The sequence below is a fragment of the Sciurus vulgaris genome (genome assembly GCF_902686455.1).
Source record: "Sciurus vulgaris genome assembly, chromosome: 16".
Classification (NCBI taxonomy): Eukaryota; Metazoa; Chordata; class Mammalia; order Rodentia; family Sciuridae; genus Sciurus; species Sciurus vulgaris.
In genome coordinates this window covers 18,354,877-18,493,793 of record NC_136477.1, presented here as the reverse complement: position 1 = coordinate 18,493,793, position 138,917 = coordinate 18,354,877, and the positions used below count along the sequence as shown (strand labels likewise).

The 138,917-nt window shown below is 49.8% G+C and overlaps 5 protein-coding genes across 23 annotated transcripts; 3 read left to right on the top strand and 2 right to left on the bottom strand.

The window, feature by feature from the left end:
- The first annotated feature begins 2,848 nt into the window (after positions 1-2,848).
- MEF2B (myocyte enhancer factor 2B) lies at positions 2,849-21,071 on the top strand. 4 transcript variants are annotated; one of them, XM_079116774.1, is made up of 9 exons: positions 2,849-2,963; positions 16,693-16,775; positions 17,479-17,682; positions 18,920-19,054; positions 19,512-19,659; positions 19,820-19,953; positions 20,046-20,139; positions 20,274-20,385; positions 20,656-21,071. In XM_079116774.1, the coding sequence occupies exons 2-9, from the start codon at positions 16,722-16,724 to the stop codon at positions 20,879-20,881; spliced, it is 1,107 nt and encodes a 368-aa protein (XP_078972900.1). In that variant the 5' UTR covers positions 2,849-2,963; positions 16,693-16,721; the 3' UTR covers positions 20,882-21,071. The 4 variants fall into 4 exon arrangements, with proteins under 4 accessions (XP_078972900.1, XP_078972899.1, XP_078972898.1 ...); XM_079116773.1 differs by having other exon boundaries at positions 2,896-2,940; XM_079116772.1 differs by lacking the exon at positions 2,849-2,963 and adding an exon at positions 8,882-9,273.
- Positions 21,072-30,560: 9,489 nt separating this feature from the next.
- TMEM161A (transmembrane protein 161A) lies at positions 30,561-43,898 on the top strand. The gene is given in 15 exon segments (XM_079116232.1): positions 30,561-30,601; positions 33,861-33,964; positions 34,461-34,541; positions 34,900-34,997; positions 35,100-35,256; positions 36,135-36,286; positions 42,061-42,121; positions 42,225-42,244; positions 42,247-42,296; positions 42,298-42,368; positions 42,473-42,586; positions 42,722-42,896; positions 42,898-43,002; positions 43,004-43,115; positions 43,261-43,898. Coding segments are annotated over 15 exon segments (1,557 nt in total). The 5' UTR covers positions 30,561-30,598; the 3' UTR covers positions 43,515-43,898.
- Positions 43,899-49,228: 5,330 nt separating this feature from the next.
- SLC25A42 (solute carrier family 25 member 42) lies at positions 49,229-79,520 on the bottom strand. Of its 3 annotated transcripts, none has more exons than XM_079116779.1 (8): positions 78,324-79,520; positions 59,039-59,156; positions 57,000-57,101; positions 55,365-55,390; positions 54,685-54,851; positions 54,270-54,386; positions 53,312-53,463; positions 49,229-51,470 (listed from the first exon to the last, which is right to left on the bottom strand). In XM_079116779.1, the coding sequence occupies exons 2-8, from the start codon at positions 59,121-59,123 to the stop codon at positions 51,163-51,165; spliced, it is 957 nt and encodes a 318-aa protein (XP_078972905.1). In that variant the 5' UTR covers positions 59,124-59,156; positions 78,324-79,520; the 3' UTR covers positions 49,229-51,162. The 3 variants fall into 3 exon arrangements, with proteins under 3 accessions (XP_078972905.1, XP_078972907.1, XP_078972906.1); XM_079116781.1 differs by lacking the exon at positions 78,324-79,520 and adding an exon at positions 68,889-69,372; XM_079116780.1 differs by lacking the exon at positions 78,324-79,520 and adding an exon at positions 59,279-60,623.
- Positions 79,521-82,073: 2,553 nt separating this feature from the next.
- ARMC6 (armadillo repeat containing 6) lies at positions 82,074-99,007 on the bottom strand. 4 transcript variants are annotated; one of them, XM_079116756.1, is made up of 9 exons: positions 98,614-98,752; positions 94,406-94,532; positions 93,190-93,272; positions 90,766-91,339; positions 88,175-88,320; positions 86,857-86,988; positions 86,420-86,557; positions 84,673-84,914; positions 82,074-82,448 (listed from the first exon to the last, which is right to left on the bottom strand). In XM_079116756.1, exons 2-8 carry the CDS (start codon positions 94,524-94,526, stop codon positions 84,702-84,704), a joined length of 1,407 nt encoding a protein of 468 aa, XP_078972882.1. In that variant the 5' UTR covers positions 94,527-94,532; positions 98,614-98,752; the 3' UTR covers positions 82,074-82,448; positions 84,673-84,701. The 4 variants fall into 4 exon arrangements, with proteins under 4 accessions (XP_078972882.1, XP_078972883.1, XP_078972885.1 ...); XM_079116757.1 differs by lacking the exons at positions 82,074-82,448; positions 98,614-98,752 and adding an exon at positions 98,869-99,007 and having other exon boundaries at positions 82,789-84,914; positions 94,406-94,535; XM_079116759.1 differs by lacking the exons at positions 82,074-82,448; positions 98,614-98,752 and adding an exon at positions 98,869-99,005 and having other exon boundaries at positions 82,789-84,914.
- Positions 98,938-131,188, top strand: SUGP2 (SURP and G-patch domain containing 2). 11 transcript variants are annotated; one of them, XR_013760100.1, is made up of 12 exons: positions 98,938-99,046; positions 100,854-100,985; positions 105,976-107,580; positions 111,066-111,186; positions 117,367-117,854; positions 119,701-119,812; positions 121,065-121,597; positions 123,302-123,363; positions 127,080-127,234; positions 127,967-128,087; positions 128,721-128,820; positions 130,942-131,188. XR_013760100.1 is itself a non-coding variant. In XM_079116705.1 (11 exons), exons 1-10 carry the CDS (start codon positions 99,031-99,033, stop codon positions 128,085-128,087), a joined length of 3,345 nt encoding a protein of 1,114 aa, XP_078972831.1. In that variant the 5' UTR covers positions 98,938-99,030; the 3' UTR covers positions 130,942-131,188. The 11 variants fall into 11 exon arrangements, 9 of the variants coding, with proteins under 9 accessions (XP_078972831.1, XP_078972829.1, XP_078972830.1 ...); XR_013760101.1 differs by having other exon boundaries at positions 127,967-129,814; XM_079116705.1 differs by lacking the exon at positions 128,721-128,820.
- Positions 131,189-138,917: the final 7,729 nt, after the last annotated feature.

The window sequence follows — 138,917 nt, the reverse complement described above, 5'->3', positions numbered from 1 at the left end:
GCCCCCTGCTATATCCCCCAACATGGCCTCTGGGTTTCCCAAGCCCCAAGCTTGCTTCCCATCCTCACTCCCACCCCTCAGACTTTCTCTGGGGCTCTGCAGTACTTCAGGAGACCCGTGAAGACCCACCTGCGGGGCCACCATGCACCAGGCCTGGCCCTGGGGAGCCCGCACACTGAGGGAGATAGAACTGAACATGCAGCCCCATCCACAGTCACTGCTGGGCTAGGGGAGAGTGTGGGGTGGAGGAACCCCAGACAGGAAGCATGGGGAAGGCTTTGGAGGAGGGGCTTCATAACTAGACCTTGAAATGCTTGGCTCCCCCGAGGAGGGGCCGCTATGGCCTCCCCTTTTTACATGAACAAAAAGGCTCCTAGGGGCGAAGTGACTGGCCTGAGGTCACACAGCAGGTACCTGGCAAAGCTGGAACAGGGAGGCCGGGTTCTCTAACCCCAGGGCCCTCCCTACTGAGGAGACCACAATGTCCTTGTCATGGACTTGCTTCAAAGTCTTCCTGTGCTGACATTCTGGAAGAGGATCTGGGGAAGGGAGCACAGCCTCCCCGCTTCCCCCAGCCTCCTCCTTCACCCAGGCTGCCCCCTCATCTGCCAGGATCCCCTCCCTGGACCTCCCCGCTGGCCCTTTTACTCCTTTCTCCCCCAACCCTACCCTCTACCCTCCAACTTCATACTCAAAACAAATCAGGGTGTCCCCTCAGCTGAGAAGGCTGAAGTTGAGACTTCACTGCCTTGCTTGGGGACAGAGTAGTGACGAGAGAAGGGACAGGAGAGGAATTAGGGGCAAAGGCAGTGAGGAGGGACCATTGCAGGAGCCAGACTGTGAAGGATGGGAGAAAACACTGACCAGAATAGGAAGGGGTGTGGGAGCCCGAACAGTGGGAGGGGGCGATGTGGGAGAAAGGAGGAGGCAGGGACCAGGAACGGGAGGGAGTCCTAGTGGTGGGTAGGGGCAGGGGGCAGGGCACAGGGGAGCAGCTCCAACCAGCGGGCTCGGCCCCACCACCAGCCCTTCCCACCACGCCCCGGCTGCTCCCAGAGCTGCCCCAGCTGCCACCCTCACGTAACCAGAGCCTGCCTGTTGCATCAGAGGCGGGCGGGCAGCCGCGGGTAAACAGAGCATTCCTCGGGGGGCCCGGGGCTCCCCAGCCACCTCCATGTTCCCCAAGCCTTGTTCTGTACCTTGAAGCTGAGGCTGAAGCCCCCAGCCCAACCTGAACCCTGGCGTATACTTGGGATACCTGAGGGTGTGGCAGTGAGCACTGGGTCGGAGCAGGGGACACAGCACGGACCCTAGTTTTTATGTCCAAAGAGAAGTTTGTAGCCAGACTAGAGATCCAAACTTTGCATGCCACAGACAGGCAAAGTGAGGTATGGGGAGAGGCATGAGCCTCCCAAGGCCCTCTGTTCTCTGCCTCAGTGTTCCCCGACATGGGCACCTTCCATGTGCTTCCTCTGAGTCCAGGGGTGCAGCCACATCTCTGTCTCCTGAGGAGATGGATACTAGGCAGTCACTGGAACCTGCCTGCGCTCCCCTGGTGTCTACCCCCAAGTGGACCCCTCCTCTTCATTCCAAGCCCCTGCCTGGGTTCCCACCCCGATCTGTTCCTACTGCTTCATCTCCCTCAGCTCCTCCCCCTGACCCTTCACCCTGTCAAAGAATGCTCTGTGCTTTTCCTCTGCATCTTTGCAAGCGCTGTTTTCTCTTGAAAACCCCTTTGCCCAGTGGCAAACTCCTACTCCTACTTGAAAGCCCAGTATAAATGCCCCATCTTCTGGAAAACCATCTTTGATCCCTTTGGCACAACCCTTGTCCCTAATTCTGCTCTGTCCCAGTGTCCCAACTCTTCCCATTGGAAGAGTTGACCCCACAGGGATGGGGAAGTCTGTAGAGACTCTGCCTTCTGCAGTTCGGGGACTTCCCCAGAATTCTCCAGTCTAGAGCTCTCTTCATCCTTGACCCTGGCCCCTGTAATTCTTTGTGACTTCAATTCACTCGCCAACCCGCCTCCATCCTCTAGGGCTGGCCCTGTGGTCCTGGGGCCCCAGGGGAAGAATTGGGAGATCTGGGTTAGGGTCCAGTCTTACAAGACCCACCAGAGCTGACCTTTGAAATGGAAACAGCAGGCAGAGGGGAGTGGGAAGGGCATGAACATGGATGGTGGAAGAAGAGGAGATTCTTGGGACTGTGGAGAGGAAGGAGAGGTGGGATGGTGGGATCATGGGATCAGCAGCAGACGATCTGTCACCCGTACTGTGGAGGTACCCAGGGTCACATGTCTGGCCACATGAGGCACAACTGGGCTAGGCAACACAGGTGACTCCAAAGCCATTTAATGCCATTCCCCCATCTGTACGAGAGAGTCAGCGGGGTCCCTGGGGCCAACAGGATCCAGGATCCAAGTTATAGTTCATCCCCGATGGAACAAGTCCAGGGCTGGAATTAGTTGTTGTGTGAGTTAGGGAAAGGCTCCAGATTAAAGTTAGGTTAAGATCAGGGGTCTTCAGTAAGGTCAGAGACACCCAGCAGGGGCCAGGGAGGCTTGGCCGGCCTGCCTAGCCCCCTGTGGTCCTTACTTCAGAGTGTGTGTGTGTGTTGCTGGGGGTGGAACCCAGGGCCACAGCAGGCTAAGCAACGCTCTAACCACTGGGCTACCTCTCGCCCTCCTTTTCCCTTTTTAATTTGCCTGTGAACTTGGCGTCTTCCGAGTCTCCGGACTCAGAACTCTCGGGGCGGGGCCACGCCCAAATACCCGCCCACCGCAGCACCACGGTGACGCCCTCTATGCAAATGAACCCTCCCCACCCAATCAGCTCCCAGGGGCGGGGCGGGGCCGCCCACTGGGAAGGCACCTGTGGCCGCCAGCGCCGGGATCTCTGTGTGGCAGCCGCGGGTCTGTGAGCGATTCCTGGGGCCCAGCAGGTGCGTTTCCTGGGGCCCAGCAGGTGCGTTTCGCGTCGGGTATGGTGGGATCGAGACTCGCGTGCTGTCCTTTGAATGGCTTCTGCACTCTGCGCTGGGTTTGGAGGTCGGGTGTGCTGTGGTGCTTCCGAAAGTTTTGTGTGTGTGTCCAAGGAGTGTGCGTCAGAGGGGTTATGAATCCCAGAGGTTGTGGTTCGAGCATGAAGGTTGTTTCTGAGTTGTGTGTCTGAGAGTTGTGTGCCCGAAGGATTGTGTTTCTGAGAGTTTGTGTGTCCAGTGGGCGCGTGTCAGGTTTTGATGTGAGTTGGGGAGATTTGAGTTGAGTTGTGCGCAAACTGTGATGGCCTGAGTCCCTGTTATGTGTCTGAGTCCGTATCTGAGATGCGCTGTGCCCCTCGGAGTGTGCATCAGCAAGATCCCTATGCACAACCCCATACAGATGTGCTCTCCGTGTCACAGTGAGAACATGGGTACAGAGCCCCAGAATGAGGGACCACAGCTGCCTGGGGGCCATCCTCTTCCCTGTGCCTGAAGACATTGGTACAGGAAAAAGAGTCACAGCCTTCTGAGGTTGTCAGCACATGACAAGCTGGTGGAGCATTACTTCACAGTCATGGTCTCCCCTTGCTGTCTGTCTCACAGTTCAGGGCTGCAGATGTTGGCAACCCAGGTTCCTGGACACCTCAGACCCTGCCAGACTGGAGAAGTCAGACATAACTGAGTTCTCATGCCTGGCCTGGCAGAGGATCTTCACTGAGGACAGTCAGGACCTTTGGACCCTTGGCATCTGGGGACAAGACTCTTGGAGTGAAGGAATTGGGTTCAAAAAATATCTAAACTTTGAAGGACCAGTGTTTGAGGTTTGATTCCAGAGGTTAGAAGGGCTTCCTGAAAGGCCAGCCTTGTTTTCCTGACCCAGGCCTGTCACCTGCTGCTTATGAAGTGTGGAGCCAAATTTGGCCTCCAGAGAACAGAATTTTGGGACCCTTAGGGCTTTGGAGTTCTTACCCTCAAAAGCTGGAAGCTGGGTTTTTTGGGGTCGGGGGCTGAAGCAGGTAGATACACCCAGGCGTCTTGGAGAAACGATGGGGCTCAGCCTACTTCTCAGCCCTATGAAAGGACAAAACCAAGGGTGAGGGACACTGAAAATGGCTTCCCATCTTCATCTAGTGGTTTATTTGCTTAAATCATTGCCAACCAGTGGATATCTAGAAAATGAAAATTAAGAGAAGAAAGTGAATTAAAATCATTGGAGGAAATATGAGTATAGACAAGTTGGGGGGGGGGGTCAGCCTTCTGGAAGATTTGGAGCATGCATGTACCTGGAGATAGATAGACCCCTTTAGGGGTCCCATTTCTCTGCTCCCCAAAGGACTTCCCTGGGTCTCTGTCTCTAGGACTTGTGCAAAAAATGTCCTGACATCCCTGAGTTGCAAGAATGAGTGTCTAGCCCCGCCACGGTGGTTCTGGATTGAACACTCAGTTCTGCTTCCAAGACTGGGCAGGGGCAGTGAGTTTGGGGTGTGGCAGTTTGACTCTTAGGTTCAGCCTTGATCAGGAGCCTGGGGGTCTTGCCATGTAGTCCTGGAAAAAAGCTCACCTTCTCTGGTATAAAGAAGGATCATTGGCTTCACTTCATTGGGCCATTTGTGGGTCAGGTGGGTACAGTGTGGGCCTGCACATATAGAAGGCACTCTGTCATAGGAAGTGCCATCTGAACTGTGACCAAGCAGAGGTGCCTAAGAGCCCCATCCAGGCCTATCCTCACCCCACCCTTTGCTAGGGGCTGTTCCCCTCCTGGTCTCGGATTACCCAAAGTCACAGTAGAGGCCTGGGAAGGGAGCGATTGCAGTGGGGTGAAATCAGGAGTCCCCTCTGCTACCGACACAGGCCCACCTCATCTACTTCCGTGGTCTGCAGCCTGCCTGGTCTAGGCCCCACCATCTGCTGGATGCTGTCCTGGCTTCTCCTCATGAGTCATGAGGTCTTCTGAAAATCTTGAAGCAGACCACAGCCCTCACCTGCTCACACACCTTCCATAACTCCCTATTGCTCTGCAGTGCTTTCCATCACCCTGCCCCCACATTCCCCCTCAGCCTCTGTCTCCAACTGTCCCAGCCTCCCCCGCTCCTGGAACCTGCCCAGCATTCCCACCTTAGGACCTTTGATGTGCTATTCCATCCACCAGGCAGGTTGTCCCGACATCCCTACATGGCTGGTGTCCTCTCATCCTTAATACCACTCCTCCTCAGAAAGGCCCTCCTGGATCCTCTGTCCAAAGCAGCTCCCTTTCCTGACACCGTCACAGCCCCTGCCTTTTGAATTTCATGCGCCCTCTCCCACACACGGTTACCTATCTATCATTGCCTCCCCCACCATACTGGCTGATGGGGACAGTCTGTCTACACCCTGTTCCTGGGTCCCTGACATTTCTGGGGGTAGACAGTAGGGACTGGGGATGCCCCAAAGTCACATCCCAGGGGTCCAGCTGGCTGCATCTTGGGGCTGCTAGGCTGTGGGCAGAATCCCTTCCGCCCAGCCCAGCACTGACAGATGTGCTAATTTCCCAAGCAGGGAGGCCTGGACCTCTGGGGATGAAATTCTGGGGCCCCACAGGGAGATCTTTCTCTGGAACAAAGAGAGGGAAATCTTGGGTTGTCCCTGCAGCTGCCACTGAGGCTCAGGGGACATTGCTGGGAGCCTTTGGTGGCCCCATTGTGGGACAGCAGGGTTAGGCTGAATGTGGGGTCTCTCCTGGCTCCTCAGGAAGGTAGGATGGGGTGGGAGGATCCTCAGTTTTCAGTGATATTAATGAAGGAACAGGCCTTCTTGGCAGGTGAGCATGTCTGTGGCCAGCCAGGTTTGCAGTGGGTAACCTCTGGATGTGGTTTCCACCCAGGTTGAGTAGTGGGATCTCTAGAGGGTCAGTTACTTGGCCTGAGAGAAGTACCAGCACTCTAATTGGCTGTTGTACCGTGAAAACTTTTCAGAGCAGGGATCTCAAACTGGTGGCCCACAGACCATATGGGATTTTAATTTGTTTTGTGGGCCATGAAAAGCAAACCAAGCAGCTTGGGAGGCTGAGGCAGGAGGACCACAAGTTCAAAGCCAGCCTCAGCAACTTATGAGGCCCTAAGCAACTCAGCAAGACCCTGTCTCTAAATAAAGTATAAAAAGGGCTGGGGATGTGGCTCAGTAATTAAGCACCTCTGAGATCAAGCCCTGGTACCAAAAAGAAAAAGAAAACTGAGGACTGGGGATGCAGCTCAGTGGTAGAGCTCTTGCCTAACTAGGGCAAGGCCCTGGGTTCCATCCCCAGCACCACAAAACAAACAAACAAACCTGAACAAGTTACCAATGCTTTTTCTGTTTGTTAAACAGCTGTTGCTCATTCATTCCAAGAAGGGTGATGGGGGACCTACAGTGCACCAGGGGTTGGGGAGGCTCCATTCACCCTCACAGAGCAGGACATGCCTGTGTGACCAGATGCTGGTCAAAGAAAGCAGCAAGAAACACAAAAAACCATCAGGTGTATAATCCCAGCTACCTGGAAGGATGAGACAGGAGGATTACAAGTATGACACCAGTCTGGCAATTTAGCCAGACTCTGTCTCAAAATAAAATAAAAAGGGGGCTGGGGATGTGGTTCAGTGGTAGAGCACTTACTTGCCTAGCATGTGCAAAGGCCCTGGATTCCATCCCCAGCACCACAGGGGGGGGGGGATACGTCCTGTAGGGTGAAGCACTGCAGGTTGAGTTGAATCCCACCTGTGGTGCTTTTAGGAGGAGGGATTTCTGCAGTAGTGCCTCAGACCTGGGGAGACCTGAGTACAATATTCAGAGGGAAGGCACAGCCTGGGCAAAGGGAAAGTGATGGGAATGTGGCAGGTCTGTTTGGGGCTGGTGTGTCAGGTGCCCAAAAAGGAGCAGAAGGTCAGCTGGGGTTGGGGGAGAGGCAGATGGGTGCTTGGGAAGTTTGCTGGGGCCTTGTACACATGGGGAAACTAAGGTTCCAAAAATGAGCATGTGGTGGAGTCAGGACTGGAACCCTGGGCTAGGGTTGTGGCTCTGCATGCAAGAGACCCTGGGCTCAGTCCCCAGCACAGGCCTAGAGTCACAGCTCAGTGGTGGAGTGCTTCCCTAGCCTGTACACGACCCTGGGTCCCATCCCTGGCACTGCAGATTAATAAATAAGTCCTATATACAAAAGGAAAAAAAAGTTTGAAACCTGGACTGGCTGGCCCCGTAGCCCCAGCTCTGAGCCCTCCCCACATGGCCACACTGGGCTCCTGGGGCAGAGTCTAAGTCCTGCTTACTGCAGGTTCTTGCCCCTCCAACAGGAGCAGGCCAGGGCAGGGGACTGGGGTGTCAGTTTCCCTATGAATACATATGGGCTCCAGGACCCCGTGCGGCCTTCTCCAGCTTGAACGTTCTGGGATTCTGGGATTGAGAATCCCTACCCTCAGACCTCAGCCCTCTGCCTGAAGAAGAGAGCCAGAGGCAATGAGCAGGGATGGGGAGGCCCACCTGTGTCTGGGTCCTGGGAGACCAGCATGGATTTTAGGGGTCTGTGTTTGGGAGAGTCTGAATGTGTCTGTGGGTCTGCATGTTGTTGGGGGATCTGTGTGAGTCAGGGGTCTGCCTGCATTTGGGGAGCGCTGCATGTCTGGGGGTCTGTTGTATTTGGGGGGTTGATTTATTGGAGGGTTCTATGTATGTCTGGGGTCTGCACGTGCAAAGAGATCTGAGTATTTTTTGGGGATTTGTGTTTGGAAAACTGCGTCGATTGGTGGTGGGTCTGTGCGGTAGTGTGAGCTGTATGTGTTTTGAGGATTTTTTTTTTTTTTGTAATGGGGATTTAACCCAGGGGCATTCTACCACTGAGCTATATCCCCAGCACTCCCCACTCCCCAAAATAAACATATTTTGTTTTAGTTATAGGTGGACACAATACCTTTATTTTATTTTTATGTGGTGCCGAAGATTGAACCCAGGGTCTCACGCATGCTAAATGAGGGTTCTACCACTGAGTCGCAACCCCAGCCCTCCCCAGTCCTTTTTAATTTTTATTTTGAGATAGAGTCTTGCTAAGTTTCCCAGGCTGGCCACTTACAAATCAGATTTGGGATACTCCTGCCTCAGCCTCCCAAGTCCCTCTTGAGTGGCTGGGATTAAAGATGAAAGAAACCACACCTGGCTTGACTTCTGTAGGCAGAAGTCCGCATGTGTTTGGGGATAACAGTGTTTGGGGGATCCGTTGTTTCGGCATCTGTAAATTCTGAGGGGCTCTGCGTGTGTTTGGGGGTCTCCTTTTGTCAAGGAATCTCCCCCCATTCTGTCCAGACGGAGGAATGAGCTTTCTCCCTGCTCCCCCACCCCACCGCCCAGGACTGCTTGAGGTCCTCACTCTGCTCTGGACCCTAGAGGGGCTGAGGAAGAGTCACCCCAAAGCCTCCTGGAAGGAGTCACGCCCAGTGACCGCAAGGTAGCCCAGACTCTCCCCATTTTCTGGGGGAGGAAACTGAGGCTGCTGGGGAAGCGCTGGTCTCCCCAAGGGCACCTGCGGAGCTATGCTGACCGCTGTGGGCTGGTCCAGGCCCCCGGGTCACCCACGGTGCTCCCCCACGCCGCCGGGCAGCATCCCCCTGGGTTCCCAGGGGAGGAGGCGGGTCCAGGGCTCTGGCTGGGGAGGGAGGGTCGCCGCCGGCAGCTGGGGTCGGAGCTGCTCTGGCCCCCAAGAGAGGGGAGGGGGGGTCCTGGCTTTCCAAGGGGCTCTTCCTGTCGCCCGTAATGAGGTACTTGGGGAGCAGGTGATGAAACCGCTGCTGGGGTTGCGTGAGGCGGGGCCGCCGGCCTGATTCGCTGCGGCGGCGGGAGCAGCGCCCCCTCCCCGCTCCGCCGCGTCCCGCGGGCCCGCGCCTCCCCCCGCCACCCACCTGCCTCTCACTTCTCCTTTCCCGGCCTGGGTCCCCGCCGAGCTGCGGTCTCCTCGCGGGCTCAAGGGTCTGGCAGAGTGACTCTGCCTTTCGTCCCCCCATTAAATCCCCACTGGGGGCCGAGAAGGGGAACTGGACGCGCGCCTGATCTGTGCTCTCAAACCCTCGCTGCAAAGCCACTGAGGTCAGGATCCTGTGACCCATTTTATGGGGGAGGAAGTGGGGGATTGATGCAGCCAAGGGTGTCACCGTGGCCTTGCGAGACAGCACGCTGACTCAGCGTCCCAAGTTTCCAAAACTGGCTTCTGGGAAGGAAGGAGACAAGGTCAAGAGACCCGCCCCTCCTCCCCACCTCCTCCCCAGCTGATGGGAGAAGGATCTGTACCCTCCTTCACAGGTGAGAACACTGAGCCCTGCCTCGAGAAGAGGCCGAAGGTGAAGGGTCAGTGGCAGGGTGGGATTCCTTCCAGCACCCTCCAGTCTCCATCACTTGGGGAAGATACCTGGTCAGACTAGGAAGGTGACAGTCTATGGCCTGAAGAATCTCAGGGTGTTTGTTGATTGACTTCATAATCGCAGATACTACCACAGAGGATTTATGATGTTCCAGGTGCTCATGAGATCTTCCTTCATCCTCCTAGATCCCCACCTCACAACAGTGCTCAAGCCTGGACCCCTGAAGCTTCTCTCCTTCAGGCCTGTGCTTCCAACTCTTCCTTTGGTCAACAAACCTTCCATCCATTGTTGCCCACCTATGGACCCTACTCCTATCCGGGCTGCATGTCTCCCACCAGGACCTCTGCCCAGCCTGTCCCTATCACCTCACTCCTGCCTGGACAGACTGTGGTCCCCATGGCAGCCATGAGCAGGAGCAGTGGACTTTAAATATGTGAGTGTGTGTGTGTGTGTATGTGTGTGTGTGTGTTACATGGAACCCAGGACCTCGAGCATGATAGGCAGGTGCTGTACAATCGAACTACATTCCCCCTGCCAAAAAAAAATATTTTGGTTAAGATAAATCACACTAAGAAAAATGTACACATCACTTAAGTAGTGCTCAATATGTTTGTACACACTGGACACATCTGTGCACTAAGACCCCAGATCAGAAAGCAGCACATTCCCAGCCCCCGGGATTTCCACCTTGGGCCACTGCCCTGGGTAGCCACTGTGCTACTATTCATCGCTAGAGACGAATTTTGACTGTTTTGGAACTTTGTGTAAATGGGATTCCACTGCACAACCCTGTATTGTCAGTAAAGTTGGTTCAGATTCACCACATAGTCTCATGAAGCTAGAGTGCATACTGTTTCTGTGCTGGGTCACAATTCATCCTAGAAAACATTCTACCAGAATTCTACCAGAAAATATTTATTGATTCTCCTGTTGAGGACATTTGGGTCGTTTCCAGTATGGGGCTGTGATGCATAAATTTGATGATTCTTGTTCTCTGGTACAATATGGGCCCATTTCTCTTGGGTGAATATTGAGGAGAGGGTCATAGTGGAGGCCTCTGTTCAGATTAAATACATACCTGATAGGTTTCCAAGTAGTTTTACCTCTTTCCACTCCCAAGACATGAGAGCCAGAGGAACTTCTTTTCTTCCTCAGAGGAACTTTTTTAAACTCTAGAAAGGGTTGAGGTATAGCTCTGTGGTAGGGCATGTGTTTAGCACGTGTGGGGTCCTGGTTTCGACCACAACTAAAAGGGAAAGAAAAACACAGAACTCCCCTTCCCCCAAACTCTGGCTCCCCTTGTCCTGAGTGAAGCCCACTCTCCTCACTGTGGCCCGTGGGACCCTATGTGTTGTGACCACTGCAAACCTTATCATTCCCACCCCCTCCTTCCTCCCCTCTCGCACACAGCCTTCTTTGACTCACTCCTTATCACCCCCAGGTCTTTGCCCTTGCAGTTTGTCCTGCCCGGACCCTTTTCCCCCCAGGTCCATGACTGATTTATCCCTTTCTTGGTTGTCTCTTTCTGATGCTTCATGTCTCAGTTCAAATGGGATCATCTGCTGTCCCTGGCAATTGTAACCCCTATCATGGTCAGTGTTTTCCTTTTTAGATTTACTCAGTTTTTTTTTTTTTTTTTTCAGGGGTTGGGGGTACTGGGGATTGAACTCAGGGGCACTCAACCATTGAGCCACATCCCCAACCCTATTTTATGTTTTATTTAGAGACAGGGTATCACTGAGTTGCTTAGGACCTCGCTAAGTTGCTGAGGCTGGCTTTGAACTTGTGATCCTCCTGCCTCAGTCTCCCAAGCTGCTGGGATTACAGGTACATACTACCTCGCCCAGCTAGATTTACTCTGGTTTTAACATAAAGGAGTTTCATAGTTTCATAAAATGACTTGAGCAACTCCCATCTATTTCAAAAGTCTAAATTAATTCAAATAACATTGGACTCTCCTGTGCATTGGAGTTCAATAAAAACAGTCATGAAACCATCTGGGCCTGGTGCCTTTTTAAATTTTTTTTTTTTCCTTTTTTAAGGTGAAGTTTCTCTATGTTGTCCAGGTTGTCCTCAAACTCCTGGACTCAATCCATCCTTCAGCCTTGGGGATAGCTGAGACTACAGGTGTGTGCCACCAGACCTGGCTGAGGCTTTTTTCTTTGTTCTTTTGGCAGTTCTGGGGGTTGAACCAGGGCCTTACACATGGCTGATGCTGTTTTTAAGGAGAGGTCTCAAGTCAGTTTTTGTACCTTCTACAGTTGTTCTACTTAATCTTTCTACTTCTTTTAAGGTCAGCCTAGCTCGGGGTTAGCACAGAGGATACTCAATGCTGAGTATGAGGGTACAAAGAAAGGGGTGAGGAGGGGCTGAGCGATTGGCTTCAATGCCCAGCCCCTGCTCATCTGCCCAGGCCCCTGTCCAGCCTCTGCCTCAGGCGTAGCTGCCTGCTTCCTCCCCTGAGATGCCCTGGCACCTAGTCCTTTCTTCCCTACTCGATCCCCAGGTCAGTGGCCCCACTCCCTACCTCTGTGCCAGGCAGAAGCCCTGGGCTCTCTGCTTTCCGGCTAGAAGAGAGGGGGAGGGTGTGCATGTGCAGAAGAGGCCTCCTCAACCTCAGCTTCCCCCTCGTGCCCAGCACACTCAGCATGTGCCACCACCTCCCCCCAGAAGTTCCGATCACGCCAACATCTGGAGAATGGGCCACCAGGGTCTGTCTGGAACTCAGGAGGGGATTTGCATGTGAGTACAAATATATATGCACACCCTAGGCCCTCCGCCTCCGTCCTCGGCTGGCCCTTCACACCTGGGCCCTAGACAAGGCCATGCTGAGTGACTGGATTTGCATGCGCATGTATTTCTGGGCAGGGTATCAGCTGGGGGCTCTAAGAGGAAGTTGTTGAGGGAAACTGGTTGTGTGCGGGGGAGTCATTCATGTTTCTCTTGACCTGCTCCCATCTCACCAAATCTTCTTGATCGCTTCTGGGGCTGATCCAGGGGGGTGGCTAGTCTGGGAGAGACAAAGCTGGATAGGTGTACCCCCAGCACAACGGGGTCGGAACTGGAGGGGAAGGATGTGGACTGTGGAAGTTCAGAATGGCAAGGAAGGCTTCCTGGAGAAGTGGGTTTTGGGGCTGTGTTTTGAAGTGTGAATAGGAGTTGCCCAGGTGAAGAAGGGACAAAAGAGCCTTCTAGGCTGAGATACTTATTGAAGGGAGAGTGAGAAGGGCAGAAGCTGATTTGGGCAGGGGCTTTGAAGGTCAGGCTGAATGCTGGAACTGGCTCATGAGGACAGTGTGGAGTTATGGAGACAACATGATCAGAGCTGTTTTGGGTTGATTCCTCAGGGTCCAAAAGTGGGTTGGCTCTTGGGTGATGGGGGAGTTCCAGGTCATTGGGGGCCAAGAGAATTAAACTCATGCATGAGTCCAGTGTACCTGTCAGGCCTGGCTCTGGGGAAGGCAGAAGGCCCAAAGGACCCTGGAGGACAATGACTTAAAGTACAAAGCACTGAAGGAGTCCCACCCCAGACAGGTGCACCCCTGGCCTCCCCTCCCCCTCCAGCCATCTCCAACCCTGTCCCCAGCAGTTCTGCTCCCCATGACAGCCACGGGCTGAGTTTTAAAATGATAAATCAAGCTGGATGTGGTGGTGGCATGTTCCTGCAGTGCCGGCTACTTAGCAGACTGAGGCAGGAGGATCACTTGAGCCCAAGAGTTTGAAGCTGGGCTGAGCAATATAATGAGACCTTTTTTCAAAAACTAAAAGAAGGGGCTCGGGCTGGGGCTGAATGGCAGAGCACTTGCTCAGCACATGTGAGGCACTGGGTTTGATCCTCAGCACAGCATAAAAATAAATAAATAAAATAAAGGCATGCTGACCACCTACAACTACAAAATTAAAAGAAGGAAAACTGAAATGAAATATCTGGGCTCATTGATACATGCCTGCAGTCCCAGTGACTTGGGAGCCTAAATCAGGAGGACTCAAGTTCCAGGCCAGCCTCAGTAACTTAGCAAAATCCTGTCTCAAAATTAAAAGAAAAAAAAAAAAATTTGCCAGGCGTGGTGGCGCATGCCTGTAATCCCAATGACTCTGGAGGCTGAGGCGGGAGGATCAAGAGTTCAAAGCCAGCCTCAGCAAAAGCAAGGCACTAAGCAACTCAGTGAGACCCTGTCCCTAAATAAAATACAAAATAGGGCAGGGGATGAGGCTCAGTGGTTGAGTGCCCCTGAGTTCAATCCCTGGTACCCGGCCAAAAGTTTAAAAAAAAAAGTTAAAAAGGACTGGGAATGTAGCTCAGTGATAAAGTACCCCGTGCCAACAAATAAATAAATAAGAAGTCAAGCCTATCCTGTCTTTGCACAAAACCCTCGGTAATTCTCAATGGCTCCTAGACCGGAACTTGGCTCAGAAGGCCCGCAGCGGCCCAGCCCTGGAGGCCGCTCTGCCTCACTCCAGCCTCTGCAGTTTCTCATACCTCTTTAGGCCCTGCACCTGCTGTTCCTTCTGCCTGGAACTCACTTCCTGTCTCTGCTCTGGGGTCTCTGTTCCCAGAGACAACCCAGTTTCCTGGCTTCTGGGGCTCCTCTGCCATTGAACTTTACCCTGGCCATGGTGTCTGTGTCTTGACAAACTGAGAAGGGTCCGGTGTCAGGTCTTTCAGGCCCAAGTGACTCAGGTCCAGAGCCCAGTCTGGGCCCTGCTCTCAGGGGACCCTGGGTGTAGGGGGCATTTCCGGAGTCATCTTGGCACTGGAACCTCTGGGCCAGTGCCCCCCTTCAGCCTCCAGGGACCTTCTAGGGTTGGGGCAACACATCCCAGCCGTGGGAACGCGCCCGATTCCGGCCAGGGATTAAAATTAGCCCTGGTGGTTAAATTTAGCAGTAAAACTGGAGCTGGGGGGGGGCCTGGCTGCCAGCCCCAGCTCTACATAGAGGTAATGGTTCCGGGGACGTAGGGTGCTGTGTTCCCGGGTCACTCAGTGGGCCACACATGCCAGCAGAGGCATCTTACACTTAGGGGCTGGATACCCAGGCCAGACTCTGGTCATTTTTCTGTTTTTCCTTTTCTTTTTTTCTCTCTCTTTTCTTTCTTTCTTTCTTTCTTTCTTTCTTTCTTTCCTTCCTCCCTCCCTCCCTCCCTCCCTCCCTCCTTACCTCCTTCCCTTCGTTTGTTCTTTCCTTCCTTCCTTCTCTCTCTTTCTCTCTCTCTCCCTCTCTCACTCACTCTCTCTTTCTTTCTATGGGGTCTCACTGTGTCACTGTGTTGCCCAGGCTGGCCCTGAACTCCTGGGCTCAAGTGATCCTCCTGTTTCAGCCTCCAAACTACCCAGGACTATAGGTATACACCACTGCACTGGGCCAGAATCTGATTTTGTGGGGGATGGGGCACCAGGGAGTAAGCACACTACCACTGAGCTACATCCCCAGCCTAGGATCTGAATTTGGGGGAGGGGGGTGGAGGGAATACTAGAGATTGAACCCAGGGGTGCTCTACCCCTGAGCTACATCCCCAGCCCTTTTAATCCTTTTAAATTTTGAGACAGGGTCTCACTAAGTAGCCGAGGCTGCCTTCTTCCTGCCTCAGCCTCCTGAGTTGCTGGAATTACGGGTGTGCACCCCGTGCCTGGTTAGGATCTGAATTTGAGAGCTCATCACCAGGCCTAGTGTGGGCCCATCCCAGGGGCTGTTACCTGCCCCATTCACAGAGCAGCAGACTGAGACCTGGGGAAAGGCCTCCTATCCCGAGGGCCCCACCAAGTGTCTGAGGCTGGCTGAGCTGTGTGCAGGCCTGCATGACCCTGAGGAGACCACTTGCCTGAAGCCTCCTGCCACAGACACCTGTGACATGGGAGAGACACAACACAGTTAACAGAGGGGGCTGTCCCTTTGGGAACTTGGGGGCCTAGGGTGGTTGTCCAGCAGGGTGCGTAACTAATTATGTGTGGCAACGTGATTCCTTTGATCTACCAAGTCCTGCATGAGGGTTGCCCGGGGCAGGCAGAGCCCATCACGCTGTGTCCCTGTAGCCCAGCAGCTGCCCCTGTCTGGCCAAGATCTCCATGAAGGAGATCTAGGTTTCTCCTAAGTTCCAAGATCACAGTCTTAGGATTCCAAGCCAGAAGCAAGGGTGCTTCACCACTGAGTTACATCCCCAGGCCTTTCCAATTTTTATTGTTGAGACAGGGTGTCGCCAAGGTGCTAAGGCTGGCCTCAAACTTGTGAGCCTCCTTCCTCAGCCTCCCAAGTAGCTTGAATGAGAGGCATACTCCCCTGCACCTGGCTCTGTTATTCTTTTTCTTCTTCTTCTTTTACACTGAGCTATATCCCCAGCCCTTTTATAATTTTTTGACACAGTGTCTCAATAAGTTGCTGAGGGCATGGCTAAGTTGCTGAGGCTGGCCTCAAACTTGCAATCCTTCTGTCTCAGCCTCCCAAGTCACTGGGGTTACAGCTACACGCCATGTGCCACCAGCTATTCTTAAAATACTTTTCATACATGAGGTGCTAGGTTTACTCCCCAGCATGCATACACACACACACACACACACACACACACAAAGAGATATTGATTTTCCTTTATGAAGAACTAATCAAAGGGCTGGTGGTGTAGCTCAGTGGTCACGTACTTGCCTAGCATGGGCAAAGCCCTCAGTTCATACCCAGCACTGCAAAAGCAAACAAACAAATAATACATAAATAAATATGTTTTCTTGTAAATACAGCCCTGGCTCTTGCAGGCGGGCATGCTGTTGTGAGACTGAAGATGAGACTGTCCGGTGTGTGGCCCGGCCCCCCGAGCGTCAGCTCAGTGTGCATGAAGGCGCTGCAGTTCTGCTTTCTCACTTTCAGGAGCTCGGGATTATGGATTCTACGGTTGTTTGCTAAGTGCTGCTGGCGCTGGCATTGGATGTTCCTCCAACCAGGCCTGCAGGATGTTTTGGCTATTGCTGTTATTCATACAGCACCTGCTCCGTGCCAGGCAGGTCTGACTGCCTCACATGGCTTAACTCACATTCTCTCTCAGCAGCACGGGGCAATGCACACCACTGCACAGATGGGCAGACTGAGCCCCGGGAGGTCAGCTCTTCAGGGTGTTGTTTTAAACCTCAGGGCAGGAGCCTCTGTACTTGCTTTTCTGTCCTTGGTCAATCTTCTCCTTGTGGGTGTGAATGTGTTTATTGAGCATCTGCTACATTCGGGGCTGCTCACAGGCGGGGGTGCTGGGGCCTGCCTTAATTTTCCTCCTCATCTTTCCCTTAGCACCTGGCAGGGGCAGACAGAGGACAGGACGGAGGCTGGGTTTCCCCTCCCCATTTTCCACCCACCCACTCTGTCCTCCCCACCTTTTCCCCCAGATCAAGTTCACTCTGCTCAGCCTGGGGTCATGGGGAGGAAGAAAATTCAGATCTCACGCATTCTGGACCAGAGGAATCGGCAGGTGAGCTTACTGGCATGGAGCGGTGGTTGAGGGAAAGGCGTTCCTGGAAGGGGGCATGGTCTGGGCAAAGGCCTGGCCGTTTGGGGGACCTGCAGGGAGAGGAGGAGGCATCAGGAGCCGTGACGCACCCCAGGAGTCTGAGATGGAGTATTTGCCCAGTTTCCTGACCATTTCTTTGTTTAGTCTCCCTAATGACTGGAGCCAGGTCATACCGGGGATGGAGCTGGACACAGGCACACTCAACTCAGAGGGCAGCCCAGAGAAAAACTGGGGGCTGTGTTTGGGAGGCCAAGGAAAACTTGCCAAAGAGGAGGGGATATCTGGGTTGACTTGTGAAGCACCAGCAGGAGTTTGCCAGGGTGAGAAGTTAAAGCGAGCCGCACAGCCAGGAGGAGCACGCGGCGCACACCGGCACACCCAGCCACACGGGAGGCCAAGGTGGGAGGACTGCAAGGTCAAGGCCAGCCAGGAAAACTTAGCAAGACTCTGTCTCAGAATAAAATAGGAAGGCTGGGGATGTGGCTCATAGTAAAGAGCCCCAGGCTTCAATCCCAGTGCTGGGGCGGCCAGTGGGGGGAACCCATGGAAAAGCATGGACGCTCGAAGCATCATCAACGACCCGTTAGGTCCCTGCCTTCCCCCGCGCTGCTGCACATCCTGATCCTTTGCCCCTCTCCCCTGCTCCTGTGGGTCCTGGGTCCAGGTGACTTTCACCAAGCGGAAGTTTGGGCTGATGAAGAAGGCCTACGAGCTGAGCGTGCTCTGTGACTGCGAGATCGCCCTCATCATCTTCAACAGCGCCAACCGCCTCTTCCAGTACGCCAGCACGGACATGGACCGCGTGCTGCTCAAGTACACAGAGTACAGCGAGCCCCACGAGAGCCGCACCAACACCGACATCCTTGAGGTACCTGGGGCTACTCCCTGGCCCCAAGAAGCCCAGCGCACCCTGCTGTCCCAGAGCCCAGGGACTCCGGGCTCGCCCAACAGACAAGCGTTGCAATCCGGCCTTGCCGCTCATAAAACCGGTTTTGGGGTAATGGAGGGCACCCTCAAGTGGTAGCTGCCTGGACCGTAGAAATAAAGAACACGCGGGGCGTGGTGCTGCACACCTGGAATCCCAGCTACCTGGAGGCTGAGGTGGGAGGTCATGAGTTTTAGGCCAGGCTTAGCAACCTAATGAGACCCTACCGCAAGATAAAAGGGGGCTGGGGATGTAGCTCAGTGGTAGAGCGCTTGCCTAGCATGTTCGAGGTCCTGGGTTCCATCCCCAGCACCGCACACAAAGGGAAAGGCACACTGAGGAGTAAGCCTGCCTCACGTAGGCTCAGCAGTCTTTTAAAAAACCTTTCTCTTAGTTGTAGATGCACACAATACCTTTGCTTTATTTATTTTTATGTGGTGCTGAGGATCGAACCCAGCACCCAGCATGCTAGGCGAGTGCTTTACCATTGAGCCACCACCCCAGTCCCTCAGCAGTTCTGATCTGAGCTGCTGTGTCCTCAGGAGAAAGAGACCAGAGCAGCTTTTGCAGGAGGTGGCTTAGTCCCCACACCTGCCAGGCAGGGCAGGCAATATCACTGTCCCTGTCAGTGTGAAGGTATTCACCCAGCAAAGGTAGCTAGAGCCCAGGAACTGGAGGGAGCAGCAGGCTGCCCTGCATCTGGGGTGGGGGGGGGCGTGTTCCATGAGGGGGCGAAGCTGGCAAAGGAGAGGCAGGACCCAGAGTGTGTAGGTCTCTGGTCCCAAGGGAGACCAGCTCAGTTAAGCCCATAAGGCCCTCTGGAGTTCAGTCTCCTGACATGTGTTAAACCCCACTGCATGTGGGAGCAGAATGGAAGCGGCCACGTGGAGTTCAGGACTAAATTAGGGCAGCACCAGCAAGCCTGGGTGATCTTGGCCCTACTGTGTGACCTAGGTGGGTCCTTGACCTCTCTGGACCCTTCCTTAAACACAGCCCCGGAACTCACTAAATGGTAACTCACCGGGGTCTTAATCAATGGGGTTGGGCTGGAGTGGGCCATGACTGCCTTCTGCCCCACCCACAGAGCTGACTGGGGAAGGTCTGTCCTCTCTCCATAGAACTGTTTTTCCTTCCTGGGGTAGGGGGCAAAGGTCCATCCTGTTGTCTCCTGTCCCCATAGACATTGAAGCGGAGGGGTGTGGGACTTGATGGGCCAGAGCTGGAGCCAGAAGAGGGGCCTGAAGGCCCAGGAGAAAAGCTGCGGAGGCTGGCAGGTGAAGGAGGTGACCCAGCCTTGCCCCGGCCCCGGCTCTATGTAAGTGACCACCTGCCCCACTGAATGGGCCCTTCCCCACCGAGGCGCAAGTGGTCGAGACTGAGATACAGAGAGGGACCTAGAGCCAGGGAACCTGGAGTTTGGAGCCAGGTCTCTGCCTGGGTGGGAAGGGGAAGCTTCCTCAAGGAATGAGCATTGTAGCTGGGGCTTTGAAGGATGAGCAGGAGTTCAATAGGCAAACAGTTCCTTCTTAATTTCTTTGATTCATCAAATACCCTCTCTGTGCCAACTCAAGCCTGAGTGAGAGGCCTCAGCTCTGGACCTAGCAGTTGAAGAGAAAATAAGCCAGACACGGGCTTCTCCCCTATGGGAACAGGCCAGCGGGGACCAGGTGGGCTTGTGGAGGGAGTCAGTTGGGAAGGCTTCCTGAAGATAGAGTGGTCTGGGTACCCCACATCTACACCATCCTTCCACCCATCTGCCTCTCTGCCCACAGCCGGCAGCACCCACTATGCCCAGCCCGGACATGGTGTACGGGGCCCTGCCCCCACCAGGCTGTGATCCCAGTGGGCTTGGGGAAGCCCTACCTGCCCAGAGCCGCCCGTCTCCCTTCCGACCAGCAGCCCCCAAAGCTGGGCCCCCAGGTGAGCACGGGACATGGACCAGGAGTGGGGAGTCTGAGGGGGGTTGTGGGCCTGGATCTTGGCTCTGGCTTTGCCTGACTGTGTGCGTCACCTCCAAGCCTCAGACTTCAGTTGATGGCATGACCCACCTTCCCGCCCTCTGGGGGTTCCTCCTTCCCAGGTCTGGCGCACCCTCTCTTCTCACCAAGCCACCTCACTAGCAAGACACCACCCCCGCTGTACCTGGCAGCAGATGGGCGGAGGCCAGACCTGCCTGGTGGCCTGGCTGGGGCCCGAGGGGGTCTGAGCACCTCGGTGAGTGAGGGGAGGAAGGCAGGGGTTGATGGGGGTGGGCAGGGTGGCCAGGGAGTGGGCCTCAGTGTCCCCTTCACCTTCTCTCTCCACAGAGAAGCCTCTATGGTAGTCTGCAGAGCCCCAGCGCCACTGCGGCCCCAGGAGCCCCTCTGAGCAGCTTCCCTTTCCTTCCTGCAGGACCCCCAGGTACCCCCCACTCTCCTCCTCTGGGAAATGTCCACATACCTACCTGCTGAAAACTGGCCTGTAGGGTCAGCCCAGCTTGGGTAAGGGGCTCAGGGAGAAGTCTCCTGTCTCAGGCTGCCCCTCCTGCCCACCAGAATATAGCTTGGGAGACCCCCCGCCGCCCCCTGGCTTGCTGCAGCCCCCCACCCTGACTCCTTGGCAGTCCTCAAGAGGGGATGGGCCCCCAGCCGCGCCTGCACAGCCCGGGTAAGTACCCCGATTCCTCCTCCAGAGTTGGGCTTCCTGGTGGGGCCGGTCCAGGTCCTCTAGGCACTGCCGACCCCTGGTGGCTGTCCGGTGTACTGCGTCCAGTTCACGGTCGGTGGGCGGCTATTTTGGAGGTCCCAAGAGGGCTGGCCGCCCCCTTCTTTCCCAGGGTCCTCCTGCCGATCCTTGGCCCGCGCCGTGCCACCCCCTGGCTTCCCTTCCTTCCTCGATGGAGGAACTCAAGGCTTGTCTCTCTCTCCCTTCCTGCAGCGGGGGCCGCAGCCTGGGCGAGGAGGGCCCTCCCACCCGCGGCGCCTCTCCTCCAACCCCCGCCGTCAGCATCAAGTCTGAGCGCCTCTCGCCGGCCCCCGGGGGCCCGGGCGACTTTCCCAAGACCTTCCCCTACCCCCTGCTCCTTGCTCGGCCCCTGGTAGAGCCCCTGCGGCCCGGGCCCTCCCTGCGACGGCTGCCCTCTGCCGACAGCTGGCCCCGGTAACGGACCCAAGGGTGGTACGGCCCAGCCAGTGGACAGCAGTCTCCCTCGGGCCTCGCAGATCAGATCCAGCTGTCACTGGCCGCCTCCATGGTGGGGATCCGGAGGGGGACGCCTGGATTCAGATCCACCGTCCAGGGTCTCCTGCCCCCTTCCTGTTTGTGATCCACCAATAAAACACACGTGGTGTCTGTAGACTAGAGTGTTCTGTGGCTGCTCAGAACCCTACTCCTCCCCAGGGCGTTTTCCCACCCCGTCCCCAGTGGTACCATTCCTGCCTCATCTTGGGTTGGGGTCTCTCCTGCAGGATAGGAAGAGTCAAGGGCCCACGGTGTACCCCTGGGGAAGAGCCAGGAGAGCTGGGGACATGAGCACACAGGAGTCCTGCAGGGAGCACCCCCAGGAGCAGGTGCTCAGATCCCAAGCAAGGCTATTTACCCTCAGCTTCTCCAGTCACAGGCCAGGGCTGCTTCTGGGGATGTTGGGTTATGGGCTCAGAGGGAAGCCCCTGGCTGGGTCGCAATAACTTACAGCAAGAAGCAATTGAGAACCATGAATATCTGACTAAGGGTGCACTGAGAGTGTCCTGCTGCCCCATTAACTTAAATGCACCCTTTGCGGTGGCCCACGCCTGTAATCCCAGCCACTCAGGAGGCTGAGGCAGGAGGATTGAGAGTTCAAACCCAGCTTCAGCAACTTATCAAGGCCCTAAGGAACTCAGCAAGTTCCTGGCCCTAAAATTAAAAAAAAAAAAAAAAAAAAAAAAAAAAAAAGTGCTGGGGATGTGGCTCAGTGGTTAAGCACCCCCGGGTTCAATTCCTGGTACAAACAAATAAACAAAACAAACAAATACCACAACTTTTAAATGGTACTTTCAGTTCCAACTTGGGGACTTGCCAGTCCTTCCTCCTGGATCACTTCCCTCTCCCCAACGCCAACTCTAATTACAATGCATCCCACCCTTCAAGACCCAGCTTCATGGCGCCTCCTCCAGGAAGCCTTCCCTCCCAAGGGAGGAAAGCGTTTGTGGAGTGGTGATCACAGATTTGGACAGCAAGATGAAAAACAGTGTTGGCGTGGTTGCTGACAGGATCTGCCCATTTCCTATCACGCTGCCAAGATCCAGAGCTGATTGACCAGCTCACCCAGGACAGGCCAGCGGCTCAACCCTCTCAACAGCACCCAGTGGATCCGAGGGCTTTGCATGCCATCACTCGTCCACAGAGACCTCCGTGGGGATACAGAGGGAAAGAATTTGCATCATAGGCCTCAAAATTCGTCAGAGTGCCCTGGAAGTTGGCACTGGACTTCCTCAGTCCCCAGCCAAGATTTTGAGCCTGGCTTATTTGGGGGGATGGGGGAACAGGACAAAATAATGTGACAAGACCTTTATTTTGTGAGGCGGGGCAGTACTTTAAGGGGATGTGTGTAGAGGCCATCCACCTGGTGGACCTCCGCTAGGTCTTGTCCTGTGGGATCATCCCAGGCCTGGCTGTCTGCAGCTCCACCAAGGGGCTTTGAGGCTCATTCCAGGGAAGGGACATGGCATAGTCAAAATGTGTGAAAGCCCCCTCCCCCAGGGCTCCAGGAGAAGAAGACTGTGGAGGGTCAGGAGTAGGAGTGATAGGAGGTGGAAACAGGGTCCATCTGCATTCTCTGGGTGTGTTTGGAGAGGGATGCCCCAGGACTTGGGGGTGTGGGTGAAGGGCAACCGGAAGGGTAACCTGGATGGAGGGGCTCTCGGGGAGGGATGAGGCTGCCTTGAGGCCTCTGTAGTGTTCCACCAGTTCAGATTCAGGTCTTAAACCCTCCCACCTGGCCCTTCTGTCTCCCCACCCCCAGAGGAGGGCTGACTGTCCTTGTCCCACGGGTCAGTGGATTCCTGAGGTCTGGCAGAGCACAGGGCACCCCGTTCCCCAGCAGCCCCGCCACCAACTTCATCGTGTCACGGCAGGGTGCAAACTGTCCTCCTGGGTTACCTACCCTTCTGGGGAGATCTCCCTCCCCCCAACAAGGACACTGGTCATTCACATCAGGTGAAGAACTGCCCACCCAATGGCCCCCACAGTGTTATCGTCAGAGCACCTCAAAGAACCTGACACAGGATTGGGAATGGCGAGAAGAGGGGGCAATGCAGCAGGCGTCTTGGGGGAAACTGAGGTACAGTGGCGGAGGCTTCTTCCTAGTCTCTGGATCTCACCCCACGGTGGAGCAAGAAGCTGGACCAGTCCCTGGAGTCAGTGGCCCCTGGCTAAGCCCAGCGTGAGGTTAAGATGTGGGCTTAGCTGGGCATGGTGGTCGCACCTATAGGCCCAGCTACTTGGGAGTTTGAGGCAAGAGGGTTGCTCAAGCCCAGGAGTTGGAGACCATCCTGGGCAACAGAGCAAGACCGTACCTCAAAGTGGGTTCCTTCCCTCTCTCCATGTGGAACTCGGGATCTAGCACCCAGCTAGATCCTCAGTCCTGTTTTTTACTCTATTTAGGGACAGGTTCTTTGCAGTTTACCCAGGCAGGAGGCTGTGATCCTCCTGCCTCAGTCTCCCAAGTAGCTGGGAGGTCAGGCATCCCACACGAGGCTTATCAAAATGTGCCGATTTCCTCTTCCTCAGCAAAGGAAACAATCAACAATGTGAAGAGAGAGCCTACAGTGGGAGAAAATCTTCGCCACACGCACTTCAAATAGAGCACTAATCTCCAGGATCTATAAAGAACTCAAAAACTTTACACCAAGAATACAAATAACCCAGTCAATAAAGGGCTCAGGAAATGAGCAGACACTTCACAGAAGAGGATCTACGAGCAACCAACAGATATATGTGTTAGGTGGGGATTTAAGCGGCTGCATGGGAGTAAGCAGAGCAACTACAGCAGCAGGCAGCACCCCAAAGAGGAACCAATCAAATGCGGACAGATAAACCCCACTGACCCTTACCTCCACCTATCACTCAGCAGGACCCCTGCCTGTTCCGGCCTATAAAGACCCTGGGCAGCCCGGGCTACCTGCAATTTTCTCCGGCTCTCCACCCTGACCTGTATCCTGGAAGGCTGGGAATTTCGCCTGAGAGCCAAATTCCAATAAAGCTTGCTTCAGCCGTTTTTGTCTGACTTTTGTTGGCCACCAGCCCCTGTCCTCGAACCTACAATATGAAAGTGTTCAACATTTCTAGTAATAAGAGAAATGCAAATCAAAACTACCCTAAGATTTCATCTCACCCCTATTAGAATGTCTATTATAAAGCTGGGGGCCCCAGATTGGGTAGTTGTGGTTCTGTGTCCTTAACCACGGGAAGATGCACTTTCCCCATCTGCCAGGAGGTGGCGTCAGAGGGCGTGCTTTGAATTCAGCCACCTCCTGCCCAAAGTAAAAAGTAAAATTTATTTCACGCATTATGTGAGATGTGCCTCCCTCAAACTTTGTTACCACGGAGGTACGTGACCTGTTTGACATGGACAAAACTGTAAGCAGGAATAAATAAATCCTTTTGGGGGCCTGCTCTATGTTTTCAGGTTTCTGCCTGGGGACACAGGGAGGGCAGTGACACACGTTATATATGTGTGTAATTATATGTGTACAGCTTGAGGAGTCCTAGACCGTGAGAGGACAGTGGGCAGAAAACCAGGTTCTAGAAACATCTCTGGGCCTAGGTTACTGCTCTGCCCTTGCTGGCTCTGTGGATGTCCCCTTGTGAAGGGAGGAGTTGGGGGGGGGGGGGGTTGTGTGGCAGCCTCGTATCAAGGAGCTGTTCTCTAGACACCCCCAGATAAAATCACCAAAGTGACATGTGACATCCCTCCATGCCAACATCACTGTGAGAAGGGCCCCAAGTCTTGCAGGAAAATGGCTCAGGCACAAATGCTGTGGGAGAATCATCACACCAAGAAATCTGAGAGATGCATTTGCAAGATCCCCACAAACAGATGACAGGATGCTCAGTGGGGCTGAGAAGGTGGACCCTGTTGAGGGTTGGAGGACGTAGGATTGTATTGCAGGAATTCAGTGTCCAGGGTGGTCGGAGCTGTGTTTTGGATCCAGAGTGCCCCCGGAGCCCACGTGTTGAATGCCCAGCCTGGGGCATTATTAGGTGGCAGTGGAACACTTAGGAGGGGAGCTCCTAGGAGGAGCAAATTAAATCTTTGGGGGCACGCCCTTGAAGGGAATATAGTGAGCCATGCTGCCAGCCCCTTAATCGTCACCAAGACGTGGAGACTGAATGGTAGAGCAGCTTACTGGCCGGGCGGGAACGTGCTTGGCAAGCACAGGCCCTGGCAGTACAGAGCCAACCAGGCCTGTGCAAGCCTGAGAGCTGAGAGCCAGGGCATGGCCACCTGCCACCCGGTGGCGGTCTGGCCTGGCCTGTTGAGTAGAGAGAAAATGGAAGTGGGAACAGATTGGAATGGAGACCACAGAGCTGATCTAGTCCAGGGTACTCCCCAAACCTGAGCAGCATGAATTTCGACCAATAGGATTCATACTTTCCCCAAACCTGATCAACAAAGGCTTGACCTGGGAGCCATAGAAACCTCAGATGAGCACATTCAAGCAGTCACCCCATCAGGTCCCCACTCACCCACTAGAGTTCTGTTTCTTTCCTTCACACTTGAATAAACCCTACTCTTCCACGCACTCCTCCTTGTCTGTGGATTTCATTCTTCAAATTTGTGAGACAAGAACTCAGAAAGAAATAGGCAGTTGGACTCTGTTGGAGCTGTTGGACTCTGATACAACACTGGAAGGCACAGCCTGCCAAGAAGAGCTACAATGTGCCACTCTTCAGCTTTGCCACCGGTGACCTTTGGAGCTGACAATGGCAGACATCCCCTGCTTTTTTTTTTTGGGGGGGGGGGGTGGCTACCAGGAATTGAACACAGAGGCACTTGAACACTGAGCTACATCCCCAAACCTATTTTGTATTTTGTTTAGAGACAGGGTCTCGCTGAGTTGCGTAGGGCCTCACTAAGTTGCTGAGGCTGGCTTTGAACTGGAGATCCTCCTGCTTCAGCCTCCCAAGCTGCTGGGATTATAGCTGTGTGCCATGGCGTCCAGCCCATCCCCTGCTTTGATAAGTTGCTAACACTAAAACAGGCTTTCTTGGCTTCAGAGGCCTGTAGCTTACTCGGACCTCACCTGCCAGTGGAAGTGAAGGATCTAGTTTCATCTAAAACTCTAATTTCACCAAACTTCTTATCTCTGTGAGTAGTCCTCCTTCATCACATGCTCAGTCACAATATTCTGTGCCACCACCTGGCCAAAGCAACAGGGCCAAGCAAACATAGACTAAATTATCTAAAATCATGAGACAAAAGAAAACCTTTCTACTTATAAATTGATTGTCTCTGGTATTTTGTTACAGTAATGGAAAGCTGACTTTGACAGGAAATGAAAGAGAGGATACCCAGGATAGAATAGAAAAATGTGAATTTGTCTAGAAGTCAAGGACTGTCCAGTGTAGAATAAGTAACAGTCACATCCAATGTAGAATACAGATGCTGATAAAACAGTGACCAGAGTACAAGAGTTTCCACTTATTAAAGAGAGAAACATTCCAAGACCCTCAGTGCCTGAAACCCTGGATAGTACCACACCCTGGATAATACATACAAACCTATGATCAAGTTTAATTTATAAATTAGGCACTGTAAGAGATGAAAAACAGCAACAATAAAATAAACAATTTAGCAATGTGCTATAATAAATCATGTAAACATGGTCTCTTCTGTCTCTCAAAATACATTATATTGTATGACTCCTTCTTGTGATGATGTGGGATGATATGATGTCTATGTCATGAGGTGATGTAAGATGAATGACATGAGAATAGTTACCTGGGGTTACCCTACTACAAAAAGCTTACTTGAGCCAGATGTGGTGATGCACACCTGTAATCCCAGCAGCTGAGGCAGGAGGATCGTTAGCTCAAAATCAACCTAGGCAATTTAGCAAGGCCCTAGGCAACTCAGTGAGACCCTGTCTCTAAGTAAAATACAAAAAAGGGGATGTGGCTTAGTGATTTAGTGCCCCTGAGTTCAATCCTTGGTACCAAAAAAAATTTACTTGAACACAAGCACTGTGGAACCCCAACAGTTGATCTGATAATAGAGCTACTGAGTGATTAATGGGTGGGTAGCATATACAGCATGGATATGCTGCACAAAGAGATGATTCACATTCTGGTGGAGAGGAGCAGAATGATGAACAATTTAAAACTTCAGAATCTTTTATTTTTGTCGATTTCTATTTAGTATTTTCGGACTTCAGTGTATCGCAGATAACCGAAAAGAAAAACTGCAGATAGAAGGTGAGGATTACTATAGGACTAAGCTTAGAGTCCAATTAAAGTTTTCATTTGTTTAGCATTTATAAGTTAGAGAAAATTAGTTCAGCAAGAGGGCTTGGGTTATCTCTCAGTGGTGAATTATGTGCTTAGCCTTCATGAGGCCCTGAGTTCCATCCCCAGCACCCAAACAAACAAATGTAAACAAAAGAACAGCAGACAGAATGATCAAGGAGAAAATAGTCCAGGGTGAGATGGCGTGGGATAGCTCTAGCTTTCATTATCTGACCCAGAACCATGTGCAATTTAAAACTTATGAATTTTGTCTATTTCTGGAATTTTTCATTTAATATTTTAAGACCATGGTTGACCTTGGGTAAGTGAAACCAAAGAAGCAAAACCACAAATGGGGAGGCAGTGATTGTATACATGAAACTTCCAACATAGGACAGAGATGCTGAACAAGGAAGAATAGATTTTATGTAACTTCCAATGTAGAACTGAAAACATAGCACATCTGATGCAGAATAGAGAATGAGGAATGTCAAACGTAGAAAAGAGACGCTGAATAGACAATGTAGAACAGATTATGTGGAAATTCCAGTGTAGAATAAAGATAAGGAAAAAATGATGACTGAGTATATAGAAAATCCAGTGTATAAGAGAAGATGTTGCTGGGCATGGTGGCGCACACCTGTCATCCCAGCGACTTGGGAGGCTGAGGCAGGAGGACCACACATTCAAAGCCAGCCTCAGCAACTTAGCGAGGCCCTAAGCAAGTTATCAAGACCCTGTTTCTAAAGAAAATATTTTTAAAATGACAGGGGATTTGGCTCAGTGGTTAAGTGTCCCTGGATTCAATTCCTGGTACTGAGAGAGAGAGGGAGAGGCAGAAGATGTTGGTTTCTGCTCTAAGGTAGGAACATGGAGGGTGTGAGCAGAGCATGTGGTCTGGCTTACATATTGATAGGGGCCTTCAAGCAGCTCCAAAGGAGATGCCCCGTGGGTGTAGGTGGGGCATGGAGGCCAGAGACTTGGGAAGAAGTGACTGGAGTAAGTGGAAGATGAATGAGATGGAGGCTGTGCTCATGTATTATCCAGGGTGTGCTACTGTCCAGGGTTTGCTAGGGGCTGAGGCCAAGGGAGACTGTGGTTACACTCAGCCCCATTCAGGTGTGGGGTGAGAGAAGAGTCAAGGCCGCCTCCAGGATTTGTGGCTGAACACATGAAGGATGGAGCTGCCACTTCTGCAGTGGGGAGGCAGTGGAGGGGTGAGCCCAAGGGAAGACGTTGAAGTTTGTGGGGTCTGGGATGCCTGTGAAGTTCCTGGGGATACCACACAGCAGTGTCAAGTGACATTTGGTCTCATGAGCCAATGCTCAGGGGAGGGGGTCAGGCAGGGAGGTAGAGATTTGGATCTTTCAGAACCTCAGTATCTTCATCAATGAAGTGGAGGGAATTGTTCTGCCACCCATCATGCTGGAGGTAGTGTACAGACCAATGTCCTCACCTCCAAATCTGCAGCAAATGCCCCTCTTCCTCCCCTTAGTCCCCCTTGCCTGGGACCCTTTTCCTCTTCTCTGTCCCCAATTTCTAGTGTCCCTACATCCTACCTGCACATGCAGCTCTGCTGTATTTGAATGTGTTCCCAGCCAACAAAAGAAAAAGAAAAAAGCACGTTGGATTTTTTTTTTTTTTTCTGGTACCAGGGATACTTTACCACAGAGCTACATCCCCAGCCTATATTTTATTTTTGAGATGGAGTCTTGCTAAGTTGTTGAGGCTGGCCTTGAACTTATGATCCTCTGGCCTCAGCCTCCCGAGTCACTGGGATTACAGGTGTGCACCACTGCACCTGGCATGTGTTGGAAACTTAATCCCCAGTGCAGTATTATGAGGTGGAGCCTCATGGGAGGTGTTTAGGTGGCAAGCACTTCACTCTCATGAATGTATTAATGCTGGTTATAAAAGGGCTTGAGAACCGGGAGTGGTGGAGCACACCTGTCATTCAGCTACTTGGGAGGCTGAAGTAGGAGGATTGCAAGTTTGTGGCCAATCTGGGCAATGGAGGGAAACCCTGTCTCAAAATGAAAAAATATGAAAATAAATAAAAGAGCTTGAGGCTTTGAGTTCAATTTCTTGCTCCTGCTCTCACCTTTGCCCTCTCTTGCCCTTCTACCTTCCACCATGGGATGCTGCAGCAAGAGGCCCTCACCAGATGCAGCCCTTGAATCTTGGACATTCCAGCCTCCATAACAGAAAATCTGTTCTTTATAAGTTACCCAATCTCAGGTTATCTGTTATAGCTTCACAAAAGAGACTAATACACTGGCCTGAGGGGCATGGTGTGGCCCTTATTTGCAACTTGGGAAATCCTCATGACTTCCACTGCTACTGTCATCCATCTTCTCTCTCCGGCTGATCACACAGTGATCCTCTGCAAAAAGATATAAATGAAGACAACCCCCCCCAGAGACAAGGTAGTCGACTATATGGGCCTTCCTCACACAGGTATCCACTCCCATAGAAACCATCAGACACCCAGTCATATCCACAGATATGTTCTCTCAGGCAGACCTTCTCGATCATGGAAACACAGATGACAGGGTTGGGGTTGTGGGTCAGTGTTAGAGTGCTTGCCTACCATGTGTGAGGCACTGGGTTCAATTCTCAGCATCACACATAAACAAATAAACAAACAAACAAATACCCATTGACAACTGAAGAAGAAAAAGAAGGGGGGGAGAAGAAGTAGGAGAAGGAGGGGGAGGAAGAAAGAAACAGCAAAACTCAGGTATGTGCACTGGAAGCCCTTCCCTCCACGCCATGAAAGAGGGACCATTAGACTCCTGAGGCTGACATTTGGTCCTTAATCCAGCTATTATGAATCTGAGTTACCTCTTGCATTTTCTATTATATGAGTCCCAAACTTCCCTCTTATGTTTCTGCCCATTTGAGATGGATGTTTTGTGGCGCACAGCTAGAGACCTGGATGAAAGAAATGAATAAGGCATTTGCTAAGTTAGAGGATTCTCAGGAATCTGAATTTAATCCGAGCACTTAAAATATCGGTTTAGTGGGAACTACAGCATATTCTAGATCAGGGGAATTCCACATTTTGAATAGCTCTTCACTGTCCCAACGGTGCATGGATGAGTGAATGTTTTCACTGCAGACCTGCGATACAGGGGCAGGTGAAGAGACTGAGGTCGGCCATACTGGTGCCCCCAACAGTCTGGACTAGGACAGCGATCCCAACTCATTCAGTGTGTTAGAACTACAACTTCCGGCCTGCAATGCGAGCGACCCCCTCGATCCTTCGTGATTTGCCGGTTTTGGGCCTGCTGATTGGTTGTAGGAGCTGCTCGTTAGACAATAGTCAGGCTCTGATTGGCAGGGTTTCTGTGGAGTGCCAGAGCCTCAAGCTTGCTGTGCTCCCAGAGGCAACATGGTGAGTGCCCCTTGGCGTGGTGGGCCCTGAGCTGCCAGATCCCGCAAAAGAGATCCAGGGAGACACTGAGGGGACAGGATCCTTTGTGGGGACTGGAGACTCTGAGGGGTTCGATGTCACTCTGAGGGTCGTCTTATCCTCTCTGAGGGCGCGGGTCTCGCTGCGGGTCCTGGACGTCGGGGTCGGGGGTGCTGAGCACGCCCGAAGCCCTGAGCTCTCTGAGCGTTCTTGCAAGCCACTGGGGGACGTTTCAGAGGCTTGGAGTCCTGCCGAGGTGTCGTGGTCCCAAGGACCCAAGCACGTTCCGAGTCCCGCCAAGGTGGTCTGGGGTCCCATTGGAATCCACTCTGGGGACCGGGGTCCTTCGAGAGCGTGGGAGCTGTGCAGACGGGCTCCATCGGGGCCCCCTGCGGGTATGTCAAGGGCATGGGGAGCCCCCGAGAGGTGGGTCTGAGTGGCCTCAAGGCTGGTCAGGATCTCAAAAATCGAAGGCAGCACAGTTGGAACCCTTCGCCTCGGGAGCCTCTGGGTCCGTCCCATTGAGTGTCTTTAAACTCGGCCCGGCCCCTGCAGTCCAGGTCGGTGCCAGGAGGAGGGCGAGACCCCTGCAACGCTGAGCGGAGCAACTAGGCAGAGGGAGGGATATAGGTCTGGAGGGGCCCGGAGGGCGTCCTGGCCCCGCGTGGGGTATCCCTGCAGAGGGGCGCTGTGGTGAGCCTGAGGAAGAGCCTCGATGGGGGGCGGTGGAAGTGGGGTGTGGCTCCAGGCCGGGGAGCAGGTCGCTGTAGGAGGTGAAGGTAAGGGAACGGGATGGAGGGAGGTCACATTGAGTTTGAAAGTCTTGTGTTCGAGGATAGTAGATTCATGGAAGGGCTTTGAGTAGGGGAGGGACATGGACTAATGGAAGGCTCCAGAAGGTCCTTGGAGACTTCCGCAGAGAAGGGACTGCTGCGGGGCGGGGCTGTGAGAAACATCCCTGGCCAGACCTCTGAACTTAGGTGAAGGGATGCGCACCTCCTTGCCCTCTTCTCCCTTTCTTTCTGTCCTAGGTGCAACATGAACCAGGGTCCCCTATAGGAGGGTGGTGGGTCAGCGATGAAGAGCCCTGGGGTCAGGAAGGGTCTGTGAGACCCTAGTGGTTGGGCACAGGGAGAACTGGGGAGCGAGCCAACTTTGAGAAGGGATGGTCTCCAGATGGGTCGACCCTGCTTTGCAGGCTACATAGCAGAATTGGGGAGTTGATTGTGGACCACCTAAAGCAGGGTCTGCAGGAGTGATGGGAAGGTGACAGGGTCTCTAGGAGAGGATCTGGAGGAGACATTGGTCTTTGAGCTCAGCAGAGAGGTTTGGTCTGCAGGTGCCCGTGAATATGGGTCATGCTGGGCTGGGCCTATGGATAAAACCCTGGTTTGGGGGTCACAGATGAGTGCCACAGAGAGAGAAAAGATGGCTGGGCTCCCCCAAACCCTGATGTTTGGACAGCATCTGGTGGGAGGTACTGGGGGCGCAGGAAGGAGATGGGAAGGGGTTCTAGGAAGTGTTGGGCAGTGTAGAGGCCTGGCCCACCTCCTTTAGAACTTCCCATGGAACTGCCCACATGGTTCTTTGTGCTGGCCTGCCACATGGCACTGGGGTAGGTGGGAGGGCAAGCCATGAAGATTTGGAAACTAGGAAAATGGCACTTCCAAACTCTTCATTACTAAAAAAGATTTCTGGTCTCAGTTTATCTGTCACAGACATAGTGAAAACATCCTTTGAATTGTTTTATTTTATTTTAACTTTTGGTGCTGGGGTTGAAGTCAGGGTTTTACGCATGGTAAGCCCACGCTCTAACACTGAGCTACACCCCTACACCCACGTCAGTTATTTATTTATTTTAATTAATGCATTTGTTTGCAGTGCTAGTGATCAAACTCAGGACATCGAACATGCTAGGCTAAGTCCGTTATTATGATGGATTCTCAGCAGTCTTTCTGAATGATTGCTAGGCCCAGTATTCCCCACACTAGAGCTTTTCCTGTTAAATTTAGCTTATTTTTTTTCTGAGACCATGGTGGGTAGAGAATGGAAACTAAATTTAGCTTATTTTTACCTGATCCAATGATTATTTTTAATACTCAGTTAATTTTAATATTAAGGCATCTTTATTTCATTTTAGATTTTGGCTATACCAGAGTGCTAGTAGTCAGCTCTCTGGAGCACCCAATTTTATATAATTACATAATTACTGATAGCAAATTAGTATTTACTGTATTCAGCTTTAGACTAATAGGTAGATGTTTTGAATTATTGCTTAAAAGGTTGTCATTTGGAACGTGGGAAGAAAATTCCTAATTTCAGAAATTAATAAAAGCATTTTTTTAAAAAAAGAAAAGCATGTACGAGACCCTGTGTGTGAGGCCCTAGGTTCCTCCACCCCGCCCTCTTTATATATATAAGATATATATATGTATTTTTCCCCCCCAGTACTGAGGATGAACCCAAGGGTACTCTACTACTGAGCTACATCCCCAGCCCTTTTTATTTTTAATTTATTTGGAGAGAGGGTCTCGCCAAGTTGCTGAGACTAGCTGTCTTCCCACCTCAGCCTCCGGAGTCGCTGGGATTACAGGCATGGGCCATCGTGCCTGGCAATATACTATAAAATATATATATGGACCTCCCCATGCATATTTATGGCACTTAAACTGGTAACTTAAACAAGCGTTAACCAGAGTGTAGATGGCTTTCCGAGAAGGCCGATTACAAAGTGAGGGAGAGGGGGCCAGGGTGCTGGGTCCACCGGGGATGGTTTAAGGTGGCAGAGGTACAGAGACACCGATGGTGCACAGCCGGGAGCGCAGAAGGTCGGGGAGAGTTGCTGCGCGAGGTCGTGAGGAATATGTGAAGCACAATAGGAAGCACTCCATTTCCAGATGAGGAAGCGGAAACTCAGGCAGATTAATATCTGAAATTCATAGTAGAGGCGGAGGTGAGCCTGAGCCAGTTCACCTTCTCCACCTTCCCCATGCAGCCGGGACGCTAACTTGCTCACAGGGCTGGGTAGGGCCAGGCCAGGTGAAGGTGCGGGGTGGGGCCAGGGGTGGTCTGCTCTCAGCAGAAGCTCCCCAAGGTTGAATCTGGGCTCATTCCAGTCCTTTCCCCAAGATGCCACGCGAGCCAGGCCTCTTGCCTGGCTTTTCTATAAATAGCCTGCGTTCCCTGGGAGGGAGCTTGTGACCTTCTGGCAAGCACTGTCCATCGTTTCCCCTCCCTACAGGCTGTCCTTGGAGTGCAGCTGGTGGTGACCCTGCTCACTGCCACCCTCATGCACAGATTGGCTCCCCACTGCTCCTTTGCACGCTGGTTGCTCTGCAATGGCAGGTGAGCCCCGCCCAGCTCCCAGATGTGGGAGGAGCCCGTAGGGCCGCGCCCCTCTGGGTCCCCAAGCCCAGACTTTACATTCCACTGCGTTTTTTGAAGTGAAAGGTAACAACTTTATTGAGGTACAATGAATGGCACTGCTGGATGCATTTTGACAGATGGAGACACTGAGAAGCCATCGCCACACCCCAGTCTCCTAGTCCTTCCTCCTTCCTATAATCCACGCTCCTCTTTTTGACCCTGCTTGGGTCTTTGAATCTTTCTGAGAATATGGTGGAAACTAAATTATCTCCCTGGAGTTAACCTGCAGATTCAGGGGTGTCCAGGACCCCCAAGTTCACTGGGCCTGGATCTGTTGTGCAGTCCACCCCTAACCATTTGCTGGGAGGCCTTCCCCTAGACCACCCCCACCCAGCCCTCCAACTCCTGCACCGGGATTTGGGACTCTGCTCATCTGTCCTTGCTGGAGCTTTCCTGACTGCCTGTCTGCCCTCAGTCTGTTCCGATACAAGCACCCGTCAGAGGAGGAGCTCCGGGCCCTGGCTGGGAAGCAGAAGCCTAGAGGCAGAAAGGAGCGGTGAGTGAGCCCTCCCCATGGCGCCCCAGCCCTGGTGAATGGCTCCTGCCCATGGCTTCAGCCTGTGGGGACATAGGACCTCTCTCCCACACTTTCAGTACCACTTCGGGCACAGGTAAATCGGTGGACCACATTGTGGGGACAGGGTCATGGTCAAGTTATCACTGAATATTTATTGACCTTTCTTGCTCTTGGCCAGTCCTGTGGGTGGGAGGTTCCCACACCCTGGTGTGCAGAGGATACCCGAGATGGAGGCTTCTTCTGAGTTCTGAGGGTGGCACGGTAGAGCCTCTGAGGGGTGGTATGGGATGCCACTCTCACCTGTCCCTTGCCCCATTCCTTGTCTCCATGTCCCCAGGTGGGCCAATGGCCTGAGTGAGGATAAGCCCTTGTTGGTGCCCAGAGATGCCCCATTCCAGCTGGAGACCTGCCCACTTACCACTGTGGATGCCCTAGGTAAGAGCCCAGTGCTGGTCCCCAAACCTCTGGCCTCATGGGTCACCCAAAGGGGTATGGGGAGGGGACTACCTGGGTGGGCTGAGCCCGTGCTCTCCACAGTCCTGCGCTTCTTCCTGGAGTACCAGTGGTTCGTGGACTTCGCCGTGTACTCGGGCGGTGTGTACCTCTTCACCGAGGCCTACTACTACCTGCTGGGCCCAGCCAAGGAGACCAATATCGCTGTATTCTGGTGCCTGCTCACTGTGGCCTTCTCCGTGTATCCTTCCTCCCAGTTTCCAGGGTGGGGCAGGAAGGGGGCATGTGGGAGCAGGACCTGAGCTTCCCTGTCCTCTTCAATTGGTATGCCCATGATTGCCGGTTGTGCCATAAACATCCCCCAGATTCAGTGACATAAAGCAGCCACCTTGCACTGTGGGTTAACCCATCTTATTCCATGGGCTCTACCTGTACCCAAAGTGGTACTAGAGATATCAGGAAACCAGAGGGGGCAGCTTGCTTAAAGTTGGCTCATCCTCATCCCAGAACTTTCTACCATACTGTGTGTTAAAGCAAGTCATCAGGCCAACCCCATTCTGCAAATTTTGTATGAAGCTGCACAGAGAGCAGAGCAAACTTTGGGGACCCAAATCTGAGAAAGTACAGAGGGAATATCACTCAGTGGAGGGGCTTTGGAGACAGTAACTAGTCTTGAAACCCACACTGGTTCTAAAAATTCCCCTGGGTCACTATGAGGGCAGGTTGGAGACCCAGTCCTCTGATCCTTTCCAAGGGACCTGGATGTCACCAGGAGGGTTGGGTGAAAGAGGCAGGGTCACCTGGAGGGGAAAGTGCACAGCCTTTTTAAAGTTTTTTTTTTTTTTTCGTGGTACTGGGGATGGAACCCAGGGCTTCCTGCATGCTAGGCAAGTGCTCTACTGAGCTGTACCCCGAAGCATGTGCTGATCATTTCAAATTGGCTACAGGTAACTCCAATGAGTGCCCTGGCTCACACCCTGAACTGTGACCCCAAACTCCATACCACTCTCAAGGTGGATTTGTGCAGAGCTGTTTGTGTTCTGGAGTTGGGGACCCTGGCTGCAGTGGTGGAGCAGGGGTACCAGCCCTGTTCAAAGCCGCCTTAGCTCCACCCCCCAGCAAGGTGTTCCTGACCGTTACCCGGTTGTACTTCAGTGCCGAGGGCGGTGGCGAGCGCTCTGTCTGCTTCACCTTCGCCTTCCTCTTCCTGATCCTGTCTATGTTGGTGCAGGTGGTCCGGGAGGAGACCCTTGAGCTGGGCCTGGAGCCAGGTGGGTATAGTCCTCAGTGTGGGGCCACGTCTCTGTCACTGGCGGAAGCTGCTCAGGGCCGGTGTTTAGCTGGCTTGCCCATCCAGCGCTTAGAGGACTTCTAGGGCTGGAGCAGTCTCTGCCAGCAACTGCAGAGGTTCATGAGCCTCACAGGCTTGCTCCTGAGTCCCCATTGGACTTTGGGGACCAGAGGAGGTCCCCTTTCACTATCTGATGGAAGCACCAGGCTATAGCCCTTCAACATGAGTACTGTGTCAGGTATTCCAATCTGTCCTCTGGCAACCTGCGTTTAATATTTACCTATTCTAATTGAATTTGGAGAAATAGATAAAAGATATAAAATTCATAAGACACAGAATGAAAGTTACCACTCCTCATGTTTCTCCTCCCACCAGAGAGAACCTAGGATGCCAATTTTGTACTCACACAAAATAATGCCTCTACACCTTATCTTTTTAAAAAGGATAAATATTGGAGACTGTTCTTTTTTTTTTTTTTTTTTTTTTTTTTAAGTGGTACCAGGGATTGAACTCAGAGGCACTTAACCACTGAGCCACATCCTCAGCCCTTTTTTTTTGAGATAGGATCTCACTAAGTTGCTTAGGGCCTTGCTAAGTTGCTGAGGCTGGCTTTGAACTCATGATCCTCCTACCTCAGCCTCCTGAGCTGCTAGGATTACACGCATGCACCATGCCTGGCTGATGATTGATCTTTGGTGCCACATGTAATATAGGGTTTTTTTTTTTTTTTTTTTTGTAGTACTAGGGGTAGAACCTAGAACCTTGTATACGTTAGGCAAGTTTTCCACCACTAAGCTATATCTCCAGCTCTTTTTATTTTATTTTGGGACAAGGGTCTCTTTGACCTTGAACTTCTGATCCTTCTGCCTCAGCCTCTAGAATAGCTGGGTTTAGAGGCCTGCGCCACTGCACCTGGCCTGCAGTGTAGTTTTCAATATCAGCTACAAAGTATTTTGTTTTATTGATATTCCGTGATTGCTTAATCAGGAATTTATGATAGATCTAAGTGTTTTGCTCTTGCACATGGTTTTGTGCCATAGTGTTTATGTGTCCTAAGAAAGTGCACTTGGGATTGGGGGTGTGACTTAGTGGTGAGGCACCTGTCGGGCCCACATGAGGCTCTGGGTTCCATCCTCAGCAAACACACATACACAGAAGTGCATTTGGGGTTTTGATAATGTTGCAAATGTACATCACACTTCAGGAGAAGATGTAGGAACGTGCCTGGTACCCCACATCCTCTCCACCCTGATTCCTTAAGCTTTTTTCATCCTGGGTGATCTGACGAGTGAAAATATATGTGAGGTTGAACATCTTTTCCTATGTTGAAGAGATACAGTAATGAGCTGCATGTAACCTTTTGACTAATGGACCACATATGTAACATTGGTCCCAGAAGATTTTATCACCTGGTAACATAGTAGCCTTCTCAGTTTGGTAAGCATATTCCTGATGTAAACCCCAGGATAGAATCATCTAATAATGCATTTCTCAGAATGTACTCCCTGCTGATAAGCTACCCATGCCCGGTTTTGAAAAGATCTCCTGAAATATGTGATATCCAGACATCCTGAGAAGGTCTGTTCAATTTCTTTTTGCCTGGATTTTTTTGTTGTGGTTTTTGTTTTCGTCTTGGAGATGCTGAGGATGGAACCCAGGGCCTGGTGCCGAACCCCCAGCCCTTGCCCAGTTTTATTTACTAGGTGTTAGTCCTTTTTTTGATTGTAGGAGTCTTTTTACTCTGTGATGGTGTCTTTGGGCACACAAAACTTTTCCATTTTCAAGAAGTCAAATCTATCTATGTTTTCTTTTTTCTTTTGCCATGCTTGTTATATTTTATCCAAGAAATCCTTGCAAAACCCAATTTTGTGAAGCTTTCATCAGGCTGTGTGTATTTTTTCTCTCTCTTGTTGATTTGTAGGGGTTCTTCATATATACTGGATACTGATCCTTTTTAACATATGTTGCACATGCTTCATTGTATCAAATGTGACCCACACACACGGGCCTGTTTCAAGAGTAGGTTAGATATTTGTTACTGGGACAAAATACCTGAGATAGTCACCTTAAGGAGAGAAGTTTATTTTATTTTGGTTCATGGTTTCAGAGGTTTCAGTCCAGTAGTCATTTAGCCATTGTTGTTTTGGTCCCATTGTGAGTCAGGACATCGTGGAAGAAGCACATGGTGGGTGAAAGCTGCTCACCTGGTGGTGGTCCAGAAGCAGACAGAGGAATGGGCCAGGTCCCAACATCCCCTTCAAGGTCATGCCTCCAAAGGCCTAACTTCATCACAGTAGGCCCACCATCTCCCAGTAGCACCGCAGGCTGGGGACCAAGCCTTTAACATATAGGCCTTTGGGGAAACTTCCAGATCCAAATCATAAGAATGAGCTACTGATAAAAGATCAAAGGGAGTTACTTAAACTATTGCCTGCCATCAGCTGTCATACATATGCCAATTTCAGAAAAGATAAAATGTGAAAAAATCATATCTTGGAATTGATTAAATTTCCAATTTATGGTGTGTCTACTTTCTCTATAGTGCTTCTTTTTCTCTTAAAAATATTTTTTTCCTAAAACATTTTATTTTGAAAAACTTCACAAATACAGAGAAACCAGGCATAGTGGTACACACCTGTAATCTGAGGAACTCAGGAAGCTGAGGTAGGAGGATCTCAAGTTTGAGGCCAGCCTTAGGCAACTAGTAAGACCCTGTCTCAAATAAACATTCAAAAGCCTGGGGATGTGGCTGAACGGTGGAGCGCCCTGGTTTCAATCCCTAGCGCTGTGAGTGGGGGGAGAGTTGTATTTGTACTGAATCGTGGATCCCATTTGCTTTTCTTTTGTTCTTTCTGATTCTTCTCATTCTGTGTAGCTAGGATCTCTGTATTTTAGAGCAGTCATGGTATGCTTCTCTTCTTTTTTCTGATTTTTTAGTTGACTACTGTTTAGGTTGCTTTGTGTCACTATGAAAGCATACCTGAGAGAATCAACCTAAAAGGAGGAAAGGTTTATTTTGACTCGTGGTTTTGGAGTTTTTAGTTCATAGTTGGTCAGCCTATTGCTTTTGGGTGAAGTAGAACATCAGAGTGGAAGCATGTGGTAGAGGAAGTGAGTACCTCATGGCAGCTGGGAAGCAAAGAGAGAGAGATCAAATGGGACCTGGGCCCCATTCTCCCCTCAAAGCACACATGACCCCAATGACCTAACTTCCTTCCACCAGGCCCTCCCTCCTAAAGGATCACCACCTCCCCATAGCTTCATGGAGCAGGGACCAAGCCTATAACACATGGACCTTTGGTAGACATCTAAGATCCAAACTACAGCAGCAGTCTCCTAGATCTTAATTTGCAATATTTCAAATTTTATAGCATTTAAGGCTATAAATATTTTACAGAGTCCCATTCTGCGCCCCCCCCCCCCTTTGTCTTTGTCTTTTTTGTGGCACTAGGAATGGAACCCACAGCATCATGCATGCTATGCAAGTGCTTAACTACCAAATTACACCCCTACCCACCCCTTCAGGTTTTTGGTTTTGTTTGCTTGGTTGATTTTTTTGGTACTGGGGATTGAACCCAGGGCCACTACTATTAAGCTACATTCCCAGTCCTTTTTATTTTTATTTTGAGACAGAGTCTCCCTATGTTGTCAAGGGTCTTTCTAAGTTCTTGAGACTCCCACCCCTCAAGTTTTGACATATTTTTCATCATTTAGTTCTGGGCATTTTAGCATTTTCATTATGATTTTTTCTTTAACCTATGGATTGTTACATACATGTTTTTAAACTTTCAAACATAGACCTTTAAATTTTTCTTATTTATTCCCACCTTAATTGTATTGTGGTTACAGAAGATGAACGACTTGAAGTAGATTCTTTTAAATCTGGTAAGATTTCGCCGATGGCCTCAATGTCACCACTTTTTGTGCTTATTCCACTTGTTCTCTAAGGACATATATGCCCTTGTTCACCATGTCTAATAAATTAAAATCTTCCTTCTTATCTGTGTTTGACCTGTTGGTCAAAAGAGGGTCAATATCCCTCTGGATGGAGCTCCCTATTTCTTTATGGAGTTCTGTCAGTGTGTTCTTTATTTTGAGACCTATTTACAAGGTGTTTACAAGTTTGGAATTGCTAGGTCTTTCTGATAAGTCAGTCATTTTATAATGATTTATTGATCTCCTCTCTCTCTATAAAACTTTTTGGTCCAGTTTGTCTTGTATTACTATAGGATCTCCAACTTTCTTTTGATTAATATTTGCTGTATCTTTTAAATATTCCTTTTCTTCCAACCTTCCATTGACCTTATGTAAAGATGTGTTGTCCTTTAAAAAACATGTAGCTAGATATTTTTTTTCCTTCCTTCTTTCCGTGTTTTCCTCCCCCCTTCATTTTCCCTTTGCTTTCTTCCTTTCCTTTTAGTCTGTCTTGTGCTAGGGATAGAACCTAGACCCTCACACGTGCTAGACAAACAGTCTACATCCCCACCCTCTGTAGCTGGATATTATCAGTGGAGTCTGACAGTCCTTATCATTTAACTTAAAACTTTAGTCTGCTTACATTTATTGTGCTCATGACATGTTTGACTTGGTTTTTACTTTCTTATTTTTTTGCTTTCTATTTATTCTTTTTCTGTTGTAGTTGACATTGCCTGTCAGCCTAATTGTTGTTCCTTTATAGGTGATCTGTCTTAACTCCCTGGCTGCTTTATGATCTCTTTGTTTTTGGTGTTCCACAGTTTCACTACAATATGTCTAGGTATGGATTTCTTTTTATTGATCTGCTTTGAAATATTTGTGTGTCTTATTCATCCTGCATATTTCTTAACCATCATCTTCCTGTAACTCCTGTATTCCTTCATTCACTCTCTTCTCTCCCTATGTGGCTCTAATTTAGCTAATGCTGGACTTTCTATTCTGTCCTTTTTGCCTTTTAGTCTCTCTTCATCTGTTTAATCTTCTGAATTACAATCTGATTTCTTCAGATTTATCTTCCAATGCATTAATTCCTTCTTTGGCTATTTCTAGTATACCATTTAACTACCTATGATTTCGATATTTATATCCTTTAGAAGAGCTTAATTTAGTTCTTTTGCAAATCTCTCCAGTCATCTGAAGGTAGTCTCATGGTGCCCATTTGGTGAATCCAGCTTTTATTTTCTTATTCATTTCCCACAAAATTAATGGCTCTAATTTCTGAAGTCCTGGGGGTCTAAGCTTATCTTTTTTTTTTTTTTTTTTTTCCTGCCAACTCTGACTCTTTTTTGCAGTGATTTGTTTTCTTGTGTGTTTGGCAATTCTCATTGTGAACTCATATTTATATATTTGCCCAATCTGCAGAAAATTTTGGTTCCTGAATTGAAAATTTTTTGGTCCAGGAGATTTTGGTTTTCTCCCATGGGAGCCCTTCATCCTCCTTTAGATTCCTTTGTGATCCAGGAAGCCTGGACTTAACAGCCTCACCTCCTGTCCCCAACCCAGTAATAGGTATTCTTTTATTTCTTGAAAGGAGCCCTGCAGAGCTGTCTGTGCAGGGCTGGACATGTAGCTCCGTGGTATAGTGCTTGCCTGGGATGGCCCAGGGTTCAGTCCCCAGCACTACAGGAAAAGAAAGTTATTTTCATGCCTGGCCCAAGGCCTGGCCACCACTGGTGCATTCGTACTCTGGGAATAAAATACAGTCTGGGAGAGGGGAGGCAGAGCAGGTTACAGACTCTGGGAATCCACTCTATCCCATCCTCTTCTTTTCTTTCCCAGGTCTGGCCAGCATGACCCAGAACCTGGAGCCACTTCTGAAGAAGCAGGGCTGGGACTGGGCGTGAGTCCTGGAGATGGGGGGTTGGGGCCAGGGGCGAGCTGGGAACCCACAGGCTGGTTTTTGACTGGCTGTGGAGCCCCCTTTGACCTGCTGTTCTCCCCAGGTTCCCTGTAGTCAAGCTGGCCATCGCGTGGGGCTGGCTGTGGCGGGCTCCGTGCTGGGTGCCTTCCTTACCCTTCCCGGGACTGCGCCTGGCCCAGACCCACCGTGATGCACTGACCATGTCCGAGGATCGGCCCATGTTGCAGTTATGTGAGGCACCTGGTGGGCGTGGGGACTAGGGGACTTAGGGAAGGGGTTGCGGGGATGCCCAGGCCTCACTCTCCTCTACCCTCTGCACCTGCCCCCCAGGTTACTTCTTCATACTAGCTTCCTGTCTCCCCTCTTCATTCTGTGGCTCTGGACGAAGCCCATTGCTCGCGACTTCCTGCACCAGGCACCCATTGGGGGAAAACCCTTCTCCCTGTGCGTATTGGGTGGGACTGGGAGAGAGGCAGCTGGAGGACCCCTCTGAGGCCCATGGAGGAGCAGGGGGAGGTGTGGGGGCGTGGGGAATTGCCTCATTAGGCCCCTCTCCAGCCTTTACCACGCTCTCTGCAGGCTGTCAGACTCGGCCTTTGACTCGCTGCGTCTCTGGGTGCTGGTGGCGCTGTGCCTGCTGAGGCTGGCCGTGACCCGGCCCCACCTGCAGGCCTACCTGTGCCTGGCCAAGGCCCGCGTGGAGCAGCTGCGGGAGATGAGGCCGGCCGGGATTGAGGCCCGGAGTGAGATTCCTAGCGGCGGGTACGGAGGCCCCAGGCAGGAGGAGAAACCTGAGGTTCTGGGTCTCTTGGGGGTGGGGTCACCTGAACAGGAAAGGCCCCCCTACTGCAGTCACTTCCTCTACCTGCCCTGCAGGTGGTCCGGGTCTACTGCTATGTGACCGTGGTGAGCTTGCAGTACCTGACGCCGCTCATCCTCACCCTCAACTGCACGCTGCTGCTCAAGTCCCTGGGTGAGAGTCACTGGGTGGGGCAGGGGCGGGGCCTGGGCAGGGGCAGGCCTGCTGATTGGTGGGGGCGGAGCCTGGGCCCCCAGCCAGACCTGTCCTCTTTCTCCACCAGTCACTCCTCTGTCCTCTCTGCCACCTTCTTTCACAGGTGGCTATTCTTGGGGCCTGGGTCCAGTCCCCACACTGCCCCTCGCCCGGACCTCAGCCAGCACTGACCCCGTCAACCCCGGGGAAGACGAGGCCCAGCAGACTGCGGCCCGGATCGCGGGCGCCCTGGGCGGGCTGCTCACGCCCCTCTTCCTCCGCGGCATCCTGACCTACCTTATCTGGTGGACCGCCGCCTGCCAGCTGCTCTCCAGTCTCTTCGGCCTCTACTTTCACCAGCAGCTGGCGGGCTCCTAGCCTCCCACAGACTTCCCTGGACCTCTGAAGTTTGGTCCGGGGCCAACCAGACATGGCCTGCCCCTCCGTGTGTGCCTCAGTGTCCCCAGCTGCAAGGTGCAACTGGGACTCCCCACAATCTCTGCAGTGCCTGGGCTGTGGCCCCCTGTGAACCCTTGAAAACTGGCTCTCCAGGGTCCTGGAGCAGGAGTGTCGGAACCCATTGTCCCCAAGTGTGTGTGTGTGTGTGTGTGTACACGCACATACAGGTTTGAATGGTGGGTTGCTCTTCTGAATAAATAAAGGAGCAAACCACTTTGTACCAATAGGACACATGGCTGGTGGGCTGGCTGTGCAGGGTGCATGGCCTCCTGTGAGGCGGCCTGGCACCCATCTGGGTAGTGGGTGGGGTCAGGCAGGAGAAAGAGCAGGGAGAGACTGAGCAGCGAAGGCGGGGGGGAGCGGAGAGGGCCCAAGTGATGCTGTGTCCAGAGAAGCTCCCAAGGCAGGCCGAGGAAGGTCAGGGAAGGACCAGAGAGCTGGGGCACAGCTCAGTGCCAGGCCCTGGGTTCCATCCCAGCACTGCAGGAGAGAGCTGGAGAACTTCCCAAGCCGCAAGGAAGCTGGCCTGGAAGGGGAGGAGGAGGAAGGGGCAGGAAGAAAGGAGGGGGAAGGAAGGGGAGGGAGGAGGTGCTGCTGCTGCTGCCTTCCACCTGTACCCGGTGGCTGCTGTCATATGAAGGTCGCCCATAGGCAGGCAGGGACGTTGTACGGTCATGGTGACCCAGGGGAAGGACATGGGTCTGTCCTGTGGCTTTGAGGCAGGAACCTGGGGTGTGTGCACCTGCGCATTATAACACGTGTGTTACAAAGCCTTTCTATGTAAAAAGTATTTTAGGAATAAAAAAGACAAGTCCACCATTTCCTTCTCCAGAGTGACCTAGCGATCGGCTCGTGATCCACAGGGCCTAGTGATCGGCTCTTCCTGTGGGGCCCTAGTGGCTCTGCCAACGTGCCAAGCACGCCTTCCTCAGGGCCCGCAGAACATTCCTTGCGTTGGGGCCCACCTGCCTGCTCACAGCCCCCAGCTTCAGGACCTGCCACCGGATGGTCACTTGAAGGGAGAAGCCACTCCCTCCTCAGCTTGTTCACCTGACTTGCCATCAAAAGGAAGCACATCATGCCCACTTGGGAAAGTGACATCATCACCAGGGATCCCTGGGAGGTGCTGAGCGGTGCTGAGCAGGACCTGAGAGGAGCAGGGAACCCTGTCCTCGTCGTCCAAAGTCTGATGATATGATACTGGAGAGTTTCAGATTTTGTGATTAGGCAGGCCCGCCCACTACAAACCTATGCAAATGCCCCAAATCCCAAAGATTCTGAGATGGGAAACATTTCTGTATGGAGCATTTTGGAGAAGGGAAGCTGGGTGTGGGGGAGGGCCGAGGAGGAGCAGGGACGTGTGGACTTGAGGTGCATCTCTCTCCTCCCCAGGCCTGGTGTTTGGGCTGTGGGTACAGAATGACTGAGACGGGGAGGGAGGAAGAGCCAGGAGCGGATGTGCCGCCTGGCTGCAGATCACCAAAGATGGAGATTTAAACAGCAGAGTTCCAGGTCACATCTCCCGATCAGCAAAAATGAGAATCCGGATGCCAAGATATGTAAGCCAGTGGGTCACATAAGCCCTGATCACTTCCCGTGGGTGCCTGAGTGAATCCCACCACCCTGGAGAGGTAACGCCATGGGTCTGTGGAGGGACACATCCCAGGGAGAATCACACCTATGCAGGAGGCAAGACCAAGAGCGCATTGTTTTTCCTCCCTCCCTTCTGTTTTCTCCTCTCTTTGCAGGGCTGGGGTGCAGCCCAGGGTCTGGCACATGCTCAGCACGCCCCACTACCTGGCACCCCCAGCAGTGGAGCCAAGGGGGGTTATTCTGATGGCAAAAAGTTAGTGTCACCAAACACCCAGCTTTAGGAAGTGAGTAAATAAACTGGAAATTTATACAGCTAGTAACAAGAACAACTAGTAACAAGGTCAACTATTCTTAGAAGGAAAGAGCTCTAAGATAAACTGGGTGAAACCAACCAACCAGGTAGTACTGGTTTTTCTAGTACTAGGGATTGAACCCAGGGGCTCTTAACCACTGAGCCACCTCCCCAACCCTTTTTAGTATTTTATTTTGGGACAGGGTCTCACTGAGTTGCTTAGCGCCTTGCTAAATTGCTGAAGCTGGCTCTAAACCTGTGATCCTCCTGCCTCAGCCTCCCAAGCTGCTGGGATTACAAGCGTGCACCACCATGCCCAGTGTTAAATTGAGAGAACTTTTTTTTTTTTTTTCTGCTTATGGCTTATTAACAATCAAAAAGGTTGGTGAGGGTATGTGTTATAAATGCATTTGACCTCTCTGCAGGAATACATGGCATTTCTGTTCCTCTTTGGATAAATTCCCCCAAAAGATGACCCTGACAGGAGGACTCAGGGCTTGTAGTTTACTCAGGAGGTGATTCCAGGAAGCCCCCTGGGCCATGGGGATGTGAGACTGGGAGGGAAGTTTCTCTGCAGGGTGTGGCAATGAGCAGGTGACACTGGGCAACTAGGGCTCAGTCCTGCTGGACCTCAGCAGGACAGTGTAGGGCACACATCTCAGTGGTCCCACCCAAGAGGGTTGCTCCAGGGCACTGAGTCGTGTTCCTGCGTGGAGGCCCCTAGGCTGGGTGGGCATTGCGTGCAGCCCAGAGCATTTAGTGGGAACCATGCGTGTTGAGCCTTGGGGTGCCGGACACAGAAAGCTGTCAGTTCCGTTGTTGACATAATTCTTCATCCTCTGACTCAGCCATTTCATTCCTCAAAACATGCCACAGACACATTTGGCATGAACACAAAGAGGCAAATACCAGGACAGGTGTTTCAGAAAGCAGGCCAGGCCAACAAGTAATAGAAAAACTTAACTCTGCCCCTACATAAAGAGATCAAGTGATTCATGTTGTTGGAAGCTGAGAGGCAGCTGAACTTCAGGTAGAGCTGGGTCCAGCAGCTCAGACAATGTCACCAAAATACCACTTTTCTCCTCAGCTTTCTGCTCCATTTTCTGCAGTGTCCACTTCACCCTGGGGATAATTCCTGACTCATTGTCTCAAAGCAGTTTCAACAACCACCCCGGGGTTTCTTCCTGCAGGTCCATCAAGAGAGAGGGAGGTGGAGAGAGGAGGCAGGAGAGAGGAAAAGAGAAAGAGAAAGAGAAAGAGTACTTCCTGAAGCTCTTCATGGTAGTGGTCAGCAAACATCCTCTCCAGATCAGTACTCTTGACAGGGTATGAGCCCACCTCTATGCCAGAGTGGCAAGGGACTGATACCCTAAGGCTGGTGTATAAGGTTGAACTCTGGCCAGCAATTGGGGGTCCATAAGTATGGGGCAGTGCCAGGCTGGTGTCACATACCTGTATCCCAGTGACTGGGGAGGCTGAAGCCGGAGGATTGCAAGTTTGAGGCCAGCCTAGGCAAATTAGTGAGGCCCTAACAACTTAGTGAGACCCTGGGTATGTAGCTCAGTGGCAAAGTAACCATGGGTTCAAGCCCCAGTACCAAAATAAAAAAATAAATAGAGTGAGAGGGTAGTGAGCTCAGTAGCCTCCACCCAGTCACTACTGCCTTGTGGTGGCACAGCTCACCATCAACATACTGTCCATCATTAAACCTAAACTGTGGAGACTGAGAGGTCTCCAAAGTAAAAGGGTTTATTGAGCTATTAGATGTTAGAGAAAAGGACCAGATCCTGGGACAAGTTCCCCAGATTTCCAGTAGCAAAGCCAGACAGCAATTGAAAAAATATCTATACTCCCTATTGTAAAAGTGTTTTTAGAAAAAAAAACACTCGGGGAAGGAGAGCACAGGTTGTTTACATCGATCCTACATTGGCTTAGATGAGAGAGGAGGAATAATAAGTGTGCAAAGATTTGGGCAGGAGGTAATTAGTAATCCTGTTACTGTAACAAAATACTTGAGGCATTCAACTTAAAAAAGAAGAAAGGTTTGGATGAGGTGTAGCTCAGTGGTAAAGTGCTTGCCTAGCATAAGCAAAACCCTAGGTTCCATCTCCAGCATCACAAAAGAAAAAAATCAAAAGGGAAAGGTGTAATTTGGTTCACAATTTCAGAGATTTCTGGTCACAGTTCCTTGTTCTGTTGCTATTGGGGCTGTGGTGAGACAGCACGCCATGTGGCAAGGAGTGTATGGTGGAGCAAATTTCTCACCTCCAGGCAACCAGGAAGCAAAGAGAGGAAGAGGAAGGGGCTGGGGTCCCAACTCCCGCTTCATGCCATGTCTCCATCTCCAATAACTCAAAGATTCCCCCTAAGCCGCCTCCTAAAGATTCCACCACCTCCCAGCTGGTATCATGGGCTGGGACTGAGCCTTTAATACCACGGGCCTTGGGGCACATCTCTCCAAACCACAGCGGTGGTCCCTGTGGAGATGGACTGTGGCTGCTGTGTTGGTTGGGGTTTTAAGTAGCGCGGGGTAGCAACACCGTGGGTCCCGATGGAGTCCGGGTTCGGTTTGAACATACATGGAGGAACGTGAGCTGTTCTTCTGCTGTGTTGAGTTCTCTTGATTAACCAGCCTGCTCACAAGTTCAGGCTTGGTCTCCCGTTGGGCAGTATTGGCAGGTGTGGAGTCTTTAGGGGGCGGAGCGAGTGGGTGGTCTTTAGGTCACCGGGGGCATGCCCTTGAAAGGGATTGTGGGAACGTCCCGTCTCCTTCTTCTAGGCCCCACGGTGAGTGGCATTGCTCTGCCACGTGGTTCTAACTCGGATGTGCCGCCACCGGCCCAAATCCACCTGGCTTGACTGCTCATGAGCCAGAATCTCTAAAAATCATGAGCCAAAATAGACCTTCTCTCTTAATTAGCTGATTTATCTCATGTATTTGTTACAGTGACAGAGAGCCGCCTGACACAGCCCTCAGGGGAGCACTGCACGACAGCTGAAGAGAGGGATGGGGCATGGTGGGAGGAGCAGCGGGGCGCAGCCTGGGGCACTCGCTCCCACCCGCCCCACCTGCTCCCTGTCTTCTCTTGGGCAGGTGAGACCCGGCTTCTGGCCTCAGATGCATGTGCCCTGTGAGTGGCTGTGGCTGAGGGACTGGAGGCAAAGGGAGCACTTGTTACAGGGAGACCCCCTGGTGGCCTGGTCACTCCACCCCTGCACACTGCTACCCCCAGACAGTGAGGCCTCTGCTGACCCTGGACCACAGGTCAGGGATAGGGGATTTTAGTCAGGCCCATGGACTGTGAGGCCGTCTGACATGCTGGAGGCCACGTGCATCCTGAGAGGGACAATGTGTATGCACAGATCTGGGAGGAGACCTGAGAAACTGGTCACAGAGGACGTCCTCAGAGAGCGCCACGGGCTGACCTGCTTTTCACTGCAAACCCTCTTGTATTGTTGGTGTTTTCTGGAAAATCATAGTGAGGTACTCACATTCAAACAACAACCAGTAAGTAGCGAGAGTTTATTTCAGGACTCTTATTCAAAAACTTGTCAAGGGCTGGGGATGTGGCTCGGTGACAGAGCCCTTGTGCAGGATGCGCAAGGCCGGGGGCTCCATCCCCAGCACTGCAAAAAACAAAACAGAAACCCCCAAAACAAAAAACTTGTCAAAATAGCTTCGGCCTCATCTGGGGCTCATTGCAGGGACGGGAAGCCAGGGCCAAAGAGGAAGAAGAAGAGACAGGAGCAGGAGAAGAAGTCATGTACATTTTTATTAAATATACTCTCTTGGCACAAATCTTTAAAATATATAAACATTATATATAAACAAAGTGTCTTCATGGCATCAAAATATAACTCCAGACCAGGACCAGCAAGCGGCAGGGGGCTGACCTCAGAGGTTCTGTCACCTGGCTGGCTGCATACAGGGCAGGAGCCACCAGGGCGTGGCACACCAGGGCCAGCAGTACCTGGGGGACTCTTCTGGCCCTGGTATCTCCTTTCCAGTCTGTGGCCCAAAGGCATGCACTGCCCAATTATCCACTTAGTGGCCCCTTCTTGGGGTGGGACCCCAGCCTCTGCACTGTCCTTTGCCCCCCATCTCCCCGTGAGGCGGCTGGGCCTCTCCTGCCCAGTCTGGGGGCTGGACAAGGTTGGGAAGTGGGTGAGATGGTTGTTTAAGAGGACAGTCCCTCAAGGCCATCGAGAGCTACCTAGGCCTCTGAAGATGAGCCTAGAGATGTGGTGCAGGCGGCTGGTGACACGTGCAGGGAAGGCCAGGGAGGGGTCTTCACAGTCAGGGACACAGGCAGAAATAACCGAGAGGACAGGAGGGAGGGAAGGAACAGAAGTCCCAACTGCAAAAGCATGTGGGACAAACAGCCCTGCTCAGATCCTGTGCAGGAGGTGCCGCTGAGCCGGCTGTGAGAGCCAACTTCACAGTCACCCTCAATGGGACCCAATCACACCAGATGGGGATTTGATGTGAATACTCAGGGATGAACAGATCAGAAACCCACACCAACCCCCCAAAAAATCAAAAAACCCCGTACATTATTAGGAAAGGGCTGTTTCTGAGGCCCTGTGATACTTGAGGGCCCCAGGGCACTGTTCCATGAGACCAGCTGGCATGGGCTCCCTGGGGTGTGCACACTTCCATGCTTCCCACCCCCCACAGTCACAGGGGCTCCCACCCCAGGAGCACCCGGGCCACCAGCCACCTCTGTGTTCTTCATGGAAATCAAACCACCCTTCATGGGCCATAATTGCTGCGATTTCTGGCCAAGCGCCTGTTCAAGTAGAGCTAGGGATTGCTGATGTCACAGCTGGGCAGAGGGTGGGGGCCTAACCTGGCCTCCAAAGGGGTGGCTGGTGTTGGCAGGAGCTTCCGGGCCTAGAGGAGGTGACCAGAGTACTGTTTTCATCAGATACTGCCAGGCTGGGGGTCAGACCCAAACCTGAGATGGTCTGTGCTAACTCCTGCAGTGTGGGAGCCCTCTTGGGAAGGTGACACACTAAGTAGACAGCAACAGTAAGAAAGACCTGCTCGTCAGCCCCACATTGACCTTGGAGTCTAAGAGGGACATGATGCTCTGAGGCAAGGCTGTGGAGACAGAGAATTGTCACCTGGGAAACAATGAAGGCGGCAGTGTGGGGTGGAGGTGAGGGGTAAGGGGCTGCATTTGTAGCCACAGTTGAGCACGAGGCTTGCCCCTTCCTGAACAGGGTCTGGCTGCCAGGAAAGGCCCCTGCTCATTCTGGAGGCCAGGCACGCACACAGAGCTAGAGCGACACAGGGCAGGCTCTGAGCTAGTGTGGACAGGTGTCACTAGAATAAGCAGCATGTCAGAGGACACACAGTGCCAGGAGGCGGAGCCGGCCACCCTCCACTTGGGGCATTTTGGGCAACACCTTCAGAGACAGCGCCAGCCCCTGGGGAAGAGGGGAGGGGACAGCGGGAGCCCCTGTCCATCGCCCCAACATTGCACTTCAAGGGCCTGCCCGCTTTGCTCTTGGACCTGTGGGCGCCCAGCCCAGGTCCCCCAGGCCTGCTGCCTGTTCCACAAAGCGCCACATCATGGCTCGTCAGGTAGAACCAAGTGCACCTTTCTTCCATGGGCTCAGAACACCAAAGTGGGCCCCTGGTCCACCATCCGAAGAGCAGCTGCCCCATAGGGTCCCCTAGCTCTGCAGGCGCCGCAGCAGGATCTGCATGAGGTCGAAGGTGGTGAAGCTGATGCCCACTGCGATGGGGCCCTTGAGCCAGTTCATGCTCAGGCCCTTGTAGAGGCCACGCACGGCGCCCTCCTCCCGCACGATGGTGCGCAGCGTGCTCATGATAGAGCCGTGCTGGTGGCCGGTGACGCCTGCAGTCTGCATGCGGCGTCGCACCACGTCCAGCGGGTACGAGGCCGACTGCCCGATGAGACCCGCGCAGGCCCCGAAGACCATGCGCTCGAAGGGGTAGGGCTGCCGGCGGCCGCTGTACTCTGCGGGGCAAGGGTGGGAGGGGACGTCAGGGAGCGAGGGCGCCGCGAGGGGGAGGCGCCTGCGCACATCTGAGCATCGTAGGCCCCGCACATCTGAGCATCGTAGGCCCCACTCTCTCGCTCCCTGACCACCCATTCACCTCTCTTCTTTTTTTGTGTCGCTGGGGATGGAACCCAGGGCCTTGCACGTGCGAGGCAAGTGCTCTGCCACTGAGCTGCACCCGCGGCCCCTACTCCTTTTTGAAATTAAAACAGAAAAGGTTGTAAAGAATAGAAAAAAATAGTTTCTTAAAAAGACATAAGAGGCACAAGAATCATATAACCAAGTCCTAACACCCAGAGGGAGTCCCTGCTCAGTGCCTACTAGCAAAGAAAGAAAATGTCACCAGATGAGTCTCTCTTGGCCACCCAGCCCTGCCCACAATGCAGAAACCCACACTGCAGAGCATGGAGGAGATTGTGACTACACCCAGCAGTGTCCCGTGGGTCTAAACAAGATGGAGGGGAGGAAGGAACAGCAACCAATTGATAAGGTTTTTTAAATATCGGAAGTCCTGTCCAGTGTGGTGGCACAAGCCTGTAATCCCAGCCACTGGAGTCTGAGGCAGGAGGATTGAAAGTTTGAGGCCAGCCTCAGTAACTTAGCAAGGCCCTACGCAACTTAGTGAGACCCTGTCTCAAAATTAAAAAAATAAAACAAAAAAGGCTGGAGATATGGCTCAATGGTTAAGCACCTCTGAATTTAATTCATAGTACCCCAAAACAAAACAAAACAAAACAAAACTTGTTCTGTATTTCCAGACCAGGGTTGGTCATGGGCAATTAAAACTGTGGAAAGTAAAACCACAAATTCAACTAACCTTAGATTGAAAACATGTGAAACTGAACATGTACAGACTTTGTCCTTATTCCCTAAACCATCTAGTATAACTACGGACATAGCATTTATGCTGTATTGTTTTTTAAGTCACCTAGAGATGATTTAAATGCTACAGGAGGATATGTAGATTCTATATAAACACTACACCATCTTCTATAAAGGACTAGGATGTTGGTGTCCATGGAAGATCCTGCAATCATGTCCCACAGATTCCAAGGGTCCACTGTATTCCCAAAGCACTGTATTTTCTCAATCTTGAGGGATACAGGCCATGCTTTTATTTTTGGCACCAGGGATTGAGCCCAGGAGTGCTTAACCCCTGAGCCACATCCCCAGCTTAATTTTTATATTTTATTTTGAGACAGGGTGTTGCAAAGTTGCTGCCGCTGGCTTTGAACTTGTGATCCTCCTGCCTCAGCCTCCCGAACCACTGGGATTACAGGTGGGCCATACTCTTAATGGGAGGCCAGGGAGGAAGAAGAGCAGAGGTGGGAGAACTGTCTCCACTTTGCCTGAAATGTTTAGTTCCTTTAACAAAAAATATCTGGGACAAATAAGGCAAAACGTGCCCATGGCTTGCCCTGGGCAGCGGGTATGAGTGCTGTTATATTAGTCTCTATATTTTTCTGTATTTTAGATTTTCCTACAATTACCAAAACGAGAGAGGACACTTCCCCTCTGTCTTGGTTGTGCTCATTCACTTTGTGCCTGAGAAGTGGCCGCCAGCACGTGTGATGACAGCCTGGCCTTGGAAAGTTGCTGGCTCTTCACATGAGGCATTAAGGGTTGCTGACCCGTTCCTCAACCTGGATGATGTAGTGTGTCTCCTCCTGATTTGGGCTCTGAACTCCCAGGCTGTCCAGGCAGAGGGCCCTTGGCTCCTCCATCCTCTGGCCCTGGCTAAGGTGCTGTCCCTAGATCACTTCCTGAATGCCACCTGACTCCCTCTGGTTCTCCTTACCTCTGTGCAGGCTCTTGAGAGTCTCATAGGTGAAGAAACTCAGCCCAGCATAGGGAATGACTCCCAGCACGGTAGGTGTGAATCCGTGGTATAGGGTCTTCAGCCCCTCTTCTCGGGAGATGCGGATAAAGACGTGAAAGATGTTGCTGTACCTGCAAGGACAGTGTGGTGAGCACCTCAGGGGCAAGGGGCAGCCTCAACATACTAATTTCTGGGTCTTCCCATGAGTATCTGGGCCTGGGTCAAGATGTTCATGTTTTCCTTCTTTCTTCTTCTTTTTGGTACTGGAGATTGAACCTAGGGGCCTTTACCACTGAGCCACATCCCCCACACTTCTTATTTTTTTATTTTGAGACAGTGTCTCGCTAAGTTGCGGAGACTGTCCTTGAACTTCGCTCCTCCTGCCTCGGCCTTCTGAGTGGCTGGGATCACAGGCGCGGACCACGGCCCCGCTTGCCCTTATCTTCTGTTCTTAGGCATTTATCAAGTATCTGTGCCCAACTCAGAAGGAAGACTTTTGTTTGACCCAAGCAGAAACTGATTTCCAGGCTGCCTTTCCGGGCCTACAGTCCTGCCCTGTGGTACCGGGTGGGTTCAGGGTGGTGGATTTTCCCCCCAGTACTGGGGATTGATCCCGGGGGTGCTCTGCCACTGAGTCACAACTCCAGCCCCCACCCCTTTTTTTTGAGATAGGGTCTGGCTAAATTGTCCAGGCTCATCTCTAACTTGCAATCCTCCTGCCTCAACCTTCTAAGTCGCTGGAGTTATAGGTGTGCACCCCCACACCTATAACACACCCCCACACCTTGACGGATTGTCAATGCAGCATCCTCTGTAGCTGAACAGAGGCCCAGACCCACAGTCCAGGGGCTGAAGGAGGGATTCAGACGTGGGAGCCCCATTCGACATAGTAGCGCTACCCCCAGGCTGGTGACAGGGTTACCCTTGCAGGACTCACATTTCCTTGGGAGTCACGGCCATCCTTGCTCTGACCAGGTCCAGGGGATAGGTGAGGGAAGCAGCGGTAGTTCCAGCCAGAGCGCCAGCCAGGAGGCGAGGCCAAGGGGGCAGAGCCCTGGGGACAGGGAGGTAACACCCAGAAGGGGCTGTCAATGCATAGAGGCCTGGGGGCCAGCAGAGAAAGTGAGGGGGAGGAGGAAGACAAGGCCCAGTTTATGGGGTCTTTTGAGTGCTCTGGGTTTTGAGATCTGCACTGCGGATTCCTCTGTCCCCTTCTATGAATGAATGCATATGCATCTTCCCTAAGGCTCTGGGGGGACACCGTGGCTCACCCCTGGGTTCTGACTGGAAGGGGTACTTTAGGAACCAAGCAAAGGAAGGGCGACTCCCCAGGGGCCCGCAGGGGGCCTCACTCTCCGCGGAAGCCGTAGTAGCGGCCCAGGATGCGCTTGTACTCCTCGTGCGCGCTGAACTGGATGGCGGCGTAGGGCACCACGCGTACCATGGTGGCCGAGTTCCCGCGCCACAGGCTGAGGAAGCCCTCGTTGAGGTAGGTGAAGTAGAGGAGCCGGAAGGCCTCCTAGGAGAAAAGGGAGAGAGGTCAGCGTCCCTCGGCCTCCTCTCGCACCTGCTTGGCAGGTAGACAGGCCGTAGGCGCGAGGCTGGGGCGGGGCTTCCCCCATCCCCGGAGAACTTCCCAACTCCCTTCCTTCCTCTCCGCCTCCACGTCTGAGCTCACCGGGCAGAAAAAAACCTTCTTATCTAGAAGGTAAATGTGCGTCTGACAATGAATCACACGAAGAGCGGGAGGGCTGGATATGTCAGCCCTGACCCCGCCACCCCAAGAACATGCTCGGGCCTCTCCTTAAGTCCCAGGGTGGGAGGACAGGGGCCGCTGGCTCATTCTCGGAGCCTTCAGGGAGAGGCCTGCCCTGGGCAGAGCAGAAGCTGGCCTGGGGAGGAATAGGGCAGGGGAACCAAAGGGAAAAAAAGACCCTTGGAAAAGCAGCCCTCCCAGACCACCTCCAACTTCCCACCAGCCCAGCAGGGCCCTGGTGCCCACCCCAGGGCCATCTGGGACCTAGCAGCTCACCTTGGCAGAGAATCTTTTTGAAGACACTGGAAAAAAACAAAAGCACAAGAGAGACTATGAGACGTGAAGGGTGGAAGCCCAGTCCGGAACCTCCCCTCAGGATCAGGGTCTGGTGGGAGCATGGAAGGGCTGTCAGCCCCTGAGAGCATGCTTCTCCCTGGCCTCCCCTAGCAGGGTCCCCCTTCTTTCTCCTTCACTCCAAGGCTTGTCCTCAGGCAGGGAAGTAGAGCCAGTGCCCAACACCCCTGTACAGTGAGGGTCTTGGGCAGGGGTGTGTGAAGATGACCCTCAGGGGTCACTCAGCACCTGACCCTGGACTTCAGTTCATCCAGCCCCGAGTAGAAGGCATCAGCTGTCAGTCCCGAAGGCCTCAGCCCAGCAGCCCTGGCTCCCTCAGAGCAAGGCCTGGGGTCCTGTGTGGCATTTGCCATCTTCTTTGTGCTCCCCCTACTGCCCCAATATGCGTGCCCCTGACCCACCTCTCTCCTGGCCCCATGGCTGCCTGACTGGCTTCCAACTCAATGGTGCCTGTGGCCACTGGGGTTGTGGGGATCCTGGAGCTATGGCAAGCCATGAGAACTTCTGGGAAAGATCCAGAAATACAGGCCTCAAGGGTCACCAGGGGCCCCTGGTATGACCTGGCAGCTTCCCTTCCCTCGTCTCCTGCTCCCGGTACCTCTCACCTGTGCAAGGTGTGTGCAGGCCTTCTGATCTCAGAATGTCACCCCAGGTCCCAGCAGGGGAGCTGACGGGGCTACACCTTGACTGTGGGCCTGCCCCTCCCTCATGTCATTCCCTTGGTCCTCATGCCAGCCCAGGAGGCTGATGTCAATGTCCCCATTTTCCAGATGAGGAGACTGAGGTCCAGTGGAGGCTAGGGGGCCAGTTCCAAGGCGGTGGGGAAGGCCCGGCTCCATCTGCAGCCAGCTCTCCCGTCCACGGAGGAGCCCTGTGTGTCATGCTGCTGCCCTGGCCCTGGGCAGGAATTAACCATTCATGGAGGGACAGGCCTTATCCTCAGAGGACCCTGTGACTGTTTTAGCTCCAATGAGGGAGGGGATGGTTTCTGTTCTGGGTTGAACTGTATCACCGCAAAAGTTATTTCCACCTCCTACAGCCAGTCTCTGTCAAGGTGACCTTATTGGGAAACACGATCTTTACGAATGTGATGGCGGTTAGGTGAGGTTGTACTGATGAGGGTGGCCCTAAATCCAATGACTGATGTCCTCATAAGAAGAGAAAGCAGATATAGTGACACAGAGACACAGCCTTGTGAAGACGGAGGCAGAGACTGGAGGGCCATGGCCACAAGCTAAGGGACGCCTGGAACCCCCAGAGGCTGGAAGAGGCAAGAGGGATCTTCCCCGGAGCTTCTAGAGGGAGCACAGACCTGTCAATATCTTGATTTCAGACTTCCGGCCTCCAAGGCTGTGAGAGAATCAATTTTTCTTATTTTAAGCCACCGTGAGTGGTCCTTTGTAATGCAGCCCCAAAGAAACAAATATGATTTCTAAATGGATTTTAAAGAGGCCTTTTTTTCAAAACCATTTGAAGTTGTTTGAGGGGCAGTGAAGGAAGAAGGGAAGATGGTCACCTGGCAGCTCCATCTCACACGGACAGATGGACAAGCATTACCTTGGAAGATGATTTTGGTTCGGTCCAGGGGAGCTACTGCAGTCTTGGCGAGAGCACCAGCCAGGGCGCCGGAGAGCAGGGAGCTGAGCACTTGCCTGTGGTCTCTCTGCGACAGAACACACGATCAAGGTCAGCGATCAAGGTCAGCAGAGAACAGGCAGGTGTAGGGTCAGCTTGGCAGGGGACCTTGCCCCCAGGGACTGCCTTCCTTCCACCCCTGTCCAGGTCTTCAGATGCACAGCATCCTGAGTGTGGAGGCCCTGCTCCGCCCTGGGCTTGGTGAGGCTGGGCCAAGGTGGGTGGGTCCAGGCTACATGTGACATAGTGAAAGCTCCCGGGGGTGACAGTGGACTGTCCATGTTGGAGGCATGCTGCTGTCTGGGCCACCTATGGAGGATCCTCATTTTCAGGCCTGCAGCTGGACTTTTGTATGGTACTGGGAACTGAATTGGAGCTGACGGACGCTAGGCCGGCACTCCACCTCCAGGCCACATCCCCGGTCCATTTTATTTTATTTTGAGGCAGGGTCTCACTAAGTTGCATAGGCATGGCCCTGAACTTGCCGTCCTCCTAAGTAGCTGGGATTACAGGCATGTGCCACCCTGCCCAGCACGATACCAACTCTTTGTACAAAGAACCTGGCGTCTACAAACTGCAACTCTTGAGGCGACTGCTAGCCATGCTGGAGGATGCAGTGAGGTCGCTTCACATGCTCAGAGGAAGCTGCTGCCTTTGACCAAAGTTCCCAGCTCCTTTCTATTGCCTGACGGCTAATTCCCTGGAGAGCTCAGCGCGGGCACTCAAAGCTTGATGTGTCAATATTCCTCACGTGGAGAGATCCTGCTAATGACAAATGAGGCAGTGGAGCCGACAGCTAGAAGGCAGGCGACCCACACATGGGGTCCACACTGACCATAGAGACGATGCTCAGCTTCTTTTTGGGGTTTCCTTCGTTTTTTGAGATGGGGCCTCGGTGTTTGCCACATGGCAGGATCTGTCCAGCAGACCCCCTCGCCAGTGGGCAGAGATAGCCACGTCGGCATGTTCTTGACGTTCTGTTGGGCAGTCCACTAACCTCTGAGGGACAGGCCTGCCCTGTGCCTCAACCCCATGATGGTGACCTCACAGGTGATGCTGGTGAATGAGTCTTCCTGCCCGTCTGGCACTCTGAGGTGACGCCTGGAATTCGGGGAAAGGTCAGGACTGCAGGTTGACGCCAGCTCAGCCTTTGACCCTGTGGACTTTGAGAGCGGCCGGTGCAGGGGCCTGGTCAGGCCCTGGGAATGAGGACCGGCCTGTATTGCAGGTTCAGCCAGGAGAACTCTCATGGTATCCTGGCTGCCGTGCCGAACATGGACAGGCTGACCCAATTTCTTTGAGAGGTGACATCTTCCATCAAAGTGCAGGTATCTGAGATGAATTTCAGAACTTGGAGCAAATCCCTCCCATGCCCGTCTCCCCTCGTTCTTCTTAAGGGTACGGGGATGGAACCCAGGGGTGCTTTTTCACTGAGCTACATCTGCCGCCCTTTTCTTTCTTTCCTTCCTTCCTTTGTTCAACAGGGACTTGCTGAGTTGCTGTGGCTGGCCTTGAACTTGCAATCCTCCTGCCTCAGCCTCCTGAGTCGCTGGAATTCCAGGCCTGTGACGGCCCCCTCCCATTCCTTAGCACAAAGCTGAGGGTGAACCCGGCTCCCAAGGCCGCCCCCATTCCTAGGTCTCCCAGTTGTCCACTGGGAAGAGGCTCTGGCTTCCTGCCAGCTGTGTTCTTGTCGCCAGTGGGGCTTTCAGTGAAACAGAAAGCAGCCAGTGTCTTCCACCCCATGTCCTTGTGGTGTCCCGGAGCAGCAGGAGCAGAGAAGGGTACCAGCTGCTGCGCGGCCCTTGCTGTCAGTGAGCAGAGACAAGAATGGGTGCATTCTACAGGGTGGTTTGTACCGGGGCGGCGGGCGCAGGAGCCCGAGCTCTGGGAGGAGGGGGCCCAGCGAGAGCGGCGGGGGAGGGGCCTGGGGAGGACGCCCCTCAAGGAGTCCAGGTCACTTGCCTTTGAAGAGACAGGCGAGGGCAGGACGGCTTCGGCATCCTCACGCAGGCGCACCGAGCCTTCTTTCACACCATTACCCATCCCAGGCCTGCTTGGGACGGTAGGGACTCGGTCCTAGGTGAGAAGGAGTGAGGGGGATAAGGTGAGAGGCGGCAGGTAGGCGACCACCCCCACCGAGGGCCAGGGTGAGCCTGCGACTCAGCCACCAGTCACTGAGGCCAGAACCAAGTGCCCACCGTCAGTCCCAGTGGCCTTCTCCTAGCCTGGTTCTGCTTCCCTGCCAGGGAGAAGATGCCCTCACCTGAGTTCTGATGTTTGCCATCCCCTGGGCTGAGCTCGCTTAAATCATTGACAAGGGCTTTTCTTGTCAATTCTCACATGTGATCATCACAAACAGTCTGTTTTTTTAACCTGGTACCAGCAGAGTAGGCAGACTCAGAGAGGTTAGGTGGCTGGCTGAGGTCACACAGCTGGAGGTAGAGACTTGGCTGTGAGTCTCTGCCATGGTGTCTAGGGCGTGGAGGCCAGGGGATTCACATGCCCGGAGCCACTCAGCACCAGCGCCGACACCAGGCCAAGCAGCTGGCTTAGGTCCGCTTGGATCTGAGGGTCTCCATCCACTGAAACATGTTTAGGAAATCCTTCTTTTTGCTATGGCACCTGGCTACCTGCTCTTTGTAGCCCTAATACTTCAGGAGTTCTCCCTGGAGTGACGCTTTCCTCCCAGTGGAAGCCCATACAAAATAATCGCCTGTGGTTAGGATCCCAGCTGCCAGTCCAGGGCTCCAGAACAGACCCGACCCAGCCCACTGATGTCTTCGGTGGACATCAGTGGCCTCTGGCTGCCAACCAGTTCCACCCCCAGCTCTGTGAACCCCAGTGGTCCCTTCAGGTCTGAGTGCACAGGCGTGGGTGTCACCTAGATTTGAGGTGCTGGGTCAGGAGGCCTGGGCTGGTGACGTGGCCACATTACCAACCTGGCGGTATCTATCAAGTCGCCCTCCTGAGTGGGTTCAGCCAGGTGTTGTTCCCTGGCAGTGAACAAGTGTCCATGACCTGGATCCCAGCCAAGTGCACCTCCCTCCTGTCCCTCCCATGGACTCTTGCTCCAAGTTCTCAGAGGTTTCCAGTTGTGTGATACCTGCGGTTTCCCCAGGCAGGGTGTGCTGGGCAGGCCGTGCAGCTCAGACCCTCCCTCAGCAGCACCTTTCCAGCGGGGCTTGCTCTGTGAGCAGGAGAAGCCACCAGTCAAGGTCAAGGGTCTGCCATGGAGCTCGGGACGGACAGCTGAGACATGGCCTCAGTGTGGTGACAGAGGCCAAGTCACCATGCCAGCCAGTGCAGAACTACATGAACAGGCTGAGGCTGGCTCTTGACCCTCAGGTGACAGACAGCTGAGGCTAATAAGGGGTATGGCGGGGGAGCCTGCTATAGTTTGGCTCTGGAATGTCCCCCAAAGGCCATGTGTTGAAGGATTACTCCCAGCCAGGCACTACATTGGGAAGAAGTTAGGTCATGAGGGGCATGCCCTTGAAGGGGATATTGGGACCATGATTCCTCCTCTTGCTGTTGCCAGCTGCGGTGAGGCAAACTGCTTTCTCTGCCAAGTGTTCCTGCCACGATGTACTATGCCACCACAGGCCCAAAGCAACAGGGCCAAGCTACCACCATGCAAACTCTGAAACCATGAGCCAAATAAACCTTTCCTCTTTATAAGTTATCACCTCATGTTTTTTGTCACAGCAATGGAGACTTGACCAATAGGGCCTATTGGGGGCTGAATAGTGGCTCCCAAGGTAGGCGCATTGGGGACCATGAATGGGATGCTACTGGGAAAAAAGGATCTTTGCACATGTCATTCAGATGAAGTCATCTGGATCAGGGCGGGCCCTAAATCCAATGACTAAGTGTCCCTCATCAGAGACACAGGATGGCTGGGGGATGAGGGCTGGAGTGTAGTGGGCCATTACATGCCTTGCCACTGAGCTGCCACTGAGCTACCTCCCTGCCACCTACCTTTTTTTTTTTTTTTTTTTAAGAGACCAGATCTTACTCTGTTGCTCAGACTGGCCTCAAACTCCTGGGCTCAAGTGATTCTCCTGTGACCGTCTCCCAAGGGCTGTGTTTGGTGGCACAGGGATGCAAGGCAGGGAAGAAATGTGACTGCCAAGTCACAGCCTCAGGCCTGGGTGATGGGGCTCTGGATTCCTTACCCTAACACTTGAGAAAATGGCCGCATCAGGAAGCTCAGTCTCCTCTTTCCCCTCACCCTCGCCCCCTGAAGCAGGACATAAACCTAGGAAGGAATTTCTCTGACTTTCCCCTAAAGTAAATCATAAGACCCTCACATGACAGGCGCCCTCCATGTATCTGGAGGAAGCAGCCAAAGACACAGCAGTGCCCAGAAGATTCTGACTAACAAGCTTTGCTAAGGCTCCCCACTCCCCAGTCCACTACCACCAGGTCATGCCCTGTTGCCTCTCAATCACCTTTGTCCATGACTGTCCACTCTTCCTCAAACCTAGCACAGGTTTATCCATTTTGGGGGAATCTTCATTTCCAAATGACGGCTCCCACATCACATAAAATTCACATCCAGGCTGGATATGGTAGTGCATACTTGTAATCCCAGCTACTTAGGAGGCTGAGGCAGGAGGATCACAGGTTTGAGGCCAGCCTGGGCAACTTAGCGAGACTCTGTCTTAAATTAAAATAAAAGGCTATGGATGTAGCCGAGGGGTACAGTGCTTGCCTAGCATGCGTAAAGCCTGGGACTCAATCCCCATACTACACCAAACCAAGCAAAATAAAAAGGGCTGTGGATAAGCTTAGTGGCAGCGCCCTGGCACAGCATGTATGGGGTGCTGCAAGGCAGGGAGGGGATTAGGTCGGGTGCACAAGTTGGCTCCTAAGAATCATTTTTGTTGAAACGGAGAGCTCAGAGCTCTGACTTTGGACACCCTGAAAAGGGACAGACATTCCTGCTGAGTTGCCTTATGTTTCTCAGCTCCTTTTATACCACCCGTGACATTCAGTGTCCCCCACAAACCCCACCAGGGTCTTACAAGCCCTAGTGACACACAGCATGTCCCATGGCAGGTCTCTGGCATTCAGCCTGGGTGCTCATCTGTTTCTGTATCCCGGGGTCTCGATTTCCTGGGAGAGCAGCACTTAATCTCAGTGTCCCAGCCTCCTTCCTTAGCTCATGACTATCCCAGGACCAGCAACAAGGGCCCACAAAGTTATTTCTGTCAATATTTATCCTAAAAGACGTCCTGGCTGCTGCTCAGTTGAGAGTAAGCTGCCTTGGGACTCAATCCAGGATGGAACCATGCTTTCCAGTTGAATCGTACCTTCCTCAAGTTCACCACCGCAAGTGGAGCTACCTCTCCAGAGAGCTGCCTGCTTCGTTTCAGGCAGTGAGGAAGAGCAGGTGCCCGTGAGAATCAGTGTGGGGACGAATTTGTGTGAGGGGCCAGGGTGGGATCTGGCATTGTTCCTCAAGGGCTGGGGTGCAGCTCGGTGGCTGATCCCCTTGACTAAAATGTAAGAAATTCTGGTTCCATCCTCAGTACTCCCCCTGCCCCACCCCTCAAATCAGATAAAATGACACATCGTTTGGCAATCAGGAAACAGGAGCCGGGGTGAAGTTCAGTGGTAGAGCACTTCCTAGCATGTGTGAGGCCCTGGGTTCCATCCCCAGCAACCACGAACAAAACCAAAGCATGGAAGACCTAAAAAGTTTAAAAATACGACGACGATGTGACCAGCAGGCCCTCTGCTGGATATATACCTGCTAGAGTTTGGCTCTTCGGTGTTCTTTAGCTGGGCCTGATGGCTTATGCCTGTAATCCCAGCAGCTCAGGGAGGCTGAGGCAGGAGGATCACAAGTTCAAAGCTAGCCTCGGCAAAATCAAGGCCCTAAGCAACTCAGTGAGATCCTGCCTCTAAATAAAATATAAAAAAGGGCTGGGGATGTGGCTTCGTGGTTGAGCACCTCTGAGTTCAATTCCTGATACCCAAAGAAAAACTTTAGTGTTCTCCAAAGGCCCGTATGTTAAAGGCTTGGTCCCCAGCATGGAGCTCTTGGGAGGTGGTGGAATTTTTAAAAGGTGGGGCCTAGTGGGAGGGCTGCAGGATATTGGGGGGCTTGCCCTTTAAAGCTGCACTGGGACGAGACCCCTTCCTCTTTCTCTCCTCTGCATGGTGGCCACTCGGTCATCAGGGTGCTCCAGCATGCACTCCCACCAGACGCCTGGACGCAGTGCGTCTGCCCATTGTAACGGATCTTATCTCAGCTCTTATAAGTCGACTCTTACTTGTTATCAGGTAACGGAGAGCTGACTGTGTCCAGGGCGGATGAAATCACTATCCCATAAAGATAGCTGCGCTCCTGAGTTCACCCACGGCAGCATTAGTCATAACGGAAATAACCTGATGTGGATCCATGGGTGAATGATAAAGAAATTATTATGGTATGGGTACACAACTGAGCATTAAAAAGGAGATCCTGCCATCTGTGACCACGTGGATGAACCTAGAGGACATCACACCAAATGAAATAAGGCAGGCACAGAAAGAAAGATGCCACGATCTCACTTGCATGTGTTAAAAAAAAATCGAACTACATAGAAAGAGACCGAACTGGCGGTTACCAGGTGGGGAGTTGGGGGAAATTGGAAGACACAAATCAAAAGGTACAAATTTGCTACGTGTAGAGTAAGTCTAGAAATCGAATGTACAGCAATAATAATGTAGCTAATAATATCCTAATGCATACTTATGATTCACTGAGAGATATGCATTAGGGATTCTTCCTGCACACATGCAAAAAGTAACTATACAGCAGGAAGGATATGTTAATTTTCTTGACTTGTAGTAATCACTTCACTATATAAATAAACATCATGTTAAGCAGGACTTGGTGGCACAGTCCTGTAATTCCAGCCACTAGGGGAGGTTGAAGCAGAAGGATCCCAAGTTCAAGGACGCCTAGGCAACTTAGCCCTGTCTCAAATTTTAAAAAACAAACAAACAAACAAACAAAACGGGGGGAAAGGCAATAGCTCAGGGTTAGAGTACTTGCCTAACATGGGAAGGCCCTGGTTCATTCCCAAAACTGCAAACAAAAAACATGTTGGGCCAGGCACACCTGTAATCTCAGTTGGCTTGGGAGGCTGAGGCAGGAGGATCCAAAGTTGGCGACCAGCCTCAGCAATTTAGCAAGGTCCTAAGCAACACAGTAAGACCCTGTCCCTAAATAAAATATAAAAAGGGCTTAGGGTGTGGCTCAGTGGTTAAGTGCTCCTGAGTTCAATTTGATCCCTGGTACCCAAAAGAATAACAATGAAAACAAACATGTTGGGAGCTGGGGATGTAGCCCAGTGGCAGAATATGTGTTTAGTTTACACAAGCCTGGGGTTCAACCCCTGGGTCCAAAAAAAAAAAAGTTGAACTCCATAATTACAATAAAGAAGTATTTTATTTTAGCCAGGCATAATGGCAATGCCACTAATTCCAGTGACTTGGGAGGCTGAGGCAGGAAGGAGGATTGCAAATGTGAGGCCAGCCCAGGCAACTTACTGAGGCTCTGTCTCAAAATGAAATAAGTAAATAAATAGAAAGGACTGGGGATGTAGCTCAGTGGTTACGTGCCCTGGGTCCCAACCCCAGCAGTTAAAAAAAAAAAAAAAATCTCTCGGAAAAACTAACAGACCCCACCTGAGCAAGTGATCCAGGTCTATAGCACCAGGGACAGACAGACAGATGGCATGGACTCCAACACCATGCTCTGAGGGCACTGCTTCACTTCTGTGGGATTCCTGCCCGAGAAGCACCTCACTGTAACCACGGGGCGACATCCGGCAACCCCACAGTGGGGGTGGAGGAACAACTGAACCCCACAGTCAAGGCTGAGGTCAAGGCAGAAAAGCGGAGGCGGCAGTCCCGGGTTCGTGGGGACTAAGGAGCCCCGGAGCGATGCGCATCGTGCATGCCGGAGCAGCGCCAACACGGGGGAAATGGGCAAATCCAGATGAGGTCAGGAGGGCTGTCCCTAGGAGCACATCAGTGCTAGTTTTCTGGCTTCAATCATTAAATCAAGGTGATGTGAGATGTCACCACTGTCAGCAGCTGGGTGAAGGGCTCACAGGAACTCTCAATTATTTTTGCAGTTTTTCTTACTTTGTTTGTTTGGGTACTGGGGATTGAACCCATGGGTACTGTACCCCAGCAATATATCCCCAGTCCTATTTTTAAAATTTTGAGACAGGGTCTCATGAAATTGCCCAGGGTGGCCTTGAACCTGCGATCCTCCTGCTTTGGCCTCCCAAACCCGTGGGAATACAGCATGCATCACCCAGCCTTGCTCTTACTTCTTTTTCCAAGAGATGAGGTCTCCCTGGGTGCAGTGGCGCACACCTATAACCCCAGCTTTTCGGGAGGTGAGGCAGGAGGTTCGCAAATTCAAAGCCAGCCTCAGCAAAAGTGAGGTGCTAAGCAACTCAGTGAGACCCTGTCTCTAAATAAAATACAAAATGGGGCTGGGGATGTGGCTCAGTGGCTGAGTATCCCTGAGTTCAATCCCTGGTACCAAAAAAAGAAAGAGTTGGGTCTCAGCCGGACATGTTGGTCCATGCCTGTAATCTCAGTGACTCGGAAGATGAACCTGAGGCAGGATTACAAGTTTGAGACCAGCCTTGAGCAACCTAGTAAGACCCTGTCTCAAAATAAAAAGGTCCAAGGGTGTTGGCCAATGATAAAGTGCCCCTGGGTTCAATCCTAGCACCCCTCTGCCCCCCCCCAAAAAAAAAAAAATGGAAAAGAGAGATAGGGACTCACTTTGTTGCCCAGGTTGGTCTTGAACTCCTGGGCCCAAACAATCCACCCGCCTCAGCTCCTGAGTAGCCAGGAGTACATGAGTACACCACCCTGGCCACCGTTCAGGGATTTTTTATGCTAAAATTATTTCCAAATTAAAAGTTAAGAAAAAAAAAAATGCTTGGAGAAAATCGGCAGCTTCCAGGCCATGCCGAGTCTCGGGATACACATTCAGATGTCTCTGGCCATGGAGGGACTGGCCTGCTGACCTGGCTCCTGTTGGTCCAGTCGGCTTCTCCAGAGTGCAGTCCCGAGGGCCACTGGGTGGTGACTCTGAGCCAGCAGGGCTATGCCCACGCTCAGCGCAGAGGGCTGGGGGCGGGTGCAGCCACGGGCAGCTTCTTACAGGGGCTGAGCACTGCCTGGATCCTGAGACCGTTACCTTCCTTGATAGGGTGCCCACGCCCCCTGGCCAGCTCCTCTCCTTGACAGGGGTCTCTGGAGTCAAGCAGGCCAGGCCTGGGGCAAAAGCCTTCACCCAGGGACTCTCTCGGCCTCTGCTTTACCCTGAGATCAGGGTAAAGACACACTTTTTAAAAAAATATTTGTTTTAGTTGTAGGTAAATACAATACCTTTATTTTATTTATTTTTATGTGGTGCTGGGGATCAAACCCAGTGCCTCACCAGTGCTAGGCAGGTGCTCTGCCACTGAGCCACAGCCACAGCCCGAAAGATGCACTCCTAACACAGGGCACAATAGTGTCTACTGTGTTTTAAGTCCCTCTACCCAGCACTCTTGTTTTTGCTCAGCCTTAACTGAGGAGGATCCTGGAGCCAATCCCTGCAGGTACCAAGGGACATGGTATGATCATTATTCCATCATTATTGTCAACAGAGCCAAGCTTTCTTTGGGTTTTGCCAGTTATTCCCCTAATCTCCTTTGCTGTCCCAGGACCTGGTCCAGGACCCCATGCTGCATCTAGGAGTCACATTGCTGGTGTGGTGGTGACGCAGAGGCTGAGGCAGAGGGATCACACATTTGAGACTAGTCTAGGCAACCCAATCTCAAAAGAAAAAATAACCCAAGAAAGAATAAAAAGGGCTGGGTGTCGCTCAGTGGCAGAGCGCCCCTGGGTTCAGTCCTCAGTAGTCCGTCACATCTCAGCCTTCCCCTCGTTGCTGCTTTACAGGTGGGAATAATGAGGCAGCTAAGGGGCTTGCCGGAGGTCATAGTGTCCCAGTTAGTGCTGGCCAAGCTGGACTGAGGACACTCGTTTCTCTCTCATGGTGAAGTACTGTCTCCCTGCTTTGCAGGTAGGACACACAGAAGTTTGGCCAAGTCCAAGGGCCGAGAGAACTCAAGTCCCAGGACAAGGCTCCAAAGCCATAGCTGTGTCCTTCTCCAGAGCCCTGTCCCATCTGGCAGCCCACAGCCCCCAAAGCCAGGCTCAACAGGCCATTCATCTCCTGAGTCGCTAGAGAACCTTGTGTCCCTTAATCGAGGCGGCGTGTAACCCAGAGGAAGAGGCAGTTCAGGGGAGGTGGAAGCCTGGCTGCATCAGGATGGCGGCTCACAAAGTTGGGCAGACATGAACACGTTCGGAGAAGCATCTCTAAGCAAAACGGTACAGCCTCTGGGCTGAGATGGAGGATCCAGGAGCCCTGGGTGCTGGGTCTGGCACACGGGAGGCTCTGTCCCAGCACATAAGCCTGAAAGAGGCGAGCCGAACATTTGGCAGCATCAAGGGGTGGGCATAGAAGCCAAGGTCTGGTCCGTGGTGGAGACTCTGATCAACAAGTGCCTGCTGACACCAAGGCTGCCTGGCAGAATAAAGGTGGCCGAGGGAAACCAGTTTCAGGGAACTGCAGCCCGGGCCCCAGAACACCCAGGGAGGAACTCGGAAGAAGGCAGCCCCAGGCTACTGGCTCCTAAGAAGCTAGAAGCAGCCAATGGAAGCCACGCCTGGGAAAAGATGATGTCCTGGCCTCGATCTCTGACACCAAGGCACAAGAGACCAGATCACGTGCAAGGAGAAGCATCGCAGGTGAGGAAAAACAGCCCTGGGCTCGGTGTCGCCAGACACAGGCTGGGTTGGCAGAAGCTAAAATGCTGACGGGACATCAGGTTGGGAAGAGTAGGGACTGGCTTGGGCTCTGGCCATACCACCTGTGCCTCCCTTTCTGGACGTGAGGCCTGTGGAATGTTCCCCAGGATCTTTGAGGCTCTGATTCCCCAGCAACAGCCTACTGGGTCTAGTGAACAATGACACATGGTGAGACTTGATAAAGTAAATAAAAATTGCACCTGGGAGCTGGGTGTCTACCTCAGTGGTAAAGTGCTTACCTAGCAAACACAAGGCCAAAAACATCAATTTGCATCTGTGCCAAATGTATATGGACTTTTTCTTTTCCTTTCTTTTTTCTTTTCTTTTTTTCTTCTTTTCTTTTTTTTAATAGTGCTGGGGATCACACACAGACTTTGTGCATGCTAGGCAAGTGCTCTCCCACTGAGCTGCATCCCTAGCTCTTATTATTTTATTTTGACTCAGGGTCTTGCTAAGTTGCTAAGACTGACTCAAACTTGGGATCCTCCTGCCTCAGACTCCTATGTAGCTAGGATTACAGGTGTACAACAACTATGTTCAGCCTAAAAACCTTAAATTTAGTGAAAAATAGATCTAGTCAATTCACACGGGAAACCATCAGTCATAGATCTATTATTGGGGTGCTGCTTCCTGCATACTCTATCAGCATCTGCTGCCAGGCTGGCCATACCGGTCATCCCTCTGGTTCCTTGCAGGTCCAGTAGGTGGAAAGGCCTACCCTGACCACCTGGTCCTTCCTACAGAAGTGTGTGCAGAAGTCTGAGTGGAGCCATTCACCAGGAGCATGGTCACAGAGGGGGAAGGAAGAAGGGCATATCCGGTGGGCTGGGTCTGCTCCCCTCCCCACCTGGTCATGTGGCCCTTCTCACCCCCAAACCCTGAGCCTTGGAGTGCCGTCAGTGACTCCTACCCCTCAGTCACCTGCCACAGGAGCAGCTCTGTATAAACTTGAAGGCAGAGTCACAGATCCAGGATTGGCTCTGCCCTTCAATAGGTGGGTGCCCTCAGGCAGGTGCCCTAGCTTCCAGGAGCCTCAGCTTCCTGTGAGCTGAACCTGCAGTGCCCACCTCACGACCAATAAACCTGTACACAGAAACCTTCTCCAGACTCCACGTGGCCACGTGTCACCTAGAACTTGCTGGGGCAGCAGGTGGAGACACTGGAGCCTGGGGCACTGGGCAGGTCCAATGAGGAAGCTGCTTGGAACTTGCTCTGGAGGGTCTTCAACAAGTTCAACAGCTGCCCTGTGACCCAGAAATTCCACACCTAGGAAGAAAGCCAAGAGGGACACACAAAACTTGTACATGACTGTCCACAGTAGCATGATGCACAAGAGCCAGAGGGGACCTGGCCCAGATGTTCACTGGCAGTGCTGGTGCTCTTGCCTAGCATGTGCAAAGCCTGAGTGCAGACCCCCATTCTAAAAAAAAAAAAAAAACACACCTCAAACACATAGGGATGTGACTCAGCGGTATTGTGTATGCCGTGTATGTTCAAGGCCCTGGGTTCTGTCTCTAGCACTGGAAAAAGAGGGATTTATTTCACTTTGTAGTATAAGTTATATTTCAATAAAAAATGTTTAAACAGTGAAAACAGATAGACAAAAATTCCTACCCAAATCCAGTGCAGTGGCACACGCCTGTAATCCTAGCAGCTCGGGAGGCTGAGGCAGGAGGATCATGAGTTCAAAGCCAGCCTCAGCAATGGCAAGGCACTAAGAAACTCAGTGAGACCTGTTTCTAAATAAAATACAAAATAAGTCTAGGGATGTGGCTCAGTGGTTGAGTGCCCCTGAGTTCAATCTCTGGTACTGAAAAAAAAAAAAAAGCCTGCCTAGCCAGATACAGTGATACAGGCCCATAATCCCAGCTACTTGAGAGGCAGAGGCAGGAGAATCTAAGTTCAAGGCCAGCATTGGCAATTTAATGAGACCCTCTCTCAAATAAAAATAACAAGTACTGGGGAGGTAGCTCAGTGGTAGAGCACTCCCAATACCAGTAATGCAAAAACAAAACAAAAACAAAAACTCTGCCCAGTCCCTTGCTCCCAGACTAGCGGACCCTGAAGTGGGCCAGGCCATAACTCTGGTAATTCCCAGGGGGCTGGGATGAACAGGCTTCAGGTGACTGACTTGCTCCTACTGGTGGAGGACACCAGCATGGTTTTGGCAGAGAAGGTGCTTGAGCCCCTGGAATCTGGCCACGTGTGCAGTGGACATCCTAGCACCTTCTGGAGAGAGCATCCCAGGCTATCTCTACTACACTCCCTCTACTGTCACCATGAAGAAGATGGAGCTGCCCCTCTGTTTGATTTGAGGGTGGCTCAGATGACCCTCATTGGGTAGTCAGAGCACACACTCTTCTGGGTTCAGGGACCCAAAGACACATCTGGAGTTTCGAGCAGACCACCAAGCCACAGAGGTCCTCTTTCTTCAGGGGAGAGGCAGTGGGTAGGGTTCTGAAGTGGGTCCATACAGAGCCTCAAGGTAGAGCAAGGCCAGAGGGAGAAGGCGGATACAAATAGATTGGGGTGCTCACAACCCCATGGTGCTGGAGGGTGCCAGAAGCACCTGGACGTTTCCATCACGGAGCTTGGAATGAGCTTCTGTCACGTGCACCTCCCAGAGTCCTAGCTCACATGCTGCACTGGGGTGCCTATTTTCCTTATTCTCCTGATACATCCTGTATGTACCTCCAACCATATATGACCATTTCCTCTGTCCTGGGAGGCCTAGCCTCTTCACGACTTCACCGGGGCCAGGTGTGGTGGCGCACACCTGTAATCCCAGTTGGTTCGGGAGGCTGAGGCGGGAAGATAGCAAATTCAAACCAGCCTCACAACTTGGCAAGGCCCTAAGCAACTCAGGGAGACCATTCTCTAAACAAAATACAAAAAAGGCTGAAGATGTAGCTCAGTGGTTAAGCACTCCTGGGTTCAATCCCTGGTACCAAAACCAACCAAACGACCAACCATACAACAACAAAAACTCACTAGGTACCTTGCTACAACACTGGAGCTTTCTAGACTAGTATTCAGGTGCCATGTCTCCTTAGGAAATTAGATGAGAACTAGGGACCAGGTACAGAGGGGCCACCGTGGCAGATCACAAGAGTGGCATTCAGATGAAGACCCCAAATAACAAACTTCGATCTTTTCACATGCTATTTTCGTTTTTCTTTTAATTTTTTTTTAGTTGTAGATGGGCATAATACCTTTATTTTATTTTATTAATTTTTTTTTTATGCGGTGCTGAGAATCAAACCAGTACCTCACACATGCAAGGCAAGCAATCTACCACTGAGCCATGATCCCAGCCACTATTTTCTGTTTGGGTGATCCTAGATGGAAACATCGGGGAAATGTGAACTTCAGACATGGGATCTCTGGACCAGCTGTGGCAGGAAAACTTCCTAAGTTCTAGGAACACGGACTGGAAGCAAGTTCACTGTCTCAGATGAAACAGGACAAAGTCGCTTCTTGCTCAGAATCAGGTGTTTTTCTGCACGCCCCAAGCTGCAGGGCTGCACGTGCTTCGCCATCCTCACACACACACACCCCAAACATGTGTATCCTACTCTGTGGGGAGCGCCCAGACCAGCAGTGGTGGGGGCAACTGCACAGCTGCGGGTTCCACCCTATGGGATGCAGGAAATGTTTGCACAACCCAGAGGGTGCAGTTACTCAGTGGATGAAGTTTACAAGCAGTCGTACAAGGAATCCTGTAATCTGTGTAAACAGAAGCCAATTAACATCCTATCTGCCAGTCAATAAAGGCTGTTTTCTTTTCCAGTTAATGGGCATTAACTTCTCTGCCTAAGTGGTCCTGGTGCATCTTACATAATGGCTGTTCCCTGATAACCCAGATGATTGGCTGCCTTGCAGACAGCCAGTTTCTCCCTGTGGTTCACTTTAGTTACTGAAACCCTCGCTACCATCTCTACAGGTTAAATACACAGACATCCAAGTCCTGAAAGAGTCAGACAATTCTGTGGTCAATCGCTGTCCTTTGTTCTTGCAGATTGCCACTGTACATGTCACCAGACGCTCTTGGATGTTATCTGAAATGAAACGGGGCACTCTATGGTACTCAGACCCTTCTACTCAGATGGTGCACTTCAATACCTGGTTCTCATCCCCAAAGCCCTCTGTTCTTGCCACGTGGGGCCCAGCAGGGTGCTCTGCACCTGGTCAGCCTTTGACAATTAATTATTTGCCAGATGAGGATGAGTGAGTCAATGCCCTGCGTGCTGAAGTCTGTTCTGGCTGTTCTCCCTCACACTGCGCTTCCTCTGTGTCCTTCAAAGCCTGTCCTAAGTGTTCCTGTCTTATCTCCCCCAAAGTTGCTGCTCTGCCTAGGACAGAGCACTCAGTGGTTCTCTGCTGCACTGTGACAGACCGCTTTTGATTTGCCTCCCCACTAGGCTGGGGTCCCTGGAAGGCATGGGCCTGAATCATGCTCAGTGTCCCTGCCTAGCAAGGAGCAAGATTCCTGACACCCACATCTAGGTGCTATGGCCTTAGTCATCCTTACATGGTGCAAGAATGTTCCTCTTAGCTGGCTGAAGTGGCACACGCCTATAATCCCAGCCACTCAGGAGACTGAGGCAGGAGGATCGCCAAGTTTGTGAGATCCTGCCTCAAAATAAAATAAAAAGGAATGGGGGTGCAGTTCAGGGGTAGAGTACTTGCTTAGCATGTGCAAGGCCCTGGGGTCAAGCCCCAGAGCCACAAAAACAAAACAAAAATGAAAACAACAAGACCTACTACTCACCAAGCACTTCAAAACTGTCACTGCTTTTCTCTATAACCTCTGACCCTGCCATCTGAGGTTAAGTGTCCTTTGGCTGTGATCAATGTGCTCTGGGCAACTGGAGCTACGTGTAGCCCCAAACATGTGTGCCTGTCCACCTTGCAGCCTCTGGCCTCTTGCCTGGGCAGCCTCTATACCCCAGACCTGCCTGTTCTTCAAAGCTCCATTCAAAAGCACCACATCCCCTTTCCAGCCCAAGGTTCCCCACTTTCTTCATTTTCTTTTCTTTCTTTTTATTTTTTCCTGTATTAGGGATTTAACTCAGGGTCACTGAGCTCCATCCCTAGCTCTCTTAATTTTTAATTTTGAGATAGGATCTCACTAAGTTGCTTAGGCCCTCTCTAAGTTGCTGAGGCTGGCCTTGAACTTGTGATCCTCTTACCTCAGTCTCCCAAGTTGCTGGAAATACAGATGTGAGCCATGTGCCTGACTCCCCATTTTTTTCAGCTACATCATCTACCATGTTAAGGCCTGGATGTCAAAGGGCCATGCCCACAGATCATGCCAGAAGTTGGGCATCCCAATCTATGCTCTTCTCTTCTCCAAGGCCCTGGTGAGGGGACAATGCTGCAGAGAAGAGTCTTGTCCACAGCAGAGGAGGTGCAGGGTCTCCCTTGTTTCTACAGCCATGAACTGCTCGAGTGGCAGGTGTTTCCAGAACCACATACACCAGAATCCCCCAGGACACTTGTACAGGATCTTGAACTCCAGCCGAGACTGACTACATCAGAACTGCCAGATATGGCGCCCAGGAATCTGCCTTTTAGACAGTATAAGGCTAAGACTTGCTGCACCAACAAAACCATGGACTCTCCATATCTGCAGGTTCCAAGTCTGCAAACATTGCATCTATACTGAACATGTGCAGATGTTGTTTTTCTTGTCCTGATTCCCTTAACAATACAGAATAACAACTAAGTACACAGCATTTACATTGTATTAGATATTCTAAGTCATCCAGAGATAATTGAAAGTACATAGGAAGATACCTTATACTTATGAGTATGGAAAATAACAATTTGGGGTGATGCCTGAATCCTCGCTGCTAATTTGAGACAAATTTTTAAGCAAGTAAAGGCTGCCCTTTAAGTGACCTCTTTACTTTGCAGGATGCATGGGAGCTGTGATCTGCCTGATTCCTATACTCAAAAGTAGATCCATCAGCCTGGTGAGGAGGCATACACCTGTAATTCTAGCAACTTGGAGAGCTGAGGCAGGAGGATCACAAGTTCAAGGCCAGCCTCAGCAACTTAGCAAGAGCCTGAGCAACTTGGCGAGACCCTGTCTCAAAATAAAAAGAGTTAGGGATGTGACCCAGTGGTAAAGTGCCCCTGAGTTCAATTCCTGGTGCCAAAAATAAACAACCCCCACTCCAATAAAAAGGGCTGGCTTTCCAGTACAAAGCAAGCAAGCAAACAAACCTAGCAGAAATGTATTTTGTCAGTTGTGGAGGCCTGAAGTTCAAAATCAAGGTGAGGCAAGTCTGGTTTCTTTTGTGGCTATGAAGAAAAATCTGTTCCATGCTTCTCTCCTCTCTCCTGGTTTCTGGTAGCTGCCAGCAATCCTTGGCAGTCCCTTGGTTTGGTTTGTGACTGATCACTCCAGTCTCTGTTCCATGGCCTTTTCCCTCTTGTGCATCTCTGTGTCTCCTTTTCCTCCTCTTCATCATCTTCTTCTCCATTGTTTTTTTTTTTTTTTTTTTTTTTTTTTTTTTTGAGGTGCTAATTGTTGAATCCAGGGCTTTCTGCATGCTAGGCAATAATTCTATTACTGAGCTTCATCCCCAGGTCTTTATTTTATTTTGAGTTTTATTTTGAGACAGGGTCACACAAAGTTGATGCCCTAGGGTAGCCTCAAACTTTCAATCCTCCTGCCTCAGCCTCCTGAGTCACTGAGATTACAGGCCACTACCACTTGGTCTCTTCTTTCTCTTCTTATAATGACAGGTGTCACTGAACGTAGGACACTCTTGGATACTTACCAAGACTCCCAGTGGATGTCTGAAACCACTGATAGTACCAAATCCTATTTATTCTGTTGTTTCCTATAATAAAGTTTGATTTATAAATTAAGCACAGTAAGAGATTAACAATAATAACTAATTATAAAATAGGACAATTATAGCAATATATTATAATGAAGTTATGTGTTATGGTCTTCCCTCCCTCCTCCTCCTTCTCTGTCTCTGTCTCTCTCTCCTTTTCTCCCCCCCTCTCTTTCTCTCCCTACCCACTTGCATGGAACTTTGTTTAGCCCCTAGAATCTGAGCACTAGCACAAGATGGTTAAGACAGTCACAGCAAAAGGTGCCCAGTGAGGAAAACAAATGTTGACAAGCATATTTTAAAAATAGCACAGTGACCAGGGAGGGGTCACTGGGGGATAGTGTTCCACTTCTTGAACTGGGTGTTAGTTTTGTTATTCTTATACCTTCTTTTTTTTCACAGGCACATGATAAACTTTTTATAAGGTATTTCACACTTAAAATTAAAATGCAGGGTTTTTTTGTTTTTTGTTTTTTTGTTTTTTGCAGTGTTCTGGAACTCACAGCCTCATGTGGGCTAGGCAAGCATCCTACTGAACTACACCCCTACCTACCCTTCAATGCAATGCATGTTTTCAAGAGCTGACTTGTAAAACCCAAACAAGCAAACAGTTCTGATCCACTCAATCCTCTCCAAGTGTGTCTAACTGCCAAAAACTGATGGATACTCAGGAAGGGGCCTGACCTCAGTATGATGACGCCTTCGACCTGGCACAGATGGTGAGAAATCTCAGACTCTGAATAGAATCTCAAAATAGCTACTACTGAGCTACACCCCCACTTTGAAAGGGTCTCACTGAGCTGCCCAGGCTGGCCTCAAAGTTGTGATCCTTCTGCCTCATGCTCCTGAGTAGCCAACTTCTGCTTAAGGCACCTTATGCCAAAATCTCTCAGCAACCCGACCTCAGGGACCACCAGAAATGCCTTTTCTCCCACTCTTGTAAGGAGCCCCAAACTCAGGGTTTCCTCCAAGCTTGCAAAGGAGGAATTCAAATATTTCCTGAACTTTAGTCTTATTGTGGAAGAGAAACAGTAGTCTAATGTTTAACCCTAGCCCAGGGGCCAGAGCATCTAAGAAAGGGACAGATCAAAAGGACCTCCTGTGCTGCTTTGCACCAATCAGATAGGACAGATAGGAACACTTGATGATATCTGAGTTGGACTGGGAGGAGGAAACAGTCCTTCCAGCCTAACAGCTCAGAGAAGAAAGACTGATCATTTAGCAGGACATGCCCTTTAACCAAGCCACTCCTAGGAAGTACAAGTATTTGGACCTAAATGCCATGAAGACAGAGGTTTTGAAGTGCCTGAGCTAAAAAGCCCGCCCACATTCACACCAGATTTGCTGATACATCAATCTATTCACTGCGGCTCAATTTGTAACAGCAAAAGATGGGTGACAGATTAAACAGCCATCAGTAAGGGACTGGCTCCCCAGTTACAAGCTACTTCTAGAAAGAAATATTAGGTGCATTATTAATAGCAGAGGGTCTGGGTACAGACAGAGATTGGCTTGGTTTTTAATTATATGCACCTTTGTACTGATTTTCTAAAAAGTATACACACCAATTACATTGTCAAAGTTTATATACACACATTATACATATATATGTATAAAAATGTATGCATATGCACATAAGTACAACATGTATGTGTGTATGGTACACCCTATATGCAGATACATACATATCTACAAACAAATGCCCAAACCCATGTTTTATTTTTTATTAATTTTTTTTGCAGTGCTGGGGATCAAACACATGCTAGCAAGGGCTGTACCACTGAGCTACACCCCCAGCTGCTGCCTGCTTCCAACATATGATTAAATGATCCCTTTAGCAACTGGATGGAAAATTCCAATGGCCTCAGTTTCCACAGGAGAAGCTGAAGGTGACATAGCCCCGAGGAACATTCTAGCATCCTGGTTGCAGGGAGACAGGCAGGAGTAAGAAGCACTATGCAAGCCTGACAGGAAATGGCATGTTGCTGCTTTTCAACAACAAAGCCACCGACCTCCTTCTACGCTGCACACATGCAAATGAGACTTAAGGGAACTTGAAAAGTTCCAGAAGAATCATTATTCCTAGCACCACACCAGGCTCCAGTTTTGCAGTTTAGCTTTAAATGGCTGAAACAGAAGCTCGCCTGACTCTGGAAAGTATTTCCTTACTCTCAGTTTAGTGGCTTCAACAGCTCACACAGGTCAGAGGGCCTGGGTCTGCACCCTGGCCAACAGCTCCCCAAAGGCTGAACTGCAGGCTCCTGCACACCTCTGCACCAGGCCCCAGGGCTTGGAGACAGAAGCTCGGGCAGCCATCCATGGGCTGCCCCTTTCAGCTAAGCCTTTCCGGATCCAAAGTCACGATTCCTGAGGAGAGCATGGGGGCGGGTGGGTATTTCCCTCCCCTGCACACCCTGCTGGAGGTAAACACAACAGATGGGCAAAAATGGGGGAAGGAAGTCCCTGAGGAGGGTCAGCAATGCTCATAAAGGGGTGGGCTCTGCTTCCAGCATTCTAGTGGCTTTAGGTTTGTTGCTGCCAAAATAGGGATGATTCTGGTTTTGTCTGGCTGAGGGGATTATTGTAAGGCCTGGAATTATCTTATATCTGTCAAGCACTGTTATAAATTGAAAGATAAAAATTGGGTGGGTTTTTGTTTGGGGAGGGTGCAATAATCTTAAGACACCAAGGCCTGGGTGAATGTTGGAGGACCTGGGGGATCCAGGGAGGATTAACACAGAGGGACATACACCCAGGTGCACTTCTGAAAAAGTATGAGGTGGGGTGGGGTGGGGGTAAGAAGGGAGAGATAGGCAGGGCTGCAAGAAGCATAGGGCAGGTGGTACATGAGGGCACCCACTCAGGTTGCTGCTGAAGGTGTGTTGGGGTGGGGGTTGCACAGAACTGAAAATGAGAGGTCTATGAAAGGAGAGGCTCAGGCCCAGGTGAGGGGGTGAGAGACATAAGAAAGGGGTCACAGGCTCAGTTGGTGGTGTGGAGGTTGCAGCCCCAGTTGTAGAAGCTCCTGTGGGGTTGAGTCACAACATCAGGTGTGAGGCTGTCATACACAGGGACAGTCTCAGGTGCTGTAGGGGGTGTCCGTGAGTGGGGTCCCGGTGTCAGATGTGTGAAGGGGATGTCAGATCCAGCTGCACAGGACTGGGGATGGAGATCGAGAAGGTGGGCACGGGCCAAGGGGAGTGGGTCATGTCAACAAGGGCAGTCTCAGGTGTATGGGGGGGGGGGGTCAAGAAGGGATGTGGTCAGGTGTGCGTGGGCTGAGAGTGAGGGGGCTCAGATCTGGCTCTAAGGGACGCCCTGAGGGCACCAGACGTGGGGTCGGGGTTGGGGGGGTCTTTAACCTCTGCCCCCGAGACGCTGCTGTCACGCTCCATCTCCGCCCTAGGCCCCATGACAGGACCCGTGCAGTGCCTCAGCTCGGTCTGACAAGCGCGGGGCCCCTGACGCCTGCGCCGCCCCGCGCCCCCCGCGTCCAGCTCACCTGCCCGGACGCGTCGCCGCTGCCGCCGCCGCCGCCACCGCCGCCACCTCCAGCCGCCACAGCCCCGCCTCGCGCACCCCCAGTGCGCGCCACGGGAGGGGTCCACGCTGTGTTTCGATTGGCTGCTCTATGGCTAATCACCGCTGGAGACGGTAGGAATTGGCGGGCATGAAGCGGACAGACAGCCCCTGAAGCCAATCATTGAAGAAAAGAGGCAGGGCTACTGGGAGAGGCTCCGGATCCCCCGAGTGTTCCCGCAGGGTGCGAGGTCCTGGGAGGCAGGGCCTGGAGGATCCTTGGCAGAAAACCGGCAGTCCTAACTACCAATCCCTGAGGGCCAAGGGCGGGGCTCCAAAGTAAACTGACGCGACTGGCTGGGCTGAGGTGAGAGGAATGGAGGGAGTAGCCTAAAGAGCAACAGTGATTGGCTGCTACGGCGAAGACGAGCAGGCCCTGCTGCTAATCGTAGCAGCCGTGGGCGGTGCGCCAAAAGACTGGGCTGGAGTGTAAGGTGCAGTTTGACCCGTCGCGCTGCGGGAGGTGGCCTTGGACGCCCCGCAGGTCTCCTGAGGCTCCAGCGAAGAGTCTGCCCTATGGCCACCCAGCGCAAAAGTGGGGCCTCCTACTCTGACCGTGAACTTGGATCATAAAAACTGAAGGGCTCTTGGTTAATCTTTCGACCGTTTCCTCCCCACTATTCCCCTACAAATGACACAGAGGGAAGAACCTAACTGGAGGTCACCCAGAGCCGCCCTCTGCTGCTCGGGGTGGTGTGCAGACGTGGAAATAAGAAGTGGAGTCCCACTCAAAAGTTCTATGTGATTCCTGTAAGTGCCTGACTTTTGAGTTGAAGTTTTCTCCTCAGTGGGATCCAATGACATTCCTGTTGGACCTCCTCCCGTTAGGCCTTTTGTGAACTGAATCCTAACCACAACCCATGATGCGAAGTGACCACTCACAGAAACCAAAACACGGAGGGATCAAGCTCCTTGTCCAAAATTACACAGCATTTTAGTTACCCGATCTGGATATGAATTTCCAAAAAAGCAGGGTGTTGGAGTAAGGCAATGCTAGAGCACAGCCACTGGAGTCTTGAGTTACACAGATTAGTCACCTCCAGTTGGGCTGGGGTTGTGGCCAGTGGTAGACCACTTGCCTGATATGTATGAGGCACGGGGTTTGATTCTCAGCACCACACATAAATATATAAATAAAATAAAGGTCCATTGACAACTAAAAAAAAAAAAATTTTTTTTTTTTTTTTAAATTCCCTCCAGTCACTGGCCCACTGGACGACCTTGGGCACATACTTGTGAGCCTCCATTGTCTCATTTGGAAAATAGGAAAATGTGCTGGGCCTGTAGTTTTCGTAGCATACCTGAGACCCTGAGTTCTATCCCCAGCACTAGGAGGAAAACAAGAAAAAGAAAAGAAAAAAGGAAGATTTCTACACCTTTTTGGGATTGCTTTCCTTGTGGTACTTATATCCCAGCTTCTGCTTTTATCTTCTGGCAAGGGCATTTGACCCTCAACAGGTCACATCTGGCCTGTGAGCCTCATCCTCTCTGTGAAGTGGGTTCATGGGGGTTATTTTGCACTTGCCAGCAGTTTAGGGAGACACCTGCTGTCCTGTGCTCAGCTATGTTGCAACACCCCCCTCCAAGACTACCCTGTTCAGTGTACTCCCTCAGTCTTCAGGTTCAGAGAGGTTACCACATTGGCTCTTATTTCGTCCAAGTGCAGGCTGGGGTTGGGTTGGTGGAGATCAAGTTCAGAACAAGAGAATCTTGGGAGGAAGCAAGGCTGAGCTTAATAAGGGTTCACATTTCACAGCTGTGTAAACCCCTTGTGCTTGATCCACAACATTTCAAATGGGGGGATGTGACGGAAGTTCACACTGTGAATGTGAACCCATTCCCAAGGCTACCATTCAACTCCTGATAGTCCCATGATATTCCCACCTGGACTTCCTCTTCCATTTCTCCCACCTGTGGTTTGCTTTCCTGAAGTCTCCATGCCCTGTTCCTCTGGGGAAGAGGAGGAAGCTGGGGTTTGTAAAACATCTCCTGGTGTTATGTCCTGGCTGGGTCAGGATAGGGTCTTCCCAACCTTCTCTGCCAGGTGGAGGTGACAGCGCCCACTTTGCAGATGACTGAACTAAGTCTCTTGTGGCCAGAGTCCAGGGCTGGGTTCAAATCCCTGATCTTTTTGCCATGCTGGGGACTGAACCCAGGGCCTTCCACATTAGGCAAGTGCTCTACCACTGAGCTACATACCCAGCCCTGCTCTTTCCTACTTACTGGTCACAGGAATTTTGGCAAGTGACTCAAGTTCCCTGCCTCAGTTTCCCAGCTGTCTCCCAGGGCAACATTAATGAAATGGAAGCAAAACATTTACAATGGTTTTGTCCTCCATAGTGCTGGCTGAATGCTAGTGACAGATACAGATACATTGTCATTCTCTAGTGCTTTATGGACATAGACCAGCTATGGGAGTAGGTTGCCAACCAAAAAAAAAATATCTATATTGGAGGAACCCCAGCTCTCAGCACCCAGCCTGCCAGGCCTTGCGAGAAAGGTAACAAAGCTCCTGGAAGGACCCATGGCACCCCTGGGGACAGTGCCAATGGAGCCAAGGGTCAGGCAGCAGGCCAGCACCGTGCTGCCTCTGCTGATGGTGCCAGAGGCACTAGCTGGGCTCTGGCTTCTGTTCCTTTGTCAGCAGGCTGGGAACGGCCAACCTCCCTGCCACCCTCCAACAATGGCAGACCATGCCCCTTGGCTGCAGCAAATGACACCCTCACCACAGGCACTTTGGCTGGGTCTAGCTAGGATGCCCAGAATCCCAGATCTTCTGCCTGCCTGGCCCTGGGCAAGACACTGCCTCTCTGCTTCCCAGTTTCCTCTACCTTCAAGGATCCCAGGAATCATCTTACATGACAGTTGTGGGTCAGGGTCAGGCCCAGGATCTACTGAGGCCAGAAAGTCATTTGCCCAAGTTCAGATTAGCATGGCTGATAAAGGAGGGGCATGGTGAAAGCCAAGCTGGGGTCTCAATCCTCTATGGCCCCTTGAATGGGGGTGAGAGTATTTCTTATCTGGAAAATGGGATTCACACTCCTGGACTCTCAAGCTGGGAAAGGCAATGATGTTCTTTCCCAAGACCCTGGGCCCTTCCCTGACTGGAGGGAGGCATCCTGAACCCGCACTGATGACTGTGAAGCCAGCCTGAGGTCAAGGTGGTCCCACTCAAGTCTCCAAAGGCTCAGAGAAGGCAGGCCACTTGTCCACAGTGCACAGCAGGAGAGGTGGTCTGGTATGCTCACACAAGTCTCCCCTCCGATAAGTTGTCAACAAGGACAGCAAGCCCTCCAAAGAGAAGACGTCATGTGCCAGGTGTCCCCTGAACCAGGTCTTACTGGGGGTCATGACGATGCAGTGACAGATCCAGCCTGTGTTCACATAGGGAGATGAGACTCAGAGTAGAGGTGACATGTCCAAGACTGTTGAGCATGGATGGGGACACTGGCCTGCCGACTCCAGTAAAATATGGGGTTTTCAGCCCCTGGTGAGACCTCCCCCAGCCTGGGTCTGTCCAAACATGCTCTGAGCCACTCGCCGAAGACACCCATTTCCTAAGGCCCAGGTGGAATGGGCTGATAAGGTGGAGCCAACCCCTCCCAAAGAAGCTGGCCAGGAGCCCAGGGAGGACGTTGGAGGTTAGAGCCACAGGCGGAGGCCTTCCTCCAACCACAGTGTGTTCTCAGTTTATTCAGGTGAAGTTCAAAAACACTTACAGGAAACTGGCGCACGGCAGGGGAGAAGAGCCTGCCCGCAGCAAGCACAGAGGGCGAAGGCAGGACAGACAGGAGGTGTACGAATGAGGCGAGGTGGCCTCGGAGGGAGCACATGGGGTGATGTGACAGGGGTCGCCCTGAAAAGGCGACACAGGAACTGAAACCTGGTAGCAGGTGGAGCCAGTCATGAGCGAGCAGCAGGAGGGGCGCTCCAGAGGGCACAGCTGTGTGAAGGCCTCGGGCTGAGGAGGCCAGTGTGGTGGAGCAGAGCGTGAGGAGCCACGGAGGAGACCAGGGTGGGCAGTGGGCAAGGCCCAGGTCAGGCTGGCCTGTGGGGCACATAAGACTATTTGGTTTTACGTGGGGGGCACCTGGGAGCCCCAGGCAGTTTGGGAGAAAGACTAGGGCATGACAGATGAACAAGTGCCTGAGGACTGCCCAAGGTCACAAATGTGGCTGTTCCAAAAGTCAAGCCAGGGTAGCCTCAAGATCAGACAGCACAAGATCCTTTCCACATATCCTGGTGAGTCCCCTGAGGGAGGAGGGCATGGCAGAGTGACCCAGTCTGAGGCTCAGGTCTGCCTCTCTGAGCTGGCTGGAGCCCCTCTGTGCTGGGGGTGGGGTGGGGATTTGACACTACGAGATGGAAGCAGGGCGACTTTCCCCTCCCGCACAACTCCAGCTATTTGTATGGAGTGGTTTCCATGAAAACCAAGGTTCTTCCGGGAAAGGACCTGTACAAGGTCAAGGACGGAGTGAGTTCAGCCTGCCCAGGCGGGCTAGGTGTGTGGCAAGGCTGGGGGTGGGCAGGGAGGGCTGGGGGGGCGGTGAGAGGTGAGGGGCAAAGAAGGGGGGGTGAAGGGAAGGGGAGAAGCCTCCCAGGGCCTCTGTGGTATGGGCAGGAGGGGCTGACACTATTGGAGATGCCAGGGTTGATCTGACCTCCACTGAACTACCGGGTAACCTCAGTGTGACCTCTAAGCATGACTTCAGAGCAGGAAAACTAGGGTCTACAATGTCTTGGGGGCCCCAGAACACCTGGGATGAGTGTTGGGCACTAGGGACAACAATGAGAATGTCCATCGTACACATGGGAAAACAGGATCAGAGGAGAAAAGGGTGGCCAGAGACCCCCAACCAGCGAGGGCCATGACACTGCCAGTGCTCCTGGAGTGACGGGGTGAAGCTGCAATGCCTGGGGCCAACCCAAAACATGCCCGACCCTGCTCCAACACTCCTCAGAGGGGACCTACCACTTCCAAGTTCCATTCTTTTCTCTTTTTCTTTTTTTTTGGCAGTACTAGGGTTGGAACCTAGGGCTTTACAAATACTACGCAAGAGCTCTAACACTGAGCCACACCCCCAACTTTTTTTTTTTTAACTTTATTTATGTGGTGCTGAGGATCATACGCAGCGCTTTACATGTGCCAGGCAAGTGCTCTGCCACTGAGCCCAGCCCCAGCCCCACCCCCCAGCCTTTTATAAATTTTATTTTGAGACAGGGTCTAAGTTGTCCAGGTTGGCATCAAACCAGTGATCTTCCTACCTCAGCCTCCAAAGGTGCTAGGATTATAGGCGTGCACCACCATATGTCACTCCTCATTTCAAGAGGATCAAAACTGGAGATTAGGCAGGCTGAGACAGGAGGATCACAAGTTCAAAGCCAGCCTCAGCAACTTAGTGAGGACCTAAGCAACTTAGCAGGACACTGTGTCAAAATAAAAAATTTAAAGGGCTGGGGATGTGGCTCAGTGATAAAGTGCCCCTGGGTTCAATCCCCAGTGCCCCTCCCCGCTAAAAAAACAAAGAAAACCTGAAGCTCAGAGAAGTCATGTCACTTGCTCAAGGCCACAGAGCTGAGTTAGGGCTGGAAGTTGATCTCTGTAACCCCCCAGAAACAGTACAGGCTCATAAACAGAGACCTTGATCATGGACTCAGAAGCCTGTCTGATTCAGAGCAACAGGTGACAATACATCATATATTCCAAGCTGTTTCCAAAACCTCCTGGCCTCTCCAAATGTCCTTACCTCACCCATCTCTGAGATCAGTGCTAAGGTCCTACACTCAGCTGGGTTACAGAAGAGACCCCTCCAATGGTCTTTTATTATCAGGTACCACAGCTGGCTAGACCCTCAAGACAGACGAGCCTCAATCTCTTGCCCTGGCCAGCAGAGCAAGTTGTCCAGGACCCACTTTACAAGCGAGAAAAAAGAGGAGCAGAGTCCTGAACAGACTTATTGGAGTAGGTTCCAGGATCTCAACCCAACAAGCCAGTTCACAGCACTGCTCAGCTTCAGAAAGGACTGTGAGCAGTAGAATGTGCCCTCTGCCCCCCAAAATGCTGAGAGGGCCTTCAGATAGGAAAGGGCATGGGGAGGGGCAGGACTGTGGCTGCTGGCTGGCCTGGAGATGCCAGGTCCCAGGAGCTGCTTTCGACCCCATCCATTTCCCTGGCCCTGTGTCCTTTACCTGGCAACCGTGAGGGAATGGAATGTGGGGGGGCAAAGTGGCAGGACACAGATCTTCCCTCATTTCTGAGTCATTCGACTCACCCAAGGTCAAGCCTAGACTGAGCCTGGGTTCATGGTGCCAGGTTACCCTTCTGGCCTGTCCACAGTTCTTGAAGCTCAACTCGGCAGCCTAGGTCCCGCAGGGCAGCCTTGGCCACGTCCTCACAGTCTCTGTGGGTTGCTCGGGCCTGTGAGATGAGTGCCTCGGCCCCCAAGTCCAGGATGGGCTTGGAGAAGGCTTGGCTTCGAGATACCAGGTTGCGGATCAGCATGCAAGCCTGTTTCTGGAGGAGAGACACTATGAGTTTCTGGGAAAGATGGATTATGACACCTATTATACAAGCTGTGTAAATATTCTATTTTGGGGGGTGGGTACTTCACCACTGAGCTATATACCCAGCACTAACTATCAATCTATCTATTTTGAAAAAGGGTCTCACTAAATTGAGAAGGCTGGCCTCATACTTGTAATCCTCTTGCCTCAGCCTCCACAAGTGGCTGAGATTACAGGCATGCACCACTGTACCCAGTCAGATATGACTGTTCAAAAAAATATATTTTCAATCCTCAGTTGAATCCCTGGGTATGAAAACCACAGAAACAGGGCCAACTGTATATTGTTACTCATTTGGTGGACATCTGTATCCTGTGTCATCTGTGTGTAGGTGTGAGGGACTACCCTGAAGCATCCCACCTGGCTCCTGTCACTAGCAGAAGAGCAGATGGGAAGCAGGGAGCAGGAGGGTACCAGCAGGCAGAGTGATGGAGCCCCAGGGTGGGGCTCAGTGAGGACAAAGTCCCTGTGGGAGCCAGCCTGGTATGGTTTGTTTTCTGTTTTGGTACTGGGCATTGAACCCAGGAGCACCTTACCACTGAATCACGTCCTCAGCACTTTTTTAAAATTTTGAGACAGGGTCTCACTAAGTTGCTTAGGGCCTCTAAGTTGCCGAGGCTGGCCTCAAACCTGCATTCCTCCTGCTGCAGCCTCCCAAGCTGCTGGGATTACAGGTGTGCACCACAGCACCCTGCCCAGCCTAGTGAGTTTAAGGACCCTATTCTGGGAAGAGGGGAGGGGGAGAGGCCCATGGCCACAGGGGCAATCTAGTTCAGGTAGGGGTGAATATGGCGGGTCCCATAGGCAGCAATGACTGGCAGTCCAAGGAGAGGCAGGGAGCCTTCCAAAATCCCAGGCAGATTCCCCCTGTGCTGCCCCGGTCTCCTCCTCCCCAGATCCCTCTAAAGAGATTTTCAAAAACTAGAAGAGTAAGTGTGGAAAGGGCAAAGGGAAGCTAGACACGGTGGCACATGCCTGTGATCCCAGCTACTCAAGAGGATCATAAGTTCAAGGCCAGCCTGGGCAATTTAGACAGACCCTGTCTCAAAATAAAAAAATAAAATGTAGCTCAGTGGTAGAGCATTTGCTTAGCATGAGTAAGGCCCTGGGTTCCATCCACAGTACAATATAAAAGAAGGAAAACAAAGGGTTAGGAGAGATGATGCCCTGGGCAGAGTTCCCATGGTCTAGAAGATGGAAAGGAAGAGGCCTCATGGGTTCCTGCTGTGGTGGAGACGTGGGCAGGGAGGGCTTACTCTCCAATGACCACCTCTATGTTGGCCTCCTGCCCCACACCACTGCCTGCCCGCCAGCTTCCTGTCCCCTCAACACCAGCCCACCTACACACAGCTCTCCTGCCTCTGCCCCCACACACCTGTAAGTCGGCTGCTGTCTGCCCCTCACACGTCCCCTACCTGCCTTCCCCAAAGCCCCATGCCCGATCCACCCAGTCACCTGCACGCCGGCCTCCTGAGGGTGCGCCTTCATGGCCTGCAGTGCTGCCAGGGCCCCGCCACCTTCCACAATGGTCTGGCTGTTCTCTGGCTTTCGCAGGGCCAGGACACTCAGGGCCGCACAGCTCTGCTCACATACCTGCGGGGATCAGTCACAAGGCGAGATGGCTGAGACGAGGCAGAGAGACTGCCTCCTCCCCCTCAGCCCTCATGGTCACCAGCACCACTGGGGGCACCGGCCCCGGTCGGAACTTCATGTAGCACAGTGCTCATGCCAGGCCGCCCAGGGCAGTGTCTGGGAGCCAGAGCTCGGGCCCCTTGCTCACCTCCCCTGGCCATGGCCCTACTGACAGAATCAAGGAACAGCAGAGCTCTGGTGCGGCTGGAAACTGAGCAGGTCTCCAGCCATCAACCCCATAGCACACACGAGGTGGATACCTGGGGGTTGGCCAGGTGCTGGGTCATGGCGGTCACAATAGACTCCGTCCCACCGGCACGGACAATGGCATCCTTCACATCATCGTTGCCTGCGATGGCCCGCAGGGCGCTCAGCACTTGCTTCACAAGTCCCTGCACAGGAGACAAGGCCTGGTTGCACCCAGCCAGATCCTTCTCCAGCACCAGCACCGTGTGGGGCACAGACAACTGGGTTGCTAGATTGTGGGAGGGGCTCTTGAGGAAGGGCCTGGGGCCATTTTTCTCTTTCAAGGACAGGTGTTACTGTCCTGGGGCATGTGGGCAGCCTTGCTAGCAGGGCTGCTAACCACTGTGCAGAGAAGGGAAGGGAGGCTTCTGGAGGCAGACACCTGGGTTTAGGCCACTAGTGTCCAGACAGCACACTTGGGTTATGTGTTCAGTTCACCCTTCTAGGGCTAGTAAAACGTGGTCTGGGCCCTGGGTTCCATCCTCAGCACTACAAAAAAAAAAAAAAAAAAAAAAGATAACTGGGATTGCCAATTTCTGGGACAGTTGAGAGGAGAAGAAAACAGAGGCCTCTGTCTGGGGACTGTCAAGGAAAATGCATTCCCTCCTTTGCTGGAGCCAGTTCTGACTGAGCTCTCCGCCTTGGCACAGAGCAAGGCTGTCTGTCACAGGGCTTTTCTGTCAGCTCCACCTGGACAGATGCATGTTGGCACGTGGAGAGACATCAACACAGGCAGCTGCTAAACAAAGGAGCGATGGGTAGAGGACACCTGCCTCGCTGCACAGATGGGGCGGCTGAGGCAGGGAGGGTGGGGCCTCACTCCAGCAGCACATGCCATGACAGGGGCCCTGCCCTGGTCCACGTTTTCCCCATCCTGTTCCTCCCAATCCTTCTAGAATATAAAAAGGTACAAAAGGACAGTGAGGTAATCTCAATAACTTGGGAGGCTAAGGCAGGAAGAGCACAAGCTCGAGGCCAGTCTGGGCAACTTAGTGAAACCTTGTCTTAAAATAAAAAATAAGACAGGCTGGGGGCGAGCTCAGTGGTAGAGTATTTGCCTAGCATATGTGAGCCCCTGGGTTCCATTCCCAGTACTGCCAATAAAAAAAGGGCGGGTGATAGGTTTGTTTTGCTCCCCAACTTTAGTTCCTGCCCTGGGTCAGTAAAAAGAAAATTGTACCATGGTTCCAGGGTTGGCAGACAGCACCAACTTGTTCTGACAGTGTCCTGTCTTGCTGGCTGGGACCCAGAGAGGCAGGAGCCTTGGTTGAGGGAAACAGCAAATCAAACCCAGGCCAGGGGCTGTGCACCCCCATGGTTCTGGGACCCCACCTGGTGGTTATTGCAGTTGGCCAGCAGGGTCACAAGGATGCTGAGGCCCCCGAGGTCAACTACTTCCTGACAGAACTCATTGCGGACAGCCAGGCGAGACAGGGTGCTGCAGAGCTCACTCAGGATACTGGGGTTGTCAGGGAAGGCTGGAGGGAGACAAGAAACGCACTGTCAGCATTGGGAGAGACCCTGGGAAGAGGGAAAGGGGCTCCGTGAGGCCTCTGTTCCCTAGTGGAACCAGGCCCCTCGCCTCAGAGGGCAGCTGCTTGCACCTGAAAAGCCCTTGGGGTAAGTAGGAGGGGCAACCCAGGCCCGAGCTGCCCCCTGCTGGTTGCTGCTGGAGGAAAGCGCCCCTCCTCCAACCTCCCACCCCTGTGCTCCAAATAAATTCCAGACCAACTGATGGTCTCAACTAAAAAAAGAAAACCATAATAGCACTAAAATAAAACATCCAAGACTATTTTTATGACCCTGGGGTGGGAATGACTTTTCTAGATGCAACAGAAAACCATAGAGGAACACACAGACTGAGTAGAGGGGTAAAACAACACCCGCATTCCAGACACCCACGATGGCAGTTTATAATATTTGCTTCCTGCAGTACTGGGGATTAAGCCCAGGGGCGGGGCTGGGATTGCCGCTCAATGGTAAAGCGTTTGACTCACCATGAGGCACTGGGTTTGATCCTCCACACCACATAAAAATAAATAAATAAAATAAAGGTATTGTGTCCATCTACAACTAAACATTTAAAAGAAAAAAACAACAAAACAAAATAAAACAAAAAAAAAACCGACCCAGGGGCACTCTACCACTGAGCTACACCCCCAGCCCTTTTTCTTTTTTATTTTGAGAGAGGGTCTCCCTAAGTTGCCCAAATTGGCCTCAAAAATGCAATCTTCCTGCTCAGACTCCCAAATTGCTGGGATGACAGATGGATGTACCAAGCCCAGCAAGTATTTATTTATTTTCTTTCTTTTTTTAAAAAAAATTGTTCTATTTAGTTATACATGGCAGTAGAATGTGTTTTGACATATCACACACAGATGGAGTACAGCTTCCCATTCTTGTACGTGATGTGGAGTCACACTGATTGTGCATTCACATATGAACACAGGAAAGTTACGTCCCATTCATTCTACTGTCTTTCCCATCTGGCAAATACTTATAGTTGATACAGAGGAGCTGGGTGTGTGGTACACACCTGTCACTCCAGCAATTCGGGAGATTGAGGCAGGAGGATCTTAAGTTCAAAGACAGCCTCAGCAACTTAGTAAGACCCTGTCTTAAAATAAAAAATGAAAAACAGGCTAGGGATGCAGCTCAGTGGCTAAGCACCCCTGGGTTCAATCCCCAGCACCACACTCAAAATAGCAATAACAGATACAGAGCTCTAGGATGGCCAGTGCATGTGTCCACCTGGTCTGGGTCCCAGAGATCCCTCCAAGGCCAATCTGGAGGTATTCTGTGGATATGGTCACCAGCCACGACCAATTGCTGTTAAGTAAGGATCTGAGATGACTCTGGACCGTGTGGATGGGCCTCATCTAATTAGTAGAAGGCTTTAGGAAGGAAACAGGATTGTCTGAAGAGAAAGCAATGGCCCTGGGGATGCCTGGGAGTCTCCAGCTGCCCTGAGAATTGCAGCTCAACACATGAGCCCATTTTTTACACAAAGTGACTTCAGGGACTGGGGGTACAGGTCAGTGGTACAGCATGTGCTCAGCATGTGTGAGGCCCTGGTTCCAACCCCAGCACCCAAAATAGAAAGGCTTCATATATACATATGCTATGTGTCTTTCTCTCTGGTTCCAGGCTGACTAATTCAAGCTCCCACAAACAAATAGGAAAGATGAAACCTACAGAAAAGCAGCTCAACTTTGTAGTCAGGACCACTCTCAGCTTCTCTGGAGGTGTGGAGGAGAGACTGAGGCAGACAGGCTTGGCTACAGAGCCAGAGCCACAGGGCAGGCAGGAAAGAGCTTGTTCTTCCAGCACCTCCTATGTGCTGGAGCTCTGTTGGGTCTTTTCTGGTGGCTGTGGTAAACATGGTGGGGGATAGAGGCTTTAGGGTCCAAAGGTTGGGTGGGGCCAATGGCCAGCTCACTGGTCACCCTGGAGCCTGATGAATGTGTGTGTACAACAATCTATGGCCAGATATGAACAAAAATGTAAACTTTCACCGTGGACTGTCATGGGGAATGCAAGACTCCCCCTTACCCGTTCTTTTTCCACATGGTTGGACACAGTGAGCCTTTTCCCTAAACATCTCTAGGGATGGGCAATGGACCCACTCTGGCCAATGAGTGCTGGCCTGGAACTCTCCTGGAGACACCAGGAAGCATAAATTCAGTTCTATTACTAGGGTTGTCACGTGAGTGGGACTAGGCCAAGAGAGAAGTAGAACCTGGAGCTAGCCATGCCTGAAGCAGTCCAAAACCCTGGTTCTTTCTCTTTTTCTTTCTTTGTTTCTTTTTGTTAGCTTGGTGCAGGGACTGAATCCAAGGTCTTGCACACGCTAAGTGCAGCTCTCTGGCCACAGCCTGCCTGCTACTGTACTTTCACTGGCTCACATCAGCTGGTGCTCCTACCTTTGGCAGCCTCAATGAGCACCTTCAAGCCTCTGTTTTCCTGCACAATCATCTTGGCATGGTTATGGGCATTGCTGTAGGGCACACGGATGTCATCGTCAAAGGTCATGATGCGCAGAGCACAGCATGCCTCCCTCACCACGTCAGCATGCTGGCCATGCTGGGCAATGGCACTGGTCAGCAGGGGTAGCACACCAGCTTTCACCAGGCCCTGCCGATTCTGCTCATGCTTCAGACAGGCATGTCGCACACAGCGGATCCCAGAGCAGGTCAGATTGGCTTCGTCAGCATTCTGGGCCAGTGTGTCCACCAGCAGCTGTAGGCCTTGGGCATCCAGAAGGTCAGGCTGGCCATCAGTCAGCACTGACAGGGCATTGAGGGCCTGGAGCAGAAGGTCTTGGTCTCCTGCAGCAGCCAGCTTCCAGGCAGCCAGGATAACAGGGTAGGCTCCCTTTTGGGCTGCCAGGAAGCGGCAGGCTTTGTGCTGTTTACACTGGTCACAGAAGCGGGTAAGGTGGGTCAACACCTCTTGGGGGCGAGAGCAGGCCACAGATTCCTGCAGGTCACCCAGGGCCTGGGAGATAAAGAAGAAACCAGTGTCAGCTCAGCCCAGAGGTGGGAACCCAGGGCCATGGTGACAGTGCCTGCATCCCTTCAGGGGTACCCTCCCCTAGGATCTGGGTGGAAGATGGAAATGAAGTAGTACCATTTCCAGCTGGGATAGCTTACACAACTGTACCTTTTTTAAATTTTTTTTTTTTTATTTTTTTGCTATACTGGAGACAGGGTCTCCCTAGGTTGCCAAGGCTGGACTCAAATTTGCCATCCTCTCTCCTTAGTTTCCTGCATAGGGGATTATAAGCATGGGCCACCTGCCATACCTATATTCTTTAGTGAGAAGGAGGGGCTCAGAGTCCCTGCTAAGGAACTGCACACTTCAGTGTGGACATATCAAACATTCCACCCCTAGTTGACTTGGGAGGCCTCGAGTGAGCCCAGAAATGAACAGTGCAAATGACGCCAGTCACATAAAACTGACACAGCTGCCACTGGTCCACCCTTAGAGAGAAAAAGAAGAAAGTCACCTTTGCCAGACCTGCCCATCCAGATGTCTCCTTGGTACCTCTCATTCGCTCCTCAAACATTTCCTGAGCACTTGCCAAATATACACAGTTGATTTACCCAAATATAGCTCTAAGTCATGTGGGAAACATGGTGGGAGAGAACAATTTGAACAGGGCAGACCAGTCTAGCTGCCATTCAGCAACACAATCTCAGGACATGCCTTAGCATGAGTCAAAGAGGAATCTGTGTGCTTGGAGCTGATGTGATCATTGGCACCAGCTCAGGCAAGAGCAACTGGACAGAAACTATCAGCTCAAAGGGCTTTGATTTGACCTTAACACTCATAAAGGGCAAAGATACCTATCAGCCAGCCTTCCCCAAACTCAGATTTGTGGACCTAACTGAGTATATGTTATCACACAAGAGAATATTTCAAAAATGAGTCAGGGAAGCTGGGTGTAGTGGTGCATGCCTGTAATCAGCAACTTGGGAGGCAGAGGCAGGAGGGTTGCAAGAGACCCTGTCTGAAAACAAAAAATTAAAAAGGCCTGGGGATGTAGCTTAGTGGTAAAGCACCAAAGTTCAATCCCCAGTACCAAAAAAAAGAGTTAGGAGCTGATGGTGTAGTTCAGCAGCAGAGCTTTTGTCTAGTGCAAGGTCTGGGGGCCATTCCCAGTGCTGCAAAAACATAGAAATAAAATTCGACCTTACTAGTAAGGGGGGAGGGTGGTAGGGAACACAAGGAGGCAATTTTCACAAGCCCTCTGAAGGCAGGACACACTGCCCCTACACAGAGTTGGTTTGTATCCGAGGTATCTCCTCCAACATCCTCTTTTTTTTTTTTTTTTTGGATACAAGGTCTCACCATGTTGCCCCGACTGTCCTTGGATTTCAATCTTCCCGCCTCAGCCTCCTGAGTCACTGAGATTACAGGTATGTGTCACCATGCCCAGCTTCAACAAGTGAGTTTAAATGCTAAGTAGATTGGCTGTGAAGTGCTAATAAATACTTGGTGTTCAATAAAGATTGCCTTACATCCTCTTCTTGCAATCTGATCCCTCTGGGAGGACAGAGATGCCGCTCTAGGGCACCCCAGGTTCCCAGAATGGGACAACCAAGAGCATGCTGTGGATTCTGAACTCAGATCATGGGCCTCATGCGACCTCAGCAGCCCCTGGAGGCTGTGCCCTCAGGTGGGGACTCAGGGAGATGTGGCTACAAACTCAAGCTGGCCTGTGCACACCAGGCAGGCCATCGACCTTCAGAGCCTGCTTTCTGCCACATGGGAAATGCAAGAGCTGCCTACCAAGATTGTTACAAGGTGATGAGGGACCTTCCACATGGGCCGCCTACTCCTACCTGTAAGACATCGTGTATGGGCTCCTGGGATCCATCTGCAGAGGCTTTAGGCACAATCTTTACAATGTTGCTCAGATCAACCCCTGCCAAGGGGAAGACAGGAAAAAACAAGTGACAACTGTCATCCGCTGGCCTACCAGTAGACGTCACAACTCATGTCCCTTCTGCTGAGATACCCACTTCTGGAGGTCTTTCAGGGGTCTTCCCAGTGCTTCATTCCACCCCTCTCCTCCCCAGGCCAGCCAAAGGGAGCACAGTGGTAGCCAGGCCATGGCTAAGTGATGCTACATCACCTCTGCCATCTCTGTGCAGCAAGGTGGCACTTCCTGGTATGCCAGGAGAGGTCAGGGGATCCTCAGCCTTTTCTCTGAGATCCCATCCTACCTGGCATATGCTGGCCCTACAGGAAGCACCCATGGTGCTGGACATTTCCAATCACCCTGCCAGCCCCTATCCATTGACTATACCTTACTCTTTGCCCAAGAGGCTAACCTCCAAGAATGGACCCTAGTTCTCTTGCTCTCTGGCTTTTTTTTTGGGGGGAATGGGTTGTGGGGATTGAGCCCAGAGCTGCCACCATGCCCAGTGCCATCTGGCTCTTGAATGAGCTCATCCAATGGGAGCTAGAGTCAAGACTGGGGGCAGAAGGAGGGGAATGGTCGGAGGGTGTTCATTTCTAGTAATCCGCCCTGTCTCTACTCAAGGGCCTGGTGCTGGTCAGGAGAAGACTCCTGCCCAAAGCCCCTGCTCCCTGCTGCAACCATCGAGGTTGCTGCTAGCTGTCAGGGGCTCTAAACCCTGCCTACACCATTGCAAATGGTCCCTTAATACCCACTTTCTTCCAAGTCTGATTATTATTTCCATGGCTAATGACTACCATCATCTTCTTCCACTGAGCCCAACCTGGGGTGCAGAAGGGCAGGAAGCCCCGCTAACCAGGGCCAGTTTAGGGAAAGCCACTTCAGGGAAGTGACAGTGAAAATGAGAACCACGAAGAGTCCAGCCTCATAAACAACTCCGTGAGATGGAAGAAAAGAGAGGGTAGGCGTGATACAGGCAGGCTCAAAGGGCCTGGTCTGACTGGGGCACAGAGGGGAGGGAACAGAGCCTGGGGGGCACTTGGCTTCTCTGCCAGGCAAGATGGGGCTATAGGATCCCAGGCGGGATCCCAACACTCTAGTGTCTAACAGCCGTGGACCAAGTCACGCTGCCCTACCTTGGGATTCAAACTGCTCCGTGGCCTCTTTTACTGCCTCCTCTGGCCCCATCTCAAACTCCTCAATGTTCTCCCGTACAGCTGCATCAAAGGTCTCCTGGGTGATGCGCTTGGAGGTCATCTCTGCCTGCTGAGCAAAGGCAAGAGGAAAGCTTGTCAAGGGGGAGCAGGCAAAACACCACTTTAAAAAAAATTTGTAGTTGTAGATGGACAGAATGCCTTTATTTTATTTATTTTTAATGTGGTGCTAAGGATCAAACCCAGTGCCTCACGCATGCTAGGCAAGCACTCCACCACTGAGCTACAGCCCCAGTCCCAAAAACACCACTTTGGGGAAGCACCTAGCCTTGTGATCAACCCTGGGAAAGTTCTTATCACCTAAATCATGGGTAGGGGGAACATCACAATTTCCATACAGCTTCTGAAAACTCAAAAGAGAGCAGGGCACAGTGGCACATGTCTGTCACCCCAGCTACTCAGGAGGCTGAGGCAGGAGGACTGCACCTTCAAGGCCAGCCTTCAGCAACTCAGTGAAGCCCTATCTCAAAATAAAATTTAAAAAAGGGCTGTGGATGTAGCTCAGAGGTAGAGAGCCCCTGGGTTAAAGCCCTAATGCTGCACACAAAATACACACACACACATATATATATGTATGAAATGTATCCCCTACATTAAATACATAACATAATAATCATCTTATTATACTTACACATAATCTTATAAGTAACTGTAATAAGGTAACATTACATAACACTGTACCATTATGTTACAGGTTGACAATTGCTTATCTGAAATACTTGGGACCAAAATAGTACAGAATTTTGGGGGTTTTGGAATATTTGTGTATACATTATGAGCTACCTTGGGGATGAGACCTAAATCTAAACACAAAACTCATTACATATCACATATACCTTACAAACATAGCCATAGCCTGAAGGTAATTTTACACAATATTTTTAGTGTGTCCATTTTATTTATTTTAAAAATATTTTTAGTTGTAGAGAAACACAATACCTTCATTTATTTATTTTTTTATGTGGTGCTGAGGAATGAACCCACTGCTTTCACTGAGTCACAACCCTAGCCCAATGTGTCCCTTTTAACTGGAACTCATTTCATGAGGTCAGGTGTGGAATTTTCCACTGTGGCAATGCCAGAGTTTAAAGTTTTAAAATTTGGACAATTTCAGAATGCAGATTAGGGATGCTCAACCTGTTCTAATAAAATTTTAAAATAGAACATTAATAATAATAACTAATAAAAAAGAGGGCTAAATAAGAAACTAATAAAAGTAGTTACTTGGTAGGGAAGGAAAAGCAATAGAAGCTGGATTATTCACTCTGAGTGTATCTTCTTGTACCGGATGAGTTTGGAGCCCATATAAATCCTTGACATGACTAGAAAATGAAATAAACCAAAATAAAAATAAAAGCAACCCCTAAAAACTGAGAGAAAAACTATGCCAATGAATCTGGGCTGGGGATGAGGCTTAGTGGTAGAGCATTTGCCAAGAATATGCAAGGCCCTGGGTTCCAGCCCCAGCACTGTGAAAAGACAAAGCAAGAACAAAAAAATCTCATTGAGTCAGATGCAGTGGCAGGCACACTTGGTACCCCAACTATCAGGATCCTGCTGAGGCAGGAGGATCACAAGTTCTAGGCCAGCCTGAGCAACTTAGTGAGACCTTGTTTCAAAATAAAATAAAAAGAGCTGTGGTTGAAGCTTGGTGGCAGAGTGCCTGCCTAGCATACTAGAGTATGGGTTCCATTCCCAGTACTGCAAACAAAGGACAAAAGCTTGTAAGATAATAGAATCAAACAAGTAAAACCTCTTAACTCCATCTAATTAACAATACTGTATTGCACACTTGAAATTTGCTAGGGGCAACAGAGTTTCACGTTGTTGGTGTTGTTGTTTGCTTTTGTTTTCCCTTTTGCAGTACTATGGATGGAACGCAGTGCTTCACACATGGATGGATCTTAAGTGTTCTGACCCCACCACATACAAAAGATCTTCACATTAATTAGCATGACTGTGGTGAATATTTCACAATGTATGTATATGTAATTCTCATGATGTACAACAAATATACACAATATACTTACACATAATATAATGTGTATCCATACAATGAACCTCAATAAAGTTGGGGGAGGATCTCTGAGCTCCTCCTCCTTATATGTGGTATTGGGGATTAAACCTAGGAACTGGCACATGCTAGGAAAGCCCTCTACCACTGAGCTACATACTCAGCCCTGTTCTAAATTTTATTTTGAAACAGAGTCTGGCTTTGTTGCCAGGTTGGCCTGGAAATTGCAATACTCCTGCTTCAACTTCCTGAGTTACCTGGGATGACAGGTGTGTACCACTGTGCCTGGCTCAAAGGTCCTAAATTTGAACTTAAAACATCAACATGAACTCATGATGTATTTTCTTTTTAAGCAAACAAACCCCCAGTGTTCTAATGACAGCAACAGAAAATCCCTAAAAGAAATGATATCATAGAAGCACTGAGCACCCTTAACACCAACTATGGTCTCTAAATGCCATTTCCCATAGAATAGAATCCAGGGCCCCTGGAAGAATGGCTAATTCCATGTCTTGGCAGGATATAGATCTTAGGAGCTAGATCATCTGGAGCTAGGGCATCTGGTAAGATCAGAAAGCAAAGAAGGAAGCAAATTCTAAGAGGCACGTGTTAGCTAAAGATGAGATAAGTGAGCATTAAAAAAAAATCCAGGGCTGCTAGTGTAGCTCAGTGGTATAGTATGGGCATGGGCAAAGCCTTGGGTTGGATCCCCACCACCACATAAATACACAAAAAGAAGGATCCAGTGTTTATCCTGCCTGTCTTGTATAAGAGGGTCATAGGTTAAAAGGAAGGATGAGGAAAAGTTTAGCTTCCGATCCCAGCTGATCAGCCAAGCCAGGGCATGTCTACAGAATATTCCTTACGGGTTGCAAAATGATCAGGTACAAAACCAGTGGGGATGGACCCTGACAAGGGCTGGACAGGAAGTGAGTCCATGATTTGATCTCACTTCCTCAAAAGAGAAACCAACAACATCTGTTTCCTGGCAGAGAACAAAATTCACCTGTGAAGTCATTGGTCCAAAAACTCAATCTAACCATCTGTCCAGTGGAACTTTGTGTGATGATGGAATATCCTATATCTGTGTGGTCCAGTAAGGCGGCCATCAACCCCTGGTTTGGGAGTGGGTAGTGCTATCAAGCAGTTAGCCAGTATGGCTGAGGAACTGAATGTGTAATTCTATTCAATGTCAATTCATTTTAATAAAAATCGAGAGGGATGGAGATGTAGCTCAGTGGTAGAGCATTTTCCTAGTGTGCCTGGGGTCTACACTAGCAATTCCCTTTGCAATTCTTGGTGGCAGGCACACCTGGCATTGACAAAGATGTCTCCACAGGTGCAATCCTGCCACAATCCCTTTGTAATTAAGGGAGGACAGTTCTCAGTTCCAGAGCCTTAAGAGAGTTTAACAGCTTTTTAATATATCTGCCTTGTTTATTATAATATTGTTTCCATTCTGGAACTGATATCAAGTATCCATTTACAACAGGTCTCTTTTAAAACCTACAGTAACGTTACAAGGAACACTTTATACCCTTCACCTAGCTTCATCAATTGTTAACGTGTGTGTGCACACGCGCATGCACGTGCACACAAGTACCCTTTGAATATGTTCCAGACATCAGGACTTCTTCCCTTCCAAAGACATCATCAGCATGAACCTCCCCAGCAAAAAGACCTCTTATACAACCACAGCACAAATGAAATTTAACATGGGAAATCTAACACTGACACAATACATGTGTACCAAGCAATGGGGAGGGAACCCCCATGAGTGGCCTCGCCTCCTTCCTTCCACACCCTGCACCTCTATTCTCCACACAGAATCCCTGAAAACACACAAACATTACCTCATTCACCTGCTCAAAACCCTGCAGTGGCTTACCATACCACTTTAGAACAAAACCTGGTCTTCTTATGAGCACTTTCTCTATACAGACTTTTCCTAATTGCATTTCCCTGCCTCGTTTTCATCCTTCCAGCTACGTAGGGACACACTTCAAAACCACTCAGGTTAAAACAGCCCTCCTCTCCTATCCCATTACTCTTTTATTATTTGCATAGCATCATCTATATCTGGAGGGACATGGTTCATTTATTTATTTGCTTATACCTTCTAGTCTCCTTGCCCCTACAGCCTAAGACGGAGCCTGACACGCTGCTGGCACTCAGTACATAGGTGTTCAATGAATAAAAAGAATGCAAAGAAAGCAGACACCAGGAATGTAGATTTGGTCCCCTAGTGACTTCTGTAAGATTCCTTCCTTCCCCAAAATCAAGTTCCGAGGGTTTTGCCGCAGTCACCAGCCCGACTCCGCAGCGTCCACTCCCTAGTCCGCGCGCAACAGGGTTCTTGGCCACTCCTCACCCGGTCTTCGAAGCCACGTGGGGCAAGGGTGGGGTTCGCAGCTGTCACCGGCAGCACCAACTCTGGCCCCTTCCAGCCGCCGTACGTACGAGCGCAGGCGCAGTGGCGTCGCCTCGCCTAGGCCTTCTTTAGCTTGGCAGATAGCTCCCGAAGTAACTAACGATGGCCACGATTGCAGGTAAAGTAAAAAGGGCCACCTGGTGCGTGACCGCCCAGTGCCTGACGACTTGTCTGGAACGCTCACCGCAGTCGCCGCCCCCACCAGGCCCCGAAGAAGCGAGCAGCGCGCCTGCGCAGAAAGGCTCAGCAGCGGCGGCCTGCGCCTGCGCTCAAAGGCTCAGCAGCAGCCTGCGCCTGCGCGACGCGGCGCTGCGGAGACCGTTGGCTCATTTGCATGTCCCCGCCTCGCGCGGCGGCGGGTGACGAGCCTGAGGCGGCGGCGGGGGCGGCTCCGCGCGCAGTGGGCTCGGGGTGAGGCCCGGGCCCCGGCGTCGTTGGTGGGTGGGCCCCGGGGTGGGGGGGCTCGGACTTGGCCTGGGTGGCCCCAGACTACGTGATGGCGACGCGGGCTTGGCCCTCGGGCTTCCGTCGCGGCCCGGTTCTGAGGGGCAGTCGGCGGCCTCCGGGATCCGACTCCCCCTTTTCTTCGTCCTCGGAGGCTGGGCGGAGGCGGGCCGCGCCGGAAGGGGTTCATTGGGTCACTTGTTCATTCATTCCACCTGAGCCCGGAGCAGCACCGGCTCGCGGGGCGATAACGGCCACCGGTGCTGCGTTCGGCCCTTTACCTCTTTTAAACCGATGCAGTCCCCGTAGCAACCCAGTATCAGCTGCCCATTCCATAGGTGGGAAACGAAGGCATAGAAAGGTTAGGACACTTGGTTTGAACCCAGGTCACCTGACCCGAAGACCCTGCCCTTCGCTATTCAGAGAACAAGGGACGCCCTGGGAAAGGGGTCAAAGGATGGAAAAATGGGGTGATGGTTGTTGAAAAACGACTATTAGGCAGGTTTGCGGCTTGAAATTGGAGGTGTCCCTAGGCCAGGATACCTCGGTGATTAAGGACGCTGAACTCCTAAATGTTGCTGCTTTTTTTCTCCTAAAGAGCTTTGGCTCCACTAAACTAGTGCCCTTTGCCAGGTTCAAGTTCGGGCTGCCTGACCTTGGGTGGGTCACTTAGGCTGGGTCTCTCTTTTCCTCTTCTATGTAATGTCATTCATAACAAGATCCACCTCTTCAGTAGGTTGTTGCAAGAAGCAAAAGAGATCCTGCTGGTACCTAGCACAGAGCAACCTCTGTCACTAGCTCATTGTCATTAGGTGGAGAGTCTTCCACACACTTCTTTGGAGGCTTCTCTCAGAGACAAAGCAAGCTCTGTGTGCCTCTTGCGCTATGAAATGGGAAAAGAGTGATCACATCTTTCCTAACTACCATTTGTGAGGATTGTGTTCCTGTTCTTCTGATCATGTTATACTGTTTTGTGTGTTGGGTTGTGCTCTCTGCAACCCCAAGAAATAGGACTGCCTTATGTGCCTCTTTTAATACATTCCAAGGAAATGGTCTCCAAGAAGACTCTTTTTGCTCCTTTTCCTAACACATGTGAGCCTCACCTGGAGAGAGACTGCCTTAAAAGAATCCAGTCTGCCTTTTGAAGTACCATGGCAGGAGTAGGATTACTGCCTGATTCCTTTTTTTTTTTTTTTTTTTTCCTCTTTTAGAACTGAGGATTGAATCCAGGGGTACAAGGGTATTTTATCACTGATGTACATCCCCATTCCTTTTCATTTTTTGTTTTGAAACTGGGTATCACTTAAGTTGCTGAGGCTGGCCTTGAACTTGTGATCCTCCTGTCTCAAACTCTGAAGTCATGGGGATTATAGGCATGCATCACCATGCCCAGCACTGCTTGGTGACTAAGGATTGGGTGAAATAGAGCAGGCTCTGAGTGTGAGTTGTTATTCTTAGTATGTCTTTTTCTCTCATGATAGGGCAAGGAAATATGGCAGCAAGGCGAATTGCACAGGAGACTTTTGATGCCGTGTTACAAGAAAAAGCTAAACGATATCATGTGGACTCCAGTAGTGAGACTGTAGGAGAAGCTCTTCAGTTTAAAGCTCAAGGTAAAATGTTTTGTTTTGTTTTGTTTTGTGGGGGTGGGTATGTGTGTCTGTAATGTCTAGAGCCTGGGGTAAGATTGTCTTAGACAAGTACAAAATTGCTCTGGTCCTTGCACTCCTTATTTAAGAGGAAGTAATAGTTTCATAATGCCCACCGGGCAGCCAAATCATTATGTAGAAGGTAGTGTTGTCATTAACTGGAGCTTCTCATCAGACTGTCTTTTGAAGAACAGAATTTTGGTTCTGGGAATGGAATCCATGGCATTACTCATGCAAAGGAAATGCTCTACCACTGAGCTATACCTCCAACCCCTAAAGAAAGGATTCTTTTTTTTTTTTTGGTACTGGGAATTGAACCCAGGGGTGCATAACCACTGAGCCACATCCCCAGCCCTTTTTATTTTTCATTTTGAGACTGGGGCTTCCTAAATATCTTAGGGCCTTAGCCTCCCAAGCTGCTGGGATTACAGACTTGTACCACTACCATGCCTGGAAAGGATTCTTGAATCAATCTGTGCCATCCCTACCACCACTCCTGCTCAGGTTTAAGCTCTTATCAGTTCTTACCTAGATTATTGCAACAATCTCCTGCAGAGTCTCTCTACTTCTGACTTCATTCCCTACACATTAGCCCTTTAAATAGTTGCCCCTCAGATCTATTAGTGTCCTACTTAGGCTCTTGGAGCTCCCCAGTTGCAGGGTTATATCCTCAAGTGCAGGAATAGCCACTTATCATCTGCAGAGGGGGTCTCTAGCTGCCAAATGTCAGTTCTGCTTGAAAACATTTCCTCTGGAAATATTTGTCACACCATGTCAGGAGAATAAAAAATGGTGACTGCACAGATGTTGGGGTAACATGGGGACCCCTCATCTTCTGCCTTGGGCATTATGTTTCAGTGCTGTTTGCTCTTTGTGTTTTGAATTCCTCAGCAGTCCTTGAGGTTGATTTTGCTAGTGTCCCTACCCCAGGAAGTATATTATGTTTTCACTCCTCTCCCTGAACCTATTTCCCCTGGGCTGCTCACAGCTGCACTAGCCTTAGGGGGAAGAGAGGGTGCCTCCTGTTGTTTAAGTCTAAGTCTTTGGGGTAGGAATAACAACAGTGCTTTGAACTGAAGAAATTGAAGCTCAGAGGTTATCTAGATATGAGATTTTAAAATTTACAGGGACATAGGCAAGAGTAGCAGCTCAGTGGTAGAGCGCTTGCCTAACACATGTGAAGCACTGGTTTCGATCCTCAGCACCACATAAAAATTAATAAAAAATAAAGGTTTTGTGTCTATCTACAACTAAACAAATATTTTCTAAAAAATTTACAAAGACAGGGTTGAGGATGTGTCTCAGTGTTCTTAACATGCGTAATGTCCTGGTTTCCATCCCAGCACTGCCAAAAAACACAATTATGTGAGACATGCACAAAAACATTGCTGTTATTAAAAAAAAAAAAAAAAAGGGAGGAAAATCCTCTTAGCTACTTCCTTATCCCTCAGGGGTAACTATTTATAGTGTTCTATACATCCTTCACTTCTTTTAGTGAGGTATTATAATCCTCAATACTTTGTGTTTATTTCTGGAGAATTAAATCTTTGTTCTTTATCTGGAGACTCAAGTACCAATACATCTTAGTTACCACAAAGATTTTAGAGGGTTGGGTGTAGCTCAGTGACAGAACACTTGTCTAGCATGGCAGGGTACACTTAAGTTCCATCTCCAGTATTGCCCCTCCCCTCAAAAAAATTATGTTTGGAGGATGGGGATTAGAAACATAGCAAGATAGTAGTAGATGGTTCTAGAACAAAGTACATAATCCAATGGTCAGCCTTTCTCTCTCTCTCTCCTTTTTTTTATGGCAGTACTGGGGATTGAGCCCAGAGGCACTCTACTTCTGAACTATGTCCCTGCCCATTTCCATTTTTTATTTTGAGACAGGTTCTCACTAACTTGCTGAGGCTGGCCTCACACTTGTGATCCTCCTGCCTTAGCCTCCTGAGTTGCTGGGATTATAGGCATGTACCACAAACCTGCTGGTCAACCTTGTTCTATATCTCTGCTCTATTTTGAACTCTTCCTGTTTCTTATAAACCAGGACATGGAAAAATGTGTAGCATCCAATCACCACTCTCCCTCTAATCCTCCTCCTCTAATTATGCCATCAATACCATAATCAATACTTGGATTTTCACAGTAGATTCCTTTCTGGAACATCCATGTCCCCTCTTGTCCCCTATAATGTGTTCTGTGAATAGCAGCCAGTGAGGTCATTCCTCTGCTCAGAACCCCTGGGTGGCTTTTGTTTCACCCAGAATAAAAATTGAGTCCCATCTAGGACCTGACTTCTGGAAAACCCCCTATTTGTATCCTATCATAGCAGCTCCCTAACTTTGTTGCACTTTAAAATAGTCTGGGGGCCTTTTCAGAATCCGAATGCTCAGGTCAGGCTGTATTCTCATTAATTAAATAAGGATGTCTAGGGACGAAGGGTCCCTGCAGACTTCAATATGCGGTACAGTTTGGGAACCATCTTTCTACCACTTTGCTTCTTGTTTCCTCTGTTCCTTTTTGGCTGCATTGGCCCCCCTGGTCCCTTTGCAAGGCTTTGGTCTGTGCCCTCTGTCTGGAAGTCTTCCTCCTCTAACTGTATTATCTGGCTTCTCATACCAGGCTGCTGCTTCTGGATACATTGCTGTCAAAGCTGCCCTTTTGGACCAGCCTTTCTAAAAAATGACATTTCCTCTTTGTGTTTTTTCCTGCTTGAGTTTCGTTCTTGGCATTTACCTGTACCTGATATATTTTTGTTTATTGTCTGGCTCCCTCAACTGTTACGGGTGGGAGAAGTGTCCTTTCTCTACTTCAGTGCATGCTGCAGTGCCTGCATACAAGACATGCTCAATAAGTGCTTGTTGAACACATGAACTAGGATTTGGACTTTTTTGTGGCTTCTCAGCCCATCACTATCTCCTGGTGCGCTCACACCTCTCTCTCTACCTCTCTTTTTTCCCTTTTCATTTTATTTTTTTTTAACTATTTGTAGATGGATTGAAAATTTTAAATGTCAGAAAGACACTCATGAAAAGGCCTAAAGCCAGGTGCAGTGACACACAACTGTAATCCCAACTACTGAGGCAGGTTCAGGGTTAGCCTGGGCAACTTAGCAAGACCCTGTCTCAAAATAAAAAAATAAAAAGGACTGGCATGCCTGGGTTCAATCCCAGTACTGTTAAAACAAACAAACAAACAGTGTGCCTGAGGCCCACCATTCCCATAGAGCCATTGTCCATAGTTCACTTCTGTTCCTGGCTTCTCAGAGTTCTTTTATGTGTGAATGAACAACTGTGAATATATGTTTCCACTTTTCTATGCTCTTCACTTTCCATTTGGCTTCTTTTCTGCCTTCCCTTCTCCCTGCCTCAGTTTCTGGTTTTTCAGCTCCATAGAGAGGATTAGGGGATTAACCTGGCAGACCTTTGATTTCAAGCAGCTTTGGATCAGGTACTTGTCTTGGGCCTGGTTAGCTGTGAAGAGTGTCATGTCAGCTAAGGCTTCTGCCTCATGGTGGCACTATGGGCTTAGATTTCCCCCTAAGAGGCAGCTAGGGTTGGCAGCCTCTGTAAAATCTGCCTACTACGAGATAAAAGTAGAAACATTGAAGTGTTTGGTTGCATTAAAGAAGTCCAGGTTGCCTGGTGCGATGGTGCATGCTTGTAATCCGAGCGGCTTGGGAGGATAAGGCAGGAGGATTGAAAGTTTGAGGCCAGCCTCAGCAATTTACCAAGGCCCTAACCAACTTATTGAGACCCTACCTTAAAATAAAAAATGTTAAAAAGGACTGGGGATGTAGTTCAATGGTAAAATACCTCCGGGTTCAGTCCCTAGTACCTCCCTGCCCTGCCCCCCCAAAAAAAGTCCAGGTTAAGATGGCGGTGTGTGCATATAATCCCAGCTACTCAGGCTGAGGCTGGAGGTTTGCTTGAGCCCAGGAGTTCAAGGCCAGCCTAGGCAATAAAGTGAGACCCTGTTCATTCTTTCTTTTTTTGCCATTGAACCCAGGGGCCTTCACCCTGAGCTACATTGCCAACCCTTTTCAGTTTTTCTTTTCTTTCATTTTATTTATTTATTTATTTTTTGCAATGCTAGGGATTGAACCCAGAGCCTTATGCATGCTAGAAAGCATTCTACTGCTGAGACACATTCCCAGCCCCTCATATTTTGAGACAGTCTTGCTAAGTCACCAAGACTGGTCTTAAACTTTCAATCCTCCTGCCTCAGCTGTAGCCTCCCAAATTGCTGAGATTAACAGGGCATTTGCCACTCTGCCTCCAAGATCCTGTCCTTAGAAAAAGCAAGTACCATCTAGGTTGGTGGTGCACATCTGTAATCCCAAGCAACTCAGGAGGCTGAGGCAGGATCACAAGTTTGAGGCCAGCCTCAGTGACTTAGCAAGACCCTAGTTCAGAAAATGAAAAGGGCTGGAAATGTAGCTCAGGGGCAAAGTACCCCTGGGTTCAATCCTCAGGACCACTCTTCTCTCCAAAAAAATAAGGACTGGGAATTTTAAACCATCTCTTGATGATTTATGATACCTAATGCAATATAAATGCTATGGAAAATAGTTTTTACACTGTATTTATAGGGAATAATGACAAGGAAAAAAGTCTGTACATATTTAGTACAGATGGAATTTTTCTGGATATTTTTAATCTGAGGTTAGTTCAATCCACAGGTACAGAACCTGCAGGTACAGAGGGCAAACTGTTGTGGACCTAGACTTTTGTGTGGAGGTAGTAGGGGAGTACTGGGGATTAATCTCAGGCCCTTGTGCATACTAGGCAAGCACGCTACCACTGAGCTACATTTTAAACTTTGACAACACATCTAAATTTGCAAAAAAAATACTCAGGTATAAATACTTTTCTAGGCTAGTCGTCCATGGACTTCTGTTTGTAATCTCTGGTTTAAAGTGCTTTTTTGTTTGTTTTTGGATTATTTATTTTAGATCTCTTAAGGACAGTCCCAAGATCCAGAGCGGATATGTATGATGACGTTCACAGTGACAGCAGATACTCCCTCAGTGGATCTGTAGCTCACTCTCGAGATGCTGGGAGAGAAGGCCTGAGAAGTGATGTGTTTCCAGGACCCTCCTTCAGATCAAGCAACCCTTCCATTGGTGATGACAGCTACTTTCGCAAAGAATGCAGTCGGGATCTGGAATTTGCCCATGCTGACACCCGGGACCAGGTCTTTGGCCACCGGAAATTAGGGCATTTCCATTCTCAGGACTGGAAATTTGCACTCCGTGGCTCTTGGGAGCAAGACTTTGGCCACCCAGTTTCCCAGGAATCATCCTGGTCACAGGAGTATAGTTTTGGTCCTTCTGCTGTGTTGGGGGACTTGGCCTCATCCAGGCTGATCGAGAAAGAGTGTTTGGAAAAAGAGAGTCAAGATTATGATGTGGACCATCCTGGGGAGGCTGACTCTGTTTCCAGGGGCACTGGTCAAATTCAGGCCAGAGGCCGAGCTCTAAACATCATTGACCAGGAAGGCACCCTTCTAGGAAAGGGGGACACTCAGGGTCTGCTGTCAAAGGGTGGTGTTGGGAAACTTGTCACACTGAGAGGTGTGACCACAAAAAAAGTACCTGTTATAAATCGTATTACTTCCAAAACTCAGGGCACTAACCAAATCCAGAAAGCCACTCCAAGTCCTGATGTGACCCTGGGGACAAACCCAAGGACAGAAGACATCCAGTTCCCCACTCAGAAGATCCCCTTGGGGCTGGATTTAAAGAACATTCGGTTCCCTAGAAGAAAGATGAGCTTTGACATTATAGATAAGTCAGATGTTTTCTCAAGATTTGGGATAGAAATAATTAAATGGGCAGGATTCCATACTATAAAAGATGATGTTAAATTTTCCCAACTTTTCCAGACTCTCTTTGAACTTGAAACTGAAACCTGTGCTAAAATGCTTGCCTCATTCAAATGCTCCTTAAAACCAGAGCACAGAGATTTTTGCTTTTTTACTATCAAATTTTTAAAGCACTCGGCTTTGAAAACACCCAGAGTTGATAATGAGTTTTTAAACATGCTTTTAGACAAAGGTGCTGTGAAGACCAAAAATTGCTTTTTTGAAATCATAAAGCCCTTTGACAAATACATAATGAGGCTTCAAGATCGACTTCTGAAGAGTGTCACACCTTTGCTCATGGCCTGCAATGCCTATGAGCTTAGTGTCAAGATGAAGACTCTCACTAACCCTCTGGACTTGGCTATTGCCCTGGAGACCACCAATTCTCTCTGCCGGAAGTCTTTAGCCCTTTTGGGACAGACATTCTCCTTGGCTTCTTCTTTCCGACAAGAGAAAATCTTAGAAGCTGTTGGTCTCCAAGATATAGCTCCCTCTCCTGCTTCCTTTCCAAACTTCGAGGACTCCACTTTGTTTGGGAGAGAGTACATAGATCATCTGAAAGCCTGGCTGGTCACCAGTGGGTGTCCCTTACAGGTCAAGAAGACTGAAGCAGAGCCAGTGCGAGAGGAGGAGAAAATGATTGCTCCTATGAAACCGGAAATTCAGGCCAGGGCTCAAAGTGGTCTGAATGATGGTGAGGAAAGCAGTGAAGTTTCTATGTGTTATGGTTTATTTTCCTGATCTTTTGATAATGTCTTCTACTCTCTTTGAGATTTTTACACAGAAGTTCTTTAGTTAACTGAATACCAATCAGGATTTTAGTAGAAAACTCACACTGGCCAGTTCGCATGTCTGCCATTCATCTGTAAATGTGTAAGAATAGTCTACCACATAAGCCTTTAGACATTTTGGGGTCATAGATCTCTTTGGCATTCTCATGGAAAGCTGTGATCCTTCCAGGACAAATGGACATGTATTTTACCTATACTTTTTCATCAGGAGATCAAAGTTAAGATCCCCTATTTCAACATATCCACCTGTCCCCAGGTCTTACTAGAAAGAAGGGAAAAAAAAAAAAAAAAACCATAGATGCCATCTCTGAGGGTTCCCCGGCTCCAGAAAGAAGGAGATCTCAAAAAACCTGTGCTTGGTTGAAGAGGTCACAGGAGGGGTCCCTGCCCAGCCTGGGAAATCAAGGAGGCTGTGATTGAGTTGTGTTGAGGAATGCACAAGAACCAACTAGGGTATTTCAGTCGGTGATAGCACCTTTTCACCCCACTTCCTTTTCTAGATTGCTAAAAGTACTTAAGTTTACTTGATTACACTAGATAACCAGCAGTTAATGTGGTGACCAAGAAATAGGAATAGAAATGATTGTTTGCTTCCTATCTTCCCTCCTCTTACTTCCAGAATGGATACTGTAACAGCCCAGAGGTCATAAGCATTTATGTTCCCATGTTCTCTGGCTACTGTGACCAGTAAAGAAGCACTTTTTCCCCTGACATGGTTTTCAGCTTCCATTGTCCTCAGCCCAGTGGGGACTTTCATTTATACCTGATTGTTTTCCCCTGTTCCTCACCATCCTCATGGAGCCCTGACTCTGTGAGGCAGTAGATAATTCCTACCATGTATAGGTAGCCACAGCTACTCCAGAGAGGGATCCTGAGGAAGTGGATTCAGGACTAAAGCATTAGTCAGTGTAATGGGTATTGAAAAACATAGCAGAAAGGAAGGGTCACCTATAATCTAAAGTGGCTCACCACCCACCTGTGGTATTTTTGCAGCTGCACACATGCTAGAGGTAAAAGTTACCATCTGCTTTTTTACATGATTGTCTCTGCAGCATATGCTACATCATACCTAATGTAAATTACCTCACCTTTCCCTTGATGTTGAACTCATGGCGACTTTTACTAAGGTTTCTGAAGCCATACAGGTGGGGTCACATGTAATTGGCATCCACCAGCCTTGGCTCTGTGCCTGCACAGTTAGATAGCCAGTTAGAGGGCCCATATCTTGCAGGAGCTGCTAAACAGCATCAGGTAATGTCACTGCCCACTGCTGCATGTGTTCCTGTTAGGAATGGTGAGATGACATCTTTCTTTGAATGTATTGATTATTTTTAATTTTTCTTTTTAATCCTTTAAAAGATGTGTTTTCAGGGATAGGGTTGTTAGGCCAAAGCTGTGGCCCCCTTCTGGCCATTTCATGGTCAGCCTAGCTAGAGATGACCATATTTGCAGCAATCCACAAATTTCATTGTCTTTGAAAGCTTTTGGTTTACACTTCATATTCTTTTGAAAAATAAGCAGTTTTAAAATGAGAGCCAACAAAGACAAAAAAGAATGCAGTTTCATTAGGGAAGTACTTTGCAATAACATGTTAGTGAAGAGATTGATTTGTCCTGTGCCAAGAATGATGTTTAAAATAAGCTCAGCACTACATATAAATAAATGAATAAAATAAAGGTCTATCAACATCTAAAAAAATTTTTTTAAATAAGCTCAACAATATATCTAAATAGAACAAATAAAAAATGTTTAAAAAAAAAAAAAAAACAAAAAGCTCAGGAAGGCATGGTGCTTATGACTAGTTAACTCTGCAGAAAGCTGAGGCAATAGAATAGAATCACTTAGGCCTTGGAGTTTAGGGCCACCTAGGAAATAGTAAGTTCCTGTCACAAAAAATAAACATAAGCCCAAAGAACCTGGGGGTACTGCTCTGTGGTGGAACACTTGCCTAGCATGTAGGATCCCCAGTGCCACAAATAAAGCTTCAATGCAAAGAGAGCACTGTGCAGTCATTTACAGAACAAACTGGAAAACCACTCTAGTTCATGGGTAATTTTAATTAAATGACTGAACAAATAGATCATTCTGTGCTATTAAAACTAGCAAATATCAGGAAGCTAAACAATCATTAACTGAACAAGCAAGCTCTTCTGTATCGCTGGCAGCATTATAAATTTACAGTCATATTAGAAGAAGCTTGCTTTTCATGCATTTGGCAAGCACGCATATACACGCATACATATATATATATATATATGTGTATACACACACACACACACACACAGCCCAAGGGTGCTTTACATGCTTTTTTCTTTTTTAATTTTGGAACAGGGTTTACTAATTTGCCAAGGCTGACCTCAAACTTGTGGTCCTCACACCTCAGCCTTTTAAGTAGCTGGGAATATAGGTGTGCGCCACCACACCCAGCTTAACACATAGATTTTGTGAACTAACTTAGAGCCATTGACTTGTTTTTTTGGGTTTTGTTGTGTTGGTGCTGGAGATAGAACCCCAAGCCTTGTGCAGTTTACACAAGTGTTCTACCATTGAGTTACACTCTCAGTCCTAACATATTTAAATATATTCATTTTTTAATCAGGAAATTTTTCTTTGTGAACTTGTTTTTTTCTGATTACAGAACACATGTATACTTCCCTCCACCTTCATGGTACTGGGGGTTTAAACCTAGGGTCTTGAACATGTTAGGCAAGCAGTCTGCCACTGAACTATACCCCCATCACTTTTTTATTTTTTATTTTTTTTATTAGTTGTAGGTGAACAGAATGCCTTTTATTTTACTTGTTTGTGTGGTGCTAGGGATTGAACCCAGTACCTTACACATGCTAGGCAAGTGCTCTGCCACTGAGCTGCAGGTCCAGCCTGACCCCCATAACTTTTAAAAATTTATTTTGATTGGGATCTTGCTATGTTGCCTATATTGGCCTTGTACTTGTGATCCTCCTACCTCAGCCAGCTTCTGGAGCAGCTTAGATTACAGGTTCACAGTGCCTGTACTTTTTAAAATGTATTTTTTGTCTTTATATTTCTACTTCAATATCATGGACATTCAAGTTAAGTAATACATAAACAGTGGTGGGGAATTGCTACATATCCTTTTCTAGACTGTATACATAAATTGTACAGTTGTAGGTCGGTGACATTTCACTTCTAGTAGTTATGCTGTTGTATCATTGGGAAGGACTTTCTGTATATTGGTTTCTAGAATAAAATATCATTTTCATCGTTTCAAAGTCAGTGTCTTGTATATGAGGATTTCAGTGTCTGGTGCCTGCTTACATTCAGTGCAGAGCCCTTTGACTCACTGTCCTGGTTCTAGGACACACATGGTTTAGTATGTTTCTCAGAAAAGCCATTCTGTGTGTTTCAGCAGTTCCCCAGCGAGCAGATCACAAGGTGGTGGACATCATTGACCAGCTTGTCACACGCATTGTAGAAGGCACCCTGTCTCCCAAAGAGAGATCTATTCTCAAGGAAGACCCTGCTTACTGGTAGGTCTTTAAACGTTGACCCTACAAACCCCTCACACATTGTGTTCTGCTGGTGTTGAAAGCAGAGGCTGAGATGTCTGTTTTGAGCAGCAGTGTCATCCAATGGCAAGAATATGAGGCTGGGTCAGATTCACATGAGTTCAGTAAGCCATAGCTCTGCTGAGACTTGCCATGGGGGCCTTTTCTTATCTATGAATGAAAACTCAGAATTCTTTCTTCTTCTGTTTTAAAGGTACAGTGAGATATATTGGTGTCAAGAGCACATAATGAGAAAAGTAGTATCATCGTAGTCATTTGCAATTTATTACTATTTGTGACACTGTCTTTATTACCATTTCTTATGCATAGAAAATTTTTTTAACATTACAGATTGATTATATGATAAATATAATACTTATTAGAGAAAGTACTGTAGAATAGAAAGTAAGAGCCCATCTGTGTGATGACTGACATCCACTGATGTTTTCATGTGTGTGATGTTCCTCAGCTTACCATGGGGTTACATACCAGTAAACACCCAATAAATACTTTGGAAGTTGAAAATATCACAAATGGTTGGGCACAGTGGTGCACACCTGTATTTAATACACCTAACCTCCCGAACATCACAGCCTAGTAACGTAGTATGCTATAGAGTGTCCACTGTTCCCTTCATTACCCTGTGGTTGACTGGGAACTGGCTCACTGCCTGTGCCCGGCATTGTGAGTGTTGTACCACATATCGCTAGCCTGGGAAAAGATTCAGATTCAAAATTTGAAATCTGGTTTCTCCTGAATGCATGTCACTTTTGCACCATTGTAAATTTAAAGACCAGCCTGGGCAATTTAGTGAGACCCAGTCTCAAAAAGAATAAGAATGGTAGAGTGTCCCTGGTTCAATCCCCAACGCCCTCTCGCCCCAAAAAAAGATAGACTTAGGGGTGTTGCTCATTGGCCAGGTGAGTCCCTGGGTCTGATCTCTAGAACCACAAAAAGAGAAAAAAGATACCGAGGCACGTTTTAGAAATAGTTTGAAGAATTAAAAATCACTGCCTTCAAGATGAGGAACAGGCATGGGAATGGGTCATGGGAGTAACATTTTGCTTTTCATTATAAATTCAGTTGTTTTTCTGGTAAACCAATATGAGTACTACTTTGAAGAATTCATGCATACACACCAGAAACCTAAGCTTACCAGTTTTTCATTTTTGTATCACTCCCCTTCCTCCTGTAGTCTCCAGGTAATTCTGCCTGAGGGAGTTCAAGGATTGTAATGTTGTTGTTGTCTTCTTCTCCTCCTCCCCCTCCCCCCTCCTCCTCCCTCCTTCTCCTTCCTCCCTTCCTTCCTTCTTTCTTCTTCTTCTTCTTTTTTTTTTTTTTTTTTTAATTTTGAGACAGGATCTTGCTAAGTGTCTCAGGTTAGTGTCAAACTTGTGAACCTCCTGCCTCAGCCTCCCAACTAGCTGGCATCACAGACATGTGCCACCACACCCAGCTTGTTTGAAGAATTCTTAGACTCTGATCAGATGATTCCCTTTGTGCTAGCCCCCAAATCATTTACTGGCATCCTTCAGTATCCATAGATCCCCCATGCATACCAAAATCTGGAAGTTTTTAGTCCCTCATATACAATGGTATATTTGCATGAAATCTATGCACGTCTTCCCATATACTTTACATCATTTTTAGATGACTTATAATGCCTAATGCAGTATAAATGCTATGTATATAGTTGTCATTGACAAGAAAAAATTTGTTCATGTTCAGTAAAGACAAGGTTTCTTTTTTTTTTCTTTTTCTTTTTTTCTTTTTCTTTTTAGTTGTGGATGGACCTTTATTTTATTATCTGTATGTGGTGCTGAGGATCGAACCCAGCACCCCACCCATGCCAGGCAAGTGCTCCACCACTGAGCCACAACCACAACCCCAGCCCAAGACATGTTTTTTTTTGTTTTGTTTTGTTTTGTTTTGTTTTGTTTTAATACTTTGCTCTACCATTGATCAAATCCAAGGATGAAGAACCCATGGATATGGAGAACTGACTATAATAGCTTATTTTTATTCATTTGGAAATGAAAGGATCATACTCCAGGAAATAGCCTGCCATTATCTCTGTCTCTGAGGGCCAACAGAGAGTTGATACATCCTTTGCAATGGGGAAGGGGAGAGCATGGTTTATTCCTCGTGGAGCCTTGTGGACAGACCTGACCACTGCATTTCCATGAGGTACCCCACCCCAATCTGGTACACTAAAGTGCAGATACTCATTGCATCTTTGCTTCTTCATTTGGAATATCAAGTAGCAGACTTCCTTCTCTTATGAGAGAAACTGCAAAACCACAAGCCAGGAAAATGATCCCAAAGTGCAAGAGGAAGAGATGAAGGCACATATCTCAGATGGTTTTCTCACATCTTCTAAATTGTCCCCTGAGAGGGGGGCAGTCCTGACTGTGTTCTCAAAAGGCAGCCCACTAGGTCTACATATTTATTTATTTATTTTTAATATTTTTTTTAGTTGTAGATAGACACAGTACCTTTATTTTATTTTTTTATGTGGTGATGAGGATCGAACCCAGTGCCTCACAGGTGTGAGGCAAACCCTCTACCACTGAGCTACAAACCCAGACCTAGGTCTGCATATTTACATGTTCAGGATAAAGCATATGACTAAGAGCTCCTCTTGGCTAGCTTCTGCAGCATTGTCTAAGGTCCCCAAAGTTAAAATTTAAATAATTGATACCAGGGGTGGGAATGAATCTCAGATATCTCAACAAATCATGCAGTGCAGGGAAGGAGAGGGAATGTGTGCCCAGTCCTTTTTCTCATTCAGAATAAGAATAGAGTTAGGTTTTGGTGTTATTGTTCTTTTATTTTGTTTTGGTTTTTGCAGTATTGGGGCTGTAACCCCAGGCCTCACATATGCGAGGCACTCTACACACAGCTATAGCCTCCAGCCCTAATTGTGAGTCTGGATGCACAAACTACATAGCTTTGACCCATGTGAATAAACAATATTGAGAAATTATTTAAACCCAAAACCATGATAAGAGGAATAGATAATTTAAAACCTTGACAGGAGATGCCAATTTATTTCTCTGGAAAGGGTAGATGATGTAATCCAAATAAGGATATAGAGGATTTACTAACATAGTGAACAAGCATAAACAGAAGATAGTCTGCTAATATTTGTTGAGCAATTAATTACTGCTGGCACTATTCACAGCCATGCCTCATATCAAAAGGTGTGTGATTCAAGTATCAGCAACATAATGAAGTAGTTCTTATCTCTTAATTTCATCCTCCCCACCTTACAGATGGAGAAACTAAAGCACAGAAAGGCTCATAACTAACTGAGCTGAGGTTTGAACCTAGTGCCAGCTTGCAAGTATTGCGTTCTTTTATTATTTTTTTCTTTTATTCTTTTGTGGTGATAGGGATAGAATCCCAAGACCTTGCATTGTTAGGCAAGTATTGTACCACTGAGCCACATCCATAGCCCTTTTTATTTTGGGACAGGGTCTGGCTGAGTTTCTCATGCTGCCTTCAAATCTGGGATCTTCCTGCCTCAGCCTCCTGAGTAGCTAGGGATTACAGACATGTGCCACTGTGTCCTGCTTAGACACTGGATTAAAAAGTAGGCTTTGTGTTAGATGATTTTGCCCAACTTAATGCTAGTAGAAGTGTTCTGTGCACTTCAGTAATGCCAAGCTCTGATGTTCAGTAGGTGGGGGAAGGTATTAAATGTCAAGGTCAGTAATGCCAAGCTCTGATGTTCAGTAGGCGGGGGAAGGTATTAAATGCATTCTCATCTTATGATATTTTCTCAACTTACAGTGGGTTTATCAGGGTGTAACTCCCATGTAAGTCTCTGGGAGCATCTTTATTCATTTTGTTTGTTTGTTTGTTTGTTTTAATATGTTTTTAGTTGTCAATGGACCTTTATTTTTTATTTATTTATATGTGATGCTGAGACTCGAACCCAGTGCCTCACACGTGCCAGGCGAGTGCTCTACCACTGAGCCACAACCTTTAACACAAACCAAATTGAACATGCACAGAAGTGTTAATATATACAATCAGAGAGAAAATCATACCACATGCCAAGAAATAGAACTTACACAGTCTACATTATACAGTACAGAAACTTAAAGATCAGCAGCAACTGAAATAAAACATGCATCTAAGTAACTTTTGGGGTTTTGGGGGGGTACTGTGGATTGAACTCAGGGGTACTTTACCCCTAAACTACATCCCCAGCCCTTTTAATTTTTTTAAAAATGGTCTCACTGAGTTGCTGAGGGCTTCACTAAATTGCTTGCAATCCTCCTGCCTCAGCCTCCTGGGTCATTGGGATTACAGGTGTGCACTACCACATCTGGCTTCAAAGTAACTGAGTGACGGGATATTCAGAACTGAAATGAGAGATAGTTTAGGAAGAAGCAGCAGAGAAAGCACACTATACTACGTGTGGCCACAACACTTAGCAGAAACTGACTTCAGGTGTTTATAAGAAATAAGGAGTGGAGGTAAAAAGCATTCAGCTAATGGAGCTAGAAGGAAAATGATGAAACAAGTTGGGATAGTAAAGGGGAAGGATTAATGGGAATAAAAAACAGTATATAATGCTGTAAAAAATATATATATGTACACCTGTCTATCTCTCTCCAGGCTGAATGCTGGCTCACATCTGTAATCCAGCTATTTAGGAGGCTGAGGCAGGAGGACTGAAAGTTTGAGACCTGCCTGGGCAATTTAGCAAGACCCTGTCTCAAAATAAAAAGAAGTGACAGGAATGTAGTTAACTGATAGAGTACTTGTCTAGCATGCACAAGACCCTGGGTTCCCCAGCACTGAAAATAAAAACAAAAAACAAATGTGAAATCTGTGGGTTCCACATTCACAAATGCAACTAATTGCTGATCAGCCATATTCAGAAAAAAACATTGGGTCTGTCTAGAACATGTACAGACTTTGTTTTCTTGTCACTGTTCCATAAGTAATACAGTGTAATAACAATTTGCACAGCATTTACTTTGCATTAAGTAGTCTAGGTCATCCAGATAGGATTTAAAGTCTACAGGAAAATTGTGTGTAGGCTCTATGCTAATTCTGTCATTTTATAGAAAGGGCTTGAACATTCATAGGTTTTAGGATCTGTAGAGGTTCAGAAGCCAATCTCCTATGGATATATAAATAATGTGAAAATCCCTCTCAATATCCTTTTCTATCCTATTCTCCAGAGCTCATTATTAAATTTGCTTTATATTCTTTCAAACTATATGACAAAAGCAAATATACATAGGCACAGGAATGTACACACAGCAGTTTCAGATGACAAAACTGTTCTTTAGCTTTCCATTCTCATTGACCATATTATGGGTATCTTTCTGTCAGTTCACCTAACTAGGCCTTCGCTCTCACAGTCACATATGCACTCTCTTCCTCCCTCCCTCCCTCTCCCCACTTCCTTCTCCCTCCCTCCCTCCTTCCCCCCACCTTTTTTTTTCCAGTGCTGTGAGTGGAACTCAGGGCCTCACATGTTAGGCAAGTACTCTATCCCTGAGCTACACCCCTGGCCACAGCCTTCTGTTTCTTGTACTATTCTTAGCATTATGACCCCGCCATGATTCCTTAGCTAGGGCACATGCTCCCCATTAGTTGTCTCATAGGTCTTGTCATTACTGCCTCAGTGGTATAGTTGAAAACCCACCAAGCACTTAGCCTGGCTAGACCATTTGAAGAGCATCACTTCTGCTGCCACAGTGCTGGTAGCATAGTGTAGTGGCAGCCCCACAGCTTTTATGGCTCCAGGGTGACTGGTTTGTGTTGCAAAACCCCATAAGCTGTGGCAGATGACAGAAATTGAGAAGAACTCAACCAGTGTTCAGTCAAGACTCCTGACTGTTCTTTGGTTACTCTGGGCAGGGCTGGGGTCCCAGGTCCTTCTCTGGGTTCTCAGTGAAGCCAGAAGGAGATCCTCAAACAGCAGAGGACAGCAGGTAGGCTGCCACTTAGAAAGGCTTTGCAGAGTGGGCTGGGGAGGTAGCTCAGCTGGTAGAGTGCTTGCCTTGCAAGCACAAGGCCCTGAGTTCGATCCCCAGTATCGCAAAAAAAAAAAAAAAAAAAAAAAAAAAAAGAAAGGCTTTGCAGAAATTTGTGGTGTTTTCACAGATGTCTTGCTATGTCTGTCTTGTTGCATAGGTTTTTGTCTGATGAAAACAGTCTGGAATATAAGTATTACAAGCTGAAGTTGGCAGAGACCCAGCGGATGAGCCAGACCTTGCAAGGAATTGACCGGAAGCCAACATCTGCCGAGTGTGCAGTGCGGGCCATGCTGTACGCCCAGGCAGTCCGGAACCTCAAAAAGAGACTGCTTCCCTGGCAGCGTCGGCGACTCCTTCGTGCTCAGGGACTGCGGGGCTGGAAGGCAAGGAGAGCAACCATTGGGACCCAGACCCTTCTGTCATCAGGCACCAGGCTAAAACACCATGGTCGGCATGCTGCAGGCTCCTCACAGGCAAAGTCATCCCTGCCAGATGGAAACAATGTTGCCAAGGACTGCCCACCAGACCCAGCCAGACCCTCTCCTCAGGATCCCAGCCCAGAAGCCTCAGGCCCATCCCCTAGGCCAGCAGAAATGGATGTCTCTGAAACCCCTCACACCTCCTCTCCCAGCCCATCTACTGATGGTAGGTGTCCCCTCCTGACCCCCTCCTGTGAACCCCAGTCTACTCCCATCTTCAGAGGTCTTACCAGAACTGGGAACAGTTCTGGTAGGTTTAGTTGCTCAGTGGCCTGGGCAAGGTGGGAGGCAGTAGCTACAGAGACCTGGGAAGGACATGCACATGTGGGAGTACTTTCTTCCTTGCTTCTCTAGAGGGCCCAGAGTTAAGTCCTGTCATCATCCCCTCTTCCTTTCCTGAGAGTGGAACTTTGGTGCTCCCCAGCAGGGTCCTGATACTAGGTCCTTTGCCTATGATTTCGTTTCTTTTTTTTCTTTTTATAATTGTCAGTGGACCTTTATTTTATTTATATGCACTTGCTGAAAATCAAACCCAGTGCGTCACACATACTAGGCAAGTACTCTACCACTGAGCCACAACCCCAGCCCTCTATTTCTTACTATAGTCTTCCATCAGTTCTCTGGGGGAATTGGTTCCAGGACCTCCTAAAGAAACCAAAATCCACTGGTGTTTAAGTCTCTTATATAAAACAGTATAGTATTTGCATACAATCTGTGCACATACTCTCACAGACTTGAAATCATCTCTGAATTACTTGTGGTACTTAATGCAACATAAATGCTACATAAATAGTTGTTACATTATTTAGGGAATGTGAACAAGAAAAAAATCAATACATGTTCAGTACAGAAGTTGCTTTCTTCTGAGTATTTCTGTTGATTTTTTTCCACCATGGTACTGGTAATTGAATCCAGGGGCTTTCTACCACTGAGCTACACCCCAAGCTTTACTTATTTAGTTATTGCCAGGGATTGAACTAAGGGCACTTAACCACTGAGCCACATCCCTAGCGCTTTTTTAAAATTTTGAGATAGGGTCTCACTAAGTTGCTTTTGGCCTTGCTAAGTTGCTGAGGTTTTGAACTTATGATTCTCCTGCCTCAGACTCCCAAGCCACTTGGATTACGGGCATGCACCACCACATCTGGCTCTTTTAATTTTTTATATTGAGACAGGGTCTTGTTCACTTGCCAGGGCTGGTCTTGAACTTGCAATCCTCCTGCTTCAAACTCCTGACAGCTGGGATTACAGATATATGCCAGCATGTCCGGCTGGAGTATCTTCAATCGGCATTTGGTTAAATCCTTAGATGCAGAACCAGCAGTAACCATCTGTATATCCTTGACTCCCTCCATACTTCATGGACTGCCTTTGTCTCTCATTCTGCCTCATCCTCACCAAGACCTCTGTAGTACTCTGCTGAGGGCTAGTTGACCTCCCTGGCTTCTGAGTTGACCAACAACCCTTCTGTTTCTCTTAGTCACTTTAAGCCTTATGTTTTCTCTGTACAACCAGGCTCAGTCACGGGTGGGAATACTCTCAGCTCTTGCATTCTCTGCCTGTGACAGCTATACTGTAGCTATACGTACGAGGCATCTAGTATTCCTTAGTATCTGCTAAACTGGGCCTGCGTATGTGTCTGGGCTCAGTGTTAGGGTTGTCTGGGCTGTGAACTGAGGGAAAGCAGGTAACTGGGCCACATGTCCCCAGCAGACAGACCAAGTGTGCTCACCTGTTTAACAGGGCAGGGCTCCACAAGAGACAGTGGATACTTGAGGCCTCCAAGGCACAGATTTGTAACTGGTAGGTGACACTTCTGCCATATCTTGTCAGCCATTTCTAAAAGGGCGAAAAATAGAGTCCATCTCTTGCTGAACATAGTCACTTGGCAAAGAGCAGATACTGGAAGGGACATGTGGGGCCATCTTTACGGTCAGTTTTCACTGCCCCACAATGTTTATGTAGGAAGTAGCAGCACCCAGAAGCCATGACAGGCACCTTATGTTTTGTAGTTGACATGAAGACCATGGAGACTGCAGAGAAACTGGCCAGATTTGTTGCTCAGGTGGGACCAGAGATTGAGCAATTCAGCATAGAAAACAGCACCGATAACCCTGACCTGTGGTATGTACCCCGACCTCATCACACACCCACAGCACTGGGGGATTGAACTGAGGGCTTAGCACAGGTTAAGCATGTATTACCACTGAGCTACATCCCTAGCCCTTTTATTTTGAGATGGAGTCTCACTAAGTTGCCTAGGCTGACCTCAAATTTGTGATCCTCCTGCCTCCTCAGGAGGATTATAGGCATTACCCAGCCCTAAATATTTTTCTAGAAAACTGTCTGGTTGTTCCACACCATTCACTGAAAACACTACCTTTATTACAGCAATTTTAGAGGCCATGTTCATCAGATGTTTTGGGTTTTTCTAGTATATTCTATTGGTCTGCCATATGGACCACTTGACTCTCTTACCCTACAAAGGCAATTAATTATGAAATCTGTAGTATTTGATGAGACTGGAACCCCTATTGGTCTTGTATTTTCCCAGATACTCTTGTATGTTTATTTTTTAATGAGTATTAGAGTCATCTTGTCCTAATCCAGGGAAAATTGTTTTTATTGGGATGTTTATACATTAATTAGGGGAGAACTGGCATCTTTCTTTAAAGTTGAGTTGTCCTATTCAGGAAAAAGGAGCTGTCTTTCCTTTGATCCAGGTGCATTTTTATGCCTTTGGGAGTGTTACATCTTCATACCAGCCACAGCCCCACAACTGTGGTTAAGGGCAGAGGTGACCACTAGACTTCTGTGGCACTGAGAAGCTTCCTGGCCATGTCCACATGCTGTGCTGCAGGACTCAGTGGAGGAGCTTCTGCAGGTGATAAGCCCTCCTCTGAGGCCCGCCTCACAGCTCTTTGGTACTTGGGTGTCTGGAGTGTCTCTTGTCTATGTGTCTCATAGCTCAGAGTGTGAGAAGAACCAGAGAATCAAAATGCATATGCGAAGGCCCAGAGAGACCAGTGAAGTAACCAGAAAGGGTGAGGTGTTGCCCATGTCAGATCTCCTGGCTGCAGCATCAAAGCTGGTTCAACACAGTCCATGGTTGTCTACAAATTCCTTGTTCCTTCATCTCCTTCCCCTGAAAAGCAGTTAGGCCTCTTAGGTTCGGGTTCCTGTGTTAAATTACTAGTTCTTATCACTTTATCTCATTGAGAACCTGCACCATCAAACCATAGCTGTGACAGAAGAGTCCTAGTGGTTCATTCTGTTTTTCCACCTCAGCTTCATTAGATTTATCCTACGCAGTTTTAGCAAATAAAAATGTTTAGAGGTATTCTCTAGTTAATAACATATTTCATCTGTGTCACAGGTTTCTACATGACCAAAATAGTTCTGCTTTCAAATTCTACCGGAAGAAAGTGTTTGAACTGTGCCCATCTATTTGTTTCACATCATCATCCCTCAATCTTCAGACCAGCATGGGCGGTGAGAGTGCAGACTCTCAGGAAAGCCCCTTAGACCATGCGGAAAGGGAGGGAGAGTTAGAGGATGAGCACCCTCAGCAGGAGGCTGAGCTGGAGAGCCCAGAGGTGATGCCTGAGGAGGAGGAAGAAGAGGAGGAGGAGGACGAAGAGGACGAGGAGGATGAAGGGGGAGAAGAGGCCCTTGCTCACAGAGCCTCCAGGCCAGGAGCAAGAGCTGACAAGTCTGAAGGCTCTGAGGGCAGCCCTCCTGCTGATGGCCTCCCTGGCGAAGGTGCTGAGGATGATCCAGCAGGAACTCCAGGCCTGTCACAGGCTGCCTCTAGCACCTGCTTCCCCCGGAAGAGGATCAGCAGCAAATCACTGAAAGTTGGCATGATTCCAGCTCCCAAGAGGGTGTGTCTCATCCAGGAGCCACAAGGTGAGCACCTCCCCTTGACAGCACAGTTCTTGCTTTGGAGGCCATGAAAGGTAGTAGAGATATTGCCTGACCATTTCTGAAGAATCTACTGGCCCTCAGCTATAGCTCAGCTGCAAGATTGACCCATAGTTACCCACCTTCATGGTGACCTCAGTGCTTCGGTAAGACACTACCCCGCAAGTATCTACCCTTAGGGGCCTGTGTGCGGGCTCCTAAGTGGCCAACACAGCATGGTGTTCTCTGGTCTTGTGTTTTTCTTACATTTTGTTTTTTTCCAATGCTGGGAATCGAGCCCAGGGTGTCATGAATGCTAAGTGTACACTCTGCTACTGAACCACAGCCCCAGCCCTAGTCTTGTGATTTTAATCTAAAAATATTTTCATCAGTTTTGAATACTATTCCATAATGCCAATGCAAAACCCATGTTTCCAGTTGGCCCGAAGTTGCTTCTTTTTTAGGCTGTGGCTTCCAGCACTCCATAAACTGCTAGCTATCTGTTAATGCCCTGAGTCCAAGGGGAGTCAGGCCCTGACTGTGGGCCTGGGTCATCTGCCGTAGGGACTCCCTTGGGGGGAATAGCCTGCCTTCTGAGTTCCCAGAAGTCTTGGGATAGTGATATCTGCTCCCTGACATGACAGTGCGGTGGGAGGACAGAGTACACTGTTCACAGGCATCCATCAAGGGTGCCTCTGTGTGAGGCTATTGCATTCATAGGCAGCAGTGTCCTTTAGAAACAGTTCTTGTGTTTGTGTTGGGAAACCTTGGCATTGCAGTGAATTGCTAACCTCTTCACCATAACCCTCCATCCTGCAGAACTTCTATAGATGGCAACCCAGCATCAGAATGTTTGTCAGATATTCTTTATTTTTATTTTGGATGCTCTCTGTTCTTTGGGGGGGGGGGGGGGGTCAATGAAATAATACTGGCTTGCTGATCTCCTCTTCATCAAAAATAGTAATAGAGTGATTTAATAGTTTATATGAAAAGCATGATTTTTAAATAATTGTTGATTTTATTTTTTTAATATATATAGTTTTAAGTTGTCACTGAATCTTTATTATTTTATTTACATGCAGTGCTGAGAATCGAACCCACTGCCTCACACATCCTAGGCAAGCGTTCTACCACTGAGCTATGACCCCAACCCTGCATGATTGTTTTTTATTAGAAGTGTCAGGTAGACTTTAATTCGTTACCAGTGGAATACTTGCAGAGAAATTGAGAGGGCAATGTTGTACATAATTTATTTGCTAAAGGAAAGCATTCCTCTGAGGTTTGGGAGTGGGGCTCAGTGGTAGAGCACTAGCCTAGCATGCATGAGGCACTGGGTTCCATCCTAATGCTGCCAAAATAAAAATAAATTTCTGTGGTCATGGAAAATAATCTACACAGCAGGTCCTTTGTTAGAAATGTGGAAGATTTTAGGTTTGAGTAGACTTTTTCAAAGTAATGCACCTCTTAGGTGAGCCTTTTTGCTATGGGCCAAGTTGCTGACTCTGGACATGCCCAGCCTCTGCACTTGCTCTATGAGTCATGGCCATTACTGAGAGGAGCCAGGACCCAGCAGCCACTATGGGGGCAGAATGTAGGGCACCTTCTATTATCAGAGAGGTTGGGATCCAAAACTCATAACAAATTGTCTCCTCATAAGGAAATTGGAGAAAGTGATGTCTGTGTACATATATTTTTTCTTTTGTCTTCCAGTCCATGAACCAGTTCGAATTGCCTATGATAGGCCTCGAGGTCGTCCCATGTCCAAAAAGAAGGTGAGCTTAACCATTAACAAGTCTTCACTCAGGCTAAGCCAGGTACAGTGATAAACTGACAGGCTCAGATACTCAGGAAGCTGAGGCAGGAGGATTCCTTGAGTCCAAGGCATACCAACCTGAGCAATATAGTGAGACCCCATCTCAAAAAAAAAAAAGCGAGCCAGGCACAAGGGCACATGTCTATAATCCCAGTGACTCAGGAGACTGAGGCAGGAGGATCCCAAGTTCAGGGCCAGCCTCTGCAATTTAGCAAGACCCTGCCTTGAAAAGAAAAAAAAAAAAAAAGGCCTGGGGATGTAGCTCAGTGGTAACACGCCCCTGGGTCCAATCCCAAGTACTGAATGAAAAAAAAGTAATGGATAGCCATATTTCACTCTGAGATACAACAGAGACTGCTCTTAAGGGACTTTTTAAAACCACTCGAGATACAGGAGAGTGGTTCTTAGTCCATTTAACAAAGAGGTGTGATGGGTGGAGTAAGACTTGAGAGATAAGCAAGGTAATGTCTTGGCCACTGAGAAGTTAAAGCTTTATAGAATGTGGCTGTAATTAAGGGTTTCTGTGGATCTGCTGGTAAGAAAGTGTGGGCGTGTATTCAGTAACAGCTTCCATGCACCAGGTCCCTTCTGTCTATCAGAGGCTGCAGCAGGGAGGGGCAGGGAGGTCAGAAGTGCCAGGCATGGGCGTGACTCAGTTGAGGGGGTACTATAAATAGAAACAGGGAAGATGGGGAATAAAATGGGGTTGGGAGTATGTCACTGAATCAGAGAAGCCAGGGAAAGTCTCCCTGGCAAGTGTCACTGGCCCAAACCAGGAGGTGAGGAGGAGTCTATAGAGATGTTACGAAGGCAGTCTGCGGCTAGGGCTGTAGCACAGTGGCAGAATGCTTGCTAGCACACGTGGGGCACTGGGTTCAATCCTTAGCACCACATAGAAATAAATAAAGGCATTCTGTTCATCTGCAACTACAAAAAAATTTAAATAAAAGAGAAAGCATAGTCTGGACAGAGTCCCAGGCCAGTCCCAGGCCAGAAAGAGGCTAATGTAGCAGGAGGGGAGTGACAGGATGGGGGGACCCAGGTCACATAAATAGGATCACAAACAGATGTCAACACTGTGGCCCTTCTCTGAGGGAGGCCTTTGGGGACTTGAGAGAGGAGTTTGGGTAGAGACATGCCACTCTGTGTAGAGTACCTGTGGAATGGATCCAGGCAGAGCAGAGGCCCCAGGAGGAGGCTCAGACTTAAGACAGTGGGACCAGGGTATGGGAGAGTGATGAAAAGGTGACAGTGAAGTTGGTGGGACTCACTGGTATCTAAATATGGAAGAGCAAAAGTCAGAAACTAGGTGTCCCCAGGGGAATTGGCCTGGGCAGTTAGGAGGGTGAAGCTGCCATTTGCTGATGCCCTGGGGCAGAGCTTGGGAAAGGGATGTGTCCTCCAGGTGGAGAGGAGAAAGACTACATTGCATGTGAGCCAGGCAGGTCATGTGGGACACAGTAGAGCAACTTTGTAGGTCTTTAGCAGTCAGGGAGGCAGGCAAGGAGTTCATCATCCTGACTAACATCCAGGGGTTTGAGCTGAGTTGAGTGGGCACCTGGTGCCTGTTTGTGTTGCCTGGATCAAGGGTACCAGCCCAGTGTAGGCACAGCCAGGCCTTGGAGGCAGGCACAGCCAGGCCTTGGAGGCAGGCACAACTGGATTCAAGCTCAGTGTCACCACCTGTCCATTGGTAACCTTAGCAGGTAACTCCTGAGCCTCAGATTTACATCTGTAAAATAGGATAGCCACACCTGCCCTGTAGGTCGGAGGTGCCCAGAACATTAAACAGACCCTGTGCCTGCTGGGTGTCCTACAACCACTGGTGATGGCAGGTGGCCAAGAAGCCACCCCTGCAGCTCTTCTCCGTGGCACCTTAGCCTAGCCCCAGAGCACAGTTTTCCTCCAGCTCTACAGAAAATTGGGCAGTGTGATTGTTAAACACAAATTGAATGTTCAGAAAGATCCATCCAGGCCAAGCCCACCCTGTTCCTCCCACCAAACCCTCTGCCCTCCAGCAGCTTTCCTGAAGGGGTATAGGCAGGAACAGACAGACCCCATTTCTCATCTCAGCATTCCCTCCAGCATCTCCTCCATTCTACAGTCACATCCTGGTGGTAAGAGGCCTCCCAGTGCTGGCAGCTTCCACCTGGTGTCTTTGCAATAATACTCTCTGTCCCTCTCTTCATGTCCCAGCTTATCTCTCCTGCCTCCCCTCCTTGACACCCTGCAGAGACTTCCCTGCAGTGTGGAGGTGCAGCCTGCATATCACACACACACATACTAACACTGCTGCTCCATACCTTAGGGATATACCTTGGTGTCTGTGAACTCAACGCCTCTCCAGGTTGTTTTGTCCCCTATAGGATGCAAGCACTATGCACCATGCTTCTTGCCTGACTCTCCTCTCCCTCTTTTCCTGACCTGAGGTCCTGTGCCTGCCTTCCTTTGGCAGGATGTTCAGACCCCTGGCCCAGTCTTCTCTGCCTCGGTTCATGCCCCAAGCTGTATTCCAGGGATGACCTAGAGGGCCTCTCCAGAACCCCACACTCCCAATCCCAGGGAGGCTGATATTCCTGGGCACTTCAATGCACATGACTAGTGGTGACTAAATCGTGCCTCCGAGGCCTGTGTTCCAGGAGGGTTAACTACTGAGGGCTATCCCCCCACTGGGCCCTAAACTCATAGCACTCAGCCTGTCACCCAGGACATCCAGCCCTCTCCCAGTTGTTCCCATACTTGTTCACAAATCGGATGATCTCTGTATCCAAAATGCCAGCTGCCTCAATCTTCCTCAGGACCATTGAGGGGACTACTCCATTTAGTTTGCCACCTCCTGCTTCCTTCCCTCTTCCTTCTCTTCTCTTCCTTCCTTCCCTCCCTCTCCAGAGCAGTCTCTTCAGGTAATTCAGTAAATGTCTTAGAAGAGGGAACAGTACACATAGGGTAAAATCCTGGGCTACCCATCTAGGTCACTTCATGAGTTGCTCATGAATTTTTAAGAGTGGATGGAAGTTCCTTCTTCAGCCTCGCTTGCTCCTCCTCCAGAGGCAGGGGCTGGGCTGGGGGCTTTTAATTTCCCAAGGCCTCTGCCCTGTGACTTGAGGGTACTCAGCCTTCCCACCACCCATTGCGCCCTTCCTAGGCCCTGTTCTCCACAGTACCAGCTCTTGGCAGGTTCTGTTTGATGCCGGATATGGACCTTGGCACCCAAGTAGAACCAGCCCTGGGAAAGACAAAAACAGGGGAGGCGGGGTAGCAAGTAAATGAAGCCATGGGTGGGAGATGGCGAGGGGCAGAAGAGCTGATTTCCCCCACTGCCTCTCTGGACCCCTCCTTTGTCAGGGCCCCGGCTCTGGAGTGTGCTCTCTGATCATCACAGAGCCACCTTTCCTTTTCCATTAAGCACCCTTTCTGATCTCTTGACCCCAGGACCCACCATCTGCTTTTGTGGTTTTCCTCAGTCTTAGCAGTGACCAGGCCCCAGAGCCAGATGGCCAGTTCTGGCCCATGAAGGGACATCCCCTCAGGCCCCTGCCCTTTAGAAATCCCGTGTGTTATGGATGTTGCAGGAAGTCAGGAGGTGACTGGGGAGTAGGGAGGACACTGGGAGTGTCAGGTGCAGCTCAGAATGGACTCTGGCTCCAGGCACTTCCCTGCAACCCACATGCCCAGCTCTTTCTCTTTCCTCAGAAACCCAAAGACTTGGACTTCGCCCAGCAGAAGCTGACCGACAAGAATCTGGGCTTTCAGATGCTACAAAAGATGGGCTGGAAGGAGGGCCATGGCCTGGGCTCCTGTGGGAAGGGCATCCGGGAGCCTGTCAGCATGTACGTGGCACAGGTTCACAGCACCCACAAGTAGACAGGGTCAAGCCCTAAAACCTTTGACCTGCAGCCTGAGTCTTGGACCCTCTGATGTTGAAAATGGCTTAAAGTTGGCAGTTAGATTTTTTTGGTTTGGAGGGGGGGTTATGTTTGGTTGTTTGTTTTTGGTTTTGTTTTTTGTTTTTTTGAAACAAAAGGAATCTTCAGATGAGAACCGATTATTTATATACACACCTTCACATGGCTCCTTCCTGCATCTGTACAGACTGTTCAAATGCTTCTCGGCCCTAGTCATTTCAGCCCTGTTTATTATGGTCATAAAAGCTGAGTGGTGTTTTGGGGTACATAAGCCTCAGATCATGCTCCCTTCCCCGGGAAGCAGGCTCACCAGGATGGGAAAATGCAGACCCAGAGTTTATGAGACCCTACCTACAACATCCAGAGGGCATCTCATTTATTGCTGAGACAGCTCCTGCTGGGTTAGGTGTTTTGCTGGGACCAGGGTTTCTGGGCACCCTGAGGTGGCTAGTGCTCTTGAGGACAAGTGAGTGCTCCTGGTTTTCCCATTTTTTATCTTGATTTTCCCATTTTTTATCTTGATTTTTCCTTCCTTTTGATGTCTCTGTATGTGTCCTTCATTTCTATGTCTTATTGATCACTCTAGCCCATGTCCCAGTCTGTATGTCGCAAGCTGTGGGCTCAGGTGCACAACTAACCCCCCGTTTTATTTCTTAGGGGAACTGCCTCAGAAGGGGAGGGCTTGGGTGCCGAAGGGCAGGAGCACAAAGAAGACACATTTGATGTGTTTCGTCAGAGAATGATGCAGATGTACAGACACAAACGGGCCAACAAATAGGTATGTGTGAGAACTGGTGCGTGAGGATTTCTGCCCATGCTGACATCCTGGTGTGTAACGTGTCCCCCAGAAAGGCCGATGATCCCCACTTCCTCAAAAGCAAACAATCACAAAATTCTGTAAGGGAAATAAAAGGGTCTTTGGATGTGGATGTGTCCCACTTCTTCCCTTCCAGGTTTACTGGAGCAACGAGCTTCAAACTAGCTAAGGTACAGCCAGCCTGCCCCATGGGCTGTGCCTCATGGCCTGACCATCCTGGCAGTAGCTTCTGTGCTGGGCTCTGAGGACGTGCATGCAGGCTGTTCTTGCCAGTTCACATGGGACCAGGCCACTTCTGGCCCCTCTCTTGCTCTACTTTTCTCTCACAGATGACAGCCACCTGCCACATAATGCATCCAGGACACAGACTGTTCCCTAGTCAGGAGTGGCCTTGCTATCCGGAAGCATAAGGATGAACATGGAAGCCGAAACCACAGGGAGCAGCAGTTGGCCGTGTCCTTTTTGAGGGTCTTCAAATCCTTTCTCTTCCAAAGGGCCTTGGGCCTTTAAATCTCATATTCTTTCTTTAGTTACCCTCACCCATGACTTCCCAACTCTCTCAGTTTTGAACAAAATCGTTCTCTTCCTGACTAGATCAGAACCACTGATGAGAAAAGATAAACCTTGAAGCTGCAATTACTCTTAAACCATCATCCTGCCCTGGATCTGCCTGGAGCCAAGTACGGTGTGGTGTGTACGTGAAAACCAACATCTACAGTCTCTGGGGAGGAGGTTTCCAACGCCAGCCTGCCTTTCTCTTAAAGAAAAACAGATGCACCATTCTCAATATGCTTTTTGCCTTTCCTTTTCTCTTCCAAATGCTTTCAGCACCACGTCTCTCCAAATCTGTCTTGGTTCCTCTCCAAAAGGTGGCACTGCCCACAAGTACCTTTGCCTGTTAAGTGCGAAGGACCCAGCTCCATGGTTAAGTTTCTGGCAAGAGGGGTCATTGCTGTCCTGGAGCACCAAAGGCCATGCAGACACAAGTACAGATTGTACTTTCCTGTCCTCCAGAATTGATCTAGGAATACAGATTGGTAATCTCCAGGCCTACACTCTGCTACTAAAGCTGAATGGAGATCTCTGAATAGTTCAGATACTTGCTTTATTGAACATATTATATTATCAATGACATTTCATCTCTTTAAAAATCCTGAGACATCAGTTTTTAGCAGCAGTCTAATATAGCTCTATTCGGTGGGGAGTAATCATTAAACAGATATGAAATTTTTCCTAAGTGTATGTGTGTCTAGAATCCACAAAGAAAGCAGGCTATATTTGGTATTGTTGGATTTTGTTTTTCTCCCCCGTGCTGAGAAAGGAGCGCGGGGCTTTGCACATGCTAGGCAAGTGTACTACCATCAAGCTACATCTCCCAGTCTTTTAATTTTTTATATTGAGACAGGGTCTCACTGAGTTGCCCACATTGATCTTGAATTTGTGATCCTCCTGCCTCAGCCTCCCAAGTAGCTGAGGTTCCAGATGTGCACCACTGCACCTAGCCACTGGATATTTTTTTAAGTACATATGGAGTCTTCCCTACAAAAGGCCAAGGGGCTGTAAATTCTCCAAGACTTCATCTGTTGCATGTTCAGCAATGTAAAGAATTGTTCCCTTAGAGCCTTTGTAAAGAACAGAAAGACTGCTCTCAGAAGATTGGCTCTGCAGTTGTTTGCTGTTTCAAGAAGGTAATTACAGAACCTTCCAGATTCCTCAGCACTCTCCTACTGTAACTCCATATGGAATGCTCAGACTGGGGGCATCTCAACCCTTCTTCATAAAGCAGCAATGTTGAACTTTTAAGTGTGTGCTAAAATCTGGAAAATTTGGAATCCTGTTGACACCCAGAGATTGGGGTACACAGCAACAATTAGGGTGTCAGCCACAGAGCTGAGTGAGACTCAGGACTGTGAGGAATCCTTACTTTCTGAAAGCTACAGCCCTCCCAGGCTGTGCTCCTACCTCTGGGTTCTATTTGGCCCTACTGTCCCCACTCCATGCTGCTTCTCTTCATAGCAGGTGCAGTCCCTGGGGTCTGCTTTCTTCTGTTACTTTGGCAACTGGCAGATCTTTATGGCTGTGGAGGTGCCAGCACTGAGGATGGGCCTCAATCCAACTCTCAAATAAGCCAGCCTGCAGGGGTGGGATGTGAAACAGATTTGGGGAACCCCAGGTTCACCTTCTTTACTTTCCTCACCTTTCCAGAAACTTCCATGTTAGTCATGGGTCAGGTGAACAGATGGAATTGAGAACAAGCACCAGTCCATGGAGGCCTCTTGAGAAGTGCCCTTTGTCCCTTAGCAGGGCACATTCCCCCACCCCCAGCATGGATCTAGCTCTTTCTTTCCAGCTTAGCTCTGACTATTGTGTGCACTTTCTCCTGTTTGTTTTAATTTATTAAAAAGCAAAATATTGAGGAATTGCTGGTGTGTGGGCCCTGGTCCCAAACCTCCTGCCCACTCCTGGACACATCTGTTTGACCTGAGGTGGTTTCAGTAAGCCTTTGACTAATGTCAAAGGAACAGCTACTTCTTGAACCTAAAAAATCCCATAAATGCTGGGAGGATGCTTTTCCTGTTTCAGCATCAAAGCTGTGAAAGAATCCCAGGGAACCTGGGGAATGTGGCAGTGTGTCCTAGTGCTGGTACAGCGCTAATGCCACCAGACCTCTGTATCCCTTCCTCTCCCCTCTTTCTCCACCCAGGCTACCTTTGCTCTCAGACCAAGGCCATTCTACAGGGAGGGAGCATTGCGTGCAAGCGGGATGTGCAAGTGTGTGACCTTGTCAAAGTCACTGTTTTTTCTGTCATTCTAGTTCCAGGGTCTCTTCCACGAGGACGACAGGCATCCGGAAAGTGCTAACCTGCCACTTTGGGTGCTTACCGTCTCTGACTTGTTTCCATCACTGGAAATCCCATAGACAATGTTAGTGATTTTGGTCCTTGGTAAAACCTAGAAGATGTTTGTGATGTTACCAAATGAAAGTTTTGTTTTTTAAGAACCTAAGAAGTTGTGAACGTTGTCAATCATTTAGCAGTTGCAATAAATGTAGAGGAAACCCAGTTTCCCGTGATCTCCATTGATGTGTTTTCACTCAGACCTGTCAGAAGGTGGTAATGCAAATGGGTTACCCATGCTGCTGCCCAGGACCTGTCCTCTGCTGGCCCCGGGACTCTTCCCTCAGGCTTGCCCCAGTGAGGGGTCGTTGCATCACCAGGGAAGCAGAGAGATGCCAGAGAATTGGTAGTGGCTGTGGCCAGGCTGTGGGAAGGGAGATCCTGGTCTGCATGGGGAGTTAATTGCAGAGAGTACAAACCTTCTGTTGAGGGTGTCAAGAAGTGGCAGCCCATGACTCACCAGCCTCACCCAATCCTGTCCTGGGATTTCAGCTGCAAGAGGTCTACTTGGGCCTCCCAAAGGAGTGACATCTAGGGCATAATCAAAGCTACCCCCCTTGTTCCCTTTGCCACCTGACCTCTGTGATTCCTCCACTAACAGCCCTTGCCCTTTAGGTCAGGAACAAGGGCAATAGGCACAGCAGGAGAGCGAGCCTGGGTGGCAGGGACCCCCACCTGACCGCAGTGTGATGGTAAGGGTCCAGGCTGTGGGGAAGAGGCCGGTGCTGATGCATTTAGACAGGTCCCTGCCAGCAGGTTAGAGGACCATATCAGGCTGTAGGGAGCTGGTGCAGAACATGGAGCCTCACTTCTCCCTTTGTATCATATAGGACATGCAAGACCAGCAGTGAAGTGGGCATGGTGTATGAGCAAGCCCCTTCCAGGCACCCCTGCCCTATCTTACCCTCCCCAGTCAGCTCAAACTCCCATTCAAGAGAGGAACAGAGGTAGGGTCCAGGCAAAGAAGGATAAGTTGTCCTCCCTCATGTGTTTAGGAGTAGGGGTATTAAGGGCTGATGTGGGGATCTGGGGATGATAAGCCCCTAATGGGGCTGGAGCCACAGTCTTGCCCAACTACTATTCTGCCAGTTGTGCATTCCCATGGTACAGATGGGGAAGCAGACCCAGAAAGAGGAGGAGCTGGTCCCAGGCTGCACAGTCGGGGCCCCTTGATCCTTCAAAGCCCTCTTTTGAAGACAGTGCCTCAGTCTCCCATCTAAGTATGGGCTGGCCCCTTGTCACAGCAGGGAGCAACACTTTGAGCTCAACAGTGGGACTTAAAATTGAGTCCAGGGGTCAAGAACCAGTTTCTACTCCTGAAAGTCAAGGGTGGAAGGAGGCCCCTGTGCTGCCAGCTCATTAAGGGAGCTGCACCCCACCCTGCCCCTTACCCCCTTTTTTGTGCCTATGGACCTTCATCCAATCTTCAAGCCTCTTCTTCCACAACCCCTTCCTCCAGGAAGCCAGAAATTCCCAACTGCCCTTCTGGCTTCTCCAGTCCTGTTCTTGGCCATCCTGAGCTGGGGCTGTCAACATCCCACTGCCATACCCAGGCTAGAGGCTCCTCTTCTGGGGCCTGAATCTTCTCTTCAGATTCCCCAGTACTAAGTTCATGTTTGATGAAAAGATAGTGAGCCGATATACTCCACAGTGTCTGAAGTCCCATCCTAATGGAAACAGCAAACTCAGATGGACTCTGGCAAGTCACTGCTCCATCCCAGGATTTGGTTTCCTTCATCTATAACATGAGCTGATAAAGGACAATGTGGGCCTAGAAGGAGAAATCCACAGTTTACTGTCAAAAGATAACATTTCAGGCTGGGGTCATGGCTCAGTGGTAGAGCACTTGCCTCTCACATGGGAGACACTGAGTTCGATCCTCAGCACCACATAAAAATGAATAAAAATAAAAGTATTGTGTCCATCTACAACTATATATATATATATATATATATATATATATATATATATAAGACAATTTCAACAAATGGAGTTAAATGATCTTATAGGCTTTTATTTGTGACTGGATCAAGTAGTATCTCATTTAAAAATAGTAAGGAGCTGGGTATGGTGGCACACACCTGTAGTCTCAGCAACTTGAAAAGCAGAACAGAAGATGGGGTTGTGGTTCAGTGGCAGAGCGCTTGCCTAGCATGTGTGAGGCAGTGAGTTCAATCCTCAGCACCACATATAAACGAATGAGTAAAATAAAGGTCTATCAATTTCTCAAAAAATGTATTTTAAAAATAAGACAGAAACAGGAGGGTCACAAGTTCAAAGCCAGCCTGAGTAATTTCACAAGCCCCCATCTCAAAATAATAGAAAAGTCTGGGGATATAGCTCAATGGTAAAGCACCCCTGGGTTCAGTCCCCAGTGCATACATACATACGGGGAAGAAATGAGGATGTAGCTCCAGCACAGCATTTGCCTAGCATGCTCAAGCCCTGGTGGGGGGAGTTCATGGAAGTAAGACCCTCTGCCCTGTAGTTCCCTAACTGTTCATTTTGTCCCACCTCATTGGCCAGTTTGATGCAGCCCAAGGTCCCCCCGACATGTATCCTTTTTTACTGCTGATGACCAGATTCAAAGTCCTTCCGCCTCTAACAGCTTTGTCAATACAAAGAACACAGCTCACTGGTCTAGTGGAGAATCTGGACAGGTTGAGACAGTGACACGATGAAAGCCACAAACATGAAATGAAATGCCCTCTCAGCAAGAATTAAATTACTTCAGTTTGGCGAGGTGATGCACTCCTGTAATCTCAGTGACATGGGAGCCTGAAGCAGGAGGATTGCAAGTTCAAGGTCAGCCTCAACAACTTAATGAGACTTGTCTCAAGAAAAAGGCTGGGGATGTACCCCAGTGGTAGAGCACCTGCCTAGCATGTGTGAGGCCCTGGGTTCAATTCCAAATACCACAAAAAAGGAAAAGAAAGCAGATTGTTTTGGTTGATATTGAGTTAATTCAGGTTACTTTTCCTTGTGAGGGTTAAACCGAAGGAAACTTCTTTATCATGACAACTAAAACTGCCTGTGTGGGAATTTGGCTATTATCTCTCCTGATTTTTTGGAAGGTCAGATAAACACCTCAGTTTCCATTTATGGTGAAGTAGAATGTTGGCACGAGTAACTCCATTTTGGTTTGGTTTATTGGAGCCTAGTTCAGTAGTCAGTCCTAATCAGTGTCCTATAATTTATAGTATTGCAACTGAAAAGTTACTTTAAAAAAAAAGTCACTTTCCTATAGTGTTTACATTACTGTTTTTTAAATATTTATTTTAGTTGTAAATGGACCCAATGCCTTTATTTTACTTGTTTATTTTTATGTGGTGCTGAGGATCAAACTCAGTGCCTCACATGTGCTGGGCAAGAACTCTGCCACTGAGCCCCAGCCCCAGCCCATACAGTACTGTTTTAATGTATTTTATTATGTTGTGTAGATATAGAAGTACATCAGGAGATCAAGGCAGGAAGATCACATGAGCTTAGGAGTTTGAACTCAGCCTGGGCAACAGTAAGACACTGTCAGGTAAAGGAAGGAAGGAGGGAGACAGGGAGAGAGGGAAAAAAATTAAGTCAGTCAAATATACAATCACTCGTAACAAATTCTGGAAGATTCCACCATTACCTATTACAAAGTGGACTAGGTTACAGGATGGAATTTTTAATTTATCTCATACATTTCCACATGGTTTGAAATCTTTGCTGACATGACTTTAGTAACAAAAAGTTAATTGAGTTCTCTGCAAACCAGGATGAAAACCTCAACCTTGGATTCATTTTGAAAATTAAAAAGGATCACAAAACATGGTCCCCAGGCCAACCAACCATGACCAATTTTCTGATAGGAGGTGGCTTTTCTGGACTCTCTAACTCTCACATCCAGCGGAGGCCAGCCCATTTCCCAAAGCAGAAACTGAGACCTAGCAGCATCTCACTCTAAACACCAGGATGTCCAGGAGGTCTCATTTGGTTTTGCAGAGCTGGGGATAGAACTGAGGGCCCCTTGCATGCTGGGCAAGTGCCTTGCCACGGAGCACGTTCCTGGCCCCCTCATCTGGTTTTGAAGCTCCTCATACACACACATGTGCCACTGTGCCAGGGTCACTTCACCCCTTAATGTGTTGGTGTTCGAGTAAGTCTCCTCCTCCCCGGTGGGTCAGATGAGACGCAAACACACGGGTTCATAGCAAAGCCACGCAGGTAGACAGTGAACACAGATGGCCTTTGATTTACAGTGAGGTTATGGGCTGGGGGTGGGTGCGACTCAATTGTAGGATGCTTGGCCAGCATGCACGTACGTAGCCTTGGGTTCCCTCCCTGGTATTGCAAAAGAAGAAAATCCAGTTGGAAAGCATGGTGTGGTTTTTGTAAAAAATGTTTAAAATACTGGCAACCCCCCTGTATACAGGCATGTTTGGCTGTGTTTGAGCACAAAGAAGATGGGTCTGCTCCAAACTGTCCACATTGTGGGGAAGTGGGTGGTGTCCGGGAGCGGACTTCTCCTGATCCACCCTCCTCCCCAGCCGTGTGCCTCAGCGGAACAAAGAATGCACGCCTATGCAGTTTGAAAGGAAAATCCATTGAAGAATGTTTAAAAGGAAGTAAAAATGACGAAGCACGTGCTGGCAGCAATTGTTGCTCTTTGTTTTCAGAGGCAGCTGTGGTCTTAGGAGAATAAGCATCAGATCTGAGCCAAGACAGTCTCTTCCTGTGTCAAATGATGAGTAAGCATTGCTTCCGCCCAGGGCCATTGTCCAAAGGCTGCGTGAAATTCCCTCTGGCAGTTCACTGGCAGTTTCTCCATCTGTCTCTTCACTCACTCACTTATTCCTTCATTCAGTACACATTTGAGGAGCACTTAACGTTTCTTCCTGGAAGACCTTTCTACCCAACATCTAAAACGGCAGTTAAATTATAAACTGCGGTCAGTACTAGAAGGAAACATCCAAAGTCTAAAGCGAAGGTAACCCTGAGCCTGGTGTGGTGATGCACACCTTAATTCCAGTTACTCGAGAAACTGAGGCAGGAGGATTGCAAATTTGAGGCCAGTCTGGATAATTTATCGAGATCTTGTCTCAAAAAAAAAAAAAAAAAAAAAAAAAAAAGGGTTTGAGGTGTAGCTCCAATGTTAGAGCACTTGCTTAGCATGTGTGAAGCCCTAGGTTCCATCCCCGGTTCTGAAAAGAGGGAAAAGAAAGGGAAGGGCAACACTGGGGACCAGTCTAGAGGGGTGACTGATGTTTCCCTGGGAACTTGAAGGTGAATCAGAGCATGCCAAGTAACAGAAATGGCATGTGTAAAGACCCCGGGGCAAGAATGATCTTGGCTGTCAGAGGAGCATCTGCTTCCAGAGGCCAGTGCAGTTGGGATAATGTGGGAGAGGAGACAGGGCTGCAGGGATGGGGAATTCCAGTAGTGTGGCCCCAAAGGGCTCCTGGGTAGCAGGTGGAGTGTACATTTTGTCCTGAGGCAATGGGGAGCCACGGGAAGCTCCAGAGCATACTAGAGGCTTATAGACCTGTGTACACTTCTTTTTGTGTGTGGTAAAATTTATATAACATAAAATGTCCATTTTATAGTGTGCATTTTGTACACTCACAATATTATACAACCATCATCTTTTTATAGTTCCAGAACATTCCCATCACCCCCAAAGGAAACCTCACATCCATTAGCAGTCACTTCCCATTGCCCACCATCATCCCCAGCCCCTGGCAGACACCGGTCTATTTTCTGTCTCTATGGATTTGCATAGAGAAACATTTCCTAATCATTTCTAAACATTTCCTATCAATATGTGGCCTTTTGCTTCTGGCCTCTCTGATTTACAACTTCTTTTCCTCCTCCCCTCCCCTCTTTCTCCTCCTCCTCCTCCTCCTCCTCCTTCATGCTAGGATGGAACTGAGGGCCTCACATTTGGTAGGTGAGCACCCTACCACTGAATGACACACCCAGCCCCCTGCTTTCTACCTTTAACAGAGCAGCCTGGCAGATGGGAACAGTAGCAGGCCCCCGACTCCTCCCACTTTTACACCAGCCCTGTGTTGACTGTCAGCTGCTCTGGGCTGCTGGAGGGCCAGAATTACCTGGAATTGCCATTCCCCAGGCAACCCTGACCAATGACTGACAGGATGGGGTGAAAACACCCTAGCCAAGAGACAGGGAAGCAGACCCCATGCACTAGACAGCTATTGGGTGTCTTCCCCTCAACAATGACACGTATATATCTATTCTCCTGTCTCACTGAGGCTCTGTCACAGCAGCCCTTACGTCGCCCTTGGGCCATTGTCTGAAATGCAGTCTCAGACAATGTTGCAGGCTCCAGCTGACCCCAAGCCTGAGTGAGGTCACTTCCAAAGAATCTGGACCCAGTCAGCCCTTCCTAGAAATGGCTCACTTCTTCCAGCGCTCACCCTGAAGCCTCTGACAGTTTCCCTGCTTCATTCCTGAGATGTCCACTCCCTCCTTCCCTCTGGCCTTTAGCACTCTTGGTAGATTGTTGAAATGGGCAGAGGTGCCTGGGCTCAACTGTGTCCCTCAGAAAACAGTCCTGTGTCCAAAGAAGCAGGCCCAATACAGGCACCCAGAAGGGAGGGTGTCCTTACACAACACTGGACATTCTATATCATAGGGATGGCACAAGGCACTTAGTGCCTGGGCTCTCTTTCTCTTAGACAACAATGACCTATTTTATAGGTGAGGAAACTGAGACCCAGAGAGGGGGGTTAACAACACCGACCACATCACTAATAAGGGATATATCCATGAGAACTCTAGGCTGCATGAAGCCAAAAAGGGAATTAATTACTTAAGAATCGAACATTATGGCTTCAGGCTCAGCTGGACTCAGGGGCAAGCAACATCACAATGGAGCAATCTTATTTATCTTTTTCAGTGGTAGAAATCAAACCTTGAGCCTCACAGATGTTAGGCAAGAGTTCTACCACTTCAGGCTACCATTTCTGTCCTTTTCTTGGCTATGTTGTCCTTTGTTCTCAGACAGGTGAGATGGCAGCCAGCAACTCTGAGCTGACCTTTATACACTTAAGTAACATGAAAAGAGTTCTGTTGTCTGATAACTATAGCAGATGCACCAGAGTCGTGTGGTATTGACTTGGCCCGGGGCATATGTCCATTTCTGAGCCAATTACACAGGCCAAAGGGTCACAATACATTGATTGGCAGAGTCTGGGTGGGCGAGCCTGGTTTTCATCCCTGAGCTATACTGATGTTTTAGGCTGTGTACTTTTGTCCTTTCTGGCACCTACCACTGCAAAAATCACAATCCGTCAGCCCTGGAGATGACCCCTGGTAACTCGCCACCCCTAAGTCCCAGCCCCTGCTCTGTCCAAGCTTCAATTTCTTCATCTGTAAAATGGGTCATCAGGAGCATCTTCCACTTGGTGATAAGGTTCAGGGTTTACAGAAAGTGAGATCTAGATTTAAAGAGCAAGGAAAGATTTTTCTGAGTGACTTTGGGGCTCATGTTGGGACATATTGCAGTAAGTACTCAGCAGGATGGGGGCACAGGGTACCAGGCGCCTGGGAGCAGCCAGGGGCACAGTGGAAGTGGATCACGTGGCCGTGGGCACCAGCCCCGGAAGCCAGCCTCTGACAGCGCCATTCATCTTCCCAGAAAAGCCATCATTCTTGCTGTCCCCTCCACCCCTCCTGGCCCCTCCTCTGCCCCAGTTTTCTGTTTACCCATTCAGGGCCACAATTTATTTTCGGATGAGAATGTCTGTCCTCCTCACTGTCTGTGGCCACCGGCCAGAGCCATGGACCCGCCACATGGAGAGAAGGAAGGAAAGTTAGAAATAATTCACCCTGGTTTTGAGAAGCGGGGTCCTGGGGCAGGGTCTCACTTAGGCCTGGGGTTCAACTCTCTTTA

Coding starts and splice junctions, on each gene's coding strand:
- SLC25A42 (XM_079116779.1), bottom strand. CDS start 59,123: ATGGGTAATGGTGTGAAAGAAGGCTCGGTGCGCCTGCGTGAGGATGCC. Junction 57,102..59,038: donor GCCTGTCTCTTCAAAGGCAA/GTGACCTGGACT, acceptor TGTCGCAGAGAG/ACCACAGGCAAGTGCTCAGC. Junction 53,464..54,269: donor GCCGTGACTCCCAAGGAAAT/GTGAGTCCTGCA, acceptor CTGTCCTTGCAG/GTACAGCAACATCTTTCACG.
- ARMC6 (XM_079116757.1), bottom strand. CDS start 94,526: ATGACCTCCAAGCGCATCACCCAGGAGACCTTTGATGCAGCTGTACGG. Junction 93,273..94,405: donor GGAGCAGTTTGAATCCCAAG/GTAGGGCAGCGT, acceptor TCCCCTTGGCAG/GGGTTGATCTGAGCAACATT. Junction 91,340..93,189: donor CCATACACGATGTCTTACAG/GTAGGAGTAGGC, acceptor TTTATCTCCCAG/GCCCTGGGTGACCTGCAGGA.
- MEF2B (XM_079116771.1), top strand. CDS start 11,924: ATGTGCAGAAGAGGCCTCCTCAACCTCAGCTTCCCCCTCGTGCCCAGC. Junction 17,683..18,919: donor CCAACACCGACATCCTTGAG/GTACCTGGGGCT, acceptor CTGTCCCCATAG/ACATTGAAGCGGAGGGGTGT. Junction 20,386..20,655: donor GCCGCGCCTGCACAGCCCGG/GTAAGTACCCCG, acceptor CCCTTCCTGCAG/CGGGGGCCGCAGCCTGGGCG.
- SUGP2 (XM_079116705.1), top strand. Junction 117,855..119,700: donor TCCCAGCCCATCTACTGATG/GTAGGTGTCCCC, acceptor TATGTTTTGTAG/TTGACATGAAGACCATGGAG. Junction 127,235..127,966: donor ATCCGGGAGCCTGTCAGCAT/GTACGTGGCACA, acceptor TTTATTTCTTAG/GGGAACTGCCTCAGAAGGGG.